General features: G+C 40.8%; 7 protein-coding genes, 1 long non-coding RNA gene and 1 other non-coding gene across 11 annotated transcripts; 7 read left to right on the forward strand and 2 right to left on the reverse strand.

Moving 5' to 3' along the window:
• Positions 1-211: 211 nt before the first annotated feature.
• ecm1a (extracellular matrix protein 1a) lies at positions 212-2,417 on the reverse strand. Its single transcript, XM_085262779.1, has 3 exons — positions 2,302-2,417; positions 1,940-2,193; positions 212-779 (listed from the first exon to the last, which is right to left on the reverse strand). The coding sequence occupies exons 1-3, from the start codon at positions 2,372-2,374 to the stop codon at positions 576-578; spliced, it is 531 nt and encodes a 176-aa protein (XP_085118905.1). The 5' UTR covers positions 2,375-2,417; the 3' UTR covers positions 212-575.
• Positions 2,418-14,612: 12,195 nt separating this feature from the next.
• LOC146549154 (uncharacterized) lies at positions 14,613-16,124 on the forward strand. Its single transcript, XM_085262780.1, has 5 exons — positions 14,613-14,765; positions 14,852-15,159; positions 15,633-15,687; positions 15,797-15,908; positions 16,015-16,124. Exons 2-5 carry the CDS (start codon positions 14,863-14,865, stop codon positions 16,052-16,054), a joined length of 504 nt encoding a protein of 167 aa, XP_085118906.1. The 5' UTR covers positions 14,613-14,765; positions 14,852-14,862; the 3' UTR covers positions 16,055-16,124.
• Positions 16,125-16,768: 644 nt separating this feature from the next.
• hcn3 (hyperpolarization activated cyclic nucleotide-gated potassium channel 3) lies at positions 16,769-31,556 on the forward strand. Its single transcript, XM_085262777.1, has 7 exons — positions 16,769-17,772; positions 25,548-25,977; positions 26,070-26,231; positions 27,410-27,628; positions 28,087-28,233; positions 29,588-29,828; positions 30,012-31,556. The coding sequence occupies exons 1-7, from the start codon at positions 17,321-17,323 to the stop codon at positions 30,212-30,214; spliced, it is 1,854 nt and encodes a 617-aa protein (XP_085118903.1). The 5' UTR covers positions 16,769-17,320; the 3' UTR covers positions 30,215-31,556.
• LOC146549156 (U6 spliceosomal RNA) lies at positions 20,547-20,654 on the forward strand. Its single transcript, XR_014890582.1, has one exon. It is a non-coding gene; the product is annotated as a U6 spliceosomal RNA (small nuclear RNA).
• A 1,314-nt stretch (positions 31,557-32,870) lies between the features above and the next one.
• ndufv1 (NADH:ubiquinone oxidoreductase core subunit V1) lies at positions 32,871-37,795 on the forward strand. Its single transcript, XM_085262748.1, has 11 exons — positions 32,871-32,960; positions 34,068-34,177; positions 34,269-34,351; positions 34,448-34,618; positions 34,934-35,117; positions 35,845-36,034; positions 36,191-36,403; positions 36,614-36,780; positions 36,869-36,950; positions 37,051-37,196; positions 37,538-37,795. Exons 2-11 carry the CDS (start codon positions 34,073-34,075, stop codon positions 37,613-37,615), a joined length of 1,419 nt encoding a protein of 472 aa, XP_085118874.1. The 5' UTR covers positions 32,871-32,960; positions 34,068-34,072; the 3' UTR covers positions 37,616-37,795.
• A 557-nt stretch (positions 37,796-38,352) lies between these two features.
• On the forward strand, positions 38,353-42,811 carry LOC146549158 (uncharacterized). Its single transcript, XM_085262113.1, has 5 exons — positions 38,353-38,415; positions 38,810-38,929; positions 39,056-39,171; positions 41,067-41,210; positions 41,296-42,811. Exons 2-5 carry the CDS (start codon positions 38,839-38,841, stop codon positions 41,950-41,952), a joined length of 1,008 nt encoding a protein of 335 aa, XP_085118239.1. The 5' UTR covers positions 38,353-38,415; positions 38,810-38,838; the 3' UTR covers positions 41,953-42,811.
• A 2,768-nt stretch (positions 42,812-45,579) lies between these two features.
• On the forward strand, positions 45,580-80,831 carry kmt2ba (lysine (K)-specific methyltransferase 2Ba). Of its 2 annotated transcripts, none has more exons than XM_085261260.1 (36): positions 45,580-45,965; positions 51,045-52,587; positions 52,806-52,972; positions 54,283-54,369; positions 54,484-54,640; positions 59,153-59,423; positions 60,143-60,204; positions 60,321-60,569; positions 61,552-61,655; positions 63,517-64,356; positions 65,356-65,469; positions 65,647-65,793; positions 65,992-66,084; positions 66,189-66,306; positions 66,395-66,508; positions 67,009-67,199; positions 67,349-67,450; positions 67,549-67,659; positions 68,064-68,131; positions 68,306-68,463; positions 68,577-68,644; positions 68,963-69,097; positions 70,132-70,290; positions 70,410-70,527; positions 70,659-70,737; positions 72,792-72,952; positions 73,089-73,250; positions 73,347-75,648; positions 75,941-76,069; positions 77,043-77,161; positions 77,334-77,462; positions 77,787-78,039; positions 78,150-78,260; positions 78,350-78,433; positions 78,530-78,659; positions 79,117-80,831. In XM_085261260.1, exons 1-36 carry the CDS (start codon positions 45,663-45,665, stop codon positions 79,390-79,392), a joined length of 9,414 nt encoding a protein of 3,137 aa, XP_085117386.1. In that variant the 5' UTR covers positions 45,580-45,662; the 3' UTR covers positions 79,393-80,831. The 2 variants fall into 2 exon arrangements, with proteins under 2 accessions (XP_085117386.1, XP_085117387.1); XM_085261261.1 differs by having other exon boundaries at positions 45,581-45,965; positions 64,252-64,356.
• A 4,269-nt stretch (positions 80,832-85,100) lies between these two features.
• LOC146549160 (small ribosomal subunit protein eS19) lies at positions 85,101-96,598 on the reverse strand. 2 transcript variants are annotated; one of them, XM_085262521.1, is made up of 6 exons: positions 96,514-96,598; positions 91,405-91,475; positions 88,755-88,855; positions 87,373-87,556; positions 87,224-87,278; positions 85,101-85,612 (listed from the first exon to the last, which is right to left on the reverse strand). In XM_085262521.1, exons 2-6 carry the CDS (start codon positions 91,473-91,475, stop codon positions 85,565-85,567), a joined length of 459 nt encoding a protein of 152 aa, XP_085118647.1. In that variant the 5' UTR covers positions 96,514-96,598; the 3' UTR covers positions 85,101-85,564. The 2 variants fall into 2 exon arrangements, with proteins under 2 accessions (XP_085118647.1, XP_085118646.1); XM_085262520.1 differs by lacking the exon at positions 96,514-96,598 and adding an exon at positions 91,690-92,024.
• Positions 95,379-101,255, forward strand: LOC146549161 (uncharacterized). The gene is made up of 3 exons (XR_014890433.1): positions 95,379-96,023; positions 98,680-98,723; positions 99,558-101,255. It is a non-coding gene; the product is annotated as an uncharacterized LOC146549161 (long non-coding RNA).
• Positions 101,256-121,598: the final 20,343 nt, after the last annotated feature.

Consider the following 121,598-nt stretch of genomic DNA (forward strand, 5'->3'; position numbering starts at 1 on the left):
ACACTGAAACCTTTATTACCCATCAACAACATGTTACAGCCACACATGCTGATAATCCAGCCAACTGTGACCCCTGGTGGAGACCTTTACGTCATATGTATTTTTTCAAAAATAATTCTACAGATTTGTGACTGGATGTTAAAAAGATTGATTTTTGAAGGCGATATATCAACCTTATAACAGACCTTCATGGTAACAAAAACCACATCAGTCTCTTTGCGGAGTGCGTTTAATTTTCTCTCTAAAAACACTACATGTCAGAAATTACAACATTTAAGCCAGACACATTCTGTGAGCCTTATAAAATTAAGCACCGAGTTGCATTTTAAAAATGTGTTTCCTATTAATATGGCAAAGATTAGTTAAAATGCTGAGCTGATAACAAGGCTAGATGGGACTCTAATTGTCCTTAGATAGTGTAATCCAAACCAGTATGTCCTGTCCGCATCAGGAAGCAGCTGTACGTGACAAAGACAAGATTTAGATAGCATTGTCTGATAGAGGTTTGCAAGTGTTTCTTCAATACTATCTCCCTATAGGAATGTGAAAGAGTGGAAAGTTATTATTTTCGATCTCTAGCAGGTATTTGGATCAAACGTGAATCCAGGCTCCTCTGGGATTTCAGGGGCATTGTAGCCTGGTTTTGAGGTGTAGTTTGGGTTTGGCAGCTCACTGTCGAAGCATGACCAGCGGGCTTCTCCAGTGTTCTCACAGCACTCGTACGGGAGGGTCATGGTGGAGTACTCTTCCACACAGAACAGAGACAGGGCGTTTTTCCACTGTAAGAAAGAAGAGTCATGTCACACAGTATCGTCACATTAGCTGGGGGGGGGGGGGGGGGGGGGGGGGGTGCAGCTCACGGCGATTCACTCAGCATCAGTCAATATTTTCTTTTTATCTTCCATCTGCATAATTATTTTAGAGAACTTTAAAAGTAAAGGTCAAGTAAAATTTAATTTGTATAGCACATTTCAAGATAAAAAATGCTTGAACATAAAAAAGGTTTTAAAGCTTGTATTATAACTGAAAATCATCTTGTCATTTTTATTTTTGATCAAATTCATTTACATTGATAAATAAAATGCAATTTGTCTTTATTTTCTGTTGTAGCTGTCGAAGCTGGATGCTTCTAACAATTACGGCCAAAGTTTAAAAGAAGTTGGCGAGGGAGGTTGTTGTACGTTTCTACTCCGGTCAGCAGCTTCACACACCCACTACTGAAGACATCCATTTGTGATGAGCTGCCAGCTTAGAAGAAGGCTGATCTAAAACACAGGTGGGCAATTCATTTTTCTAAGGGGCAAGATTAGAAACTCGCTCTCTTGAGGGTGCCCACATCAATAAGCTGAACTCAGTTCTGTTAAAAATAATTTTATGCTTTATTAGCCTGGCCCCACACAACAGTCCCTGCTTGTTTAAGTCAAAGGAGTAACTGAGAATTAAACTGGAAGTACAGATCGCTGAAGTACCTGAAGCAGCCAAAGCTTTTTCAGGAGCGTAAACCCACTGCAGCTTCCAGATTAGCTTGCATGTCATCTGACCAAGTATTTCTTCAATAGTTTTGAAGTTAGATGAAGTATTTTCATCCTCATGTTGTTGGCACAACCAACTGTCACTCACCAATTTACATAAAAGTGATTGGAAACTGCTGGCTTCAGCAGTGAAGGGGACAAAAATGCAGGTATAAAATGCTTTACTGTGTCGTGTTCTTTAAAATTATACTAATTTGTATGAATTTATAGTTTTGAAAACCAAAGCCTCTTGGACAGTCCATAAATTTTAAGACAATGAAGCGTAAAAAAAAAAAAAAAAAAAAAAAAAAAAAGAGTATTATTAATTCCCTACTAACTGTATAAATAGTAAATAATAGCAGAACTCTCCCTAATGATATGCTAAGTGTTTTCAAGTTTACTTCGGTCCCAAACACTCAGAGACTCACCGCTTGTTGGGCGCAGCAGAGGATCTGGCTGCTCTGCTCTAGGTGTCCACTGCAGCACACTCTGAACCACGACTCTAGGCGGTTCATGGCATGTCCACGGCGTCGGAAGTGGCTGGACCCGGATTTGGGGAAGAAACTGGGAGGGTACCTGGGGCGACCTCTACCCTGATGACAAATGGCAGCCAGATTGTGAGTGGTGGGACGGGCAGGGGGGAACGGGACGTTGGGCTCTTTGCGAGAGTTCTTCTTGGTCTCTGAGGAAATCCAACAAGAAGAAATGGAAAGGTTCAAAGCACTACAGTTTGAAGAATGCATAATGTATATATTCTTTAAAAAAAAAAAAAATCTATAAATCTATTTACCTCCCAGATGTGCACTATAAAACAGCACCAGAGCAATTATGCAAAGTCCTGCAAGGCGCCCAGGTGAAGTCATGGCTGGATGGCGGTGTGATGGAAATCGAATACTGAAGAGGCTTCTGTGAATGTATTGAGAGAGGATGCTCAGCCAGCTTATATGGGAGAGCCAGGATTTGTGGGCGTGAAATGCTTGGAAGTGACCGGTGCACATTGGGGAGGGAGACGATATGAGGGAATGAGGTGGTGTAATAATACTGGAGGCTGCTGAGATAAAAACAAAATGAGTTTGAACTTTAGGGATATCTGCTGATGCGTGCAAGGTCGGGCTACACAGTCAGCATTCACTTAGGATGAAATCAGTCCAAACTTAGACATAATACCATCATTAGCAATAACAGAGTTTGGGGGGGGGGGGGGGGGGGGGCAGATCCTTTGACCGTCAGACTTTCCTCCAAACATCAGCAATGGCTCTGTTCTATAAATAGAGCAGAACAGCATAAGAGACTGAAGAGGCTTTAAGGAATAGAGTTTGTATTCATATTACTTACAACTTTTGTCTGCTATGACATGTCAAAAACAGATCAAGTGCTGTGCAGAGTCTTGAGCTACCCCTCATTTCTTTATATTTTGGTAGGAAAATGGGACATGGGTGCAGTGATTTATTGAAAGGTGCAAACATAAGAGAAAATACAGAAATTTGTACAATTTTAGCAAGCAGGAAAGTCAGTACTTGGAACGGACATCTTTATTATTTAATGCAGCCAGGCACAATAGATGAAAGGGGGTACCAAGTCAGGTTTTTAACAAATAAGTTATTATAATAAGTAATTTTAACCAGTGTACAATTTCATGGTAAATACAGTCTTATAAATACGCTGTACTTTCTTTTTACACCTTTACTTAATATTTATAATGTTGATGTGCATGACGTATGCTTTATTATTCAGCTGTCCTTTTATTTTACCATAAATGTGACGAGGACTGTTCTCCTTTTACAGCTTAAAGAAAAAAATATCAATCCAATGAAACTCTGCAGGCTTTATGGAGCCAAGCCTAACCTTTTCCTTCTTTCGTAATCATTGTTCAAACACAACTTCTTGAAAGGAGTGTACAGAAAAGGAGTGTCTCCTTTACCTATAGTTATGCAATTTTTTAAATTACTCTCACACTGCCAAAAATAACTTGCACATTAGGAAAAATGATTTACTGCCATTTAAATAAACTTGCAGTACAAACAGCCTGCCTTGTTGTCGCCTTATTCTACTATATGTGCAGTTCAACAAAATAACAGTCCTGTGAAAATGATCGGGCACAAACACTGGACTGAAAACGGGTGAAAAAGGAGTTAAACGTCCAATAAAGAACATTTGGATCTTTAGAACCACAACACAAAGAAATGAGGGCTGGCACATCTGTGATCTAACATAACTCTTTACTTTATTATTATTTAGCAGACGTACCCTCCCCTGTGTTTGTGGTATGCCTCCCTCTGTCTCAGACTGATTCCTCATCTCATGCGTGTTGTTTAGTTTTCGTACTCATGTCTCCCACAGGTTGTTTTGGAGAAAAAGTCCTGTGTCAGTTGTTTCCTGCCCTCCTCTCCCTGATCAGCCCGGTTTGTATAAATAGTCGTCCAATCTCTGTGTTTGACCTTGTTAGATTGTTTGTTGATGGTCTCCATTGATGCTACTTATGTGCTTTATGTAGACTTATTTAACTTTATCCACCGTATTGTTCTGCATTTGGATCCTCGTCTGTACACCGCACGTCATAACATTTAGCATTAGTTATGGTGTTTTGTTTCATATGGGAAGCAGTGGTCAGATTTAAGAAGTGTGGAATAGATACTGCAACTTTGTGAAGGCAGTTCACTCATTGTTTCCCCCCCCCCCCACACATACCATAGTTGTAATTTAGTTTCAGTAAACTGTAATAAACAGAGAAGAATGTAAACATTAAAAATGAGTGCTTAGTTTTTATGTCATCGAGCCACTTTTTAATTAACCATAAAGTAGAAAATGATTTTTCCTCTTATCTTTGCTGACTGGTCAAAGCTTGGGAGTAACGTGGTTTATCAAAAGTTTTTCCAGTTTTTCCAGACTGCACACTGCTTACGGTCAACTCCCCCAAACCTGTTTTGAAATACTGTTATCAGTCCGGGAGAATGCTGAACATGGTTTCCCACTTTTATTTAACTGTCGTGCATTCATTTGTTGTCTGCTGTTGACTGACAGCTAATGGGTGGTGGTTTCTTTCAGCCAAATCAATAAGTGTCTGTCAGCATTTTATTGGTCTGTTCTGTGATCCTTAAACACTCTTAAAAATTAGTGTTTTTATGATTAATTTAGTGGCTTTTTATATAATGTACTGTAAAAGAATTAATGTCATTTTAGTGTTTGTTTGGTACTCATATTTTAAGCTTTTTTGAGAAACTCAAATTCTCTTAATGCTCTTGTCCTATGGCAGCTGGGATAGGTTAATAATGCAAATGCCAAACAGCTTATTCTGTAACTGATGCTTGTTTGGTGTCATTTAACCATACACAGCCACAAGATGTCACGATCCTTGGTCGCTTTACCAAGCGTTTTGAGTTTTCATATATTTTGATGGTGCATGTTTAAGTTCATTTAGTTATCTTGAGCTCCAAGGTTGCCCAGTTGTATTAGATTAGAGATATTTAGCTTTCAAAAAGTTAAGATTACCCGATTTCCTGAGTGGTACGCAGTACTTTCCTGCCTCCTGTGTCAGCCTCTGACATCAGGGCACAGTGAGGGCAGTGTTACTAAAGTTCATCACAAATTTACACCCAAAAGACAGACATCAAATTATGTGCTGTGTACAGAGAGAACTACAGAGAGAGCTTGACTTATGCTTCCTGATACAAAAAGTCTGCTCATTACGGTGTAGCATTTTCAGTGGGAGAAACATTTCATCACTCATCCAAGTGACTTCCTCAGTCTCAGCTGAATACAGGTTTCCCCAATGATTGAGCATATATCAAGAAATGCTTCCTGATACTTTTTTTTAAAATCATATTTAGAGTCCACAAAAATATTCTGAAGTTGTACTCAGTCATCACCTGATCCGTTTGAGTCAGAAAAATTCAAATTAAAACCCAGAGACTTTGGTGAACGATGCCAGTCTATCACTCTTGCCTCTTACACCACTCATCACCGGGGCAACCAAGAGCAGTGCAACAGCCATTGTTGAGTGCATTTCCAGCACGTGTGCCATGAACAGATGCAAGCAGTGCTTGTTTCAGGTCTTGTGGTGTTATGTCTACATTTTCAAATCTCCCACATGCTCAGCATATCACGTAGACTACTTCACGGACACTCATGGTCAGCTTATTCATTTATTTTTAACCGAAGGATAACTAGAAGAGTCGTTGATCGCGAGTTCATCACAGAAACATTTCTGTTTATATTACAGTCTTCTCAGCAATTGCCCTTCCATCTATGTAAGAGCAAGTATGAAGTCAGTTTTAGAGAAGATTAAGGGTATTGTCATATTTTACTCACTCTGGTGTCATCACCCTTATCTACTTTGATCATCCACTGAGCACTGTTGAGTGTTAGAGACAGGATGTTTGTAATTTTAGTGACCTTGTGTAAATGCAAGAAAGCAGTCTGTCACATTGAAGGACATATCCTGGTCAAAAACCAAGATTCCTCAAAGTGTTACTGGAGGCCAACATAATGCTATCCAGATTAAGTGATTAGATGCCATGTTTCTAGGATTTTTAGGACAGTACAATAACCTCTGTTACATGTGAATTTAGAATCAGAAAATTAGAGGCCATCCAGGTCTTTATATCTTTAAGACATTCCTGCAGTTTAACTAATTGTGTGCGTGTTATCTGGTGAGCAGCTGGGTGTCATCTGCATAGAAGTGAAAATGTATACTATCCCTTCTAATGATGCTGCCTAATGGATTGTATAATGTAGACAGAAGTTGTCCCATCACACAACCCTGCGGAACTCCATAATTTATCTTAGTGCGTGAGGACAACTCCGCATTTACATGAGCAAGTTGGAGTTTGATAGATATGTAGATACGATTCAAACCACTGCACTGCAGTACCTATAATTCCTACAGCATATTGCAATCTCTGATCTAATGAACACAGAAATGAGTCATCATAGGTAACCTTTAGTGCTGTTTCCATACTTTTCCTGCCACCCAACAGGTACCCAAATTTCATGCTAAAAAAGATGTTCCACTATTTTTTGGTACCATCCTATACCCAGAGTACAAATACTTTGTTACTGTACTTAAGTACAATTTTCAGGTATCTACTTTACTTGAGTATCTGTACTTTCTACTCTACATTTTTAAAACAGGCTTGTTACTTTCAGTTTAACAGCTTTGGGGAGAGGATGTTTCTATATTTCTAAAAATAGAAACATCCAAAGAGCTCCAAAGAGCTCCTTTTTACTTTCTTACTTTGAGTAAGTTTCAAAGCCTGCAATTTCTTTTACCTTTACATGAGTAAAGTTGAATCAGTACTTCAACTTTTAATAGGATTTTTTAATAGTAGTTTTTATACTTCTACAGAATGTCTGTACTTTTGCCAACTCTCACTAAACCATACTGTTTGGTAAATTTTGTCTCTGCTGTCACTGTCACGGTTCACGAGGCGAGCCGTATGGAATTGTGAAAGGATCCAAGATGCAGCACAACTGAAGTGAGGAAGCTTTGAGGGACCGTGCTTAATACAACAAAGGCGAGGGTGGCGAAAAACAGAACTGGGAGTAACCTAAACTGGGAAAAGCTAAATAAAAACAGACCTGAAACCTTGAGACATGAAACAGAGATGCAGGGAGACGTAGAAAGACACAGGGAAACCACTCTGGACGACGAAGGGGAAAAACGCAGACGGACGAGGTCGCACGCAGACGGACGAGGTCGCACACACACACACGAGGTCACACACACACACGAGGTCGCACACACACACACACACACACACACCAGGAGTCAGGGAATGGGAAACAGGAGGGGAACACACCTGGGAGACATCACCGCTGACGAGGTAGGAGAAACGTAAACAAAACGCACTGACATCAGACAGGGGCTTTCAAAGTAAAACAGGAACACATAGACGCAAAGACAGACTAAGAAACGTGGACTTGACACAGGAAAACACAGGCAGAAAAGACTAAACACTAAACTGAGGAAGAACAGAACCAAAACCCAAAGAAATAGAAAACCAGAACCAAAATACATCACAATGATAGAAAACACAAAACGCTGGGTCAAAAGACCCAGGATCACAACACTGTCAGACAAACAAAGTTGACATTTCTTTCCATCTCAGTTTAACCAGAAACTCTGGTCAGACTGGAGCTGACAAGGGCAGGTTTAATGAAATATGTGGGCTGCAAACTGTAGCCTTCAAACTAACCTTGGTTCCCGACTATATGAAATACAAGCACAAAAAGGAGATTTGTGTTTAACATTTAACTTATATTTAAATAGCATTGGAGCCTGATTATTGCTACTCAAATGTTGCAGCAGTTTATGTGGGTCGTGATCATGGAAAACCAAATCTTCTCTACCAGTGCCAAACAGGGCCCTGTTTCAGGAAGCCGGTTTAGTGGAAAAACTGAGTAAGTATACCCTGAGTTAACGAAAACTCTGGGTTTTCGGTTTCACAAAGCGAGTTCAGCTGCAGCCTGAGTGAGTCACTATGACGACACACTCCGTGAAGCTAACCTGCCCCCTAGCAGGTTTACTACAACTAACCCTGACTGTCTCCGCCCCTTTGTCGGAAACCTGACAGTAGGAAGTGTCGGACATGGCGTGCCACTTCCTTGAAGAGCCAGTAGATCGTGAAGCCCAAATTCTCCGCAGAGCTCTCCGCCGGGAGAGAGTGATCAGAGCGCGTTTGGACATTTTATCATTTCCTGATGATTTTCTGTGCGAACGTTACCGTTTCTCAGCACAATCTATAATTTATTTGGATAACATCCTCAGGCCATATATTACGCATGTGACACATCGCGGACATGCTCTCAGTTCATTGCATATTATTTGTATTGCACTTCGGTTTCTTGCAAACGGGAGCTTTCTGTATAATATTGGTGACGCTGAGCACGTTTCCAAGGCTACCGTCTGTCGGGCAGTCAGGAATGTTACAGTTGCACTGAAACGTCTCCTGCACTCGTCTGTGGTGTTCCCCGGTCACAGACCCACAAGATTTATCAAAGAGGGATGCCACAAAATTGCAGGTATCAGGATGACCAAAACTTAATGTATGATGTGGTGATACTTGGACTACTACTTAAATTGCACATTTATTTTCAGGGTTCCCAGGCGTGATTGGCTGTACAGATGGCACTCACATTCCAATCATTGCTCCTTCAGTAAATGAAGGAGACTATGTGAACAGGAAGTCTTTCCACAGCATTAATGTACAGGTACATAGTTCCCTGTAGCATGTCAAACTAACAAATTATTTCATTATAGTAATGGATGCTAATTTGTGTTCTCTGCACTGTGAAGATCATATGTGATGCTGCCAACATTATCACAAATGTGGAAGCCAAGCGGCCAGGCTCTGTCCATGACTCACAAATATTCCGTGAATGTACACTGAGCACAAAATTTGGACATGGTGAGTTGAGAATACTTTAAAATATATAAAGACCAATTGCTTCAGGGACATTTGAACTGAAGTGTACCCTTCTGTCTTAGGAGAGTTCACTGGCTACTTGCTTGGTGATAGGGGGTATCCATGTTTACCCTATTTGCTTACCCCTTACCCTGACCCTGAACCGGGCCCACAGCAGCGATATAATCTGGCTAATTGCAGGACAAGAGCCAGAATTGAAATGACTATCGGAATGCTTAAGGCCCGGTTCCAGTGCCTGCAAAGACTCAGGGTCACCCCAGAAAGGGCATGTGACATTATTGTGGCATGTGTGATTCTTCACAACATTGCCACAATTAGAGGAGAACACTGTCCTTCTGAACCAAACATCAGCAGTGATCCAAACCATGAACATCCTGACCCTCCCACGGACATACAAGATGGAAGAGCAGTCAGAGACACCATATGTCACAATCATTTCTTTTGACCCATCACCTCAACATGTTGAAAGAAGAATAAACTGATTTTTTTGTTCAACTGGCTTTATTGGTCGCCTGTGTTTCCTGTACACAAAGTATTAAAAGATGTAAACCTCATAAAGTGTCTCTGTTGCTTCCTCCTCTGTAACAGCTGTCAATGTTTCTTCATTATTTTCCTGTAGTAAAGAAATAGACAACATTGCTGTTCTACTGTAAACTCATATAATCTGTGGAGTATTACTCACAACTGCATGTTGGTCTGGCTCAACAGGAGGCTGCACCAGATGCAGTACACCACCACCATCAACTGATAGAATATGAGGTTTATACAGGTCACTTATAACTTACAAGGGACCAAATGGCAATTAACAAACATACCAAGCACCTTACACTTCATTGTCATTATGCTCTCAAAGACAACCAAGGCTGAGGGAAGGCAAAATCAGTCGGAAAATAACTTCACTACAAAATAATCCATTATGGTAAAGAGTTTATCAAATGAATGTGTCGCACTGCAAAGGTGACTGTGAAGAAAGGATGTATGCACATCATGTATTATTTTGAATTTACCCCTTATGTAGGCACTTGTGTCTTGCGGGGTTATTGCCTCAGAGGATGTCCCCGCAGAGATGCCTTCGGCCACAGGGCGCCCACTGTTTTGGCTGAGGGCCAACTGCTCAGCCTCTGTGAGTGGTGGTGGTGGAGGACCCCCACCTGTTTTTCGGGCCTCCGCTTTTTTTCTGTTGGCTATAACGGGCCACATTTGAGCATACAGAGTAAGCAAATATGTACTTGTAATGTGCTCAGATAATTTCAATAAGTGCTTACAGAAAGAAAATTAATGTAGCCTCTAACTGCAATTGATTTACATCGGACAAACAGACCAAGCACTATGGCTCATAATACAATTACACCTTACCTGTTTGGACTATATTTTTATATTTCATTTTTACTTGCTGCCAGGCACGTTTGGGGCCTGTTGGGTTGCACCTGCGCTCACATCACATCACAAAATAAAATGTATAAAATAACAAATAAAATAACATATGATAAAATAACGTGTTAAATGGGTGGAAATCCCTCGATCAATGTTTAAATTAACACTCACGCATTGACTCTGTCGGCTATGTTTTGCCATGCATGCTTTTGCAGCTGTGGCTGTGTTACTTTTTTCCGCGGAATTTGCATGTTATCGGCATATGCTGCCATCAGAATTTCGGCCTCAAGCGCTGTGAAATACATTGACCGCGCCTTCTTTCCCTCCGTCTCCATGGTGACTCGCTTAATCTGTGCTCCGCTTATCAGGGCTTTATGTATCCTCGTCCGCGCGCTTCACTTGGGGTTAAAGCAACTCCGCGTTGATTGAACTAATTGTTATCAGCCTTTCTGAAACGGAATATTCCGAGTTGGACAGTTCGGGGTTACTCAACCGTGAGTGTCGTTTTTCACTCTGAGTTTTCCAAACCGGCTTCCTGAAACAGGGCCCAGTTCCTACAAATGTGAAACCATTTAAGGGAAATAAACAGGCATAAGATGTAATACCAAGAAGAACTGTTACAACAACAAAAAAATAACTAACCAAATGTCTTTTTGTGACACACACACACACACACTTAAAGTCATGTCTGTATGACTTTAAAAAAAAAATCCTAAAATTGTTGTCATGGTATTTAAGGTTTCATTTATTGTCAAATTCACATATATGTTAAAATGATGTCAGTAGGTGAGCAGATTTTTTTTTATGCTTGATGCATGAATACAAAAAAAATGTGCACCAGTGCGTTAGACAAAGCCTAAAGGAGCGTGCAAAAACTCCAGTTACTCAGATTACTTCGTCAGAAATATTGCCTGTCTGATGTTTTTGTTACCTTGTATGCAATGGTTTAAAAGCAGCTGTTTAAAATCCTTACCGATGGTGAAGTTCACTCAGTCTGCAAACTGGCCTCCACCCTCTTCTTCAGGTGAGCAGAGCTGAAAAAATAAAAGACATGTTTTCAACATTGGTAAACGGCCTGTATTTATATAGCGCTTTACTAGTCCCTAAGGACCCCAAAGCGCTTTACATATCCAGTCATCCACCCATTCACACATTGTCACAGGAGAAAATTTCACAGAGCAAAACAAACCCCAAATATTTCAGTGTTTTTTTGTTTGTTTTTTTAACGGAGCCCTGTATGGAGCCCCGCAGGGGACATGCGAGAAAAAAAAAACAAAAAAAAACTTTTGCGAGATCTTGCAAAAGTCAGTCTTAATTTTTTTTTCCCTCCCATGTCCCCTGCGGGGCTCTATTTTTTAACTAGAACTTTAAATGTAAAAATATTTAAATTTAAAGTTTGATTTTTTTTTCTTTATATAATTTAAGTAGATCTAACAGACTCCTAAGTCCGTATGTGGTCTCTCTCTTCTTGTCACAGTGCCACAGCCGTGCTTGTCTTTGATATCTCCACTACATACTTACTAAGAAAATGCAAAAAGAAAACTTACTTTTCCATCTTGTATTGTTATAAAAAAAAATCAACAAATTGCCTTGACAATGGCATATATCCAAATCCTTTTTACCTACGCTTTTCAATTCAGTGAGATTCAGGATGCTTAAATTTCTAAAGTTCACAAATTGGCCAGTCATCTTCCAGGTAGCTTTTCTGGCTTCTCCCAGTGCAAACACAACGACACACGAGTCATTTTATTTGAATCCATCCATCTATTTTCTGGAGTTGACTGTAACAGGACTGGGATGGGCTCCAGCTTATGGGTTTGGCCTGTGACATAAAGTTAGCTTAAAATATTTCACAACAAAAGGATTGAAAAACATGTGAAAGTTCATAAGGACAAACTAAAAGATGTTAAAAGATCATTCAAATTCAAAATCAAATTCAAATTTTATTTGTCACGTACACAGTACGATATGCAGTGAAATGCTTAGACAACTGCTCGTTACAATACAAATGTCATATAAGAGGATAAAAAAAAAACAAACAAAAAAAAACTGCAGAGCCTCGCTTTCCCTTTTTGCCCCCTTATATGGATGTGAGTAGCTTTGTGGCAGCAGTTTTGCATTGTTACGGTCACATATTGTATGTAATATGTAATAATGACCCTGTGATCTTTGGTCTACAACCACAAGAGTAATGAGAGGGTGCAAGCTATGTGCACAGCTCTTTGTGACTGCCTTACTGCTGCTTAGTTATTTTCGAAAGGATCCGGAGGAGCATTTACTGCTCTCACATTGTGATGTAGTGCTGTTGTACTGTAACACCATTATGAAAAACAAAGAATTAAGCTCTTGTCTTATATGTAGGAAAACCATGCCACAGGTAAAAGTAAATGCTCTAATCACAAGTAGCTTCTTATACTACAGCTACTGTTCGCTATATTTAGCGATGCTTTTTCTTCTGGATCTGGTGTCCACATTTCCGTTTTGCTTGGCCATAAGGAGAAAAACAAAAAACGCTTTACACTGCTAGATACCACATTGGTAAATGGTCTGTATTTGTATAGTGCTTTACTTGGTCCTAGGACCCCAAAGTGCTTTACACTATACACATTCACACACTGGTGATGGCAAGCTACAGTGTAGCCACAGCCGCCCTGGGGCGCACTGACAGAGGCGAGGCTGCCGGACGCTGGTGCCACCGGGCCCTCTGACCCATTGTATGGTGAATACTTTCTGTGCTACCAGTTTGATTATTACACAAGCTGTTAGCAGAGATGGGCAGTAACGCGTTACTGTAATCAGATTACTTTTTTCAAGTAACGAGTAAAGTAAGGGATTACTATTGCAAAAACGGTAATTAGATTACCGTTACTTTCCCGCAGGAACGCTGCGTTACTAAAACTGTGATTTTTTGCGAGAATGTCTCATGACAGTGACGTAAGCAAGTGCGAAGTTGGTGACAACAGCTGTGTGCAGATCAACAATGGATAATATATGGAGTGCGGGAGAGAATGTGAGCATGCAGCGTTTAAAGTGTAGAAGTACTGACCTTAGTTTAATTCCATAAAAAGGTGACAAAAACATTAGTGTCCGTTGTGCGTGGGAAGAAAACTTTTTACAGCGGAAAAAACAAAACAAAAAAACCCTAAACTTCCAAGCAAGCACCAAGTGCGCTATGACCTAATGGGAAATTCACAGAGAAACTCACGGATTCTTCCACTGACCGCTGCAGCACATCTGCACCAGGGTAAACCTCCGCCTATCCTACTCCTGCTTTACAGGTGAAAATAGAGCAAAAAGACCGCTAGTCTTTGACTTTATTTATTTTCTGCTGTGTTTTACTTGCATCTATTTGAAAGAGTGAGTGTTAACACACAAAAAAAAAAATTATGTGCTGGAATGTGCAGAAAATAGGTTTAAATATTAAACAAATTTCTTCCAGTCAGAGAATGTTGCATGTAATTAAATTTTATGCATAAAGTTAAAAGATTAAAACTAATAAAACAAGTTTTAAAAAGAGACTTTTCCATTTGATTACATTTTGTATGATGGATTATGCAGAAAAAGTAGAATTGGGCTGAAAGATCTATCGCTTTATCACCTATTCAGGTTGTAAATCGTGTTTTTAAAAATTAACTAAGTAACTTAGTAACTAAGTAATTAATTACTTTTGAAAATAAGTAATCAGTAAAGTAACTGGATTACTTTTTGGGGGAAGTAATCAGTAATTAGTTACTGATTACTTTTGTTCAAGTAACTTTACCAACACTGGCTGTTAGACAGCCAAACAAAACAAGACAATCAGACGCATACAAAGCAGGCCTTTCTGTCTTTCCACCTCCCTAAAACCTGAAATACCAGTCCAACTGGAGCTGACAGTAGGAGAGTGACCCAGATCGAATTTGAGCCGTTCACACTGTCATACCATGATCGGATATGGATCGCATAGGGTGGGTTAAAAAAAAAAAAAAAAAATCGGATTTGATTCGCTTTCGCCTGTAGTGTGAACGTAGCCTATATGAAAAAATATGTGGCCACTTTGCAAACCATATATGCTTGAAGTTAAGCTTAGATCCAAACCAGGAAGACGGGATGATCCATGACTAAGTGAATTACACATAGCATGCTAAAAGTACATACAAAAAAACTCCAGTTCCTGAGATTCAAATAAAATGACATGTCTGACATTTTCCTGTCTCTTCTGTAGTAGTTTAACAGCAGCTGTTTAAACTCCTCACAAGCAAAGTTGAGCTTTGATTCATCAGCACACTGGCCCCCACCCTCTTTATCGCTCTCAGAGCAAACGAGGAAGTGAAAATTAATACCATAAGTTCTTTCCGCCGTGAAGTAGCAGCTTGCGCTTTCTGTGCAGTGGTCTCCATTCAGGCAAAGTTTGTGTGGCAGGTTAGAGAGCAGAAGAGAACTGGAACTAAAGTTTAATATACTGGCTAAAAATAAGGTAAGAAGCGATAATAGGAAATGAAATGCCTTTTAATTGCACTGCTAATGTCTCAAGCGTGACTATAGAAACCTGTCCTTCCCCAGAAGCAGCATCAATGCAGACTAATTGGATTGTGATTATTTTATCCGTCTTGTTGACCATGGGACTGCTGATGGTGGTCCAGAGCCAGTATCAATTGAAGCGCATTCTGGACAGCAAGATTGAAACAATGGAAGTGGCGTTAGAGAAATCTTCTGATGATTATCAAAGTAAGGACCTCTTCAAAACCGCTGTGGAAAAACTGCTGGCTCAGGGCCAGAAACATGTGGACGATATGGAAGCTGCACTCAATAAACTCAGTTCAGAAACGGAGCAGAAGAAAGCAGAAAACGATGCATGCCAAGAAAAAATGGTAACAAGTCTTCCTGGTTTTTTTTCTGGTTTTATATTATGCAAACACTAAACGTCAATAGAGACACATCTCTTATCAGCGCCAACGTTACTGCCTGCATAGGGAAACGCTACTTCCCCTTTGTGCTACCTCATATTTGTGCCGAACTAAATCTGAGAGGGGAAACAATTTTCATTTACTTTACATATGCTTAAGATTGAACCGCTTGTTTTCTACTCACCCTGTAATTAAAATCCTGAAATTTCCAGATATTTCAAATTATCCACCGTTAAAAAAAAAAAAAAAAAAAAAAAAAAAAAAAACCATCTGGCCAGACTTTTTTGTTCATCCATTTACACCTGATTTCAGCACATTTTGATTTCAATACGAGCTTTTCACTTAAGATTGAGTAGTTTTAGAGTATTACAAGTTTTTTTTAATGCGTAACATAAATCCAGCCCAACCTTAAAAACATTTCTGCAACATTTCCACAGAAAAACGCACAAGAAGAGCTGGAAAGTATCCAAAAGACACAAAGTGAAACTAAAGGTGAGGCACGCTTATCACACAGGTAATCCGCGCCATGTTGCCCCCATGTGGTCAAACACTAGCAAAACTCTTGAGGTCCAGCATGTTAATCTCTTTCTCTCTTATCCAGCTTCCTTGGATGCAGAGGTTGAGGCCTGGACTCAGGAGATTAACACTCTAAAAGAAACACTGGTACAACACAGTCCAATATGTGCGTATGTGAAGAGGAGCGAGTTATCTGAGTATGACCACATTTTTCTGTTCTTCTAGTTCCAAAACATACAAAACCTTTGCAAAAAGTAGGAGTTATAAGCGCTGGATTAATTATGATGCATCTATGTCTTTCAGCAACATATGTGGCATAAACCTCAACAAGGATACAGCTTAGCCGAATAAGACCAAAGAGAATAAAGTTAATGAATAAAAATAATAATAATAAAATCAACTTTTATTAAAAAAAATGTGTAGTTCCTTTCTTCCTTGTTCTTTACAGAGATGATGTACCCTTCTTCTCATATGGTCTTTGTCTACCCCTTCATCTGCTTTTATAGTTGATGTACAGAGTTTTCCTTCTGTGTGTTTCCATATAAGCAGCTCAGCATGTGGTCGCAGGCGTGGGACTGCCTGGATGCAGGCGTAGGACTAATGTAAAGAAACTCCAGAGGAAAGCAGTGAAGTGTGTGAAACTGATAGTTACGGGTAAATGGCTGTTTAATGAGTCACTTATTTTATCGGGGAAGAACTTGTTTGTAAAATATAATTTTAGTTACTAATAAATTGAGGGAATTAGGTTTTACGGAAGAGGATTAGGGCCACTGGGGGGGAAGAATTCTGAGAAAAAAAGTCAGAATTCTGAGATAATATGAGCACTGCGTAAAAGCAGTGAAGTGTGTGGAAAACCTAGCCGGGTTTACCATGACTTCAGCAGCTGCTGGTGTTACCTCTGACACCGGTTGACCACGAATGAGTAATTCATTAAGTTTCGGTTTCTGCTGCCCCGCGCAACACGACCTGCAGCAGCCGCATCACCGCTCCGGGACTCGCCTCAGAGGAGGGGAGGGCGGTGGAGGAGAGCGGAGAGAGGTGAGCGGAGTGGACTCAGTTATTACAACAAGCCGATTACTGAAGGCTACTGAGCCTTCTGTCAATATGCGTCTGTCCTCTCTCGGTCAGACGGGAGGAGGACACAGCAGCCCACAGCCGGACTTTCCTTTTTCCCTTTTTCACATGAAAAAACTTTTAAGGGAACTTTTTTAATGGACCTACTCCACGAGAACGCACGTGAAGAAAGCCTGGATGTTTTATTTGATAAGATCTGATTTATTCTGTAAGATGTGTGTGTGTGTGTGTGTGTGGCACTCTGCGGAGCAAACGGTGACCTCCAGGTACTTAAAAGGTTGGGGTTTTCTTTGTTTGTTTGTTTGTTTTAGCGGCTGCATTATAAAAATTTTTTTTTAAAAAATATAATAGCGAAAGCTGTTCATAATTTGATCTTTACGCATTTAATTTATGTAAAGGAGGTTAAATTTGGAAGCCAAATGAAATGCTTTGCGCACCAAACTTTATTAGTAAGTGAACTCCAAGAAGCCAAGTGAGGGGGGGAAAGTAAAGCCCCTCTCTGCCTCGCTCACCTGCACGTGCAAAGTGTAAAAAAATGAGCAGCCCCTCCAGGAGTTTAGACGGACAGAAAGGTGACGGCTCAGGCACCAAACCGGAGACGCCCAGGTACCGCAGCTGGAGCAGTCTCCGCTTCTCCAAATGGAGAAATGCGTCCCAGAGGGCAACCCCGCCTGCCACCCCTTCCCCGAAGACAGACAAGAGGAGCGACGTGAGCAACACGCTCTTCTCTCTGGTCAAGACTCACAATGACGACTACACGGCGGATCCGGATGGCCTCCTGGAGACCAATGGAGAGGGCGAAGGAGACAGCGCTAGCCAGTCTCAGGACCAGGCCACCTACTTCCAGAAGCAGTTTGGCTCCATGCTGCAGCCCGGGGTCAACAAGTTCTCCCTGCGCATGTTCGGCAGTCACAAAGGTGTTGCTGCTGAGCAGGAGAGGGTTAAAAGCTTTGGAGTGTGGATCATACACCCCTACAGTGACTTCAGGTAATTAGTAGAAAGCCCTTAAACTAATTTGCTCTCATTTTATTGCAATTTGTGTAACTTAACGCATTATAACCGTAAAAATTGGACAGAAATCTGACCAGTGACATTTTTCATTTCAAGGTGCTTCCAGTCGCTCAATATTGTTTAGAGTTCCCTTGAAAGCATTTACCCTTTATCCCACTAAGCACCCTGTGATTGAGGACTCACATCCAGTTTTTCAAGGACAGACTGCAGGATAGCAGCTGATGTCATGGTTCCCAGCACATGATAAGGCGATGAAGGGATTTGATTAGTGATACAGTATATAGGACAAGATCATCTGGATTAATGATATCATTCCCGTGTGACTCCTTTTTTTAACCCCAGGAGGAGAGAGAAGTGCATTCATCAATACTCATGACTTAACCAATCTGACTGAAAATCATCCAAATAGTTTCCTAATCTAGTTTGGCCTCACTTTGGAGGGGGGGGGGGGATCTGTCCAATAATTCAACTTTCAGGGTTAAACAACGACTCAGGAGTGATGCCCAAGCAATCTGTCGGTGAGGTCACTAATAGCCCAGCGAATTTAAAGAATTTTTAACATCAGGCCGATGCCAGACAGAGGGGATAAACCCATGCATGGGGATTATTACCCATAAGAATCCGTATAATTCCAATCTTACTCTATTATGCAATAATACACAGGCAGCTGAGGGAGGGATTAGCACAGGCCTGCTCTTCTTAAACCTTATGCTCCCACTTCCTCTTAAAAATGAATGAATTGGGACAGTAGAGTTTTGGTCAGATTTCCTGTTTAGAGTTTAAGGTCACACAGCTGGTTGGTGCCTTTCTCTGTAAAATCTGCTTGTCCTCAATATTTCTCTGGATTTTTTTCTAGTGCTTCGTCCTCCTTGTTCCAAAGATGTCCATGTTTAGCTAATTATCAATTCTACATTGATTGTAATCTGCATGCGAGTGGTTTGTCTGTATCTCTTTGTTGGAGCTGTGATTAGACTTATAGTGACACTTCCGGGTGTATCCCACCTCTAACCCAATGTCCCTTGGGATAGTCCCCAGCTCCACTATGACCCTGAAAGGTGGAATTAGTTGTACTCTGGGTAAAAGTGACTGATTACCATAAGACCAACATCCCCAATCTTTGTGCGCGCGCACACACACACACACACACACACACACACACACACCCCCCCGTGGTCTGCTTGTAGTCCGAATGCTGCTGACTTATGTTTGGATAAACTTTTGTTGCATGCAGTTAAAAGATCTGTATGGAGAAAAGAGTAATTTCATTTCCAAAAATTATAAACTGTATACAAAAGATGGACATGGCCACAGTGACATCACTGATTGGTTTAAACTCTGCAGGCCTGAAGCCTCCACACTAGCGCTTTACTTTATTCAAATTCAACCTGAAATCCTATCAGAATACACTCATGTTCCTGTCCTGCGCTCACTGCTATTAAAGCTTGTCTAAAGGTTTTAGATACAGCAGATTTTATTCTGCTCCTCTCTCCCTCTCACTCAGACTCGATCTATAATGTCAACAGCTATAATGCCTTCCAGATTGGTGGCGTTAATAGCAGCAAGCAGCCACTAATCTACTGCAACATGAGAAATAATGGTAAGCACTCATGTAAAGCAGAGAGTGGACAGAGAGGTCACGGACACGAGTGAAGAACACATCAATCACTTCTGTGTCTCTGCTCAGTTTTGTCACGGGTTCACGTTGCAATCACTGAAGGGTGACTGTAATCAAAATTGGTCTGCGTCAAGTTCTCTTTCTCTGCCTTTGTAATCAAAGAGTCACTGAGAGCGAGAGACCCAGTGTGATTGACAGCTGATGGAAACAATCTGTAAGAAAATCCAAACCATGTCTTCCGACAGTGTACGAGACATTTGAGAGCTATAGGGAAATGGGACATGTATGACTTGAAGGAGACAGTGTATTTGTACAGCACGTGCAATTAGGGTTGCCAACCGTCCCTTAAAATACGGAATCGTCCCGTATTTCGAAACAAAAGTACACGTCCCGTATTGAGCTAATAAGGGACGCACTTTGTCCCGTAATACAGTGAGAATCAAAAGTAGTCTATAACTTTTAATGGAATTAACGCTTTGTTTGAAAACATAATTCCCAGCCCCTCTCCTGCTTTGTGACCAATGAGCTGACAGCACACTTACGAGTATGACAATTCAGATTACCGCTCATCTCATTGGTCAAGGAAAGGTCGCTTACGGAGAAAATACCGGAAGACAACAGATGACCACAACAAGAAGCATGGCCAACAGGGAAACAAACGCCGACACTGCGGTGCAAGTCTCGGACGACAGTAAACCTAAAGCTGGGCAAACACTGTGCGATTTTTTCAGTCACGTTATTCAGCTCCTGCTCAAACTGCACGATTGACTCGCAGGGGTTATAAGTTTGTAGGTCACGATGCAGGGTCTCACACTATACCGCCCGATGCTCTGATGCGACCTGAGTGCTCACACTGTGCCTCCATAACATGAAGGTTATAACAGAAAATCTGTCGCGCTCTCCCTCTGTCTTTCACTCACACAGACACACACACCACCACCATCAACTTTGCTAAATTGCTAATGAAAAACATTGATCGGGCAGCTGAGCAGCAATGTAAATCCAACTATTTTCACGGTTGTGTGCCTCCATTGCTTGTGTCCAGATCACACGCTGCACAGCCGTGCTGCTCCATCTTTTACACCAACGTTTACGTGTTTGCGCGCGAGCAGTGTGAGCGGCTGTGGTGAGACCCTCACTTGCTTCGGCAAGCGCGTACGCTAAATTGGATACGATACAGAGAAGATTAGCATGGCCCCTGCGCAAGGATGACACGCAAATTCGTGAAGTGAGACCCTCACAAGCGATTGATGATCGGGAGCTGGTCGTGAGGTGTTAATCACTTCTCGTTACCCCACGTATACTACACGATGCACGATGAAGGCCAAAATCGGGCCGATCACTCAAAAATCGGCTAAAAATGGGCCTAAAACCGCACAGTGTGAGCCCAGCGTTAGAGCAGCAATGTTTGTTCAGAGAAAGGGAAAAATGGGAAAAGGAAAACACCTGGCTGGAAAAAGTTAATATGGGCATGTGCAGTGAATATCAGCGCTATGTGGCCAGAAGTGTGATAATATAATTTATTTTGTGTAATAAACAACTGTAAGGATAGATGATTACAACAAATAGATGACTAATACATAAAAGTAATACATAGATGAATAATGATGATGAGTTAAGATGCGTAATCATGGGAACAAGCGGGTTTACAAACAGGAGCAGCTGATTAGCATTAAGCCAATTGTACTAAATGCACTAAATGTGCACTGTTACAAGAATGTTTTTCTTTCTATTGTTTTCTATTATTTTAAGTTAAGCAGGACAGAGTTCTTTTAAAGAAAGATTTACTTATATTCTCAAAAGTTAAGGATGACAGGCTTCTGTTTAAGAAGGAGACCTGTTTTATTGTGTTAATGTTGTCATTTTGAGCTAAAAATAAATGGCTAAATGATCATTTGTTTCACATGTGTTCATATCACAAAGAATATACATCTACTTAAATCAAATTCAAGTCAAATGGTTAAAAAAATAATTTCACACACAAAAAAAGAGCTAGAAAATTCACCACACTGGGAAGGGTGAAGACAACTGGGTCGCCCGGCCCTGGCCACGAGGTGTCCCTTATTTATTTTTCAGGGAGTTTGGCAACCCTACGTGCAATCAAGATATCCAATCTGGATCTGGAACAATGAATGCAAGCTCTAACGCACACAGGTTGGACCGTTACCGGATCACATGGGGAGATTGATCAGCTTGGACCTGGATTTCAGCTGGGTATAAATGCTGTGCACACATGATCACATCCTTAACCCTAGAACACTATCGCTGGGTGATTTACACCCGAGAAAATAGATTTACATGATTTCTCTCTCCTGCAGCTGTTTGCGTGTCGAGGAGCCTGTGCCTTCACCAGGGAAGTCTCAAATGTCCCAGGAATGGGTGGACCAAAGACCAGCTTTCCAGAGTCATTATTTTGTTTTAGGAGTTTTATTTTTCATTTTGTTAGACATGGCACAGTTGAAAGTAAAAGAAGACCACTCTAATTTGTCATGTGTTGTCATATTTTCATATATTTGATTACTTTTCATTGGTTATATTATATCGGGTAAAAATCACCCGGCATTAGTGATCGTGTTACTATTTATAGCGATAGTGTTCTAGGGTTAAGAGAAACTTTACCCAGCAGGTTAAAAAGTCAATCTCCTCTCGATAGCATAAGCTGCCAGGGAACAGGAACAAGCAGCATTAGTAGCTAGCAACTCCATTATCGTGCTGTTCGACAACCATACTTCATGGGGCCAATTTGCTGACACTCTTGGACCCCTTGCCACCTCTCTTTCTAGCACTGTTAGCAACTTAGGTGTTCTCTTTGACAGCTCCTTTAAGTTTGACAAACAATCCTCTGTAGTTAAATCTAGTTTCTACCAATTGCGTCAAATCTCCAAGGCCAAGCACTACATACCGCACAGGGACCTTGAGAAACGAATCCATGCTTTTGTGACCTCTAGATTAGACTACTAATTCCCTTTACTTTGGTCTCCACTCCACCCTTCTTCATAGATTGCAGGTTGTCCAGAATGCTGCGGCACGCCTTCTGACCAGAACCGCAAGGTTTGCCTCCATCATGATCTAAGATCATCAGGACAAATATTCTTAGGCTACATTCACACTGCACACGAAAGCGCATCAAATCCGACTTTTTTGACCCTATGCGACCCATATCCAATCATGGTATGACAGTGTGAGCAGCACAAATCCGATATTTTCAAATCCGACCTGGGTCACTTTCGTATGTGGTACTGAATCCGATACATATCTGATGTTTTAGAAAGAGACTGCTGTTTGAACGGTCATGTCGCATTAAAGCCGTCTTTTACATCACTGACACAAGACAGACGCCAATTATCAGCTCCGGAGAAGCGCCCGAGAAGACACTGAACGCTTCCTGGCCATCCAGTGAAACTGTTGGGAAGACAACGTTGGAGAAACGGGAATATTTTATTTGTACTGTATAATCTGCAGATTCTGACAGAAATCTGCAACTATCCTTTGAAGCACTGCTCCTCTCTAAAACAGCAATAAGGATAATTATTAGGCCATATTTAAATAACAAAATAACTTTATAACTTAAAGCAAAATTGGGAAACGTAAAGTCCCAATCAAGTCTTTATATTAAGGGCCATCAGTCAAACAATACTGTTTGCTCTGGGTCTAAACAGAGCGCGTTGTGTGTGACGTCTTCTTTAGCACATGCGGGCCGCTTTGAGGCTTCACACTAGAGCGTGTTTGCTGTCACATTTTATATGTAGTGTGAACAAGCAGACAAAAAAGAAAACCACTCAGATTTGATCAAAAAATTGGAATTGAGCATTAACACCTGCAGCGTGAACGTAGCCTTAGTGCAGCCTAGATCCCGGCTAAAGGCCAGAGGTGACCGTGCTTTTGCCCTGGCAGCCCCGAGCCTCTGGGAAAATCTTCCCTCTGACTCCATCTATTCATTTAAATCTCAGTTAAAAACGTACCTGTTTGACCGAGCGTTTTCAGTTAGTTAGTGCACTTCCCCCTATATTTTACCCTTATGTTACTTATCTTCCTACTAATGTCCCACTGCATAAATACCCCCACCTTATATTTATGTGTTGCAGCTCCTCCAACCTATGGCCGCGGCAGGCTAAACATGAGGACACAGATGACGCGCAACAATATACGCATAAAATACGCTTCTGTACCATTTGCTCCTTTTATTCCACATGCAGCTGTCCAATATACAAATCAGCACATGGGATTAACTATTAAAAAAAATGCACAGACTGCACAAACAAATAACTGCACTAATTACAATGCCAACTTACAACTTGGCCTATGACATCAATTAGTGCACAAATATACATAAACCATCAAGTTACAGTCAAATACATGAAAATAATTCAAGCTGCGTTCAACAGAAAGTTTTGCCTCATGCTCACCCTACCTTTCTGCTCATCAACATCAGATGCAGTGAACAGGTGAGTGCAACCACATTTATCATCTACCACACCCATGAGACACGCCCCACACCCGTGCACCAATACAGCGAGTCCATTTAAACCAACCCACTTAATCAAAAAAGGAACAACTCATATGGCTCCTACATTATGAATACCCTGTAATTGTATCTTCTAAACCATGCTATAATGTTTTACTTCTTATTCTGTCTGTACCTTTGGGGGGTTTGTTATAGCCTTTTATCTTTTATCTTATGTTTTAACCTTGTTGTGAAGCACTTTGGTGTACCTTTGGTTTTAAATGTGCTATATAAATAAAGTTGTACTGTATTGTATTGTACAGAAAGTGACTTAAAAACAAAAAGCTCGATTACGTGATATCTTTGCTACTAGGTGTCCAGTCTGCATACTCTGTGTATGATGGCATTAAAGTGGTATTGGGCAGGTGGGGGCACCCTAATGTGCATCAGAGCGTGGGGCAAAAACAATCATTTAGAAATAAGATTTTTTTTTTTTAATTGTATTGTGAGCTCCAGTAGATTTGTTTTCTTTGCATACTGGCTGTGATCCGCAAACATGTGTTGCTGCTGCTCTAAAGTTTACTACTCTTTGTGGATTTAACTAAATTTAGCAAGATATAAACAGACAGATCAGCTTAAAAAAACATCTGCTACCCTCAATGTAACGCAACACTGACTATTAACCAACCAGAGCTGTAAACTTCACCACAGTACGGTAAGCTCTCAGTCCTCTATACCTTTAGCTTGTACAATTTGGTGATATTTGCTAAGCTGTTTAAAACATTTAAAATCACCTGCCAGTTATAAATGTTACTCTGTTTATGCTCACACTTCTTCTGTAGTGCCAGCCAGAGCCATCAGCTAAATGCTAAAGTTCCACAGCAACAGCTTTATGGACATCTGCATGATGAACGAATCACAGGAAAGGATTCTGATGAGAGTGTAAAGGGGCCATGGGATGTTATTATTTTTCTTAAAATTGTAATAGTAATTCCAAACTGTCATCAGTAAGCAACACAAAAAGAGCACTCTTGGCAGTATTACGTCAAAGCTAACAGATTTTCTTACTCTTTAATTGAAGATGCTGGAGGGTGTTCCTAAATTTTCTGATGCACTTAGAAGAGCAAACGGAAACCTTACGGTTCATATGTTAGTACCAGGTATACATGTGACTGCCCTCATTAAAAATGTTGCAGATGTGCCACACAACCATCAAATTCATTTGAGATTGCTAACATATATTTGTATTTGCTATAAAAAGCCATATAAATATATAAAACTCATGAAAAACTCAAAAACAGCAGTGGATCACATGATTCACTTCACATCTTTGGTGTTCACAGTCAGCTCTCTTCTCTTGACAACACATGCAATTTTGTGTTTGTTGTGATATGGCCGCACTGACATACAGTACAGAAATAACTACGTGCACGCAGCAGTCAAGTTGTGATTAACACATAGATTTTCAGTTTTAATTCAAAAGGGTTCATTAAAATACTTGAAGTATATTTGAATAACCACCTTGTCATTTTGTTTTTTTACAGTTTGGCCCAGAATGAGCAGATGTGTTTGCAGTAAATCTGTAAATCATCTGTAAATCTGGAAACGGTCAAAGTACGAATAGGTCCATTTGAAGTTTGTGTAAAGGTTGTGATCCTAAACCGAGCTCTGCACTCATCCTCTTCTCTCCAGGTTTTACTGGGACATCGTAATGCTCCTGTTGATGATGAGCAATCTTGTCATTTTGCCCTGGGGTATCACCTTCTTCGAAGACCAGAACACCATGCCCTGGATCACCTTCAACGTCTTGTCAGACACACTCTTCCTCATGGATCTGGTTTTCAACTTCCGTACGGGCATTTTGGAAGAGGACAGCCACATCATCCTGGACCCCAAAGAGATCCGCATTCATTACCTCCGCACTTGGTTCCTGGTGGATTTCATCTCCTCCATCCCTGTCGACTACATCTTTCTCATCGTCGACCTCGAATCCCGACACGAGTCATCAGACGTGTACCGTACCGCTCGTGCACTTCGCATTGTGCGTTTCACAAAGATCCTCAGTCTGCTGCGTCTTCTCCGTCTGTCTCGCCTCATCCGATACATCCACCAATGGGAGGAGGTAATGCAAAGGCAGGGAAGCGGGCACGTGCTTAGAACAAAAGAAACAGAAATATTGTAATTTGATCGTCTCTGTGACTTTCTTTCTGACAGATTTTCCACATGACTTATGATCTGGCCAGTGCTGTGGTGCGTATAGTCAACTTGATTGGAATGATGTTGCTGTTGTGTCACTGGGATGGCTGCCTGACATTTATGGTACCTATGCTGCAAGACTTTCCTTCAGACTGCTGGGTATCCAAAAACAATATGGTGGTGAGTAGATGAAGAGAAGAAAGTAAAATTACATATTTAAAGTAGTATGTGAGTATATAGCTACAATTCAGTGTTAGTTGGCATTTTTTTGAAGGAGGCAAAGTAATTTTACTCAGTGGCATACAAACCACAACACAACAAACCAAACCACAAACTTGGCAAAGCCACACCTCCGTCTATGGTCATGACATGCCAACTCACAGTGACATCGTCCACAAAAATCAAAATTGAAATGAGATACTGTTCTCACATTTGGAGATCATCTTAACTGAAACCAGGACCACGCGTCAAACACTGCACCTGCACATACATACTGTGCAAAAGTCATGAGCCACCCCAGCATGGTATGCAGTCAAATCCAGTCTGACACTGGACTTGAAAGATGCATCTGGCCCTTCAGTTAATCTACTGTTCACCGAAGCCTCATCAAAAATGGTCTCAGTGGAAGGGTGGCTGTCAAGATGCCATTCATAAAGAAAGGAAACAGAGAGAAGAGGCTGAGGTACGCCAAATTACACAAGAACTGGACTGAAAATCAAAAGCAACAGGTCTGATGGAGTGATGAATCCAAATTTGAAATGTTACTTCAAATTGTCATCAATATATATTAAGAATGACAGCATCATCATCATCCATTATAAATGTCCATTATAAAATGTCCATTATTATAAAATGTCCATTATTAAATGTCCATTATAGAGGACATGATGATCCCAAACACATTACCAGTCCAGTAAAAGCACACCTGAATTAAAAAACACCCACGGAACACTATCAGTCACGGATGGGCTTCCCCGGAGCTCGGGACTCAACATCATCGAAGCGGTATGGGATCAGCTTGACAGAGAACAGAACAAAAGGCAGCCAACATCCAAGGAAGATCTTCGAGTGTCCTTCTAGAAGAAATATTCCTGAAGACTCCTTAAACACTACATGTAATTAAACTTGTTTCCAACTGTTTTGCCGTGTTTTAGTCTTAACTTCTGGTTAGGTTTAACAGAGGTATGTGTGTCTCTGGTGTTTTCTCATTTAACACAGTATTCTTTACAAGATACAAAATCTTTACTTGGATGTGAAACGGCTGACAACTGTCTGTATTTTCCCAAAGTTGCAGGCTCATAGATGACCTCATTTCATGCTCTGTCTCACCTCGCCTCATTGTTAACTACCTTTTTCAGAACTCTACATGGCACATCCAGTACTCCTACGCTCTGTTTATGGCCATGAGTCACATGCTGTGCATAGGATATGGTGCTCACCCTCCAGAGGGCATGACCGATGTTTGGCTCACCATGGTCAGCATGGTAGTCGGGGCCACGTGCTACGCCATGTTCCTCGGCCATGCCGCTAACCTGGTCCAGTCCTTGGACGCCTCGCATCGGCAGTATCAAGAGAAGGTAATCATGCACATTTGTGACCTGCAGCTTCAGTTGCTTTGTGGACAATATGTTCCAGGAACCTCACGTGGATGCTAATGTGATTCGGGCTTTGAGCTTTAATATCCCAGCCATGTTTCATATCACAGACTGGCTTACTTGCTCGTACTTTATTCGTACAAACTGTGCCAAATGCCTAGAGAATATGTGTATTATCTAATGGATTTTGCAGCCTTACCATGACCCATTCCAGGGGATTTTCACAAGATAAAGCAGAACAGATGATGGACAAATGGCGGCACCTTTGTTTTGGATAACTGTCTGCCAATGCCCATTACAAATGAGTTTGTAATCCACTTAAAACGGGAGAAACAGCCTGCAAAACAAATGGAATGAATATGTAATTATTGTTCTTGGGGATAATTCGCAAAACACATGCTAGAACATGTGACTAATTGTGTGTTTTCTGTTGTTTCCAGTATAAACAAGTGGAGCAGTACATGTCATTTCATAAACTGCCAGCAGACTTAAGACAGAGGATCCACGATTACTATGAGCAGCGATTCCAAGGCAAGATGTTTGATGAGGACAACATCCTCGGAGAGCTCAGTGACCCACTCAAGGAGGTGTGTGACTTTACCTGCTGTTTCTTGCTTCCTCTCTCCAGTTTTTTATTAAGTGTTGAATAAGTTCGTCTTTTATGTTAAAAAGGGTCCATGAAAATTTCTTTAAATGTGCCTTTATCTAAGCGACAGTTCAAAACCTAAATATATTTTGTTTATAATGAAATTGGAAAACATCTGATCAGCTGTTCGATATGCTAAGAGCTAGTTAACAATGCTTTTATTCCTGTTTATAGACTAACTGACATATTTTTTTCCACAATAATATGCTATATATCACAATATGGTAAAACATAGACTATTTGATTTGTATGTTGATCTGTAAGCTTCTTCCTCTTGTTTTGGCTTTTGTCTCAGTAGATCATCTGCCTCCATTTCACTCTATCCCAGCATCCTCCTCCTCTGTCACACCAGCCTTCTGCATACCCTCCTTGACTATGTCCATAAATCTTTTATGTCGTCTTCCTCTTTTGCTCCCACCTGGCAGCTTCATCTTTAACATCATGACCAAAATCCTCCTGAGAACTGAGGAAATTTTTTTAATGATTTCCTGCCTCTTTGGAGCTAAAAGAAGCCATCCAAACACATGAGATACCGATGGAAAGCCCAGGATGTCCTCTATTTAGCATTTAGGGTCTTAGTAAGGTAGCTCAAATAAGTCAAAAGATATAGACCATAAACAAATGTCCATTATAGAGGACATAAATTAATAGCCTGGTTCTCATGAGGATATATTCACTATCCCTCCAATCGCCTCCAATCTTTTTGCCAGTTCTACAGTCTCCACATTGTACATCACTCATCCACCTTCACTATCTCTACTCCTTACATATTCACCTTTCCGCCTGCCTCTCTCTCATTCACACACGTATTCTGTCTCACTTCTATTGTCCTTCATTCCTCTTCTCTCCAGAGCATACCCCCACCTCTCTATGCCCCCACCTCTCTATGCTCTCACTTCTCTCAGTGTTATCTGCGAACATCATAGTCCATAGAGACTCCTGTCTGACCTCATCTGTTAATCTGTCCATCACAACTGCAAACAAGAAGGGGCTCAGAACTGATCCCTGATGTAATCCCACCTTGAACCCATCTGTCACTCCTGCTGCATACCTCACCACTGATAGACAGTAAACAATGGTTTTGATACTTGGGTGATGAGTTTACTTTATTTCATAAGAAAAAAAAGAGCTTCACATTCTCAGTTTCAAGCTGAAGAGTTGCTGTCTGAAAACACTGAAAACTTTACAAATGTTTTAAATCTACCAAATCTTTCATAAATGTGACTGTAGTTAAAACCTGGCAGAGATATTTTATGACAACTTCTTGTAGCGTACATTTTCTCCCCCTCATGCAGGAGATTGTCAGCTATAACTGTCGTGGACTCGTAGCCAATATGCCACTGTTTGCCAACACTGACCCTCATTTTGTGACGGTGATCCTGACCAAGCTGCGTTTCGAAGTCTTCCAGCCGGGAGATTTTATTATACGAGAGGGAACGCTGGGTCGGAAAATGTACTTTATCCAGCACGGCACCGTCACCATCATCCCACGTGGTAGTAAGGAGATTAAGCTCAGCGATGGAGCATATTTTGGGGGTAAATCGTGCTTTCTTTTTCCTGTGACTGTATTGCCAAACTTTTTCCATTTTTAGTCTTTATGATAATATAATCAGGTGGTATTTCTTCATATTTATGGTCCAGACATGCAGGTGGTATAGATCCTCTCATTTAACAAGTGGGATGAACTACATATTTAAAATTATGTCTTCCTTGTTTCAGAGATTTGCTTGCTGACACAGGGACGACGCACAGCCAGCGTGAAGGCTGAGACCTACTGCCGTCTTTACTCGTTGAGCGCGGACAGTTTCAACGAGGTCCTGGAGGAGCATCCTCTGATGAGGAGGGCGTTTGAGAGTGTGGCCGTGAACCGACTGGACCGCGTTGCGCGCCGACCGAGTTATCAGCCAGTCCCAGATGAATGACTTCCTCAGCACCATGAGAAAAACATTCCAGCCAGACTCATCGAGCACATTTGTCACATTTAAACTGCACATGACAAAGATATCTTCTATTGAAGCACGCTGATGGACAATCAGATAGCGAGACCTACTTAAACTTTTTAGTACAGCATTACTGCGATGATGTGACAATAGTCTACCTTTAGTGGTTTTATTTTATTATTTGAACTTGAATCAGCTGTAATATGTGCTCATGTTTGTGTTAGAGCTTTGTATACTCTTCGTGTAAAATGACCTGTATAATTTTGAAACTGTATGGACATCAGCGATGATCTTTTGTTTCTCCCGTTCTGATGATATTACATTTTGATTTACATGAGCTTTTTTATTCATGTATTGATGTATTGATTTATTTTTTTTACCAACAGTCTGTCTAGATTGGTCTCTTTCCAGCTGTAAATACCTCTTTTAAAGCACATTTTAGTGGCCTGTAGTAGCCACTTTGATTATCTATCAGATCATCCGTCCAGGATATTGACAGCCTGCAGGAGCAGCAGCTGGTGTTACATCATTCAGCTTTCTGTAGCTCTATTTTACATGATCCTTCTCATCTGTAGGTTGCCTGATGTGAAGATTTAATGCTGATGTTCACAGAAGATCAGTTGCAGTTATGTAATATCTCCAGCTGTACACAGACAGGTTTCACAGAGCTCATATAAAGAATAATTTATACCCAGTATTATTTGTTTCCATACTATTTTTGTTTCATTTTTTTCTGGAATATTGTTTATTTATAATGTAAAACTAATGAATGAGAATAAAGTCTCTATAGGTTAACTAGTATGTAACCGTCAGACGATGCTGTTGTATAATATAAGTTCTATTTTTGTAAATATATCAGCTGAACTTTCTCAGTTTTTTTTTTTACTTCACTTTTTTAGTGGGGTTACATACAGGGTCTACATGCAGCATTTTTCACAGCAGAAACCACAGCTGTATCTACACATTAACAATGTAGTTATTAGAAGTTTATTTCTCTTCTGTTTTTGCTTCAAAGAAAGATTTTACAAATTTAAATTGACTGAACGCTGATTTACATTTAGATTAATACTGTGTACTTTTCTCAGATGCATTTGAAACAACATGATTTTGAAAATTTTCATCTGATGCACACAAAACGGTCATTTTTTGAATTTACAAGTTTAACTGAAATGTCTTTATTTTTTCTTATTTTTCTGATTATTACCTTTATATTGATGATGTCATGTGTATACCAATGTCTGTAACCTTGAAGCATAAATATCAAATATGTATTTTTTCCTATGCACTGTGTTATTTGTGCTTATGTATAAAGAATGTGCAGACACGTTGATCAAAGAAATACTGTTTTACTTAAGAAAACATTTTTGAAGCTCTTTTCCGCAGCTTTGCCAAGAAAATTAAGTCACAGGTCCAGAATGTATCTTATTGTGACTTATCATAATATTCACTCACTATTTCATAAATCTGAGAAGGATTCTTAAAGGTATGCCTTTTATCCTCAGAATACTCTCTGCTCCTTATTTCTGTTCTCTTTCCCTCTCACCCTCCAACCAGTTACAGCAGATGGCTACCCTTCCCTGAACCTGGATATGCCAGAGGTTTCTTCTTGTTTGAAGGGAGTTTTCCCTCCTCACAGTCGCAAAGTGCTGCTCACAGGGGATTGCCTGATCATTGGGGTTTGAAGGGTCTCTACATTACAATATAAATCTCATTCAGGTAACTTTTGCTTTGACCTGATGCTATCTATAGATTTTAAATGAAATCTCATCAGAACTATGAGATATAAAGTCATGGCCTTGTTTTTCATAACAGTAAAGTCCATTCTCACAATGATATGATGAACATTCTCATTAATGTGAAACACTAAGTAATTATCCATAATTATGGTGGTATGAGCATGTTCTGATTGTGTATTACAAGATCCTGTTATTATAAATAAGATGTTTTGGTATTTCCTATATACTTTGTGGCTTCATAATACTACAGTACCATATTGCTACATTGTTTAACAAACAATAAGTAATTATTATGATAAATAGTATCATATATAACGATATTTAATAAACTGCCATGATTATAAATGCTAATGAACTATAATAACTTGAAAACATATAATAAATTTAAGGTTACCATAGTTTTTATAATAAAATAAGATATGCTTTATTATCCCAAAAGGTGTAAAACATCCAAAATAACAGAATATCTGTAATGACAAGATTAGCTCAATAAAAATTATCATATGGTAAAAACTGAAAGAGAGAGAGAGATTATAAATATAATAAATTAATTAACAATAATGTAAACAAATTGTATAAATAAATAAAATAGAACAGTTCATTTTATAAAACCCTTAATATCTCAACATAGGTTAAGTAAAGGTTACATAAATTAAATAGATTATGTAAAAAGCAGAATATAGTAAAAGTAGCTTTATAAAGTAAAACTGTTAAAATCCAACAGTATAAATTTTTTTTTTTCCAAATGTAGGAAAACAAGCACGCTCGGTAAATATAAGACCATATTACAGCTGGTTATTTTGAGAGGGTTTAAAATGCAATATAAAAGCCTAATTTGTGAACAATGAACATAAAATAAAATACGTGCATAACCTCGTAGTTCTCTGGCATTATGTGAGTGTGTTTTAAATAACCCTCCGCATTATGTATCCGGGCCGTGCGCTCTGCTTCCTGTCTCGCTTTATTTCATAAACTCGGGACGCAGAGAGAAGGTAAAGAGGATTGACTGTCTGCTGCCTTACCTCAGCACGTTTGTGCTTGATTTGAGTTCAGTTTTTTTTTAACGCATATTTACTTTTTTTAAAAAATGTAATATCTGCACGTTGCACAGTGAAACCGGTGTTTTTATTCTGACATTACAAGGTTAACCGCTAGCCAGTTTAGCTTGGCGCTAGGCTAGCGGTGGCTATCTGAGTATGGAGGTCAGCGGTGTGTACTCCTGTCATCACACTGAAGCAAGGCAGACCTGATCAGTTTTGTCCAGTAATCACTCGCCCTTTTAGCGACCGTATGAGATAAAATAGCCCAGCTGCAGGATTAGGTTTGATAACATGGCTGGCAGTCGCCTTCACCTTCGTTACTTAACTCGGTTAGCTCTGACATAACATCACAAAAGAGTTAGCACTGGACCACCGTAAGAAATACATCATGCTAAAACTGACAGCTAATCTAAATGTATGGTGTTGAAATGAAATGTTAGCTCTCGTTTCGGTGCTCTGTGTTTGAAATGTATTTTATAAAACTCAGGCTGAGGTGTTTTTAGTCCGATTTGTTTTTAGCTGAGAGGGCCATTAGATAGCAAATTATGATGATCAGAAGATAGTGTTATGACGTTGTTGATGCAGTGACACTGATATGTCAGTAAATATTGTGTGTGTGTGATCTGTGACAGAAAGGGAAACTCATTGTTTTTTACATTTACAGCAGCGTATTTCACAAACTAGTACAGACAGCTTTACTCTGCTCAGCATGGACTGGTAGTAGACTGGAAGTTCAAGTGCCTTGTCCGCCTTTTTGGACACACTCACACTTCGATTTCTTTATTGGGGGAGACTCAGGCTTCAATATCTTGCTCAGAGTTACTTCGGTATGCAGACTGGAGTACCTCTATCCCCTGAGCCACAACTCTCCTCATTATGTCCACTCACTGTGTAAAATATGGATATAGGCATCGTCACATCAGCTCTTGGTTTTGGTTTCTTCAGTGTCACAGCAGGTTAAACAGCACCTCTCTGTGCCTGTGCAGCTGCTTTCTTTTATTAGTGTTTGAAAATGAAATGATTCAGGCTCAGTCTTGTTTTTTTTATTTTTTCATGCAGAAAGGATGCTGTCCTTTTCTCGAGCTGTGGTGAGCGGGGTGGCCCGTGCCCCAGCTGCTATCAGTCAGGGTGGCGTGACTTCTATCACACGATACAACAGCACAGCACAGGTATGACCCATGTTGTTAAAACCAGTATAAAACAAATTAAATCCTTACAACTGTAGTAACAGTTTGGTTTTTTTCTCTGCTTTTCTGGCAGAGTGCTCCTAAGAAAACTAAATTTGGACCGCTGGCAGATCAGGACAGAATCTTCACCAACCTTTATGGCCGACATGAATGGAGGTAACACCCCTGTGTTGTTCTCTTGTGAATTTGATGCAAGGTGAGAGGTTTAACAAACAAAAACACAGTTGTGACCTTCTCATATTTGTGCCACAGGCTGAATGGGGCTTTGAAGCGTGGCGACTGGTACAAAACTAAGGAGATTCTTTTGAAGGGAGTCGACTGGATTCTCAATGAGATCAAAGTTTCTGGCCTGCGTGGGAGAGGTGGAGCTGGCTTCCCTACTGGCATGAAGTGGAGCTTCATGAACAAGCCCAGTGATGGCCGGTCAGTGAGGACACAGATATCATTTTGCAATTTTAGTGCTAAGTTGTAACATTTTTACAAAAATGTAACTACATTTGGAGCAATAATAAACACATAAGTGCTTTTTTTTTTTTTTTTAGCAAATACAAGCACTTACAACACTAATTTTTAAAAAGGAATGCTTCTGGCGTTCTTATAGATCAATCAGTTTGATGTTTATCATAGTTTTCATAAAATAGAATAAAATTAAATTAAAATTATCTTTGTGCAAGATAAACTCCGCTACTTTGACAGTAATGTTTATTACACCGACTTGTTTCTGTTTTCGTATGTTAGCCCAAAGTATCTGGTGGTGAATGCAGATGAGGGAGAACCGGGCACCTGTAAGGACAGGGAGATCATGAGGAATGACCCACACAAGCTGGTCGAAGGCTGCCTGATCGCTGGGAGGGCCATGGGAGCCCGTGCTGCTTACATCTACATCAGAGGAGAGTTCTACAATGAGTCCTCCAACCTGCAGGTAGAGATGGATAGAGACAACTGAGATCAAGTCTTTAAAATTATCATACACCTCACTATCATCTTCAGTTTATGGAGAAAATGCTGGTCGGACGTAACTAAGTCAAAAAGCCAGTCACAATCTTTTTCCAGACCTCCTGCTTGTCAGGCTTAAACATGTAATAAATAAACCTTTTGATCTGCTTTCATGAAAGCCACCTGTGTGCTAGCTAGTCTTCCCTGGATCCATAAATTTGGCTGATTAATATAAACTTTCTCCAGGCAGACAGGAGCTATCCTGTCTGCTTCTAGCAATGACTCCGGTACATTTCATTCTGAAGCTTTATGGATTACTTTCCTTTCCAGATTTAAAATATTAATATAACGTGTGAAATTTGATTTTTTTTTTAAAGGGCTTATAGTATAATATTATTATAACCCATTATTATTTATTATACTGCCCTTCAGCCATATTTAAAGTAATTAAATTAGTCTTATTTTTCAAGGCCTGGGAAGGGGAAAGTAAGTGTTTATTTGTTTGTTGTTTAAATGTTATATTGGATACTGATAATAAGCTGCATACTTTCAGATCATATTAAAGTTGGTAATGTGACTAAATTAAAAAAAAAAAATCAGCTGTACAACTAATGTCTTTTAGTTGGAGGTGATTCAGACACAAAAGTAGCTGCACCTGCATCCAACTCAATTTCATACAGATTAAGCCTCATATTCTCTCTGCTGGCTCTTAGGTGGCCATCAATGAAGCCTACGCTGCTGGGCTAATTGGAAAGAACGCCTGTGGCTCTGGTTATGACTTTGATGTGTTTGTGATGCGTGGTGCCGGAGCCTACATCTGTGGAGAGGAGACCGCTCTTATCGAGTCCTTGGAAGGAAAGCAGGGGAAGCCCCGTCTGAAGCCCCCCTTCCCTGCAGATGTCGGTGAGTTCCTGTCTACAGAGACGGGGTTAGAATAAAAAAGTTTCTGTATTAATTACATTTTCATCACTGCTGCTTCTTCTGCTGGGCCCTCATTATTCTTGCTAAAATAAAAGCACGTCTCAAATATCAACACCACTCCCTCTAATGTGTTTGAAGGTGTGTTTGGATGCCCAACAACTGTCGCCAACGTGGAGACTGTAGCTGTGGCGCCCACCATCTGTCGTCGTGGAGGCTCGTGGTTTGTCTCCTTTGGGAGGGAGAGAAACTCGGGCACAAAGCTGTTCAACATCTCTGGGCATGTCAACCACCCCTGCACAGTAGAAGAGGAGATGTCTATTCCTCTGAAAGAGCTCATTGAGAGACACGCAGGTACATAATGCACTAAAAATGTAAAAATCACATCATTTTTGCCTGATAGGATTAAAAAAGAAAAAGAAAAAAAAAGGAGGTAGTGGAAGTCTTCCTGCGTGAAGGGGGTCACGGACTGAAAAGATTAAGACAGCTTAGCTTAAGCACAGCCTTAAGTGCTTCTTCTTTTTCCTTTTTTTAACTCAATTGGAACAAACATCTGTCTGGTAGGTGGGGTGCGTGGTGGCTGGGATAACCTGCTGGCTGTAATTCCCGGTGGGTCCTCAACACCCCTCATCCCCAAGAACGTGTGTGAAGATGTGCTGATGGACTTTGATGGCCTTATTCAGGCACAGACTGGGCTGGGCACTGCTGCTCTCATCGTCATGGACAAATCGGTAAATATGTCAGCTCTATAGTATATTTAGCTCAATAAGCAATGCAGAATACTGCTGTTAAACGAGTGGATGGGTTTTACTTTTGCAGACTGACATTATTAGAGCCATCGCCCGTCTGATTGAATTCTACAAGCATGAGAGTTGTGGCCAGTGCACACCGTGCAGAGAGGGTAAATGCCACTTCAGTTCAGTTCTGCACACCTTAATATTTCTCCACCACCTTCATTAAATTAAAACGTGTGAGTTTTTTCTTGTTGTGTTTTTCTGCAGGAGTGGACTGGATGAATAAGATGATGTGGCGTTTTGCGAGTGGTGATGCACGTTCAGCAGAGATAGACATGATTTGGGAGATCAGCAAGCAGATCGAGGGGCACAGTATCTGTGCACTGGGCGACGGTGCGGCGTGGCCTGTGCAGGTAAATGCATGTCTTCATGGAACTATTAATGGGAAACTCAATACTTCAAAATGCATTAGGTACACTTACTGTGTGTGACGTGTAACTAATGCAGGGACGATAATGTTACAGATTGAAGAATACAGCATTACACTCATAGGTGTTTTTAAAGCCTCACCGATGTGTAGAAACCCCATGGCGACCAGAGGTTGCCAAGGGGTTTGCATTGCACTCTTCACAATTGATTAGCGAGTAGCTTGATTACATGTTGTATTATTTGTAAAGCTCCCTGTTTGTTTTCTGCCTCAAGTTCAGCAGGATAACTGACCAAAACCCCTCTCTTCTCTCATCTGTGTTCCCAGGGATTGATCAGGCACTTCAGGCCTGTCATGGAAAGCCGAATTGCTGAATTCCAGCAGCAGAAGCAGGCAAGGGTTTGAACGGCTTCTTCGAGTCCTTGATCTAATTTTCCTTCGCCCAGAACCCTGTGCTTGTCTTTCACAGATTATTTAAAGAAAAGAGAACGTGCCGTCTTATTAACTCTTCATCAAGCGTTGCATTGATGTGTCTGCCTTGTGAAACAATATTACCAATAAAGTTCTATGATACTTTAATAAAGACTTATTCTTTTTCTTGTGGTTCTTTTTTCTTGTTTTCAATCTCTTGTGTTTTTACTTGTAGGAAAAAAAGATCTTATTAATTACAATAATCAGCTGAAGTCTAAATTATTATTATTATTATCCATTTTTATTTTTACTAAGTCTGTTATTTAAACAGTCCAAGAGTTCTATTTACATGCAGTAAAAGTATTTGAACCCAGTTTTTTTTAAGTTCAGTGTGAACAAGAGGTACAGCTAACATTTTAATATATTTTAGGATCAGTAGTCTCAGGTTTAAATATGTATAATTTTCAATTATCGATTCTCTTAATTGCAGCCTGGTGCTGCGTTGTGATTGGTTAAATCATTTGAACGCCATAAACCTGGTGCACTGCAAGGATGCCACGATTCCTGTTCGTTTTCATTCTATTCAACATCATTACGGATGTATGTTGAAACTATCTTTTAAAATGTATAATAATGATAGTAATTAATAATAAAACACCTTCTGTAAATAGGCGGAGAAACCAACATTTGAGAAAAAGGTGTTCACAATCTCGCGATAGCGGACGGTCTCGTGTCACGTGACTTTGGCACGTTTCGCTCTGCTGCTTCGTTTCGCCCAGTGGATGCTTTGAACGGTAAAAAGGCGTTTTTAAATTGTTTATGAACCTCTGCTTGCTCATTAAATGCATGTTTAAAGTGAAAAAGCGCAGCGTCACAGTAGGCGGAAGGCTACAAAATAAAAATATAGTGCGGGTTGAATATACCATTGGAGTCATGTCGCTTTTAGTTGCAGCTCAGCATCCCTCACCTCCATCCTTCTGTTAAATAGTTAGCTCAGGCCTAACGTGAGCTGCTTTTATTTATACTAGCCGATTTGAATTATGTATGATCCCCCTCCTCCCTGAAACATCCTGTTAACTCGGGGGGGGGGGGTCTTGTTTGTTTTCTTTTTTATTATTATTATTTATTGCAGTTTCTTCTAACTGGTTGAGGTTTGCAGTTCTGAGTCACATGTCTCTCATGTTGCAGCTTTACGCGGCTGGGTGCTGTGTGAAAGCATGGAAATGATGAAGATCGAGCAGGTGGTTGTCGGAAACGACATGAGGTCCACCTCTGCGGAGATGAAGCCTGAGCCACTGGTCGCCCCCTGTAAGATGACATTTTACATTAATGTGACTCCTCTTTCTAACCGCCACAGACACAGCAACATTATCAGCTTACATGTTTTGATGATAAGTCCACCCTTACTGAACAACTCTTCTCACTGTGACGCAGACCAGCATGAGAGTCTGCAGTGCTTCCAGTGCTTTATCACCTTCTGTAACTCCAAAGCTAAAGAGAGACACATGAGGAAGAGTCATCGGGACCAGTACAAGCAGCAACTGCAGCAGGTGGGAAAAACAGGCTAAATACGCCCAGCAGTTCATGCATGATGTGTAATGTTTTACTCTCCAGGATTATTTATTAATCTTTGAATTTGTTACGTATTAATAAAAATAATCATTTTGGTATGGAAAACAAGAAGCAGCAAGTCTGAACATAGACTGTAGATAAATGATGGAAAATGTGTTCAGGTACGAAAAGTGAAGCCTTGATCATACTGCATCCACGAGTCCACTGAGGTCCGACAGAAGTGTATTTCATCATCACACGGGGAGCATGACAATCCATGTCAATATCAGCATGCCTCCCTGTTTTTGTGATCATGTGATCGTTGTGAGATTTACCTTACAATGCAAAAACTACTGCACGTCTGCAATGGATTATAATTAAGGCTTGAAGCTAAAGCAAAAGTGCCTCAAACCTGCACTCTTTTCAGTGGCCAGCAGGGGGAGATTCTTCTGATTACAGAAAGATTATATAGAGGTCCAATAGAGAAAGCAGCTGTACTTCTCACACGATTTGTGGCTTTAGTAACTGCATTTCTCCTGAGTTTAAGTTCTCAATAGCTAGTTTACAAGATAATGTTCACGCTGTAAACTATGGTTCTTCTAAGAGTTAGAAATTAAATGCAAACAGGGTAGGCTTCAGGTCAACTCTTCTGTACCCTATGAATGTGTAGTGTCACTTGGCTTCACAACAAGGCTACATACCACCCTCTGCTCAAAGTCATATGCAAGAGGATTACATCTTTTATATACAGTCTATGTATTTAAAAAGCTGGAACTGTGAAATTGTGACAATATATGTTTGAATGATGAAGAACAACCCACACTGTTTTCTTGATGATTGCCCAGTAATCCAGAAAGTTGATTCTGTTCATCATCACAGTGACTTCTTCAGGCTCAGCTGACTGCAGGTTTTCCCAACTTTATAAACAGTTTGGTTGCATAACGACTGAAAGTAGCACCACTGACTAATAATGAACCATGAGCTCAGTTTCATGATCGTTAATATGCAAATGAGGGACATTTGAAAGTCAATGTGTGCCATGAACCAGCCCATACAGACAAACAAACGAAGTAATATAGTGAAAGTGTTTATGTGCCGAGAGGATCACTGTTGAGGAAACTGAACAACCCTCTGGCTAAGTCAGGGGTGTCAAACTCAAATACACAGTGGGCCAAAATTCAAAACTGGAACAAAGTCGCGGGCTAACATTAATATTTATTGAAAAAAAAATCTTCCTCCAGATATAAGAATGAATCTTTTCTTATGGACTCAAATAAGTTTTGCTGGAAAACTGAATATGGAACAAGCACAGCTTAATACTAAACAATATATATATTAGCTGTATAATACCAGTAGGCCAGCTCTAATAGTAATTTGGCATGGCTTCGCGGGCCAAATGTAATTAGGCTGCGGGCCAAATTTGGCCCGCGGGCCAGAGTTTGACACCTATGGGCTAAGTGGATGGCACAGCACAGCAGACCTACGAGAGAGTCCAGACCAAGAATATGCAGCATGTTTACAACTACAGGCCGGTGGCCACTTTTCCACTGATGAAGATGTATACGTGTGGTTTGAGCAAGGAGTGCAATTATGTTAGAAGAGAACAGCCATCTCTGAACCAAAGAGGGGGCCTTACAGTAAATCTTTCATCATATTACAGTGCTGTGATTAGCACTCGTGGTCATAGAAATTTCAGTATTAGCAGTCTTGAAACTGGTGTTAGTCAGTGGTCCAAGTTTCAATCATTGTGCAACTGTGATGAGGTGAAACATTACATCAAGTTGTACAAAATCAACTTTCTGGAAATTCACATTGTTGCTGATTAAATTTCTTACTGTGAATATTTACAGAATGAATACAAACAAACAAACATATATTTCTTCTGATTTTTCAGAGTAACACTGTCTTCACATGCTACAAATGTGAAAAGTTCTTCTCCTCTTCCGAGGAGCTCAGCAAGCATCAGGCCACCCACAGCACAGAGGAGAAGGCCTTTGTCTGCTCTTACTGCCAGAAAAGCTTCTTTACCTTCACCGAGGTGAGGACATGGCAGGCATTTTAAAGCTTCTTTTCTGTGCTGGAGGCTTCCAGTGTACCATTTCTTACTGTTTAATATTTTGCAGCTGAACCAACACAGACGTCACGAGTGTAAAGAACGGCGGTGTCCCTGCAGGGACTGTGGTGCTTCCTTCCCCAGCCCGTCACGACTTCGCAGCCATCGCATTGCGGTGCACCCCCAGCCCCCAGAACAAGCCGATGACCTGAACACCTTCCAGTGCTGCAAATGTCATCAGAGTTTCCAGACGGAGGAAGAGCTCCTGCAGCACCAGGAGAAATTTGCCAGGGAAATAAACTGTGACGCTAAGCTGCAAGGCAAAAAACGCGGGCGTAAACCCAAGCATGCAGCTCAAGGAGCGACTGGTGACAGCAAGAGGATAAAACAAGAGGGAGCAGATAACCACGAAGAATACAGTGACCCTCCAACAGACGGCTGCTCCTCCTCCGAGCTCCAGATTCCCTGTCCCGAAGCAGACTGCGATCTCATATTTCCTTCTGTCTTAGCCCTGCGGGCACACAAGCAAGTCGGGCACAACCCACATGCGTGCATACAGTGTGACGAGAGCTTTGCTCAACGCGAGCAGCTCAGCGCACACAAGGCTACGGCTCACAACTCTAGATACACCTGCCTCACCTGTGCAAAGAGCTTTACAAGAGAAAGCAGCCTAAAGGCTCATGAGAGCACCCACACCGAGCGAGAGGAGGGAGCAGAAAATACATAATATAAAGGGAAGAGACTGCAACTCGTCATTACGTGTTTAGATTAAATGATGGTCAAAATGAAGACTGCACAGACCTGTACAGACCAGGTAGTACTCTAACTACATGATCACCTTGGCCTTTTCTTCTTACTAATCCTTCCAGTGTAAGCTATCCTGGAAAGCCATACCAGGGTTTGCACTGTGAGGAAGCAGGATGGTTTGGAGGCAGAAGGCAGAGACATACCAGACAGTCAACTGGGAAACTTTAGTTCGTGTCCACTCACTTTAATCTCATCACAGCTTTGTTAGGTTTACCCCGCAGCTACTACTGCTTTAGCGTGAGTAAAACTGCACTTTTATAATGTTAAAGACGTGCTAGAAATCTCGTTTTTCTGTGTTTTTAGTGGGTTGACTTGATCTAAAACTAAAGGTGGCGACACCAGCACATGTGCACTTACTCACACGGCCACCAGAGGTCAGTTATCTTGAACTGTAACTATATAATTCACTTATTTTATCATTTTCTGATGGAGGATTGTGTCTGTTGTTTTATGTTCTACAGACTATCCTTAAGAGCTTGAAAAGAAGGTAGCTGGACTTCTTTAATTTTGTCCATAATTCTGTCCATATTACCTCCACATTACCTGTAACGTATTTTATTCACTGTAGACCAACAAGTTATTTCTTACAAGTGCAGTGAATGTTTTGTATTTAGCTGAAGTCAGACACTGTAAGTCCCAAACATGATACAATCTTAAATACTACAGTACAGCAGTATATAGGGTTCTCTGTCAAGAGACAGTCAGCCTCAAGGTTTCATTTCTTTTCTTTTTTTTCTTTGTTTTTCAGAAGTTGTTGCATTAAACCGTACTCAAATTCCTGTGCTGTCTTTGTCCTTTTTATATTATTATATTTACTTAAATATTTATGATGTGGAAAACACTTCAGTTTGAATAAGTCTGAAAGTAAGTAATTTATGAAGAATCATTTTAATTGTTTTGAGGTGTTTTGGATCAAATTCTTATCTCTTTAAATCTCTACATCTAGTTGAACTCTCACCTTTTATACAGACTAGAATAGACTTTATTTATTATTTTTTTATTAAGTGTACTACTAATAATGTGTGGATACTATCCCCCAAATACTTGATTGTACTTTAGAACAACTACTTGACCTAATGTGTGATCAGAATGTCCCTCTGGTCCATGTTTAGATGATGGCATCACACAGCAGCAATGCCCAGTTGGCACTAAGGGCCTCAAGGTGTGGTCTTCTGTTGCTGTAGCCAATTTGCTACAACATTTCATGTGTTGTGCATTCAGAAGTGCTCTTCTGCATTCTTTGGTTGTAATTGGTGGTTATTTGAGTTACTATTGCCTTCCTATTAGCTTATCCTTCATCAGTTCCACAAAATGGACATGATTGTTTGGGAAAATGCTAGCAGATCAGCAGTTTCTGAAATACTGAAATAAAGCAGCCAGCCTGACACCAACAACCATTCCACATTCAAAATCACTTTCTTCCTCTTTGTGATTCTCGCTTTGAACTTCAGCAGGTCGTCAGATATTTGTGTGGAAGAGCAGTTGAAGTGGGAAAGGTATATGACTAAGTGGCTGTGTTTGGATAATTTTACACCACTACATTATTCAGTTAACTATATTCTGCAGTGTCTCAGATTTCAGTACTCACTACGTGGTTCCCCAGTTACAACAGTGATAGGGGCAATTCTGCTAGATCAGTGTTGTTAGGTTTTATATCATTTTACTGATGATATTTACTTAATGATGATACTTTTGAGTGCCAGACTGACTTATACTGACTTCCTTTTCATGTAAGGTATGAATATTTTACTGAGTAAATGGCCAGAGTACTGCATGAACTCTGCAGCTTTAAAATCAAAGTGAATAGATATCTGTACTTATTTGACATTTTAGAGAACTGAAACAACAACTTTGCTGTTTTAAATTATCTTAAAAGCTGACAAATACTCTCCCTTACTTGCATGCGTACACACACACACACACACACACACACATACAGAGTTATTTAGGACAGAAAACACAACTTTAACTTATTAAGGTTAATATTTGGCTATTTGTGTTTCCCAGAAGAAAGAAACCAATCTCTAATAGTTGTCAATACATGACAGACCAGAGGACTATGACGACTGCTGGAAACATACCTTCTAAATTTTAACTTGATGTTTTATTGGTTCTAAATAGTTTTTATTTAATAACAAAATTAGAAATGAAATACTTAAGACGTATTTTAGATGCTTTAAGAAAAAAAGAAAACACTAGAGATCCAGAGTGTGCAAAGTAAGAAATTTTAGGTATTATAGAAATAATATTGCTAAGATTTACAAAACAAAAAAACAGAGTGATTTTGGTATGAAAGAACATTTTTCTTTAACCAAATCTGATACGTGTAACTGCTTGAATAAAGTTCATCGAGTTGTACCACTGTGGGCGGGGTTTACCGGTGGTAAGAAGCGGACAGTACCACTGTTTTTATATTTATTACATCCTTTGTTTAAACTTATATTTCAAGAGTGACCTGGCCAGAGAGCACCAAACACAGTAGTTGATATTATTAAATGTATAACTGATCTTAGAGTGGATCTAAGAGGAGTGCCACTGACCTTGAGGAGATTATTTATTTATTTATTGGCAATGACTTTTGTGAGTTAATTTACTTCATGCTAACCAGCTCTAACAATTTTATCTCTTTCTACCTAGTCCACAGTTCTTATACTACTACTATTGTTGTTGAACTCATTTAATTACAATCTTCTTCCTCCTCTTCTCTCAGCTGCTCCCTCTAGGTGTCGCCACAGAGGATCATCTGCTTTCATTTAATCCTATCTTTAGTATCATCCCCTGTCACATGAACCCTCTGCATGTATATCCACTATCCCTCCTCTGCACATTGTCAAACCATCTCTCTCTTCCTCTCTAACTGTCCAAACCCCTCAACCTGATCTGTCCGTCTGACGTGCTCATTTTTAATCCTGACCTTCATCTTGGCCTCTCCAAACTGTACATCATAGCAGGTTTCCATATTGTCTGTAAATCATCCCTTTCAAACAATTATTTAGAATATAGACTTTGCAGATCATTGCATTGTGAGTTTATATTTTACACTATATTCAAACTTATTGCTTGAAGAAACACATGTTTTTTTTTACAATTATTCAATTTAAATTTGCACATTTATAGCATAAAGTAAGTGACAGTTATATGGCTACAGGAAGCTTAGGAGTGCCACTCCTGCTTGGTGTTGGGGTTAAAGCTACATAAGGAAAGGTTACATAAGCACACTTTAAAGAAAAACTAAACATTAAGCACACCACCAAAAAACACATGCATGCAATAAGCAATATAAAAGAGGTTAGCTGGACCATAAAGTGTCTATTGACTTCCAGTCTGCAGTTATTGAACAACCAAAGTATAATAAAAAAAAAAACCATAAGATGAAAAGAATGTGGATATACTGATACTGCTGTTGTGAGAGTGTGTGTAAGTGTTTACTTTGCATCAGTAACATCTCATAGTTTCCAGTTTACTGGAGTGGGAGTACCGTGGCACCTCTGCGGGGCGGAAAGTTCGTTTTCCCATGATGCACTAGTGCCTCTTTCTATCTCGCGCCTTTGCGTCGCAGCAGTCATCTTGCCACTCATCGCTGCAGCCACTCTCTGCTGGCGCGCCGTCCGTGTTGTTGTGTAGTAAATAATGGCGGCATCGGGAGGCGGATTATCTTCTCCCGCTGCTGTCGCGGGCTTGAGTAGCCAGACACCGGCCCGGGCTCGTTTTCCGGGCCGGCCGTGCACGCTTCGCAGCAGGCAGCGTTCGGAGAAACGTACCAGACGCGGAAGGTTGGGCTCGGAGGAGACGGAGCTGCCTACCGGAGGGCCGAGGCCCGTCAACATCGGCCTCGCGTTAAGCGAGGATCCGTCCCTCCTGCGCCTCCTTGGGCTGGAGGAGAAGCACAGGCGGCGGAGAGATGCGGGTTTCGAGTCCAGCAACAGCGAGGAGGTAAATAAGCTAAACATAGCGTGTCGGCTCTACGGGAAACAGTCGCCTTAAAAGACGAATAAAGGCAGTTATTCAAAAAGAGCTGCATTCAAAGGCTCTCTTTCCTTAGTAAGCGTATTTTAGCTGACGTACCGCTAGTTAGCGACAGTGTAGCTAGCAACAGAAGCTAGCCGCCTGCCTGTAGGGTAAGCTTCATTTAGTTTTAGCCAACAGTGATCCCACACTGTAAATGTAGCTGGCCGCTTGTGTTTGCAGTGTTTTAGTGAGGATTATAGATGTGTATTGTTAGTGTGATGACTTCTGTACATATTTGAAGTTCGTTGTTTGTTTTAAAATGATCATATCAAAGCTGTACGCTCGTTTACATATATAGAGATCAAGCCTGTGTCCCGCTGAGTTTGTTGGCATGAAAAAAAAACGATAATTAGATGGAAACTTCCGCAGAGGTGAGGGGGAGTTTTTGTTGTTGTTGTGGAAGCCTGTAGATGTCTTTGTTTTTTTTTCCCTCCCTCGACACGGTTTGTGAGTTGAAGTTCCCACCCTGTGCCGCTAATCTTGTCGTAGTTAACAGCCGCCGCCACCGCTCCTGACTTTGGGGACGGTACTCTCCACGTCAGAGAGGTCAGCTGACCCGTTCGCTGTTTTGAACGTAAGACTAACGTGAGATGCTACAGGAAGAGAAATAAACGGAAACTCGGCAGTATAATTATATATTATACATAGGGAACCAGGCTTAAACAAAAAGAAAGCCCAGTACTAAATGTGAGCAGTCTTTGTTTACAAAACGCTCATTACGACCACCCTCAGCCTTCTTTCCATGTTCGTATGTAAGTTAATGATTAAACCGCCAGAAGTAGGTTTTCTCTACATGTTGCACCAGAGGATTTGCAAGAAAAATCACATTGCTTCGACAAAAGATGCTTTCTTTGTTTACTTGCATTTGACATTTCACGTGACATTAAGAATTAACTTTAATAAAATGGTCTGTGAAGGTTCTCAGATGAGAGGTGAAACGTCTTCAAGCAACGTAAAGAAGTCCAGATGCTTTTCTTTCCAAGCTCCTTAGCCTTTAATAAAATGCATTCTTAAAGAAATTTTGATCGAAGATTGGATACATTTGTTTCTGATCATCTGTTTCACGTACTTCAGAGGTGCATGGACAGAATTGTAAAAATAATTTTCCTCACATACAAAATCTAGAATAATCAGATCCCTTCATATTTATGACCTCATGGTAAAAGTGCTTACTTGTGTTTCATAGTTTTTAAAACTAGAAAGGGAGGCAGAGCATTAAGGTATCAGGCCCTTCTGCACCTCTCGCTACTTTCAAGATTTAAAACTTTGCTTTTGCATAAAGCATACAGTCATGACTGGCAAAAGTGACCCTGAAACGTCCATTAGGTATGCGGCACTAGGCTTATGCTGTGGGGGGTTTTCCACGATGACTGAGGGTTTCCTCTTCACTCAGCTCTTTTCACTCTGTGTATTTATACACCACTACTGCATTTAATCATTAGTAATTATTAAACTTGGCCCTCTCTTTCCCATAGCTTGTCCTTTGTCATGTCTCTCTCTGCTCTCTTCTCTTACCCATCACCCACAGCTGTCTCAGTGGATTACTGCCCCTCAGTTAGTCTGGATCTGTTGGAGGATCTTGTTAAAAGGGAGTTTTTCCTTCCCATTGTCTCCGAGTGCTTGCTCATAAGGCATCATCTGATTTTTTTGGGGTTTCTTTATAACATTTTAGGGTCTTTAGCTTACAGTATAAAGCCCTTTGGGATGATTGTTGTTGTGATTCAATTAAATGGTAAGGATGAAGTCTTGGTAGCATTTTCATTGTACTTTTTCAGATCCATCCAGCTGATGGGTAATGTGAAGACTTTTACTCTACATAATGTGTTTATACTTCCACTGTTCTTATTAGTGGCCTCTTTTTAGCCCCTGTCAGGCTGGATTGTGATAATAATATAATCTCATATATCAGATCTAATCACAGGAGCTTTAATGTCTGCAATCAGTCAGACTTCACTGATGCAATCCCTTTAGGCTGGACTGTAACAGGGTCACATGGCTCATAATAAAGCTTGTGGGTGCTGGTGCTCAACTGGAGTATCTCTAACACTCATGTATACTGCAGTTATAGAATAGATATCGTTAGGGGAGTTTCAGTGGTGATAAATCTGTAGACTCTTATTCTGAGTGTAAAGATGGATATGAGTAACTGCTTGTTTGAGGTTTCTTTCACTTTAATGCAACCTTTGCATCAGCGGTAGAAATGTGCATTAACTCCAAACTCTACTTAAGATGCTGTTGCGAAGAGAGTTTGCCTTTATGTTTTTAATAAGTGAATATAAATTTTTTTTTTCAGGGAAGAATAGGGTTCAAATTGCCCAGAACCTATTCCATTATTGAGATGATATTGCAGCATATCTAGCTACAGATTAGAATGTGTAAAGGGAGTGAATGGGCCCAAGTCATTATTTATGGTTGACTAACAGATTGACAGACTTTTCATTTGGCACATCCAATCTACAGCGCTCTGATGCAACGGAGGAGTAAGAGTAGCGAGCAGTGCTGGTCTTAGATTGTACTTTCAACAGAATACCTGAGCTTTAAATGGTGGAAACAGAAAGTGGTGAGAAGGTGATGCAGTCTTTTTCATCTCTGTCTCTGGATGTTGTGGACTGTGTGCAATTTAAGTTCTGAAACTTCAGTTGGGCTTAAACAGATAACACCCAGTCACATTCAGAGAAACCCAAGTGCCTGCTGAAACCTGCTGTTCACTGTTTGAAACTGAATACTGAAAGCTCTTTGAATGGTCTCATTTAATTATTTTCATATTATTATAGCCAAAGGCATTCTGTGATTGGTTTAATGTGTGTGGTTGTTGGCAGGATTAAAACAAATTGAAAGGTTATGAACAGAATATTATTATAGTTTTTTTTTTTTTAAATTGTAGTATTGGAGAAATGTGAAATTTTGCATCATATCTTAGAGGGAAGAAAAAGAATGCAATAAGAAATAAATGTCTGAAATTGTCTTGCTGCTAAAACATTAGAATCCAAGTATCTAGGGACTGATGCATAGCCTTTGCAGAGGTATGCAGTCTCAGGCACCTGTTGTTGTCTTTAGAAGTTCAAAGTCAAACTGAAACTCGAGTGTATTTATAAAGCACATTTAAAAACGGCTGACATTGACTAAAGTGCTGTACAAAGGCTAGAATGGTTAAAAAACATAAGAAATAAGTCAAATACATGTTAGTAGGTAAACACATACAGTCGTGGCACACAAGATATCAGTGAGCGAATCAAACAGACTCAAATGCCAATAAATAAAAACAAGGTGCAAACACAGAGAGTGCACCTGTCCTCAAAGTTTAAATCCAGAGTGGGGAACAGTGAGAAGCACTTGATAAGCTGATGTAAATCAGATCTATTTTCAAAAAAAATTCAAAATTAGGGGTTGTGTTATCCCTGTATTTTACACCACATTTTTTTAAAATGAAAAGTTCTCAGGAAGCTCTTTTTTGTAACTGTAAATATTACATTACAGGTTCTTAAGCTAATCTGTGGCCACTACAGATTACGTAGAGGTGTTGTGGGATTTCCACGTGAAGCGATTTGTTGTGACAGGTAAGTGACAGCTCTGACTGTCACTTTGGTAGTTTAGCTTAGCTTGCATAGCTTGCTATGGAAGCAGAGTGAGGTTGAGCACCCAGAATAAAATAAAATGCAACAAGATGCTTCTGCAGCAGTCTTTCCTGCTCCAAGTAAGATTCCACTTTAAGTCTGTTTATGCCATATTTAACTGTTTTATACACAGTGGCTGCTGTTTTTGGAGCCAGCACAGTCACTGTGGGAAAATAAAAATCAGTTTCTCTCTTCATTTTTTCATTTCTTATTTACCGTATTTCCCGGACTACAAAGCGCACCTGAATATTAGCCGCACAAGCTAAAATCAGGGGAAAATCCTGTTTTGTACATACATTAGCCGCACCTGACCAAAAGCCGCAGGTGTTTCAATATTGACTTATCATATGTAAGAGAATATGCACAAAGCGAATTGTCAGGAAAGAGATGGCTGTTTGGAGATACACCCCTTTTATTAATATTTTGAAAATCAAGTTATGGGTACATATTTGCACATGTGCTGTGCTTCATAAATGAGTAACAAATGTAGTACATAACAGTAACCTACAGCACACCAGAAAAATAGATTCAGACTACCTTTTAGGCTCAGGTGCAGTGACACGGCTTTAACAAGAAGAAAAGTCAGTCATTCACCACCATCTTCCTGCGCACTAAAACCACCAAAGTCCTCTTCTCCAGTGTCGGAAACGAACAGGCTCAGGGTGGCTTCGTCATCCACTCTCAGCTTCTTTCCTTCGTTGTCACTTTCAAAACCAAAGATAATCCTCATTGTCATTGTCAGTCGAACACCCTCTGAAGGGCCGTGGCGGTGTCCTCCTCTTCATCATGCAGCAGTCCAGCCCTTCGAAATCCGTTGGTGATCGTGGATGTTTGCACACTTTTCCACGCTGTCAGAATCCACCGGTAGAGTTGAGCACAACTTGCTTTTCGCAAGTTTATCGCCGCTCGTCATCCACGACTCCCGCTGAACGCATAGCGCTACTTTGAAGTTTGTTTTTCGCGCTACTTGTACGGCACTATGTTGCCTGGCGGATGGACATGTGACCAACATACCACTCTTGAACCCCGATCCTTCCGCCAGGCAACGTAGTGCCGTACAACAGCGGAACAAACAAAACAAATCGTCTTACGATATGACAAAAATCATGGACAATCTATAGAAAAGCCGCACCTGACTAAAAGCCGCAGGGTTCAAAGCTTGTGCAAAAAGTAGCGGCTTATAGCCCGACAATTACGGTATTATATATTGTTGGATATATTTTAACATATTATCATAAAAAATGAGAAATTGTAGGTAGCAAGTATGCATGCAATTTTTCAGTGCTGTCTGCCAAGGTCACAGAGATCAAGAAATTCTAACATGACTTCTTGTCCAAATGCTTTTTTTTTTATACAACTCAAAAATTGTACTTTATCTGCTTTATTCCAGGAGGATGAGTTCACTGGATTTGGGATGACAACAGTTCGTCCACAAAAGGCTTCTGCTGCTGTTTCTCATTCGTCACTCAGCCAAAAAAAGTCTCCTCATGTTTTGGATCAATCACAAGAAGCAAAGCCTCTTATTGGAAAAATTATACCCAAGACCTCAAAGCCAGGTCTGATTGGAAAAATTGTACCAAGAGTTCCTAAAGAAGACTTGGATGGTAAAGAGAGCGAAGAAAAAGAGAAGGAAATACCAAAGCATGTAATCAAACTACAGGGAAAGCAGGTAGCTCTCACTGCAAAAGCCAAACATGCAGACAAGCAGGCCTCAGGTACACAGAGTGGTACAAAATCACCTGATATTTTCAGAAAAGCAGGAGAAACGGCACATTCAGGCGTGTTAAATCAAGCAGCTGCTACCTCAGCTGGTGGCACCAAGCAAGGCAAGTCAGCAAATGCTGTGACGGCAGCAGTTAAAGGCACAGAAAGAGCTCGAAGGAGGATCAAAGAAGAAGGCGAGGTGTCAGAGGACTCGGATAGGGACCAGTCCCTGACGCGGAGGTCTATGAAACGCGTCAAGGGTTTTGAAATTGGGCAGCCTCGACGCACATCTCATCTGATGCCTTTGCCGTTTGCATCTTTTCAGAAACGACAAAAGAAGAGGTTTGCTAAAGGTATGGGTGCCTCTCCTGAGGCTGGAGCTGAGGCTGGCACCCAGAGCGGGGTAGAGGCGGCGATGCCCCTTGAGTGTGAGGCTGCAGATGTTGTTGAAAAAAGAGCACACAGAAGACATCAGCGCAAATCTGTGTTTGGCTACAGGAGGAAGACAAAAAGTCTTCCACTCATTAAGGGGCCAAAACTCGGTCGTCCTCGTACTAGGCGTGTTTTTTATACCTACGAGCCAGAACCCATTCCAGCCACAGACACACAGGATGGCAACGAGCTGCTGATCCAAGATCAGAATGTTACTCCATCGGAGAATAAGGCAAAGCCATTTTCAGAGGAACTAGGCCAGAGCTCCAGTAACTCCTGCACTCCATTAACGAGTGGACGGTCTTCCCGAGTGATTAAAGCTCCAAAGAGATTCTTGGATGAGGAAATGATTCCTTTTCCGAAGGGCCCTCTGTCAACATGGCTGAAAAGTCAACAGAAAGAGGATGGAAAACCAAGTGCATCCATTCTCGAGGCAGGTTATGAAGGCAAATCGCTACAGTCGGACAGTGTCTCTAGATCTCTTTTTGACAGCCCGTCAGGCATGTCAAGAATCTCAAAGCCCGGCCCAGGCACGAGCCACCTGGAGTTCTACAAGAACCTCAAGAAACTGACGTTAAAACTGGCAGAGAAAAAGAAAGGACCATCTGACATTCATGGAGATTATGCACAAGATGGTGACAGTTTGACCTCTCATGTCAGGAAAAGACGGAGGTCCAAACTCATGATGGAGGAGTTGGACTCACCTGGTGTTGTGAGGAAGCTAGCTGTGGTGGTCAACACTGATGTGGAAACGCCCTCGCAAGTGCCGTCAGAAGATGGAGATAAAGGAAACAAGAGTAAGGATAAGTTGTATAATTTATGAAAAACTTGTGGTGTATAATATTTAAAACGTTAGTGTTTATTTATCAGTGCAATTTGGATTATATTCCATAAAGATAAAAATAAATGTGATTGTTCCACTGTATAGTTGTATTCTTCAGTGAAGAGGTGTTTGCTTGTAAATCCTCTAATTGGAGTCAACTTTTTATCCTGTTTCAAATGGGGTTTGGCGCAGTCGAAGCACCAAAAATAACAGCGGACAGTTGCGAGGGGCCAGAAGTCAGTGGGCCCAGCCATCGACTAGGTCTCAGTGGAGCCAATAAGAGGATGCTCCACCTGCTGAAAAAAGCCAAAGTCCAGCTCATCAAGATTGATCAACAGAAGCAGCTGAAGTTGTCACAGGTAAGAAATTCTCTCTGTTTCTTTTAATGAGCCCCTCGTATGGTCTTTTTATGTTGCCCCTCATTTCATGTCTATGCTGCCTGCAGTTACTGTGATTCAACTGTTCAGGGTAACTGAGTCCTCCTATTCTATATATTGGTGAGAGAATAACCATCATCTCCTCAGTATAAAGAAGAATAATCATAGCATCAATATAAAGACTCAAGAATGTCAGAAAAGTCCTGAAGAGAGAGTGGACGCAGGGAAAATACAGAGAATTAGAAAAAACTTGAGGTGTGAATATGTTTGGGGGAAAGTACCAGCATTTTATTTGTTTCTGTTGTGGCATGTAAAACACCAGGATACGGCCACAAGATAATTAACATATAAAGATAAGCGCTAGCAACAACATCGACAAGTTACACTTAGGTTGTGCAGCAGAGGTCTAAATCAGTCGTCTGATGCCTGTTGGAGCACATTTTTCCTCTGGTTTTGCTTTTGCTTTGTTTTTTGTTTTAATGGTGACAGCAAAGAGGTTGTAGATGCACTACCCCCACCTTGTATCAGAGTTTTGCTTTATATCCTACCAGGAGAAGGTAAAAAAACAATACCTATACAGGATTTTCCCAGAAGCTGACAGCAGGCGTTGTGCATGTTTGCGTGATTGTGCCAAACAGTCTCGCTTAACAGAATTCCATGTATTTTACTGATTTAGCTTTTATGAATGAATTAAATTTGACTTAAAATAGTTCTGCTGTTTGTTTCATTTTGTTTGTTTGCTTGCTTTGCAAGTCCAAAACCTCTTTGGTAGGTGCTAATTTATTTGTATACAGTGACAAACGTGATATATACAAAACATATATAACTTAACCATCTTTTATTACTGACATGTTTGGTTTTTCAAGGCTGTAATTCTCTGATTATTTGTTTGTTATCTAGTCAAATTGAATATATTATTTGCATTGTTCAGATAAAGCACATTAAACAGATGTCAGTTGTAGAAAAACCTCTGGAAAATTTTAATGGGCACTTTTTACATTGTTTCTGTATTTATTGTATTATGAAAACAATTCCCTGAAACAATCAACGTGAAAAATGAGAAGTAAAAACTCAAGAAGTGTTCTCACCTAATTTTACATGTTTGCAGCACAGTTCGGGACCTGTTCAGTAGACCGTCCTGATTACTGACCAATAGCAATAAAACTGATATGACATCTGCCAGAAGCTTAGGGCTTTTCAGTTGTGATGCTTGTGATTTAGCCATTTATTTGAGAAGCTAATGACGTAGTATCTTTTAAATGAGACCTTGATTTTCCTGTTTGTTTGAACAGTTGGGCTCTAGAGAAACACGAATGCCAGTGAGTGGAAGGAGGAGGAGGAGGAGAGTTGGCCTGCCTCCCAAAGATGTTGCTCGTCAGGTAATAAATGTGCATTTCTTTCTTCTTCTTTTCTGTTAATCGCCAATACTGGTATCATTTTTCATTAACTAAATATTACCTGAGTTCACTGAATTTGTATGTCTCTGTATGCAGGAGCAGCCTCTTGGTGGTCCGAGGATCAAACACGTGTGCCGGGCAGCAGCTGTGGCTTTGGGGCAGCCTCGTGCCATGGTGCCAGATGACATTCCCAGACTCAGCGCTCTGCCACTTCACGAGAGAGAGGGCATCACCTTTTCTCCCGCAGCTGAAGGTACAGTCCACCTCCATGTGTAGTTTTTAAGAATGGAGTTGTTAACGTTCCTTTAAAGATATCTCTGCACTGTGTATGTGCAGCAATTTTTATTTAAGGCTTGAAAAGAATGAGGGACTGACACTTCAGATATTATTCAGTGTTTTTTAGTCCTATCCCTGTTAATGTATAAGAGACACAGTTTATATTTTAAGTGTCAAAACCATAGACTGTGTAAAAGCTGGACATGGCTACCATGAATGTCACTCACTGGTTTGAGGTGAGCCTTTTTTTAGGTGTTCTGTAACTGGATATAATGATCAAAGGGAGTACCTGACTTTGAAACCACAGACTTACTAGTGAGCTTATCCTGGATAACCCTTTTTTTCCGTAACGCTTACAATAACCAACATTTAAAAAGTGGGCTTAGCAATGTATTTTTTCCCCCCATTATTATGAAAGGAAATGAATGACTGAGCCAATAAAGTTGTAGCCACAAAGAATGCCCCCTGGTGGCTGTTATTAAAAAAATACAGGCTTAAGGCACTTCCCCATTGGCTTACTTTTTTCTGAGCTGGAAGCTCTGTTTGGTTTTTCTGCTGTCTATGGTCAAAACAAATGCAAACTAAACTTACTTTGCATGAAAAAAGGTGCGTGTCCTTTCCTTGAGAGATGCACAGCAATATATATATGAGTAAATACATGCCTTTGGTTTTTTACGGGCATGAGAAGAATAAACTGAAGCTGCTGATGTGCTTGATCAGAGTCTCTCAGTCTTTTCGGATGGTTGAAATGACAGAAACTAATAATAAACAAATATTAAAAGTAGAGTTTCCTTAAGAATATCCACAGGTCATGAAAGAATAAGCTTTGAAATCAATTTCCAAAAAGCCATAGGAGGTATTAAGTCTCAAAGGCTTAAGTATTGACTGAATTCAAATGCATTTTATGGTATCTGCTGTGTTTTGTAGCAGTTATTTCAGTTCAAATGTTTTTGAATGTGCTCACTGTTAGGAGGACTGTTGCCACAGTCCTATTCAGTCCTTTTTATGGAGTTTCAGACAACTCCGTCACTCCTGCAGCAAACACTGCCACTACTGTGGCAGTGTTTGGGAGGAGGCAAGTGGCTCATGTTATTATTTTAGCATCCACTTACTCAGGTTAATTTAGTGGATTTTGGATGATATTGGCCCAGTATTAGCACAATGTGGATAAACTGGTGTCTGCACATCTGTCAGCTAATGCAAAAAAGGGGGAGTACAACACATTAAAGTAGGGTGATTCCACAGATAAGTTTTGAAACTTTGTCACCTTGTTGTTGTTGTTGTGCCACCAGTGAGCTGTTGTGATATCCCATCATATTTTATGGTTATGAAACATAACAAGAAAAAAATAGAGAAAGAAATTTGAGGTACTTGAATCATGAATTTCTATTAAAGGTTATATGAAAATGTTGGATTTTATATCCTTCTTACGTTTTTTTGCATCACAGTACCTATAGGGTTACACCACCAGCTACTGCTTATGTATAGTTGGTGTTACTACAACCATGCAGTAGTCAGGATTAGTATTTAATTCACAAACTGACTGTAGTAATATAGATTGACTCTACTGTATGTAACCCTGCTTTAAGGTTGGGTAGGGTAATTAGTGTTGTCTGCACGGATTTGGCAAAAGGTGCTCTGCTATTTTATTAAAAATGAAATTCTAATAATGAAATGAACTAAAATATTCGGATCCAATCTGACTAGCAAAGCTTCTGCACTTCTAAACAAAAAACCTAAATAAAAAAACAATTATGAAGCATAATTTTGATACATTTTGGCAAAAATTAACATGTAAGGCAAAAAAGTAAAACATGCTTTTTTTTCTTAGCTCAATGTAGTTGTAACTAAAATATTTTCCAGCAAAAATATCTCTTGTCACACACAGATTAGCCACCGCTGTTGGAAAGCTATACCCAACACTGGTCAAGTGAGCATCACTCAGTATGAGGTGAGGAAGTACTGTTTGACAAACGGACTCACTGAACACTACATCTAGACCAAAAAGTGATCCTTTCACAAGCTTCTTCATGCATTATTTATTTAAAATTTCAATAAGTTCGCACGTCTAAGTAATTTTTCCTTTTTTTTTTTTTTCCAAATGTGTGCAGTAGCATTGAAATAATACAACTGTGGGATTCAAGAGGATGCCTGTAAGTTTGAAACGGGTTACCGTACATAAGGGAGTTCCCACCCATAAAGGATTTTGTCTCCAGTTTTCATCCAGTCACCTCATTTTTATTGTAGAGCATCTTTAGATTTCCACCTCTCCAGACAAAAGGGAAGAAAGGTCTGTACTCTGTTTGGCTCCAAGTAATAATTAAATTCTTAAAAAATGTAATCCTCAGGAAGTTTGTTAAAGAGACAAAAGACCAGCACTAATCGATAAAAATCAGTGTAACCTGTTGACTAACATGTTAGCAGGTCTACAAAAAAACCAATCGCCACCAGATATGGGCTGCAACAATTCATTGAGTAATTCGAATGTTTCGATTATTTAAAAAAGAAAAAAAATCATTGACACACGTTGTTTGCTTCAACGTTTTGTTCAACACGTGGCTCTGTAGCGTGCCGATGTGTCAAAAAGATTGACAACACAACAGCAGCAGTGATGATGAGGCTGGAGCCAGAGTCTGTTTACACACCGAGGAGAGCAAAGAAGTGAAGCCGGTACAGAGATGGTGAGCTCAGGTTACATGAAAGAAAACCTGTTTCTAGTGTCCAAACAACATCACTGTTCCTGTGATCACCATTAAAACATTTACTGGGAAAAATCCACCGGTGTTTGTTTAACACAGAGAAAAATCTGCAGTAAGGCGACATCAAAATATGCAGATGAACAGTTTTATTTTTCACAAGCCAGTAAAAATGTACATGGGCCAGTAAAAGTCTGAGTAGCCAGTGGCTGACCTGTGGGCTGTTGTTTGTTTGACTTTGATCTCTGACCTTGGGATTATAAATATTTATTTTTGGTTTAAGACAGTGTTTTCTTTGGGAAAAAAATTCAGTTTTAATATGGCACATAGATGCACTCAAAAGCTTTAATTGTTGTTGTTTTGTTTGTTTGGTTTTTTGTTTGTTTTTTACAGCTGTTGTATGCAGTTAAACTTTAAAATGCTGTAATTTCTAAAATGAACAAGAATGAGCAGCTCTGAAAAACCTGGATTTTGTTCTCTATTGAATATTTATAATTGCTCATTAATAAGAGAAAATTATTTTTATCCAATTAATCAATGGAGTCATCGATAGATTACTTGATTACTAAAACAACTGATAGCTGTCGCCCTACATGTGATTGCAAAAACAACAGAAGATGAGGGCTTCTCCATTAATGCAGTGGGTCTCATTCACTAATATGTACACTGAAATATGTCCAAAATTACTGTTTGACTTACAAAACATTCTCAACAATTCCCACAGCGGGCTCACTACGCCCTCATTTCTCCAAATAACAAAACCTGTTTCCCTCGAGGTGACGAAGAGAAAGAAGTGAAGCCTCTCTTGCAAAAACCCAGACGATGGTCCAGGTTTCTTGTAAGAGAGAGAGAAGCATGCACAGCTGGATGTGGTGTGAAAGAAAGTCTGATTGAAGAAATTGAAATAAGTTTCTGAAGAGGAAGCCAGATGAGTTCAGAAGTCCTCCTCTGGGAGCTGCAATGGCTAAAATAAACAAAGGATGATAATAATAATAAATACAGTTTTTTAATATAATTTCCTCTGAATAAAATACAATGTCACGCAAAGTTGATTGGAAGAAAACCCAAAACTAAATTAAATACTCCATTTAAAAAATAAGTAAATAGGTCAGGAAGCACCAGCCTATCTCATGGTAGGATAATGACAAGAAATTAGATATCAATTGGTGACATCCAGCAAGTGACTAATTTCTTAAAAGCAGGGATGCAATTGTCCAGTGGACTATTACCAAAGCAATATCCAAGGGATTCATTACAGAAAGATATACAAGACAGAATCCTGTACAAGATTTATATAACTTTAAAAAAAGAAAAAAAAAGAAAAATGTTTGGATGTAACAGAAAAGGCGAATCCATGGAGGAAAAAAAATCAAGTTATATGTAAGTATGTTTAAAACATGATTCACGATTTAGCATTCCTGCAAAAGAATCAGTCATCATAGGAATCAGAAATGGTGACATGGTACAAAATATGGAGCGAAATGGTGTGCAGACCTTGTTTTTCCCTTGTTTGCAACACTTTTTGGGGGGGGGGTTAGGAATTAGAAAAGTTTGCCTTGATGTGCACACACTTGGTCTATCAACTCTTCAGACAGTCGTTAAAGGAGAGTAGCTGTACAAGTGCAAACCAAACAACAGTCCATTAAGTATAGAGTGGAAGACGTTAGATCTGCAGGCTGAATAGTGAGATATGGTGTCCAAAGATGTCACCCCCAGCACATCGCATGCACATAATGGTGACGCAAATGTGTCCTATGGCTCTTTTACCCGGCCTCTCTGTCTCTCGCCTTCAGATGTGGCAGATGATGACGATGACATCACTGATCAGGGCAGGACCCAGTGGGTTGTCTCTCAGGAAAGCATCCAGCGCAGGAGGAGAGGGAGGGGCAAGGGCCACAGGTTCAGGAAAAGGAAGATGCTGAGTCAATATACTCGTGGAGGAGTGCGTTCGAGGCGCTGTGGACGCTGCAAAGGCTGCTTGGTGGAAGAGGACTGTGCCAAATGCATCAACTGCCTGGATAAGCCCAAGTTCGGGGGGCCAAACACCAAGAGGCAGTGCTGCATGTGAGTGAAGCCCATCACAGATTTGCATTATTGTGCTTTACATGAAAATCATGACCTTTTTCATATACAGATAAGCCCTTAATGAAGTTTTACTGAATGCTTAAAAGGCATTTGAATTATTTGCCAACACTCACATTAAAGGAGCTGGCTATATAAATGTATATATAAAATATATTTTACTCAACTCTTGTATTTTCATTTATATGTATGTTCCAGCTCTGTAACCTGGAATAATGTTGCATGTCATCTTGAACAAAGCTAGATACGGCTGCTGTATAGGCCCTAATTTCATATACTCACTGAGTTTGACTGCAAGAAGATAATTTGATTTCCATTACATATTGATTTAATTTAAACTAAGCCAGCCTGAAAGCTGCATGTTCTCATCACAGACTGAATAAGTACAGCTCCAAACTATTGCTGTAAAGGCAAGTTATCCAGCTGTTTGCGGAAAATCATTCATATATTTGGTCCACAAATTAAAAATGAACCGCGCTACATGTTTTAATTGGTGCCTAAAATACTGTGTACCTTGTAGATTTAGAAATTTCTTGTACATGAAACATAAAAAAATACTTATTTCTTTTCAGTAACGCATATTAAAGAACTCAGTTAATGAAGGCAAGTTGACTCTTTGAGTTAAACACATTTATAGATGGGTACACTTGAACTTTGCCCTGGACACACACTTATGTTTTTCCATTTTTTCCCCCTTCTAGATATAAGAAGTGTGACCGGATTGAAAAAGCAAAGATGGCGCGGATTGTGAAACCATTTAAAGGTATGTTTTTATTTTTGGATATACATTTATTTTTTAGTTGAATCTAATAAGTTTGAATGACTACTCCGGTTTAAAAGCTTGTGTACATAATTAATCAAGGGGCTCCTTTTTCTCAGTCCAGGCGAAGGGGTTTTTGGGCTCCGTTACAAGCAGTGACGATACAAACTGGACTTCTGGAAAGCCGGCCGAGGGAACGTCCTCGATGGCGCTTGGAGTCCGGAAGCATTCACTGCGTAACATCACACCGCGCTCTTACAGCAGTCTGCTTAAATCAGAATCTGAAGACGAGGAGGACGAGGAAGAAGGAGAGGACAGGACAGATAAATCGACAGTAAAGCCAAATGTAGCTGCTGCCAACAATCAAGGTAACTAAAGCTTTGGTTTTGGCACACAAGCCTCTGAGTGTCAAGTCTGAATTTCACTCCATTCTTTATTTAAGCAAATATTTATCCTGCATAAACGTTTCATGAACGACTCTCACAGAAAAACAGGCGCAGCATGATGTAAATCATCACAACGCCTAATATTGTTTGTCAGCAGCTAATGATTGTGAAGCAATTTTGGTGATATTTTCTCCATAATTCCAGCTGTGGCTCTGAGCCACACGGAAACACCAAAACAATTCCTGAATTAATTTCATAGCAGTTTTGATCTACATGATAACTGGAACTTAACTATTTAAAAATATAATAACGCTGAGATGTCTCAGAAATTGGCAACTTGATATTACACCACAGACTTGGTAAAAGAAAATCAAAACGCACGGCACAAAGTTGTGTAGCTTGTACTCCTTCCTCTGGCAGCATGCATGCATCAAGCAGGTTGAAAGGAGAGCAGATGCCAAATCTACTCGATTACTTTAACTCCAAGTCTCAGAGCCCCTGAAGTTGTAAGTTGATGTTTTTCCAGTTCAGATGTGTTATTTCTGATTTTCCAGCTAATTTTAAGGTAATGTTGACTGCCCTGTTGGTAACTTAGTTGAGGTAAACATGATTCGTAAAAATCATAACAGTACGCACATATGCAAGATATGTAGTGAATATACACAAACCTTTGAATATGAGCTGTTGAGTTCAAGGAGTTCATAAATAGATGGAAATAAATATGTCAGTTTACCACTAAAGCTCATCGGGGGCTCGGGTCCAAGTGCATCCTGGGCCGTTTCCCCAGTTAATTTTTAAGAATGATTTCTTTGTGCATCCTCCAATAATCTAAATATTAGAAGCACAGAATCCCTCCTTGCTCTGAGCCCTGATATTGTTTGAAACCTTTTTTGTGTCAGCAATTTTTCTTAGATTTGTGTATCTGTGTTTGTTTTTTGTTTGTTTGTTTGTTTGTTTTTTTGAGATCTTGCTTCTCAAGATGGTGGATCAGCGGCAGACGACCCAGATGCAGGGAGGCATCGCCGGCTGCCTTCCAGAGGAGCTGGCAGCAGAACCAAAGCTTACAAGGTAAAAACATGTTTCCCTAATCCGCCTCTAATAGACCACCTAATGGAGCCTGGGACAAACAGTACTGTTTGGAAAAGTTTACCTTCATACCTGTCAGTATTTCTAGACAGGTGTTTAATTTTCTTTCTTTCTTTTCTTATTTTAAATATTAATAAAGCTTATCTTATCTCAATTCATTTATTTGATTAATAAATGAATTTTCCTCTATAATTTAACTAAATATTTAACCCTCAAGTCACAATTGAAACACTTATTTCCAAGTGGTGCTTTTGTCCAGCTCTGAATTTCATTTTTCAGTTTTTCCACTGTTTCTTAGTTAAACCACGTCTGTTGGGATAAAAAATTCCTTAAAGAAGTCTTGTAGCCCCGTTGATCTTCTGTTTCTCACTTCCAGCTTTTTATAAGACCCTTTGCATGTACTCCGTCTGTTTCATAAATTATGGATCAATCAAGCTACGTTCGGGATAATCTACAGCATGCTTTTTTTTTTTTTTTGGTAGCACCGTGAGTGATATTCTGTTTGAGAACAACATCATTGTCTCATTTAACACCATTAGTGAACTTGTTATCCAAGTATGATGTTGGTATGGGGAAGGAAAGTCATGCCCCCCCTGTTATGCGTGTTTTACTCTCTGGAGTCTTAATGGTGGTGTTTTTTAAAATTAAAAAAAATATATATATATCTGCAGGAAGACGCTGAAGAAGATTCTTTTGTCCAAAGTCAAATATTTTCTTCAACGTAGAGGTGCTTCTTTAAAATTGGTAATAACTAATATTCAGGAGTCAGTACGGCAGTTTGTAAATAGTGACGGAAGCCTCTTTGTGTCAAGTGTTTAGTTTAACTGTGACTGCGATTGCCTTAATCAACACAGCAAATGTGTAAAAAGTCAGCATTGCCTCCTCCCACCCCTGACTTCACAGCTAAAAGGCTGTTTGCTTTGTCTTTATTCGGGCTGAGATGATTCTTGGTTATGCCGCTTGCTTCTTCTTACTAGCATTTGACATTTTCAAACTAGAGCTGTCAGTTTCGAAATTGTTCCTCTCAAATCTTGTTCTGCTGGCTTGAAAGAATGGTCTATTGTCAGTAAAAAAAAATTGTTTTTGCTTCTGCATTGCTTCAAACTTCTGCATTTTTTTGTAATCTCTCACTTCCCCCATAAAGCTGAGAACAGATATTCTTAAAGTGTAGTCCTGTCTTGTCTGCATTTGATGTTTTGCAAATTAGTAGCCCTATTTTTAGCAGATTATATGCACAGAGATGCACTGTGGGTGGGGGGTGGCACCCGGCAGCACTTGTAGACATTACAGCAGGAGTATTTGCTGTGCTATCTCTAATCTGCCAGATTATGCTGCTGTGGCTCGTTGCATGAACCATTTTTTGGTAGTGGGTTGGTTTTTGCATGTGACACAACAGGTGTATTATCTCTTTAATTTCATAGAATTCCCAAGTGTAGAGATGGAACTATGCAAATCCATAATTTATGAAATGACCTTTATTTATTCTGCATTCCATCTTACACACCTGATTTGTTAGATAAATTATTAGTTTGTGTGCATTCTATAGCAGATTAATTTAAATTTCACCAAAATATTTGTTTAGTTTTGTGTTTATGATTTTTCTAGCTCTTAAAATAGTGTGTATTAATACTCAGTTAACGCTTCTGTGTGTGTTTCTGTACCGCTACTGAATGCATACACTTTAAACGCTGCTTCCCGGCTAACCGTCTTCTAAAAGTCGCAGTGCTCCTTCCGTTTTCTGTCATTTTGGCTGTTGCCGGTTGCCGCCGCTGCATGTCACTACTATCAGTGTAACTTTGGTACATCTCTTGCTGGTTGGCTTAGGCAGTCCCCTCCTCCACAGGCACAGGAGAGCGCAGAAGAGATGGAGGCCAGAGAAACTTTCCCTGAGCCCAGACCACCCTGGACCCCAATGCGGCAGCTACAAATACACTTATACCGTCTGCCTGACTTTGTCCTGCAGTCTCCTGCTGTGTATTTGCTGCGGCAGTCGCCCCAACATGATGATGTGGATCGGTGTATTGCACAGTCGCATCCACAGTTGTCTCATCTTGCAACACAGCCTGCTTTTTCCCATTTGTCATGTCCCATTACAAACTGTCCCCCAGAAATATCCCATCCTGAAACACAGCCTGCTTCTCCACTTTCACCTCATCCCATTAGAGACTCGCCACAGAAGTCTTTGCTGTTACGTTTGCAGCGTTTGCCCCAGTCCGTGGTGCAGTCAGCCATGCATTCGAACAAATATGTGTCATCACCACCTCAGCAGCATCCACAGTCCACGCTACACTCAGCTCTGATTCAGGTTTCATCACAGCAGTGCTCTCATGGGCGTCCAGGGTCTGAGGTGGAGCACACAGAGACGCACAGAGCTAAGACAGATAAAACTCTGAGCAGAGTTGTGCCTGGCCCCCCTCAGACTGTCAGTGCAGGCGCAGAATTACAGGAGGACGCACAAGACGAGCAGGAGGAGCGACGACTGGAGCAGGCTGAAGAGGACAAGCCGGATTCTTCTGTAAAAGAGACAGTGCTGCAAAACTGTCCAACAACTGACCCACACTCTGTCCTTCGTTCCCAGAATCCTGCAGAGTGTACGTCAGTGAACACCCCGACAGGGTTAACTAACGGATTTCCCCAAAAGGGCCTGTCGCAGAACACGTACAAGATCCGTGTAGACTTCAAGGTGAGTCTCAGCAGCCTGTTTGCTTTACAACTCATTGGGGTTTGTATTTACTCTACAGTGTTACCTTTCAGCACCACCGTTATCGCTTTCTCTCAGGAGAGCTCATTCCACCTTAAGATCCCCACATAGCTGTAAAATATAACTGATCTCAGACTGAATGCCTCAGGAGGTTTTTCATAACAGCTGCTATACAACTGCTTAATGCACAATAATATGATTTTATCCACATTTATTAAGAACTTTATGATATATTAATGTTGCTTTGAGGTTTCAGATTTGTGCTGTTATCTGTGTCGAAGCTGCCGTGCCATATAATTTCCTGCAAAGGAATAATAAAGCATCCATCTATCTTCATCTGTCTGCATAAACTGCAGGTTATTAAGTTTGTGTAGCTTCAAGTAAGGTGGTTGTTACATCTGTGGGCTTTGGTCACACACTGGAAAGTCATTTTTTATAGAAAGCATCATCTTTGGGAAAATGACCTTAGTGCTGACTTCATGTATGACATCAGCAAACACATTTGTAGTTAATAGTCTGAGTTACTGATTTCAGATTTTCTTTAATTTTCATTTTGTAGGTTATGGCTCAATTTAGAACAGTGTATATGAAAAAACAGTATGAGGCATATTCAGTTTACAAAAATAAAAAAAGGTCAAATGTCAAACTAAATTTTCCTTGCCATGTTTTATATACAGTTTAGGGGTCTGAGAAAATATCTCTGAGAGAAAAAGTTCATTTTCACTATGACAAACACTCTTTTCAGTTTGCTTTCAAACAAACATCAGTATTTTCATGCTGTGTAAATGGGAGGAGAAGGCAGCGGGGAATGTTTGTTATTTCAGCATATGGATGATCAGCCATGCTCTCATTCAGTTGTTACAAACCGGCATATGTTCATAACCTTGATACAGGTTAGCGAACTAATGTAGCACCTGGAAACCTCTGGAGAAGAGGCTCTGATTGCTTTGTTTGTGCTGTTATTGGGTGTCTGTCCACTAGGAGGACTGTGCGGTCCAGAATGTGTGGCTAATGGGCGGCCTCAGCGTTCTCACGTCTGTCCCAACTACGCCTCAGCCCGTCTGTCTGCTCTGCGCCAGTAAAGGGCGACACGAGGTAAGCTGAGCTTGACTAGTTTGGCAAAGTATGCAAGTTGCTTATTTGGGTGCTCACGCAAATGGCTTGTTTTACATTTCAGTTATGTGACAAAAAACAAAATAGAAACATTTCATATGCATTCTGAATGTTGTTATTGTTATTTTTTTTAACTCCTCTACCTCCCACTTCCATCAGATGATCTTCTGTCAGATCTGCTGTGAGCCTTTCCACAGTTTCTGCCTGTCACCTGAGGAGCGCCCCCTCGAGGAGAACAAGGAAAACTGGTTCTGCAGGCGCTGCAAATTCTGCCACGTGTGCGGACGTCGAAGCAAGAGCACAAAGGTGTGTATGAGGCGTAGCGAGACTTTATAATATCCCAAGAAGAAGAAGAAGAAACAAGTTTGCAAACATTATCCATGCTTCTTAACTATTTTACACACGAGATCTGAATTAAATTACATATTTATCAATTTTTGGTGTACATCATAGTCGAGTATTTACCCATAATTATTATACCTTTGTTTTTTTGTCCCTTCACAGCCTGTGCTGCAGTGCAGGAGATGCCAAACGTCATACCACCCTTCATGCTTGGGACCAACATACCCTAAACCTATGAACTCCAGCGTCCCCTGGGTAAATGCATTAACAGCTTTAAAGTAATTAGGAATATGTTCAGTTTATTTGAGGATAAATGTGACAATTTCATGACACCGTACATCATATATGTCTTTGTGCAGGTGTGTATGTCGTGCATTCGGTGTAAAAGTTGCGGCGTGACTCCTGGAAAGACCTGGGACTTGACGTGGAACCACGAGCAGGACCTCTGCCCTGACTGCACTTCACTCCACAAAAAAGGTAAGACTTCTGAGAGTTGAACTTGTATGTAAATATGCTTGAAATGGATGATGTGACTTGTCTGTGATTTCTGTTTACTTTACGTCAGGTCATTTCTGCACTATCTGCCACAAGTGCTATGAAGACAGTATCCAACCATCACAGATGCTTCAGTGTTCGCAGTGCAGCCACTGGATTCATTACAGATGTGAAGGGATCTCCGGTGAGTTTCGCTCATAAAGTTTTCAGTTCAGTCAGTTTTTGTTCACTGTTTGTTGGATTTCATGTTTTCTCAGGCTGTTAAAAGTAGACCCCCACCCCCTCCACCCCTCTTATTGTTGTAATGCATCTATCAGTTACAAGGGTGAATACTCATACTTTAATAAGGCCACAATTTCAAATAATGACATCACATTACAGACAACTAATCCCTGTGAGAAGAAAGCTCTGGTTTCTGGCTCTAAAGGCTTGATTTGAGACTTTTCTAACCCAAAGAGTGGATATAGAGACAGAGAATAAACTTGGGTGGCTTCACCAAAATAAATATGAATAAATTTTAACAGTGAATTAATCAAAACTGAAAGTTTTCTAAATATATAAAGGCTGTTATGAGCTTGTTTTCTGAATGAGTGACTTATAAAACAGGACCAAACTATGGAGATAAAATGTGATTGCTGTTAACTTGCTGTGTAGAAACGAAGTTCTTCTTCTCTGTCTTTGCAGAGGAGCTTTTTGGGCTGCTCTCAAGTCAGCAAGGCAGAGTGGATTTTACATGTTCGCCCTGCAGTCAGCACCAAACCAGTCACAGCATCCTGAAGGTGGAGCTGCAGAGGAGGCTCACAGCCAGAGTGGAGGAGGTGCTCACTGACCTCCTCTCCTCCAACAGCACTCAGCACCTTATCACGTGTAAAGCGGTAAGAGCTGCCCACAAGACTCTGAGAGGATGCACCAGGAAGCCTTTTTATCCTTTAAAACGCCCCATTTTAGTATTTCTCCTTTAACGTCAAAGCCTGATTATGTTCCAGATGTGTCGCTGAAGTAGCTGTCCCTTACTGTCTTTCAGTGTCAGGAACCAAACATCACAGCATTTATCAGGGAACAGCAACCAGTCTGTGATCTACAAGCGGTGGAGAGGAGGTTTAAAGGGGGCGGATACACCTCAATAGTGAGCATATATATCCTATGCATTTACACTTAGGCTCTTTTTGTAGAACCCACACTGAATTAATAGCATTTTTTTCTTTTTTCCTGTCTCCCAATCAGAAAGCCTTTCATAGCGATATTGCTTCTGTGATAAGGCAAAGGCTGCAGGAAGAGGAAGCTCTGCTGGAAGATCAGAGACCGACCCTTCAGGCAATGTCACACTACGTTGAAGTAAGCACTCCCTTTACCATTTTCTAATTGCTTTTAATGTATTTTTTAGAGACCCAGACCTTAATTCATTTTGTAGGGAAACCTGTTTTTCCTCAGGATAAATCACAAGTTTACTAATACAGCTCCTTTCTCCCCAAGTTAAGCACTCGTAGCACATTCATACAGCGCTTTAGTCTATGCCTGAGTGTTTTTTCTAACATTCACACTTTTACTTTGACGGATACATCAGGGCCAGTCTGGGTTCAATATCTTGCCCAAGGATACTTGCGAGGAAATGCCCATCCGTTTCATCTACCACCTGAGCTACAGCTGCCCCCTTTCTGTTCTCGTTGTCACATCCAAATGAACACTGTCCTTCAACATTCCTTAATTTTGGTCTTACTTCATTGTTTCATGCCTGACAGGTCATGGAAAAAGTATTCAGTTGGTGCAATGTCAAAAAGTGGAACTCGTTCTCAGAAGAACTTCCGAGGTAAGTGAATGCAGCTAAATATAATTTACTTAACCAATTTCATAAACGTCGTCATTTACAAGGTTGGCACTAAATTAAATCTTAATTATAAGTAAAACATCTGAAGACCTTGTAGTAGATGGACAGGTGCCTAAAATGGCTCTCTTCAGTTTGTTTTTATCCCCTCCTCTTTAGTGGCATGCTCCCCGAGGCAGTTCTCCCACCATCTAAAGAGCACAGCTATGCACAATGGCTGGAGAGAACATACCAGCTCAAAAACTCCAGGGACCCACAGACGGGGAAAACCGACTCATCAGTGACTTCACAGCAAACTCCTTCTCTGAAATTACTTGGTATGGACGCTATTACAATCTGTTTTGCAGCACACTGAAGACAAAGCTAAAGGCACTTTCTTGCAATAGATCGGTCACATTCTCAAGTTTAAAATGTTTACATGATCCTCCAGAGATCACCAAGACTGAAGATGTGAGACAATGTGCCCTGTGCCAGCAATGTGGAGACTCTGCTCCCAGTGTGAGTTTTTATGTCAAGGCTTTTGGCGCATAGATCTTTTTTCCCCACTTAATTTTGGTGTTCTTTCATGCATTGTTTGCTCTGAAGGCATCAGGATAGACAGAAGTCCTCAAAATATTCAGCAAGTTTAAGTTAATCATTTTTTTAAGTTCAGGATAAGGGGAAAGTATCTCCTTTTCACTGTTTTTGTTAAAGAAATGACTGATTATGTGAGGATGTATAGAATTTTTATTAAATTGTTGACCATTTTTTGTTTTCTTGGCACTATAATAACAGCTCCCTGATACTTAAGTGATATAACTGCTCTTTTCTCAACAGGAAGCAGGACGGCTCCTGTACTTGGGTCAGAACGAGTGGGCCCATGTTAACTGCTGTCTTTGGTCTGCAGAGGTGTACGAGGAAAACAGTGCTCTTCTTCAGGTGCACAGTGCTGTCTCAAGGGGGCGCCACCTGGTAAGATTAAATTAAATGGTAACTAAGGCTCTGCGTGACAGCTAGGTGTTCAGACGTCGCTGCTCTTGCTAGAAATACAGTTCGTTAAATCTCATTTCATTTATGTGCCGGCACCTGTCTTTGTGATGGCAAGATGCAAACAAGCGAAGCAACGACAGCTGTCGATGGTCAAAAGTGGTCGCGGTACGATCACAAAAATCAATTCGAGACAGATGTTTCCACATAGAATAACGATCTGGTCAAACTTAACAAATGTGAAGAGACAGCTGCACCGTTATCCACACACAGACTTAACAAATTTAACAAATATAAATCTGAATTTGGGCACTTTTATTTTTTTTTTACCTTTTTCTGTCCTTCGATGTCAGCATTATAACTCTGCAGACAATTTGGCGTAAAGTCAATTAACTCCTTGGATGAGAAATGGTCCCACGAGGCAAAAGACCATTGAGATGCATGAATTCTTTCTCAAAATAATTTTGTTTGTTCAAATCGATAAACGGATATACAGTATTCCCCTTCAAGAAACTCTTAACAAGGAAATCCAGGCAATGTTTGCAAATCACCTAAACCTGACATTTAGGCCAATTATGTATCTTTAATTTGGAGTATTTTTTTTTATTTTTTATCATCATGGGTTAAAAGTTGAGAAAAGACCGCCAGCTGACAGCCATTAAACACCAAATGTTTGCTGAGAAGGAAGGAGGGCTACTTTTACATATATTTCTGTAACATTTTATCCAATACAAAGTGTCACTTTGCTGGAATAAAACTACATTTTGGCTATTGAAAAATATGATTAATGGTTTCTTATGTGAAATCTTTTCTTATTTGTATTGCCAATGTTTAACCTCGTCCATTTTTATTATTTATTTATTTATTTTTCTTCCTGTCTTCCATTTAAAGATCTTGTGAATTATTTGATCATTTCTAATCCTAATGGCCTGACTTTAGGATCAGTCATTCATTTTGTGAGGTTGACAAGTACCCTTTGGTCCTAAAACTATGTGTGTACATATTAAATTTTCCTCCAGCGCTGTGATCGTTGCGGGCAGTCAGGAGCCACCGTGGGCTGTTGCCTCCCCACCTGTCAGAGTAACTTCCACTTCATGTGTGCACGTGCCCAGAGCTGCGCGTTCCAGCAGGACAGGAAGGTTTACTGCTACAAACACAGGGACCTGGTGACTGCAAAGGTGTGAATTTATGTTGTCAGATTATAAATATATATTTTTGTTGGAAGCAGTATACATATTTAATATTATATTCTGATTTTGTGTTCGTTATGCTGACTATTGTTTGTGATTCTTCACAGATCGTCTCTGGTAAAGGGTTTGAAGTCCCGCGACGGGTGTATGTGGACTTCAATGGGATCAATCTCAGAAGGAAGTTCCTCACAGGTCTTGAGCCAGAATCCATAAATATGACCATAGGTAAGATTATCTTGATGTTTCATGTTTTTGACTCTTGTAATGGGATAGATTCAGATTGAATTAAAATACGGCTGCTTTATGTCTTGATCCAATGAACCTCATTATCTGTTTTTTTTTTTTTAACCTTCCAGGCTCGCTGCAGATTCAGAAACTTGGTGTTCTGTCAGAGCTGTCGTCAAATGGAAGGATGCTGTATCCTGTAGGCTATCAGTAAGTGATAACTGCCTTTGTATTCAAGCGGGGGTTTTTTTGGTTGGGTTTTTTTTGCGCAAACAGCAACTTTTGAATTATAGATATGAGTAGAAATTAACATGCCTGTTTCGTATTCTATAATTTATAAATAGCTAAAAACAGCTACAACACATAGTCTGCAAAGCTGTCCACAGGCCTAGCGCAGAACCACGTTTTCCTCTTTATGTATAAGGCGCAGCGGTACATTTTTCCACAGTTGTATTATTAAAGAAAAATAAAAAGTACCCACAGGGAAATTAGTTTTAAAGTCAGACTGTTTTCTCTATCAGGCTGTAAACCCTTTCATTTCTACTTTAGAGTAGAAGCACATTTAAACAGAAGACTCTATTAGCCCTCTTCCACTGCTGCCTACTCAGCTGGACTGAACTCAGTTTATGTCGTTTTCCATTACAGTCGACCTAATGTGCATGTGGTCATTATAGCAACAAGGCCGAAAGTCCAGTGAGGTCATTTGTATGCGACGTGAACAACACAACAAAGGAGTCGAGACAGTGTCATACCTGCTGTTTGGTGTATGGCTTATTCTCAGACTCAGGGACCAGAGTGTTGTTTTTTGTGTAGTTTTCTATGGGCTCAAATTGTGGTCATAAATATTTTGTACTTGTAATTGTCATTGTAACTTATGTAAAAATATTTACACAAGTTTAAAAAAATTTTTTGTTAAGATCTGGTTACAGATACAAAGCAAAAAACGATGTGTAAAACTCTGCGCTCAAGTTCCCTGGCTGTGTGTGGGATTCAACTTACAAGTACTAATTTTGACCCAATTTTTCTTCCTTTCACCTGATTGGTCAATGTCATGTCAATCACAAATTGAACAATCCAGTCAGTCTATTTATGTCACATTTTTTTTCGATCGCCTCGAATCGCTTGGAACCCCGGCCAAGTAGATTAACCCTTTAAGACCTACCATAGAACCAAGTTTGCCAGAGCTTATATTATATTTTTACATGCTGTGGAGCCATTTTTGGGAGCATTTCAAGTTGCTATACATCAATACAACCATTATAGCCCAAACTTTAATAATATGTCTGCATTAGGTGCATAGTAATTACATAAATTGCAAAAAAGTGCAATAAACTACAAAAAAATTGAAAATCGTTTTTGTTTTTTTAACATATATTTCTAGTTAGAGAAATTTAAGAGGCTTATCCCTCAAAACTGTAAATACAAAAAAGTTACACAAACTAGTTTCCCACCACAGGAAATTTATTTTGAGTGTCTTCATAGTTTTATTTTTGAAATAAATTTTTATATACTGCAGGAAAAACGAAAATAAATATTATAGTGCAAATTTGCAAAATAACAGCATATGCATCAAAATAAACTATTTCCAGCAGTGCAATATGAGTCTTAAGCATCCCAGAAACGACACAGAAAGTCATAAAGTCAAACATAACTTTTTAAAACACATAACAAGTAAAACACAAGCTCATAAGGCCCCGATCGTAAAAAAACTACATTTCCGCAAAATGACGTCACTTCCGGTTTCGGGCAGGTCATGCGGTCATGTGATAGTTCGCGCTGATGGACGTAGGAAGTGTTACAAACAGCTGATGGATCGGCGAAGCGTGTTTCTGGAATATCATGTTTTTGTTGCTGCAAGTGATTTTTATGCAGTTTTTGCAAAGCTATATGTGGAAGGAAACTGTGACCTAGGACAAGCTGATGGCATAAGATGTAAGTACAACTCCTCCAGTTTCATATGCAAAAAAATTTATTGCGCTAGCTTACTTGGTTGCAGAGCTACCGGGATTTAAAAATAGTTACGCAAAACAGAGCGTGCCCGCTCCGATCGGCTGTAAAGGGTTAAAAAAGAAGCACCTGGTAACAGGTACTACCACCTAATGGAAACCCCTGAAAACCATGCCAAGCTGTACTAATGGGGAAAGGGTTACATGTGATTGGCTTAGTTCTTGGCTGCTGTTACTGACATTACTGATTTATCCATAGTTCATTGTCTCTTCATTAACAAGCTTGAAACGTATTTTCTTCCTTCTTTTATTTTCTAGGTGTTCACGGTTGTACTGGAGCACCGTGGACCCACGCCGGCGCTGTAAGTACACCTGCAAGGTGACAGAGGTGAGCACTCCTCTCCCTGGTGAGGAACAGAATTTGAAGTGGGAGGATGAAGAGAACCACACCATAGTCCACAGTCCGAACCACCACAGAGGTGAGCAGGATCTCAACGGCTGTGAGAAGAGCGCTGAAGCTGAAGCAGTGGACAAGAAATTGAAAATATGGGTAAATTTTTTTTTTACTGTGCTAAAAACTTTTTTTCTCTTTTCTTTTTTTTTTCTTTCTTCTAGATATTGAGTCTCCAGATATTTTAAGTCCCACATCCAGCCCAATAAAATCCACTTCCATATCACCCAACTCTAAACTGCACAACACACCCGGGTCTAAAAGCCCTGCTTACACACACACCAGGAGACCAGCAGGAGGATCATCTCGACCACTACCATCTCCAGGTACGTGGAGTTTTAGGAGAAGATGGGTACCTGTTGTAGTGTGACTTTAAATAAAAAAAGTAAACCCCCTTTCACACTCCCTTTTCTTGCTGTCAGGGTGTGCTCCACCCAAATCCCATCACATCCTGACTCTGAGGGACCTGGAGGAAACCCGGCGGCCTCGAAGGCTCTCGTCCAGAAGCCGGTGCAGCTCCTCGCCATCAGAGAGCGACCCGTCCGTACCGATGACACTCCGCTCTGGCGGCACGGTCCACTCCCGATGTGCCCTATTCAGCTCCCCTCCGAGAGCATCGAACTTTGGATCGGCTTCACCTCCTCTCTCACGACAGAACTCTGCATCTCCAGTCTGGAGCTCCCCACCTAGATCCAGCTCCAGCATTTCTACAGGGCTGTCGCCTCGGCAAGGAGCCATCACTCACTCCCCCAGAGGGAGGCATAGCTTTAAAATTACCACTCCAGTCTCTGCCGAGGTTCCCCAAGACTTTTTGGCATCCTCTGAGGCAGAAGATGCAGCTGTGGCCACTACAAATGGGATCTCACTGGCACCTGATAACCTGGAGGAGGAAGTGGCCCACCTGATGTCTCAGGAGCTTCCTTACACTGTGTTTGACACCGACACTGAGGTAGCAGTGGACTCCATGCTGAATGCTAAGCTTGAGTTTGATGAGGCTTTGCTCACAGAGAATGTGTCGCTTCATTGCGGGGCACAAGGCAGCAGAGAGGTGGAAATGCAGGGAAACGATCAGGAGATTGATTCTGAAGAAGACGACTCGAGTCGTTATTTTAAGTTTTCACGCACGGTGGTGTGCGATCACACAGCAAGTGGCTCGGATACCTCAGGTCAGCTTAATTCAGCTCAGTCTATCCCGCAGTTAGACGGTGCGGACGGCGGGTCAGAAACTGAAAGCGAGGCGGCCGATGAAGATGCTCAGGATGCAGAGGGAGGGAATGAAGAAGCTAAAATTCAAACCAACCACACTACACCCACTAAACAACTAACGGTGGCGCTAAAGAGGCTTGAGTCAATCTACACGGTCCCAAAGTCACCAGTTGAAGAACAACCTGAACCAGTGCTTCAGGAAAGTCTTTCACCTTCTGCTCTCCTGGAGTCAGCTTACACAAATAACGAACTGTCCGTTCAGGAGGAAGAGGTCCCGATGACCTCAGAAACATCGCCGTCTCAAAACGAGGTGTTCTTGGATTCATCTACAGGCCACTTTGTTCCTGCTGAACATGGCTCTGCAGAGTATCCAAATAAACACATCGTTGGCGACAGAGATGACAGCGCTTCGTCAGCTGACTCAGATGAAGGATTTAAAGATGATTTGAATGATCCTGATTATTCTCCAGAGCCTAAAACCAAAAAACCTCCCACAGCACAGATGAAAACGGTCTTTGTGAAAACAAAACATGCTGCGCCAAACCTCAAGCGCTTGGCGATGAAACCTTCACTTCCCCTGATGCAAGCCAAACTGCCTTTACCCCCTCACCCTGGACAAACTGCGTCCGTTTCCTCTGCTGCAGTTACTTTTCATGCAGTACCACGCCCGGTCGCACCCCCTGCCATTATCAATGGTTTAAATGCTTTAAACATTCAGCCAGGTGCTTCACTGGGGAAAACCATCGCTATAAACTTGATTAGCTCCAAGCCAGAAAGTCAGCAGCAGGCAGCGACGGAGAACCCAGCTGGGTCAGCTAGCACGCCCCCAGTGCAGGCTTCTACCCATCAGGTCCTGCTGGTCAACCGGCACGGTCAGATTATGATCAAAGACCCAAAGTTGAACACGTATCAGCCTCTCAGTACAGATTCACCAACCTACAATAAGATAAGCCAGATTGCCAAGATTCTCCACAGTGGTAATGCTTTACAGCGCTCCATGCCTCATGTCATAATAAAGCCTCGGCCCAGCCCTTCAGCTGCAAACGCCCCTCCTGCCCCTAACCTCCAGGCGGCCCAGAGGAAGATCATCGTCAAAATGGTGCCCATGAAAAGCAACAGCACAGCTGCTGCTCCCACAACTGTCAGCATGTACAGCTCACCTGAATCTAGTTTCTCCAACATTGAAGAAAGCACAGCCCAAGCGATTATCGATAGAGCCATGGCTACTCACCGCGACGCACCCAAAACAAAACCCATCATCCTCAGCAGTACTCGACAGCCAAAGGCCAAGCATCGGAAACCATTGCCATTTCCCAACGTCGAAGACTCGGATCAGTCATCAGCTGGTCGTTCGGAGTCTCCCAGTGTTTTCGGTAATGAATCAATACCTGCTGCATCGCGCCACCAGGTGAGAGTTAAGAGAGTGTCGTCGGTGTCTGAGAGACCTTCCAGAAAGAAATCCAAGATGGACTTCTTGAAGGATCCATCGAGTGAGCCGGAGGACACTGATGAAGCCAGGTAACAGATGATTTTAAAATGTACTTACTGCAACATGCAGAACACGAGTAATATTTAAAAAACTAATATTTACATTGATCTTAATGGTTAACATTAAAAAAAAAAAAAACTGATCTCCAGCTTGATTTTGTATGAAGCACCGAGCATCACATACAGACTGACATTTTATAAATTGGTCCTCTGATCTGCAGAATCTCAGCAATGAGAGAAATTTGCACTCTCAGCAGCTGAAAGAGTTTTAAAGTAAAAGATGGCAAAAGAGAAAATAAAGCATGTTGATGTCTTTCAACAGGCCGAGTGGTGTGAGAATGAAAGCTCCAACAATGAAAGATGTTCTTGATCTGGATCGCCAGCTTGAGCCACAGCCAGAGCCTGAGCCACTGAGGATCGTTGCCCCACCACCACCTCCTACACCCAAAAGGTTAGCCTCATGTATGGACTTATTACTGCGCTACAAAGGCAAAAGGAGGCAAATACTTAATGTCAGGCTGTATTTAAAGATTTGAAAGAGCTGAAAGGGCACATGAAAACTAATTATTTAGGTCCTCGAGCCTGAAGTAGTTTTTGTGTATGTGCTGTTTTTTGTTTTTTTGTTCAAAAAAGCAAGATGCTGTACGCATTAAATTGACTTAATAGTTAATTAAAAGAAATTCAAAGAAAAGGAGGGGAATGTGGGGGATGTGAAAATGTTTTCCAGACAAGGCAGTCTGTTTTAGGTCAGTGGTTTATCAAAGATACAATGAAATGAGGTTCAAAATTCTGCTTCCAAGTAAGCATAGTAAGACAGATATGAATTAAACTAGTTGGGGGATCAAAGTGACTACAAATATTTACAAAATAAGTGAACTAATTCAGACAAAGCTGGATAAAAAGATTTTACTTTGGGGGAAAATGAATAGTGCTGCCTTTGACTGTGAAATAAACCCCACCTTCCTAATTTAAGAAATGACATCATGTCTTTGAGCCACAGGAAAATGGATCAAAGGTTAGGTTAAGTAATCAGGTCAAAACGTGCTGTTTATGGCAGGAATAAACTGTTGGGATCATTCAGGACTTTAGTATTTTTAACTCTGTTAGTTGCAGCCTAGTGCAGTGTACCATGAACGTACACTAAGGACAGCTTTATCCCAACATTGATCGCCCAGTCCCATTCCAGTCCAGGCTCCTGCTCCCAGGCTGTTTTGTTTTGACTGCAGTGTTCAGGGCCATCAGGGTGTCATATTTCGAATACTTGAAGTGATTTTTGATCGGGTCCAAAGACCGTTAGACCATCCTGTAGTAGTTAAGAAGAAGAGAATATCAAGGGAAAAGAGAAGAGACAGAATGTTTAACCTGTGAAAAAATGGGGGGGGGAAAAGTATTTTTGACAAATATGTTTTTTCCCTTGTGTGCAGGTGTTTTCATGATGACAGTCCACCATTTCCCACCAAAACCAACAGTCAGATTCAGGGTATGACGCACAAATGGGTGAGCGCTCGGCACGGAGACCTCTCTGAGTGGGGCCCTTATTCAGGTTTGTGACTATAAGTTTAGTCATTTGTGTCTAATTTAGGCTAAAAACCTTTGTTTTTACATTTAACATTTATCGTTAATCTCATTTATATAGTTTTGATTGTCTTTAAGTGTCATTGCTTTGCGAGAGAGAATATGTGGTTAGGTGTGAGACTATCTTTCACTTTTTGCAGGTTTTAGCTCAGAAGAAGAAGCACCACCACCACCTAAACCCACAGCGAGGACGTACATGAACCAGCCCCACCTGCGCTTTGAAATCACCAGTGATGACGGCTTTAGCGTTAAGGCTAACAGCATAGAAGGTAGGAATCACTCCTCTGCTTCTTATTTAATTCTTATGCTGGTATTTTCTACTCTTTGTCATTAAAAATATAAGAAATAGAAGTTTATATCTCATTGGATAATAGCCTCGACTTTTATCAGCAAATAAGAGGATTTTCATTTATGTCAGTGGCTGATGTTTATCTGTTGCCAGCCATTTCTTTTCTTATTATAATATGAGAATAAAAAGGAGAATGAATACAGCATAAAAGAATCAGCCCAGGTGTTCTCTTAAACATTTGTCCGTGTTATCTTGCGTTTTGGCTGCGTGTTCATCTTTGCCTCCCTTTCTCACCTACCGTCAGTTGCCTGGCGCGCTGTGATAGACGGCGTCCTCGAAGCTCGGGCAGGGTTCCACCTAAGGCAGCTGCCTCTAGGTGGGATGAGCGGGCCGCGGGTGCTTGGCGTCGTCCACGATGCCGTCATCTTCCTGCTGGAGCAGCTGCAGGGCGCCGCATACTGCAAACGCCACCGCTTCCGCTTCCACCGATGTGACGACATCGAGGAAGAACTCCCCCTCAACCCGAGTGGCTGCGCCCGAGCTGAAGTCTGCACACGGTACAGACACCCTAGTTCACGGGTTTTGCTTTTAAAACCTTCTGCGCTTTGTCTGTATGTGTCTTGTTATGACGCACATCACAAATGATTTTCCCTGATCCTTTAACCAGGAAAGCAACGTTTGACATGTTCAACTTCCTGGCGTCGCAGCACAGAGAACTTCCCGACATATTGGGTCCCTTTGATGAAGAGGAGGATGAATTCCCGCTCAAATCTTCTAGGTTAGTCATTCAGTTTGCTTCACTTTTGTCTGTGAAGTTGAGCAGTTTTCACATCAGTACTGACAGCTGCTCTGTTGCGTCTCTGCCAGGCGAGCCACCAGCAGTGAGCTTCCCATGGCAATGAGATTCAGACACCTGGAGAAAATCTCAAAAGAAGCAGTAGGAGTCTACAGGTAACGACAAATGACCATAAAACCCTTTAGGGTTTCATTGATGTCCAAAAATAAATCAGTTAAACTTTCGAATCTTCTCCCCCTGTGGCGCCTTAGATCGCCGATTCATGGTCGTGGACTCTTCTGCAAAAGGAACATCGATGCTGGGGAGATGGTGATCGAGTATGCCGGTACTGTCATTCGCGCAGTCCTGACTGATAAGCGGGAGAAGTATTACGACAGCAAGGTTGGTTACACTCGGAATTCATCATCACAGAGCATCTGTGTTTAATAAGTTTAATGTGAAGCAGCAGTAACTAGTTACAACTACAGAGAAATCACTGAATACCACAGCATGCAAAGACACGGTCTGCTTCCAACAATTACATTAATCATTAGTACTTCAAACAGGAACAAACAGGCACGTCGGATGAACCTGGAACAAGTCAGGTGATTAAAATAAAACTTTTTTTTTAAAGGGTTTTTTCTTTTATTCTTTGATCACCAGCTAAACGCACTTCAACATCTTCCTTTTGCTTTCACTTCCTTAAGGCACACTCTCACTAGACTCGGGGGGGCATACCATTAAAATTTAAGGCGGTCAAATTCCTTTTACATCGTGGGCAACATTCATAAGGGGCGAGAACAATGAAACACCTTTAATCCTAAAATGTGAAAGTAATGTGTGTGTTTCTGTACTCCAGGGCATCGGCTGCTACATGTTCCGCATCGACGACTTCGACGTGGTCGACGCCACGATGCAGGGCAATGCGGCTCGTTTCATCAACCACTCGTGCGAGCCGAACTGCTACTCGCGCGTCATCAACGTGGACGGACGCAAGCACATCGTTATCTTCGCATTGAGGAAGATCTACCGGGGAGAAGAGCTCACCTACGACTACAAGTTCCCCATCGAGGACGAGAGCAACAAGCTCTCCTGCAACTGCGGGGCGAGGCGCTGCCGCCGCTATCTGAATTAACCCCCCCTCACCGCTAACCCTAATAAGCTGTCGTAGCTGATGCAGCTCAGGCGGCAAATGAAATCATGAAGGCAACTGTAGCCATATGATGGAGGTCAATAACGCACACAGACCTGAGCCAGTGTTCAGAAGATCAACCTACAGACCCGTGAAGGACGTACACAAGACAAGAGCCATATGTGAAAGCTTGGGATGAAGTCTACACATGCACGCACATACACGATGGATTTATGTACTGTTTCTCATCTACTTCACACTTTGTTTTACATCGCTGACTTTGCTGTCAGCGCCCTTTGCTGGAACTGGGGGAAAAAAAGAAGTGCAAACTGAAGTGACCTAACTTCAGCTGTCTGTCTGTCTCTGTAAATAAGAAGTCAGAGAGCGACGAAGAGGAGAATTTCTACAGCACCTTAGCATGACCCAGCCTTCTCTGGCAGCAGACAGGACTCACTTTTACTATAAAGCAGCAGTGCAGCTCTTTTTACTCTGGATACCACATCTCTCGGAAGCAGGGACTTGAATTAAGTGAATTACAAATTCCCATTCACTTAATATTTTAGGTGCTGATGACATTTATCCCACAGGTTAGTTTTAATAGCGTCAATCGAACCTTTGTGCTCCTCCAGTCAGCCGAAAGCTTCTGTTTTTATTTGTAACGGCACAGATGCTGTGACCCGAATGCTTTTACCCACTGTTACACTCTTTCTTTGTTCTCTTTGTTTGTGCAGTTTGTATGTTTTAAGGCCTACGAGGAAGCATTTCCTTGGTGCAGCATTCAAAAGGAAAACGGTGATCTTTCCCCGGCACGGTCCCTTACAGCTCTTTTTGTACATTTGAACAATAAATGTATGGTCATCAGACTAATGGAAGTAAATGTGTTTGAGCTTTTAACCTTCTCTTTGTAGGCTGAGCAACAGTGAAGCTTATTCCCTTCAATTGTTGTCTGGTTAATCATTGTTTTGTGCCCCCCCACACAAATCTCCCTCAGGTGTTCTACCTCAAAGAAAGAAGTGAGATTTAATTTAATTACACAACACACAATGGAAAAACTGCTTTCTTGCTCTTTAAGCTTTCTAATTATTGAATTTCAATATTAAGAAACAGGTAACATCACTGCTGTTGGACACTTAGAGTAGGTGGTCACCTTTTTTGTGCTTTTTCTTTCTTCCTCTTTTTTTAATTTTTTTTGTTAGGAAACTCCATTGTGTAATTGTGCCCCCGCTACTGGATGTACACAAGGATCTGGGACTTTAGGCTGACTGCTGTAGACTTTTTGTTTTGTAGGATTCATGACTGAATTTGACACAAATCTTTGTTACTGTATCAGCTCACATGGATCCTGTCCTGTACATAGTTGTAAAGAATTTCTAAGCCTGTTGAATATTTTTTTACCTCCAATTTTTTTTTAATTTATGTTCAATAAAATTTGTTCAAAGTTTGCTTTCCTGCTGCTGATTTTCTTAACGCACAAACAGAACCTGAAGGCATTCACAGTGAAATATACAGGAAAAATCACACAGCTGAAGATGTTTGATTAAAAGTAGAAAAAAATCAGACCTGTGGGGAAAAAAAACTGATGATCTATCAGACTGGATTGATCTTGTAGAAACATGCCAGAATGTTATGAACTTATAAAACGGATTATTATTATTATTATTATATAAATTATCATTCAAAGCTGGAACCAGCTTTTTGCATTACTGGGAAAAGGGGGCGTGGTGTCTATCTGTCTATTTGCCTAACTGCTTAGGCACATTCACTTCAGTGCAAAAGTCTTGAACCATATCCACCATAAAATAGGATCTGGAAAGCATCTGACTGACAAAAGGCCTCATTTTTCAGCACGATAATGAGAAAGACGCACAAGGGAACACTCCCAGAAGTCATGGATTGGCCTCCCCAGAACCACAGCAGTGTGATATCATCTTGATGGAGAACAGAACAAAAGTTAGCCAACACCCTGAGTGTCCTTCAAGAAGCCTGGAGAACAATTCCTGAAGACTTTAAAGAAAACACAAGAGCTGCCTAAAAGCGTTCACACTATGTTGAAGAATAAAGTTGGTCACACCAAATATTTACTTTCAAGCTTGCCTTATATACTGAACCATCATGTACATTTGCATGTTTCAATAAATCACTATGCCTATTTCCCATTTTTCTAACACAATATAAAGAAATGAGGGGTGGCTCAAGAGTTTTGCACAATACTGCATATTATGTTAAGTTAATTGGTGATTCTACATTAGCCGTAGGTGTGACTGTGTGTGATTGGTTGTCTGTCTCTCCTGTTCAGGATGTACCCCATCTCTTGCCCAGTGACAGGCAAGAAAAGAACAATAATTGTACATTTTATTTGAATTAAAAGAGTTGAAAAGTGCATGAATGAATTGAGCCTCTGAATACAGGTTAGTGTGTGATGTTGTCTTGAGAACCTCGACACACGGTCTACCATAATGTTATGCCTGGCTCATTTAAAGAAGGAGAGATCAATCAGAGAGAAAGAGTCTAAATAAATATCAATAGTTTTAAAAGTACATAATGACATGTCTGTGAGATGGATATAAACAGCTTTTTTGTCTAATGATTAAAATTAGTCATTGCTAGTTAGAGTTAAAGAAATGCTTGTGCTTTGATGTGGGATTATCGTGTCTCCTAATGCATTCTTGTGGAGGCAGGAGATATGTGCAAAATTAACATTACATCACCCGATTTTCAACCAGTTTTCTACTACCCCAGCAATCTTCAGTGCCTGTGGGAGCCCATCGTTGATGACGCAATCTGCAGGAACCTTATCACTACCGTCCCCGAGGTCACTGGTCTGCGCTGGATCCGTGCATGGAGACACCAGTAAATGCCCAGTGAGTTAAAGCCCAGTGCACACAAAGAGACTGAGGTGGTACACAAGTATGCGCATGAAATCTGAGACTGAGTGCACTTCTTATTAAACTTCACTGGTGCAGGTTTACACTCTAATGGCATCTAATTGAGCATCAGAAAGATGCTCTCACTCTAATATTGACTGTAAGAGGGAGATCCAGCAGTATTGTTGGAGAGAAAACCTAGTCAAAGTGTCTTAGAATGTAACTAAGTACATTTACTTAAGTACTCTGTGATATTTTATACCTCACTTCCGCTACAGTTCAGAGGGAAAGAGAGGAGAGAGGCTTGCAGGGATGAGAGGTGAGGGTGCTTGCCTGTTATCAGGAGCCACCTTGGTACAAAAGGACCAATTGATTGCCTTTTTCTGTTATTCCTGATTGTAGAGACTGAAGAGGATTTTTAATTACAGAAATATAGCACTCAAACAAAGACATCATAAGGACAAGTGACCAAATGTAGCAAATATCTGTCAGCATGGTGGTTTCATCACAATCACATGGGTAACATTATGACATCTGCCATCATCGTGGTTTGTTTGGGATTTAATTTACTCATTGCATGTCAAGAATGTTTTTTTCCAGAAAAGATGTCATCAGTTACATTCAGAAGAATCTTTTATCCATAACTAACTTACCTGATCCCACGTTTAACAACTTCATGCTGTGATGCTTTGAAGAGAAATGTTACAGGTGTTGTCTTGCTCAGCTCAGACAGGGCATCTACTAGTCCTTATACTTTTTAAATACACATTTACAGATAAAATCAAGTGATTCATGTGTCCTTGGTTCAGTTTGGATAGATCTTGAGTGTTTTTAGCCAATTCACTGTGAGAATTATGTGCTCGCAGTGCTGCTATTTTCAGCCGCTCTGCAGATTTACATCATATACTGGTTTGTTTACCATGTGTTCCTGTGACCTCACCCTGTCATTGACATGTTGCTTCTATTCCTCTCGAACCCAGTCCTCATAAAACCTTATCTTATGAGCCAGTTGCTCCATAACTCATGATTCACTCGCTTTTTTCAGCCATTTGTCTTGTGTTAGAGCAGGTATGATGCACTCATTTTACATGGAGACTCACGTTACAGCCCATTTTGATCCTAAGCAGGCAGCACCAGTGAAACTAAAGAAGTTTAACTACATATTTAGAAAAAAGAAAAAGAAGGCCATTTGTAACAGCTTTTCTTAGTTTTTGACGTGGTAAAGAAATGCTGCTGTAGTAAATGAGAAAAATGTGTCAGCATGATTTAAATTGTAATAAATGTATAAAATTATAGAAAAAGGGGAAGTTTCTGTTAGTACATGGAACATATCCTGTTTTGTTTTTTACAATTCAAATTCTTTGAATTGTTGTGTTATTGTGCTTCTAATTGTCACTTTTCTCACACAGTGCTGTTATTCTGTTTGAGATCCATTGTTTGGATCTCTGGGCCAAAGTATTTGGAGTAAAATGCTTGTCTTAAGCTACCTAATTTGATCATCAGCCTGTTAATCTGAATGTTATGGGTTTTATAGATTAAACCTTTCATAAAATAGGTGAAAGTATGCCAATAAGATACATTAGATTAAAGCCTATATCTACAGAATGTACGGGTCTTAGCCTGGTGTTCAGGTCTGGCAGGGCTTGCAGTACACTGGTGCAAACCCTGAAGATGATGAAGAAGAAAGCCTTGCTGACCAGCCTTCTGTGAAATGAATATTTAAGTTTACTGAATATGTATGTCTGTGAAGGTTCTCAGTCATCCAGGTCATCGTAGTCAAAGGAGCTTGCAAAGAAAAGCGTCTGGACTTCTTTAAGTTGCTTGAAGACGTTTCACCTCTCATCTGAGAAGCTTCTTCAGTTCTAAGGTCAAATGGTGGGGAGTCCCAGATTTAAACTTAGTGAGAGTATCACAGAGGGACAAAAAGACCCCCTGATGATCCTCTAATCGCCTGAGCCAAGGTGTGAAACTGGGTGTGGGTCCCAATCAGCCAGGGTTTCGGGTGAGCTCATTGTGAAACCTGGCCCCACCTTATCATGCGAATTCCTGAGGTCAGATGGCCCAGGATGTGAGTGGGCGTTAAGGCGTCTGGGGAGGGAACTCAAAACTGGATTATAGATGGCAGAGAGTTGGTGTCGTAAACCACCGCCTCTGTTCAAAGATGGTCGCTCACAGTGGACGTAAATGGCTTCTTTCACTCCTCTTTCAAACCGTCTGTCCTCTCTGTCCAAAATGTGAACATTGCCATCCTCGAAAGAGTGACCTTTGTCCTTAAGATGCAGATGGACTGCTGAGTCTTGTCCTGTGGAGGTGGCTCTTCTGTGTTGTGCCATGCGCTTGTGAAGTGGCTGTTTGGTCTCTCCAATGTAGAGGTCTGGACATTCCTCGCTGCACCGTACAGCATACACCACATTGTTAAGTTTGTGTTTTGGCGTTTTGTCTTTCGGGTGAACCAGTTTCTGTCTGAGCGTGTTGCTGGGTCTGAAATGCACCGGGATGTCATGCTTGGAGAAAACTCCTGAGTTTTTCTGATACACCGGCTACATAGGGGATGACAATGTTGTTGCGTCTGTCTTTCTTATCCTCCCTCGCTGGTGTCTGGTCTTCTTTTCTGTGCCTGTTTGCTGACTTTAAGAACGCCCATTTAGGATAGCCGCACGTTTTGAGTGCTTCCTTTACATGCGTGTGTTCCTTCTTTTTCCCTTCAGGCTTAGAGGGAACATGTTCTGCCCGGTGGTGTAGGGTCCTAATTACTCAATTACTACATCAGCTGGATAAGCAGCGTCATGAGCAGCAGCTAAACTGAGCAAGAGTCACTCACAGGCCCATATAAAAACTGACATTCAGTCAGTGCTCATACTCATTTTATTCAGAGCATCCTGTATAACGTATATGTGCTCAGTAATACCATTCTGCAAACACAAAGTTAGAAAATGAATAAAAATGTGCATGAGAATTCTTTGCATTTCTTTCCTTTCTACATCTGCTCTCACATTTCTTTTTCTCTCCATTGCTTCACATTCGTAGGCAAAAATACGAACATGCTTTTGCTTTGTAACACTGCATTCGGAGTGCTTTTGTTTCCACTCTGCGCCTTAATGTTACAAGGCCACCGCCAACCTCTGACTGCTGCAAAACATTCATGTATGATATTTGCACTCGCTGTATTTTAGACACATGCATCGCTATGAAGTGCCTCTTTGTGCTCGGTTACTGTCGGCACTGGGTTGATGTGGGAGGAGGGTGAACTTGAGTAAATAAGCGGTAAGGCATAACTGCATTCCTTTTCTCAGGATTCTTATATAACGTCCTCAGATGGCGCTCTGTAAACTCCGCTGTTTCTTGTTTGCTGAGGCAACCTGAGCACACAAAAGACAATAAAAAGAGGAGAGAGGACAGTCGTGCTGATGTAACAAACTGAGAAGCTATACTCTGCACACAAGGCATGCAGTATTTATTTAGAGATCCCAAGAAATATCTCACATATGATTATATGTTTTACATTGTTGCCATAACTGAGACACAACACTAGAGGGAGCCACTTCAACTGTATGCTGCACATCTGGTGCTGTAAAGGGTTGAGCAATAATGACATTTAATTTCTGATGTCTTTGAAGCCCTCTGCAAGTATCAAATGTGTCTACAGTCATGATTTAAAAAAAAGGAAGCGCACACTCTTTCAGTTCTAGAGTTTTACGAATGAGATCATGAAAAATAAATCATCTGGCCCTTAGCAGGTCTTAAAATTATCCAAATACGAACACCTCTATAAAAGGAGATGATGGATTGTATGGTAATAATCTCATAACCCTTCCCATACTGATGCTCTGGAGCGTTCGGGTGCATTAACACAATGCCAAGAAAGAAAGACATCACCTTGGAGAAGCAATTCTTGCTGCCCGTCAATCTGCGAGGGGCTATGACATCATTTCAAAACAATCTCAAGTCCATTTTGCAGTGAGAAAGATTATTCACAAGTGGAAAACATTCATGGCAGCTGTGGAAAACCCAACAAATTCACCGCAAGGTCATCCGTACAAAGCTTGGATAAACTCTCAGTTAGCGCGTTAAGTGTTAAAGTTCCCGACAGCAGAGACCTTCTTTCGGCTGCATATTCACAAGGGATCACCACAGAGGATGAAGCCACATATTTGATTTGGCACAGATTTTTGTCCTTCCTGACGCCACCCTCCGAGGGATTTGTGTCTTCTGCTGGTCTTGAACTGGGGATATTTCGCTTGTTAGCTGAATGTGTAAACCACTGAACACTACAATTAGAAAAACACTAAACACATACCAGCACAGCTCAGGTTTGCAAAGCTACATCTGAACAAACTAGACCTTAGAATTAACAGATGCTGTGCTTTCTTTTTACTATGACAGCAAAAAATAAATGTAATGAGCTTCCATTTATTCTTACCTTTTAAGAGTAGCATCTCATACTGAATAAAAAACAAAAATCATTTTTATTTGTCTTAAACTGGGTCTGAGACACAGCCTTTAAACCAGCTTTTATCCAATTGATTTCTTCATAAACAAAAGGCTTGAGCAGTAGGTGGGTGGGGCTGCTGCATGTCTGAGATGACCACATTAGGGAATTCCCTACTCTGTGATATCGTACAGATCCAAGACTAGAAAAAGACTGAAACTCTTAGCCTGAGCGTTTGGCTCAAAGGAATTACTTTTACATACATGGACCTCAAAGACCATAATGGGTCCACTGTAAAGAGTTATTTAACAACATTATGACAATTAGATATGATCCCCTGCTCACTGTCACTATAGTTCTGCTGAAAAAAAGTATTATTTTTATCCTCTACACCATAAAAATAATACAAATTCTGATTAACCCCTCTCAATTACAGTCTTTAACTAACTGCAGGAATAATATGCACATTACAGAGAATGAAACAACATTTTTATGCACAGATAAATCCACATATGCATGTAGTGCAAGTCTAACAACTCACCTGCCCAGCGATCCTATCCAGGTCTCTCTGACCCTGAGAGGTCAGTCTACGACCGCTGTAAGCACAAATATTTTAAAACATTTAAAAATAACAGTTGTTGTGAAGTCACCACCTCAGAATCACATCGTCTCAGCATTCACCCTTCTCACCCATTGGGATCCTTCTCCACCATCTTGAGGCCCTCCAGAGCTTGCAGGACCTTCCTCGCCACGTTCCTGGATCCTACGCTGAAGTGGGCGGGGCATACGCCGTTCCTCTGGCGGCCACCGTAGATTTTGATCATGGAGCCCACGCCGACCCCTCCTCGCAGGTACAGGTGGCGGGCCGTGGATGCTGGTGGCACGTATCATATACAGTGCAGTATGTTTCAGTATGAACTTATTTTATCATTCAAAATACAAGAAGTCAACATATTTTAGAGCTAATATAAGTCAGTACAGGACATCCACAGGTAAAGGAACAGTGTGCAGTGCATGCGTTTCTATTGAATTTCGCGAATATTCTTTATTCATATAACAAATTTTTATTCCAGGCAGAAGCACAATGTGCAGCATGCTACTATCTCAATAATGGAAAACTAAGTTAACAAACAGGAGAAAGTGTCAGGATTGCAGACCCAGACATGGGACACAGGAGTAAAGCATAAAGTAGAGCCCTTAAATATAAGCATAATAAAGTCTGAAAGTAATCCAAAGCAAAGCATAACTCCAGGCAATCCAATACACAGCTGAGAAGGAAAACACAACACAAATCAGGGATAATGGGACAAAAGATGTTGCACTAAATAGAAACCATCAGGGACAAAAGACCACAAACATAAAACAGGAAATGAACTACACAGAAAATGACCACAGAGACAAGACTGGCAAACAGAGAAGGATCACAAAAGGAAGTAACAAACTTATTACCATCAAAGCAAATAACTAAGGGCAAAAATGACAAAGAGATTCCAATGGACCAGGGAACATAAAACATTATAAACAGAAGACCAAACAACATAAATCAAAACTCAAAAGAAATCATGAATTAATAAAATGACATAATTAAGACAATGTTCCCTAAATCAGGGGCTCAGAAACAAAGAACAGATTTGACTGTACTGCACCTAGGTTCATGGTAGCCACAGTGAAAGGCCTGCCTGTGTTACTCAGCTGTTTGTGTATGATCATAAATCACAAGGATGCCTAAAAAAGGTACAAATAACTCCAAGACCGAATTGTTTTTCCATCTTAAGATGAGATTTCCAGAACCCAAACTTTATCAAATAAAATATATCTTCTGGTTAAACATTTCAGTTCACTGAGTCAATTCAGCTAATGATTGCTTTTCATGTTGACTGTAATCAACTCTGTTTGGGTAATTGTTCGGTGTGTAATTGTTTATTTTGTCTGAGCAATAATTAAAACAGCTTGAGACAGAGAGAAACTGCACATCCACACACTAGAGAGGACTGAGCCTGACATGTTCATGACTTTCATTTACTTTTTATGATTATTTGTCACTCCAGCTGCACGTGGAAACGAAAACCAACCTGCTCTGGTGTAAAACCAGTTGTCGTCACAGGGGGCAAGCTCCTTGTGCCTGGCAAGCTTCACGGTATCAACCCACTCTGGGACCTTCAGTTTGCCAGACCTGAAAAATCAATTAGTAGGTGATGTGATGAATAAAAACAGCGTGATACATATTAAATTGTTTGCTTTTCCAACTCATATATATGATAATAAAGGTAAAGACTTCATCGTGTAGAGTAAGGCAGATTTTTTTGGTCATAAAAAGCTTTGATTACAATTTGGATGAGAGTCAAAGTAAGAACTTCATATTTTATTGCTCTTTGTAGGATGTTTCCACTTAAGTGCACTAACAGTGTACATATTTAAAGTAGTTCTAAGTTAGAAATTTCCATCATGAGAAATATGAAAATACAGCCTCTATTAATCCCATGCAGGCAAAAGTATGGCAGTAGAGGTACAGCAGATGTGCAGAAAGACCAGTGGGGTATCTATTGTAAAATAAAGCACAATAAAGAAAATGAAACAAGCTGGAATTTTGCTTTCTTTTTTCAGCATTCAGGGGGTGTATTATTGTTGTTGCATGAGTCTGAGCTCCCTCTGGAGTACAGGCTGACCTATATAGGATTTTTAAGACTGATACTGATACCAATATTTAACATAGTTAAAAAAAAACTAAGAACCTGATACATCAGCCAATAGTTTTTCTTTCAGACACACAAAACATAAAGAAAATTATTATATTTGTTATATATATTCAAATTACTAAGCTAATATGAAAATGCAGTTTAATCTAGTTTTCTTGTCACAGCAAGTCACAGATTACTCACTGCCACTCAGTTCGGATCAGCTGGTTATCACATTTGTGTTGCCAACATGGAAGTTAGAGAGCGCCCTTTTGTAGACATACTATACAACATCAACACTCAGTGTTTAAGGGCATCTCGCCCCTCTCTTCTTTACATTTTCACTTTAATTTATCGGCTATTGCAACTGTAGCCGATATATCGGCAAACAGTTAATATCAGCCGTCAGTCGGGCTGTACTCTGAAGGTTCACTGGTTGTAAATGTGATTTATCGGCCAGTAAAAACCACACAATAAACACTGACACACACACGGTGGTGAGTGAAAGGGAAACATATGTGAAACTGTTTATACGTGTGAACAAGACAGCAGTGATATACATAGAAAATCAGCAATACTCAACTGAGAATGGCCACATACCACAAGAGAGAGAACATCTGTGATGTGTCAGAAGCCGCACTGAAATACAGCATCATGTCATCATGGCTGCTACTGTGGTTTACTACATTCTGGAGCCCATGTGTGTTTCATTCTTTTACTCTGCTACGGAGACTGAGACCCTTTAAAATAGTTATATTAAATCACTTTTTAACTATGAACTGGATTTTCCTGAGTGACTTACATTTTACAAAAATTTTAATCTAAATACAGAAGACGTAACTGGCCACGAGACTGGTTGTTTCTTTAGTACTATTAAAGTTATACAAATATAATTGTCTATGCATGCATATACATTTTAAGAAATCATCTGTGTGTGTTTTACTGAAACCTAGCTGTGAAAACTATGCAATCAAAACTTCAGGTTCTGATTGTAACCAAATTAGATCTCTCATGTATATTATTTTGGTTTTACTTCCAGTTTTTCTTGTTTTTTTCCTTCATTGTTTTCACCTCTATTTAGTTGTCTGTGCCTGAGCTCTGCTCCCACCTGTGTCTTGTTTGAAATTAGCCCTCTGTGTAAATACACTCCTGTATTTGTGGTCTGCTTTTCTTCCCGAGTTTCTTCCATTCTTTGTCTCCTCGGTATGCCAATCTCTTATTACTTTGCATGGGTCTCTCTAGGAAGTCTTCAAGATTAATGTAATCGCTGAAAAACAAAACTTGTAAAATCATTGCATGTTAGGAAGACTTGTAGCTTTTTTAAAAAAATTATAAATTTGATTTATAAATAAATAAGGTCTGACACAAATTCAATTAAAAAAAATTGGAATATAGTTCAATATAGTAAATTTAGCAGCTTTCCCTCTCAAATCTACAGTTTTAATCATTTCTTTTCACAATCCCACCCAATATGTGCCAGTTTTTTGCCACAAAAAAGTGTCAATTCTTCTTCTGCATTTACCTTTTTATCCCTCATAAATCTGCCAGTTTATTCTAATTTGCGCTACTTTGACGTAAAATTAGCTAAACACTCACAAATTTACACTCTCCGATTAACTTCATCTCTCAAATTGAATTTTTCTTTTCTAGGACGCATAGTTTTGGGTTGTTTTTTTTTGTTTGTTTTTTTTGTTTGTTTGTTTTTTAGCTTTTTTTTTTCCTTCGAAGCATTTCTTCTTCAAATTTACAATTTTAATCTCCGAAGTTTAATTTTCAAGTGTTTATTCTGTTGTCCTCCTCTCTTCCCTCTATCGCCCGTCCTTTAATTAAAATAAAAAAAAATAAATAAAAAAAAGTATAATCTTAGGTGGCCCTCAGTTCGGTGTCTGCATTAATAAACTGTCCTTTCCCTGTGATTCACCGCGTATTGCAGCTGTCTGAGCCTCTGCCCAGCCTTCACAAATACCCCATCATCCCGCTTGATTGACAGGTGGACATCAGCCCGTCATCAGATAAGCGCAGAGGCAGGTTGTGGTGCATTACTTACTTTTTGAGGAAAGCTGACAGTGCTTTGACAAACTCTTGCTGGTTGACATCTTTCACCGTGACGCTGGGCATCTAGAAGGACAGTTGGAGACAGGGGTGAGCTGAAAATGATACACTGTTTGCGGCTTTACGAGCAGAAAATCAGCGCTGATGTACCGTCCGTGCTAACGTTAGCTAAAACTCTAAGCTAGCCTAGCTAAAGTAACTGAAAGCGGGGCAGACACTTCGCCTCTTTCTGTTACTCAAACGTACACCTGTCATTATCATATATTACCAAATATCTTACTTTGTATAGGCCCCACAGAGACGACAGGCAGGCGGTTATGGACTCCCAGCTTAGTGACTGCAGCAAAAAAGGATGCTGAAGAGGGATGGAGGGAGACTGCCCTCGTTTGGAAAAGATGATACCTTATCCCAAACTAACCTCGCCTGCCGCTTAATATCCCAGCTTAATTCACCCTTTAAACCTAAGTAACACTGACGGCAATATTCTCCACTTGTATTGTAATCCTACGGGTCAAAAAAGGTGGCGAAACAATATTAAAAAGCGAGTTTTTGAATATGAGGATGCAGTTTATGAAGTACTCCTGCTGAATCCCAGCAGGGGGGACTGTTGTGGCACCTTTCTTTACACCCTGGCCCACTTCGTGTTTATCAGGATCCTTTTCAGAAAGTGCTCTGCAGTCAGGGGGGGGGGGGGGGGGAGGAAAGCACCAGAGGGCTGGTATCGTCTTAATTTTTCACCTGCAGTGAACTCTAGTTTATGCAAATACAGTCAACGTTGCTTTTATTTGGCTGTCAAACGCTAAATGGAGCTCATTCTGCGGCTGCCGAGCCTGTGCTCCGTGTTTGAAGGAAACACAAGAGTGCATTTCAACGGTTGATCATGACACAACGCATTAGATTTGGAGCTACCCAAGCAGTCAGCATCTGTCACCATCCCCCAAACTAAGCGCTTTGGCCTTGTTCAGAAATATAACAAAGATCAGAACCCATATAAGTCTTTATCAGATACATAACAAACTATTTTATTTGATGGATATTACATTAGGCTTAATTCTATATTGTAATGTTAAAAAAGTCCATCAAATACACTTCAAGGGAAATGATGATTACAGGCTTGTACTCAAGTTTCAAATAAAAATGACTAAAATTGGTTTTGAGCTGAAAGCCACTTAATTGATTAACAATAAAAACAAATGGCTTGTTAAATGTGAGGATTTGAAGCTTTCTCTTAACTTTAAGTCCAGGCTCTTAAGGGGTTTTATTGTCAGTTCAAAAGCATGTGCAGGTTCAAGGCATCTCATCAATACCTTTCTCTGAGGGCATAAAACTTGGGTTTTTAGCGTGGCGCTTAACATTTTGCCGTCTAAAATTGTCCCGTTTAAAAGGCAAAGTGAAATCTTACTAGGCCACATAGTCTCAAGTAGAAAAAAGATTTTTAAGCAGACGTGCAGTTGCTTCAAAAAATGCATTATGTAATCCCAACAAAATGACCAGACCACGTACTTTTCTATGCATACAATGGTGTTACAGAACAATGTAAATTCATTTTTAAAGATGCTTTATAGTTGTGTTAATGAAATATCAAGGTTATTATCACTGTATAAATTAAGTGAAACATTACTTCTATTGCCTCATAATTTGCAATATTTCAAAGAAATGTGTAATATTTGATGACATGGGGGGAAAAAATAACATTTTATGTAATTGCTGCTTACAGGCAGCCTTATTTTAGTTTTTATGCAATGAAGGGCACTTTCAATCCTTTTCCAATGAACTTTATAATTTAAAGTGCCAGCAGCATTACAGTGCAGTAGTAGTGATGCAGAAAAAGTCAAATGTCAGAACAAAAGAAACCTAGGTAGTTTGTTCAACGGGAGTCTTAAGTGCAAGTATAACATAAGTGTAATTTCCATCCACCTTTTGCTGATCCTGTTTAACTAGTGAGTGCTCCTAGCTCCATACTAAGTGGAGTCATTTGTTTACTTTTGGGTTGCACGTCATCCCGGTATCTCCTACTCTCTTACTTTCATAGCCTTGTTGTATTCAATGATATTTGCCTCAAGTGGTTTTCACCTGTAGCTGGAACAATTTCCTTGCGTATTTTTGCACAGTACTGTTCCGTTGTGGATATCAAAGTATCTTCGTACTCCCCAGGCTGACATGCAGCTCTCACTTGGATGTGGCTGGGTTTCTGTTACTGTGCAGTGTGTTAGCCTACCATAGATCACAGGTAAATTGATTTTATATGTATTTCAATTAAGACAAACTATATGACAGGATCTAAACTAAAATACAATAACAATGTAAATGTCCTCATTTTTAGGTTTTGTCAACCTAACAGGGTTCTTAAAGGTTTGGTGCAACTGAAGTTTTAGGTTCTTGTTGTACAGTTTCTAAACCTAAATCTTGTCCCTGACATACATTCATATTTTAGAGAAAGGCTTAACAAACTAAACACTTGCAAATTCACTACCTAAAATACATGAAACTACGATGCATTAAAAATGAATTCAGAATAATTAATTAATAGTACAATGTCTCAAATAAACGAACCCAGTGATACAGTGTACCCTGTCCTTTTCAGGTTGTCACTCACTTTGCGACACCAAAAGGTTGTTTGTGTTCTTCTGGACGTAGCGTTTTCAGTGAGGAAGAAACGTTTCGTCGCTCATCCAAGTGACTTCTTTAGTCTCAGCTGACTGCAGGTTTCCCCCAACCTTATAAACAGTACACTTGCACAATGACTGAAACTAGCCCACTGTCACTTTAGGACAGCAGGGAAAGACGCTAACCACCTCTATGGCTACGCAAGTGGAAGCGGGTGGCTGGATGATCTATTGCAGGCTACGTGCAGTTTTTACAGGCTTTACAAAAAACGGCTTTGTAACAGTTTATTTTAAGGTCCACTTCTTTCTGCATTAATCTCCACTGAGACAAATTAAATAACTAGCCTGACATTGAAAGGGATAAAAGTTGGGTAACCACACTATAAGAATTTGTATACTTTTAGAGAGAGGAGGCGGGGCTAAGCGGCCACTGCAGTGTATGTGTGAACTGTCGAAGAGGAGAGTGAGGAAGCACAGCTGGTATCGGTGTATCAATACTGCGGAAAACACGTATTGAATCCTCTTTCAGCTGTTCAGAACCAATGCATATTTGGACGATGCTCGTTTAAGTCTTATGTGGCAAAGTGCTGAAAATGCAGAACGTTGTGGCTTTCCTTGTCCGTAAAGTCGCATCTTATGTGGCATTTGAGCTAACGTCTTGCACCAGCGTGTGGAAGCACTGTATCTAAATCAAAGCTAGCTAAATGTGTTTACAAATGTGCAGACATGTTCATACACACATACACAGCAGCTCTGCTCTCTGTGTCAGCCTGTCTAAGCGCCTTCCCCTCCCCCCCTCTCAACATCTCTCTCCCCTTTTTGTCCCCCTCTCCTTTTCCCTCCCCTCGCTGCTCTCCTGCCTGCGAGCACTATTTCAAGCCTGTGCTGAGGACAGAGGGAGGGAGAGAGGCAGACGCGCACAGATGCGCAGTTAGAGAGCGAGGGGAGGGGAAGGCAGACAGGATTTGGAGTTCAAGTGCACGTGCAGAAAATGGGCTGAATAGAGGAGAGTCGAAGCAGAAAGGAAACCAGGAAAGGGAACGGCAGGAGCTGGAGACAAAAGACACAGTAGCTTTCTTTCTTCCTTTTCTCTTCAGAGAAAAGAGAAGGTATTAGCCCCATGAAAAAATGAGAACCACAAAATTTGAATATAGCAAGCATAAGACAAAAATGTATTCCAATTCTTGCCCCCTCCTCTTTCCCCACCGCCACACTCCTCCTCCTATCCCTCCCTCCATTAACCTCCAGTCTCTCGCTTTCTCTCCTCTCTCTGGTTGGCTTTTTCTCCCCTCCCACCTCTTCACACACACATGCACACGCCCCGGACTCCTTCCCACTCATTTCCCTCATGCTGTTCACTTTCACTGGAGACCGACCGCAGTAAGCTCAGTTTTTGCCTTCTTTTTCTTTTGCTCGCCATTCTGCTTTTTATACCCTCATATACAGCAGCGGCGCCACCGCCTCACTATGCGTGGCAGCCCTGAAAAACGCAGGCCGTGGATTGTCCCTGCATTAGACTGCATGCCATGTCCTTTCCTGTAAACAGTTTTTTTTTTCTTCTTCCCTTCTGCAGTATATATATTTTTTCTCCTTTCAACTCCATAGTTGCGTTCTCTGTAGAAAATCTTATCTGCATTTTGAAGTTGAAGCTGAGGGGTTGAAGATTATGTCTGAATGGACACATGAAGGAGACTGAGGCAAAAGAATGAGGGGAAAATGGAGAGCATGGCCTTAGAGAGAGAGAAGGCAAGAAAGAGAGCAAAAGAGACGTAGGAGAGTACCGGTACTGGCAAGAAAAACGGGAGGGGGAAGAGAGGACCAGTAAGGGGATAGACTTGGGAAGGAGGGACAGCTGCATAGGAATTGACAAAAATCGCGGGAAAAAGGGGGGAAAAAAACTCCAGAACGAGAAGAAACTGGACTTCTCTCCAAACTCAGACTCGCACTATGTGGCCGCCTTTGATTTTGTTTTCAGACATGATTTTTCATCAGTTCTGATCATTCATCTGTGAGTATACTGTGTACATGTCCTTTTTCTCATATTCTGTCTTTCTTTTCTTCCTCTTCCCCCTCACCTCACTTCATTTTTTCCCCCAACTCTTTTCCTTTTTCTTTTGAAAAATGTGTTCCCTAGGTTGCTAATCCCCCCCCCCCCCCCCCCCCCCCCCCAAAAAAAAAAAAAAAATCCTGCTCCTCTATCCCATCTCTCGCTCCACCTCTCACCTTCTTTCGGCGTCTTTCTTTCCCCCCCCCCTTCTGCCCCTTATCGTGGGTTATCGCTGTTCTCCTTGCCTCTCCTTCAAGGATTACCTCTGCTCACATTTAGATGAGGGCTTTGGAAAGGGATCACTGAGTGCATCCAGTTTTAGGGGGGCCCCTGAATGGGAGGCCAGCACTCGAAAGGAGGCATGTGTGAGACTCTGTTCATGTGTGTCTGTGCATGTGTGTTGTAATATGTTGGAGTGTGATTTAGAGTTAAGGGAGCCGGCAGTACTTACGCATGCGTGGAGTTGCTCGATGATCACGTTTCGTATTCAGGGATTGTGCCATGCTGCTAGTTATAAAAATGTATAGAAATGAAAGCGGAGGTAGTTGGATGAGAAATGAGGAGAATTAAAGTATTGCTGTTTTGTTTTTCATTAGATGTTTCTCTCCTCCCATACGGCTCCCTTTTTCTTTCTTCTTCTTTTTTTTTTCTTTCCCCCCTCCTTCATCCGGGTACCCCCAATCTCTCTGGCTGCTTGTAAAGACAAAACCCAGTCCAAGATGTGATTTTTTTAGTATAAAGATTTCAGTTAAATGGCAAACAGGTTTTTAAACTTTTGTATCTGAACAATGACTTTTGAAGTGCTTAACTTTATGTAAGAGCAGTGAGGTAAGTACAGTCAGACAATTGAGAGACTCGGGATATATAACAAGTCCCCTATCGTCCATTTGCAGTCCATCCAGCCCTGACTACTTTTTTTGCCTGCGGTATTAGCCTTGGATATCTTCTGGCATCTCCTTTCTTTTCCTTAGTTATACATGTGTCTGCTGTTTTTTTCTTTTATTTACATATCCTTCTGTTATGTCACATTCTGTACCACAGTTGCTATCTTAATCCAAGGTATTGCTCCAAGGGGTGCGTATATGTGTGTTCCTGCGTCGTCGTTCTTTATAGATGTGAATGTGCAAACGATAATCCCAGAAATGCTTGATCGTGCAAGTTTATGCTTTTTCTTTTTTCTCCCCCCTTAAGTTTAAAATCCTAATCACCTTTTTGTGCATTAAGACTGCGTAGTTTTGTAAAGTGAATTCAAAACTGTCATCTTGTAGACTGGTTTAATTGTGTAGCCGAGAGCGTTGGATAACACTCTCTATCCTAGTTTGGTAATAATAGTCTGTGACTAAATGTGTGCTCAATTTGTGTGCAATGAGATGACAGCATCACTGCATCCTGCGATCAGCCAAATAGGGAGGGTGCTTTTTGTTTAGCATCATTTCAGGGTCAACCTTTCCATGACCTCCACTGTACTGTAGCTCTTAAGAAAATGAAAGGGAAAAGCCTTTGATGTCAGAATTTTGCTGGATCCGCATATCTGCTCTGGTTAGCAAAAACACAGAACAGGATAGGCTGGCTAAAGCTGCCCAGAGCCCTCAACCTGCTCTTATTTATTTTAAATTCATTTTTCCCCCTTCAACTTTGGCTAAAATCTGCCAAGCATGTTTTGATTCCACTTCTGAGCGGATTTGGTGTCTATTGCCCTGTGTAGTGGGACCCCCAGGTTATGAAATATTACTCAGACAGACCTGGTGTTATGTAATCTTACGTAACTGAGGCGGCAGCTCAGCAGGCTCGTGATCAGGGGCTCTGGAGGAGAAGCTATATGGGTCTGCTTATGGTATGAACTCGCTGGCAGGGTCAACACACTCCTGACTACCTGGGACTTAAAGGAGAAGCTGCACAAAGGATGCTACAGCAACCATACATAGTGCATCAAACTGAGGACGATGACCCAATTTGTAGCAGGTTGTTTTTGTGCTTCTCTTTTAATCTGAAAATGTATAATATAGAAGCCAGTTAATGTTAAATGATTTACTAATCTCTGAATTTTACTTTAAATAATCTACTATCAGACCTTCGTTTGTAATATTGAAAATATCCAGATTATTGCGGTCCCTCTGCTTTCCCCACGATCCTCTACCAGCTCTCCGTGAATCTCATGTGTTTCTCATTCATAATTGATGGCATTCAACCGCAGCATACATTACTGGATCAGAACAGACCTCAGGAATTCCCATGCAAGCTGCCGTTGTAGCAGGTTTGAATTTTGGTGCTGACGGTTTTCCTTTTAACCTGGAAACTGTAGTGCTAGTGCAAAAGAATCGGGCTTAGTGTGAAATGTAAACTATACAATGAAAAGAGACAAAGTGTGCTCTGTAGCAGAGGACTAAAGACCTTGAAATAGTGGCACAGTTGGGGGGGGGGGGTAATTTTACTTTGATATTTTAGCTCTTATAATAAATAACCTATAATAAAATGGTGTGAAATTCTAAGCTGTAGATTCAGATTAGCTTTAAAGGTGAATAACCCACAATCTTTTTATTCACTCACATTTTCCAAATTTCACTACATACTGATTGAAAGTTGTTTCAAGTGATTTACTCTGATTTGTCTCTTTCAGACTGAACCTGAAACAGCCAGATCATCAGGACGGGATTTTAAAAGGTAAGGAAATTTCTTGCTATAAAGGGAGATGAAAGAAGCAAAAAATTCTGTAGTTTGTGCTTTACTGATCAGAGTTTTGCTTATTGGCACTCAGTAGTCAGGAACACTTGGTCAGCCATTTTAGTCTGTGGTCCGATCGAAAAGCCGATGCACCATCACAATAATTGAATTACTCTTCCCTGAGTCATCCTGTTGTGACACAGATATCTGCTAACCATGGGCCTGCGTGAAAGCGGCAAACATGCAGTCTTTAACTGCACATCTTTTTTTTTTTTAAACCAGTTTAGTGCAACTCTTGTCAGCTGGGCTTGATCTTAGTAAGCAACAAGTGGAAGGGTCATCAGTTGGTCATGTCCTGAATATCAGATGCTGTTGAAAAGTGAGAGAGCATGGGTATAAAGACAGGCCTGTGGTCTAGCCTTGAAGCTAGCTTTGGAGATGCCTCACATTACATTTGTGTCTTTGTGCTGATGTCACCCCATGCCCCCAGACCAGCACGAGGATAAGAGCTACATTCTGCCTCTGTGACACAATAGAGCCCTTCTTGCCCTGATATTTTCACAATGTTTTTGCAGGGCCCTCGGTGTGCACACACATGCACACAGTCCTCTGCAGGCAGCACAGGCTGTTGATTCAGAGCTGGTATCGCTGCTGTGCACTTTACCTGATATTACAATTCTCGTGGAAGGTGTTTGCTCAGATTTGTAGCACTCTGCTTCCACGGTGCGTTGTAAATAACACGCTCTCAAAATGACAAATGTTAACGCTGCTTTATGAACTGCGTGCTTTCTGTAGGATGTGTCGATTCAGTGGTGCTCTGGTTCCCTTTTACAGTCCGTACAGTCTGGAGGTGTGACATGGGTTAACGTCTGAGGCCTGGAGGAATGTGTCCGGGTCAGCGCTGAGAATTCCTCAGTCCTTCGAGACTAGGTCACTGCACTGGCAAGAGTCTGCCACCTATTTTAGCATGCGCACTGCTAACTCTCCCTCCCCTCTTTATCTCTTCCAAGTCTGCCCTTCTCTATCCTTTCATTTCATCCTTTCATCTTTTGTTCTACCTTCTTGCTCTCTCTGCTGTCTTTTAGTTAATCTGTCTGCTTGTCTTTCAGTCACACCATCTATTTTGTTGTCCTACTTTGCCTACTGATTTTCTCGCTCTTTGTTCTGCCTTTTATTTGTCCCCATGCACTCGTGCTCGTATTTCTTCAGTTATTCATGCCTGTAGGTATTTACACTCCAGCCGTCATTATACTGTCACTGTCTGGTTTATCCATTCTCAAACCACTCGCCCTCCTTTTGTTTTTCTCACTTTGTCCTTTCTTTCTTGTTTTTTTTTCTTTCCTGTGGCACATTGAGTTCAGTGCTGCAGGTGCTTTCAACAGGGCATATGAAGCACAGAAGCACAGGCTCAACTGGCTTGCTTATTAATGCAGTGCAGTAACATGCATGTGGTGCCTGGTGCTGGTCATGTATGATTTATATGGTGTTCTTACACACAGGCTGAGGGCTTTCATACCAGCTATCAGTATTCCTGAGTGAAGGAGTTTGCAGGCTCACCTCTTCATTGGCTTGGCTAACAGCAGGGGTGACAGACAAACCCCCTGGTACTGAAGTGTTCCCACTGATGGCAGATGTGGTGATTTGACAGTCTGATCCTCACACGCTGGCTGGCTGGAAGCACGCACTTCAGACGTGCAGTTTTTAGACATCATGCAGAGTGCAAGGCACATCTTCTAGACTAGGAATGATAATGAGATTGGGGGTGATTTAAATTTGAGAAAGAATTGATGTTTTTTTTGTTGTTGTTTTTTTTAAAGCAGGTTTTTGATTTGATAGGAAAATACTTTCCCTATATAAACTGTTAGCAACAGCTCATAGTTGATAACGACTGATGAGTAATTGATCATTTTTAAGTAAAATAAGGATATCTGCCTAAAATAGTTGGCAATCAATACAAGAATTTCATTTATTGCACAAAGAAATTCTCATTAATGTATAACTTTTTAGCTCCTTGTCAAAGTGTTTCAATATTTTGCAAACAAGATTTGCTGTCTATGTTTAGCATCCATTTTGTGCCAGTCAATATGTTGGTGGGTCGCTAAGAAATATCTGCAGTTCATTTTAGTTTAGACATTTAGTTTTCTCCTATTTTGATTTGTATGACTTAAATACAACAAATACAATATATAAGCAATTTCAAGCATCTTGGGCTTTAACAATGTTCCATTTTAGTATTTCAACCATTTATAGATAGAATGGGAAGTAAACCAGTTTGTGAAATAAAAAATTAGCTGCAAAAAATAAATCCTTATTTTAGTAACTTTATTTGCATGTTAATTTTTGCACTTTCATTTCAGGAGCCTGCATTAAAACCACTGTACTAAATTAAATAAATCCAGCATGTTGGAATTTGACACCAGATTGTGTGACGCACAGTAAAATTGTATTTACTAATCTGACAGCATAGGTGTAAATCTGTTTGTGTGCACTCTTTGGACTAAAGCTTTGGTGGTTTCAGACAGTGAGGAGAGGTGAGACGTGAGTAATAGCAGTGACTGATGTCACAGACAGCAATGCGCCGCTTTAACTGCCCCCCTGACCCGGCTTTAGGATTGCAGCAGCAGCGTGCAAGCACCCGTGGGTAACGCACGCCAAAGCACATTAGAGAAAGGGACACGGAGAGAGGCAGCGAGGGAACAAACAGAACACACCTCAGGGGGACTGAGAGACAGGGAGACAGACGGGTTGGGTGGGGGGTGTCGGATTAAAGAGGACAGAGAAAAGCTGAGAGACATGGTGAAGTCTGGTTCGCCATGCTGCTTTTTTTTGTTTTCTTTCTTTCTTCCTTCAGCAGACTGTCTGGTTTGAGTTGATGTACTACATCACAGCCTCGGGTTTCACTGTCAACCTCTCTTTGCTGGATTCACTCTGTCACATGTGTTTATTGCAGACGAGTCTCTGGATGTAAAAGGAAATGAGCTGAACAACAAATGTATAATGGTTAAGTAGTCCGATGGGAAAAGGTCAAACATTTGGTCTCTAAGGATTTGCCGCTTTTTTAAATATGACAATTCTAAGAACAGTGATGACACCATTGCACTTTACATTCACAGATGTTTCACTTAGAGCTCACAGGGTAAAATATTAGAGGCCGCTATCATCCCCTTCATGCACTGGTGTGGTGTTTCTTCGTTTTAGGAGGGGAAAAATTGGGAGAATTGGAAAATTTCTTCTGACAAAAGGGCTTATCATTGGGTAAAACCTCAATCAACAGAGGGGTCTGGTGTAATGGTTATGGTGCATACTACATAACTACAACATTAAGTTTAAAATTTTAATTCCTGTCTGTGGGACTTTCGTAGCATATATATCATCACTTTTAAGGTCTAAAAGTAAAGCAATAAAAAAGCAAATCAATTCAAAAATAATTGTAATGTCTCACCCTTTTTTTTTTTTTCTTTTTTTTTTCGTGTCTCACTTTATCTTGTTTATATCCATGGTCACTGTCTGTCAGCTCCCCTCATGGTGTGAAATTGCTAAAGGTGAAAATGCTAGTGCGAGTTCAACAAGGGGATAAATGAGCGACAGTGATGTAGCTGAGGGACTGCTGAGCTGGCTGCCTCAGACATTATTTCCCATGCAAGTCTGATAGATTGACTCCCTCCTGTGCTCCACTGGGTCCATTGAGCACTACGAAATATGCAATTTGTGATGATTCATGTGAGGCAGTAGAAACATTTCTGTAGCTCAGATGCACCGAGAGACAATAAGATGTTTGATCTACAACCTAGAATTTGGTGTCATTACAGTCACACCTACACACCATTGTTTAACATGACTAACCTCCCTCTTCTACTGGGTCAGTACATTACTTTCCCGTCTCTTCCTTATATTTATGAGCCACAAGAAGCAGTTTTATTTACACACCTACATTAATTTATAAGAATATAGCAAATCTATAATTTGTATATTAAACCTCTGAAAATGGTAACAAAGGCCTAAATGCAGTAGAATGAAAGCTGTGCCCTTCTTTATACTTCCTTGTATGCTGCAGGTGTCACTGCTAGAAATTAAGGTTTGCTGCTCTCTGCTTCCAGAAGTGTAGAAGAAATTTAGAGATTATGATGATCTAGATTGCACATACTTTTTTGTGTTGTTTTTTGTTTTCTTTAGATTGGAACAGATAAAACAACCACTTTTCCTCATTTAAGCAAACAACACAGGTGGCTTGCTTGCACCTTGCATCAAACAGTCCGGCAGCTGGACGGTCAACTTGACCTGGGTATTTAATAGCCCATCGCAACGATTTTACTCAGTTGTGTAAAATGTGTTTATGTCAAGCTTTGCAAAAATTAATTATCACCAAAAATCACACTTTATATTCCGCAGCCAGATGTTTAGATTTAGTTTCACCAAATTCTGTCCTCAGTACAGGTTAATTTGACAAAAATACACATCAAAACACAGCAGTACTGTCATTATTGAAGTCAGTAGTAATAATTATATCAATCTGGCTGCCAGCTGATCCAACAAATACATGATTTTTAACTTGTTTTGCCCCATTTCAATGAAAGTTATTTATTACTCCATTTGCTAATAAGCCAGTGGCAGTCAAAGGGTAAATGGGCTTTCCTAAATGAAATATGTAATGTCAAATATGTAATGTTAATGCTGGCGCTCACTATTGTCCATCAGGCTTGCCTTATAAAGCCAAACAGTGAATTTCGTAAAAGGCATTGCTATAGGTAGCTGTATGATTAAACAATATCTATACAGCATACAGTATCGTCTCTAAGGCATCATAAATACTACACTCAAAGCTAATTGATGCATTTATCATTGAAATCCATCTCTAGAGCCGAGGAACCTTGAGCTGAAAGTGCAGAGTGCTCATTCGCAGGCACTCAGCACCCATGTGTTTGTTTTTTCGCCACTATCACTTGAAAGTCACATTGAGCTCCGAATCCCAAATGGCTCTTGATGTTTTGATCTCACAGCCAAGAGATGAGCTGATGCACAAAACGGAGCAATCCTGTTTGCGGTTTCAAGGTGATACTTCAAAGTGAGAGGATGTCAAACATGTTTTCAGCACAGGTTAAAATCACTGATGATGCAGTACGTGTCGCAAGTAAATACATTACTGGTTTAAATGCCAGAAGGTATTTGCACACACAATGGCCTAGAAAGACCTTGAAATTCTAATTAATTAAATCTGGTTGCTTTCTCCATTGTCTAGACAAATGAAGTTGGCCAGTATACAACTTAAGAGTATCCTGTCCTTGAGAATGAACACATTAGATTAGGAGCATCTGTCCATATTAAGTATTTAAGTGATGCAAGCTAAAACTTTACATTCAAAGCTGAAATGATATCTTGGACTTACTGTTTACAGAATTATTCTTGGAAAATTGCCACTCTGATTTAATTTGCCATTTTCTAATAATTTTGGGTAAAAACTACTGATCAGAGTAGGAATTGACACCAAGCAAAGTTTTAGGATTCTTCATACTAAAAATCACTAAAATGAGAAATTGGGCAGAAGTTTAGCTCTTTTCCAATCTGAACATGTTGGGTCCTTGCTGATGTCGCTGAGCAAATGTCAAGCTCCAGCTGGGAGTTTAAGTTGAAAGGTCAGAATTAAATCCTTCCTTTATCGAGATTTCTTATTGCGCCTGGTGAGACAAATTCATTATTTAGACACAGAATTTAAGTGAGGGGAAAGAGTCAAAGGTCATTTCAGCTACAGCTGGAGGGTTCAGCCTTGTTTATTTGCAGCCATGACCTTCTCGCCCTGGTTATCAACAAATCGGATCTTGCCAAAAAGAAACTAACACGGGGAAAACTGTTGCATAAAATATAAGTAAAGCAGAAATCATAGTCCTACTTACTACTGCTGCAGAGAGGGAGAGAGACAGATGGATGTATATCCATCTGTCTCTTTTCATATATAGAGAGATGTATGTACATTTGGAGATTGTGGTGTGTCAAGGGTTTTGTAACCTGACAGGGCTTTAAAAAAAAATTACAACAAAGAGAATCCCTTTTTAAATTTCACTTTCTGCTTGAAATCACCACTGATGCTGAAATGCTGTATATTTTTTCTAATTTTCCTTCTACCTTGCTTAACAATTGGTGACGTAAAAGCGCTGAGGGTTGTAGAAGGCTGTAGAAATGAGTGGTCTTTCCCAAGTGGACAGTTAGTACATCACACATCCTCCCCCCTCCTCTGCTGTGGCGCATCACCCCACTCACTTGCTTTCAATCTCTCCTTCTCTCTCCTTCACTCCCTGGCTTAATATTGATCTTCATTTGTTTCCTATTGATCTGCCACTCCACCCTCTGCCGCATTGAGCAAACACAAGGACATACCGTGCACGCAGAAGCTTACAGACGCAGTACACGCATGTGCGCATACACGTGCGCAAACCTCTCGGATGCAGATGCAAAGAACAAAAGGATAAACACGACTATTTGCAAACCTATAAGACATAAACTGCTTCAAAGGTTGTGCACACACCTGCAATCACACTCTCCTGATATGAGAGCTTTTAGGCTGAGAACACGGTGGTTTGGAGAGGTCTCAGCTCAAGCATCAGGCAAGCTAATGGCTTACAAAGGAACCTGGATTCTATATTGATCCAACACTTTCAGAGTAAGATGAAAACATAGTGAGTCTAGGGCTGCTGGTGGCAGGCGACACAAGTACAGCTGCAGTTCATTTCTCAGGTTTGCTGAATTACAGTCAGAATCATTAGAACAACAAATGAGAGGCATTCATTTTGGTGGTAATTGTGTAGCGAGGTAAATGAGCCAAGGTGACATTTGTGGCAGTAATTGCATATTTCTTGAAAACTATTCAGTGAGTTCAGAGTAAAATTTTACAATTAAGTCAGTCAAGGTTAGAGCTGCATGCTGATGGGCTTTCCCAAAATGGTTTCATAGCAAATACTGAAATGTAATAATGGCCTATCATCTGTTAGGGGGAAAAGGAGCTAAAGCACACAATGGGATTAAGGAATTGGTGATCAAACACTTCCAAAAATCTCAGCCTACCTTTTCCAGTATCAGCAGTTGCGTAGAAAGGAATTTGCACAACTAAAATTTTAACATTAACACTTGCTGTATTTGAGCATTGATTTGTAATATACTGTTTCTGCCGCTTCTCTTCCAAACACTGTCTTTGCTAGATATTTGAGATTGCATGCCCTTATTCTCATGTTTGAACAATATTGTACCCCTCCCTCTCCGTGTTGACGGACAGCTTTTCACTCGTTGTATGATGTGTCCTCAAACTACTCTGCAAATCAAGAGCAAACAAACTAGTTCAAGCATAACCCCAACCCTTACTGTGAAAAGACCAAAACCAACAAGGCGCTAGTCCATCTCTTGTGCAATCTTTGGGTGGCTATTGGTTTCTGCTTAAAACTTAATTCTTTGTAAAAACCTGGAATGAATACAAGCCATTTCCAGTTTCAAAAAGGCTTCCCTAAAGAAGCTTGGATTGTGATACATACAGTTGAAGTGGTTCCTGTGTTTACATCAGGCAGGATTAACATAACTACACTGTCCTTGTCAATCATAAAGGAATGGTGCCATCGGCATGTTTTGGCATGTTCCTAACTGATTTCTTAATGAGTTTTTTTTTTTATTATTATTATTTTTTTATAATAACCAGGTGCCGAGAGTTTGTCCACTGATAGGTGGACTGTTTCTGCAGACCAACCAGCCACACCAAATTTTTGGTTGGCGGCATCAAGTTGCCATGACACCAGACTGTTTGTCATGCCCTCTGACCTCCTTTCAGGACATGCTGTGCTCAGTCAGACTGCATCTCCAGCAGCAGCTTGAGTTCAAAGGGCCAGAGGAGGGGAGTGAGAAGCAAGGGGAGGGGAGGCTGTGTCTGCACTTATATTAGATAAGATGCACCACAGGCAGTACTCTGCTTAAGCCTTAAGTGCATACAGACAGGAACACACAAGCCCATATATACATCAACATGTGGGAATCTTGGTGCACACCAACAAAAAAGCCATGCATTTGTCTCTTTCATTGTATTGCAGTGTCATAATTATTGCATTTGTTTGGGTGAATGCTGTTTAATTTATGACGTTGGATTCTATTTTCCAGCGTTATTAATGTATTATTCATTGCCATTGTCTTCAACTGTCTCCGCTGTACATGAATTTTTGTACCACCCTCTCATTCATGCTTTGTTGATGGCACAGTGTTCGTTCTCACCATTATCTTCCACTTCAACCGTTTCATACTCTGCAACACAGTGTTTGAGGCTTCTTGTGTCATAAATGCATAAATTGCTATACATTTTTGTGCTACCAAAGGCAGGGCCATTATGGTTTACTTGGTCATGAACAAATACTTTGGGATGAGTCCAGAATGACTTCTGCTTTAAACATCACTGTTTATTTACATACCCAAACTGGATGTTTAAATTTGTTTACTGATTCTCCCTATTCTATCCTGCGGTATGCTAATAATCTACACAACGCTCTGCAGTTTTCAGGAATGCCTAGGTCAACCATCCAGCAGCTCCATGTAGCGCCATGGAAAAATAAAGCTCCATGTAATTCCTGGTTGTGACGTTAAATACTTCAATGTCTTTCCTTATTGATATCCAGAGGTGTGACTCAAAGGTAAATGGCGCAATAGATCAAGGGTAATGATGGCTAAATGCCTTTTAGCCTGACTTTTTATGAAAATGATCCCAAATTTGAATTTCCATCATTAAAAACACTATTAACACATTAGGACCTTTTGGAAGAAGACTGAAACGCATGGATCATTGCTGCATATGTTACTCAACATAACTGCCTGCAGGCTTAATCTTTCCTTTTGTCTGTTAGCCAACAAAAGCGGCCTTGCATCATTTGTCAGCCACAGTCAAACCATTAATAAAAAAATAAATACATTTTTTTTAAATGGCCCATATTATTTAAAATAATTACACACTAGATGCATATAAAAGCCCCTATTATGGAAATGGAACACTACCATGTTGGTCTACATTTATTTAATGCCTAGATATTGTGTGTAATCTACAAACTTGTGTATTTGTGTGAGAGTGTTCAATCTCTCCTACTCACACACTGGCCCACACAACCCAATAGCCATTGACAACAGTGCCCTAGCAACCATTGGGCATCATGCCAAGCCACTGAGGTTGCCTGGTAGTGTGTTCCCATGGTTACATTTTCTGCCTTTGTAAATAAGGTACGATGAGAGCGAGGGGTGGTGGTGGCAGTGGGGTTGGAGAAATTGTACTACAGAGTCTCATTTTATCTTGGGAGCTAATAATTTATGGTTTGTGACTCGCAGATACTAAATCTGGAGCTTCAGCCAGCTGTATTCCTACTGAAGGGGTGCTTCAGCATCAGCGGGGATCTGGGGTCAGTCCTCTTCACACACAGTCCAATCAGATTTTTAAGGAGGGCTGCACAGATGCATGTCATTTTCATTTTTTTTTTTTTTTAATTTATTTTTTTAAATACACACCCATTCCAGAGATCTTATTAAAATGTGGATTAGAGAATAACATGGATTCGTATAGTTTAATTCCTCTGAGATTTCTAACAAACATTTTGGGGATTTTCTTGTTTTTGTTTTGTTTGTTTGTTTGTTTTTTGCTCTGATGACGTGCATTTGTTTTGTTTTGGGGTTTTTTGTTTAAAAAGAAAAATCAAAAAATCAAATAGGCCGGCATTGCTCCCTCACCTTGAAGTTGAGAACCACCGTCTGAGGCCTGCATTCCTGTTGAGCTAGCACTTGCCAGTTTATTTGCTGTCACTGGGCAGATTTCGCTAGACTCTGCCCCTACATTGTTTGGGTGGTGCCGTACTCTGCGCATCACTTCTCAAAGCCAAGGAGTGGCTGAGAGCCACCTGAAGTCTTTGTTCTGTCTTCGAAGGCAGTGTAAATGTTTTGATCATTTGTATGAAAAGTGGTGGGCTTGATTTTTAGTTGACTGGATAACTCGTCTATTTCTCTATTGCTCAGTTTTGTTTTATATTTATGTATATATGTATACGTGTGTGTGTGTGTGTGTGTGTGTGTGTGTGTGTGTATGTGTGTGTGTGTATGTGTGTGTGTGTATATGTATGTGTGTATATGTATGTGTGTATAGGTATATATATACTTATTTATTTATTTATTTTAAATCCTACTGGACATTTGTACTTGTATAAAACTACTCCTAGTACTAATCTCGGGGTACTTTAGCAGGTGTAGAAACATTAAAGTAGGAAATGAGTACTAAAGTATCAGATTGCAAGCTAAGATTTGCTTTATTTTGAAGAGTGGAGGTTGGCTGTCATAAAGCAAACAACTTAAACCATCCAAGGAACTGGGTTCAGGGAGTTTGTTACTCCTAGCAGCAAAAAAAGGAGAAAACGACCAACTTGGCAGCAAATGCTAGAGAAGCAAAAAAAACCAAAACAAAAACCAGACGCTCAAACCCAGTGCAGTGAATTGCACTCTGGATTTGGTCATTGTGGAAAATTCAACAGCTTTTTGTAGGGCATTTTAGTCTTGACTGACTTACAAGATCCTGTGCATGCATTTAACACCATGTGAGCTTTTTAGATTTGTCTCATCCCTTAACCAACAATATTTTTTGAATATGTACAAGAATATTGCAGCATTTATAGCCTTTTCAGGCACAGTGTCACATAAACAAATCTTTAAATTTGAGAAATCGTTTAGTACTGTTTTGGGGCTACATTGTTGTGTTGAAAGCTTGGATGCGAATCTAATGTGTTTTTTTTGTTGTTGTTTTTTTCTTTTTCTTTTAAATTGGCGCAATACCAATCTAGAGTAACTGATTAGCTTCATTAATGACAGATTTTAATTAATGCTCTCTGCACAGATATCTTTGTTATAACAGCTGGGCTCTTTGGTGCATTTTCTTCAATTTGATGACCTTTTTGTGGCAACTTGCATCTAACTTTATACTTCTGCTCAATATAATTTCACTTTCTCTCGCGCTCCCAAAGGGGCGACTGTTCTCGCGAAGCTTCACCTAACCCAACACCAGCTGGGGTTCGGGCTTATAAGCCACCCCTGGCCTCCAGTGCAGGGGCTTCCCACCAGAATCTCACTGGCACACAAACACACCCAAGCAGATTGGCAAAGAGCTGGCATTGGCACAACCATGCCGCATTCATGCGTGATCCGACTGCGAATGAGGTGAGAGGTTTAAAAAGGGGAGGAGAGGAATCAAGAGGATGGAGGGCGGAGAGAGAAGGGAGGGCGGTGGAGTTGTTATGAACAGAGATTGTCTGGAAAAAAGTTGTAAAGAGTTTGTTCTGTGAAATGTTCAGTGATGAGGGACAAATAAGAGGCACTTAGAGGTGGGAGGATGGCCAAAGGAAGAAAATGAAGGATGGGCAGCGTGGGGGCCTTTCAGTATGGCAGAGGGGAGGGCAGAGGGGTGAGGTGAATGAGTTTATATTTGGAAGCTGGCCCAAAACAAGTCTCTCTGAAGTTTGAAGTTTCCTGAACACAGGCTCGTTTTTCTTTTAAGTCTTTTTGAATCTTTAGTACAGTCATAAGACAGTTTACAAACTACTTTTAGTCCTGCTAATGTAATTGGATAGGGCCCTTCACAGCCATGTATCATCCTAATAGACCTATGCTGGGCAATGTATACTAATACACCCTTAATGGTTGTGGCAGGCAGCAGTGAGTTACCCTTTAAGGAATCTGTGATTTCCACTTATGTGTTTGCATCCAGCTCTGTGAGAGACTAAGACTTGTGCATTTAATGTTTTGTTTTGTTGTTTTTTTTGTGCAGTGGCCAAGCTGAATGGAAGGCCTAGCAACTCAGCTGTGCAGCAGCTATCAAGTAATCAATGAGTCCTTGAGGCACACAGGAGCAGTGTCAAAACACAGCCATTGACTGCTAACAACAGCCAATTTGCTGCTTTTGCAGGAGATCACCTCAGCTAGATGTCGAATGTGTGGGTGCGCCCCATTATTTATGGAGTATAATGAGGCAGATTGACTGGATAGTGCTGTTACTCCAAATTGTCATCCAATTATTCACCCATTAGATCCTGTTTGCTACACTGAAAACTCCTCTACAATGCACCAATTTTTGCATTACACTGAATAATACCCTATTAAATAGCATAAATCGGCATATCCTCTTACAGTGTACAGAGGTGTCTGACACCTTCCTGAGATTCAGATGAGGAAGAAAGTCATGCATAAACCAGCAAACGACAACTGGACAGAATGTACATCAAATGCGGCTTTTATCTGTATTTACAGACTCAATCTCATTCTTCCATTCATGTATGCACTCAAATTTGCCCCCTCGATTGCTCTTGGGAGGCATTGTCCTCTGTTCTCAACAGTCATCTTTCAGCATTACAAGCCTCTCTGCAGCATTGCTCAACTCCACAGGGTGCTTCACATTTGTGTTTCGGTTTGCCCTTGTTAGTATAAAGACCTAAGGCCAGTGATGTGTTCACTACTGCTGCAATTCTGTTAGGTAACACTTGACAATAATTCACCACCGCAAGGTCAGTTTTGCCTTTTTAGAAACTTTTCAGAGAATAATTTATCTTTATGTGATAACAATAGAGAGCAGGGATGTGCATAAAGAGTTTAGTCTGATTGCTTTAAAGGGATGAGAAATGATTGCAGTAATTCACAGGCTGGCGACAAGTGGGATTTTTGTTTCTTAATGGAAAGTACCAAGATGTTGTAAATTTGAAGATTCTATAGCAGTTGGTGTTAAATCTAAGCGATGGCTCCTCCAAATGGCCACACGCAACAGTGGAGCAAATTGCCAGATCTCAGAGGAGTAAGATAATGAAGCACATTTGCAGTCAGTCTGTCCTTGAATTCACGTGGCTCTCGTGTTGTGCTTGGTTGTACACAAGCAAACAATGAATAAAGGGTGAAAACGCTGCCCACTAACACATTTCTGACTGCCTGGCAACAAGACCGCCATGTCTTTTTCAGGAAATTACAAAAGACTTTAGATGCAACCCTGCACCCAAACAACCTATTCATTTAAGGATGGACAAGGCAATCTAAGACATGGCTTAAGTCTCCTAGTAGAAACACGGTTTAATGTCAATTTTAAAAATGAGCTAAAATGATGCAGGTAAAACACAGCTGGAATTTTATTTCTACGTAATTCTATTTGCACAGCTCTATGCTGCTGCTTTTTTTTTAGAGCATTGTAAAACGTAAGGAAACCTACAGGTTTTTTTTTTTAGGAGGGAGCCTTGGATGTAGAGTTTAACAAAGGCAGTTTTCTTCTCTGTGGAAATTGAGACGTGCAGGAATCAACTCCAGTGTTGGCTTAGGGCAGTTACTAAATGGGCTTCCATGCAGGAAGGAATTTGCTCCATTGGCCTACGTAAATCCCTGATGTCCTTGCCACCAATTGAGGTGACTGCTCTCATTGGTATCTATTCCAAAGGATACTGCTATTCAACTCAGGACCCACCCACTTAACATCTCCAGTCAATATTTGGCCCGTGGCTGCTTGATGTTGCTGAATGTCCTCAAATTTGTGGTATCCGGTCGTCACTGAGTTTCGTATGTGGGTGCTCCTTATCTCAGGCTCGGCAGCAATCACTGCTCATCTCAGTGCCAGGCCATTTCAGCTGATGGCTCAACTGATGCCCCTCTATTGTTTTGAGACTGCACATCTGCAAGTTGCTTTGCAGTCCACTTCCACTTTAGCTTCTCTTTTTCACCATCCTGTCTCCAACTTTATCTGTAGGCATCGATTCCTCCTCCTGTTCTATGCTGGGGTCTTGCTGCCTTCCCTGCCACCTGCTTTCCATGTTTGCACACTGAAAGGGCAAGGAAGTCCCACAACACACCCATGCTGCCAAATATAAATTACTACAGATGGAGATCAGTCTTTTATTGACTGCAGTTCTGAAAGATGCCTTTTAAAGTAAACTGAAGTACAATCTTTAACATAAGTAAAAGTGAAGAGCGGCTGAGATGAAGGCAGGTGATCTGCTATGACGATCTCTTATGGGACCAGGCAAAAGATTATATTTAACTGAAACAGCTGGCAATTTCCTTTTGACAATCAAGTCATACCCTTTTAGTCGAGCTCAACCTGTCTCTGTATTTCCTGTTTTTAACCCAGTTAACAAAACCGCTTGAATAACATCATTTTCTGCAGGAAACTTCAGTTTCAGCTTTTCCAACGTTCCCCTTTGGGCTCTTGTCAATGATGCCCCAACTATGCAAATTTTATAGGCAAAATGCTTAAATATAATCGGGGGGTGCGCAATCTTATTGTGTGCATGTATATACTAAAGGCTTAAGAATGCTTATGGATTTATGTCTCGACATCCCACCATAGAAGTGAACAAAGAAACGTTCCTTCGATCAGCTTTGGAGGTCATATGTGATAACCTTCAAAGCTGATTGCAGTGCTGGAATACAAGTATGGCTTCAGCAACAATAAAAACAGCAGCACAGGATTATTAGACTTTAACCTCTGAGAAATGGTGGAATAGTGCTCTGTAGTGCTGAATTGAATCTTTGAGGATGTGGAAGATTCTAGCAGCTCCACTTGCAGAAGTAGGTCAGGCAGACGCCTACAGTGAGCAACTGCAGGTTAAGTGCTTGTCTTTGTATTCATAGATGGTGAAAGTCTGCCTCCACCTCTGGTGGGGGGAGGTGGTTGTCGACATACTGCGTCTACCCACAAGAGGGAGACAAGTCCACAAAAATGCAGAATGCGTTATTTCAATTCAACCACTTTGGTGTTAAACTTTGATCTTGTAATGAGACTGGGAGGGGAAAAAACTTCAAGAAGCTTATTTGATTCCTCGCAATAGAGAAGTCACTAGAAATATTGTACAGTAAAACATTTGAAGCTTTGATGGCTTTGAGATCATAAATGAAGCAAAAGATGAGAAGACTGTGTGGAAGAAGACTCCAGTGCTAACCTGCTCCTGTGCTCTGCAGTGTGAGGTAGTTGGTTGTATGGTTTCGCATAATAAAAAGCCTGGAGATAACTGTACAACCTTCTAGCTTTCCCTGCGGAGTCACCCAGACTTCACCTGAATGCATCCACATCGTGCCTCTTGATGTGGTAAGTATGAAGAAGAGCACAAAAAATAAGTGACTTCCTTTTTTAAAGTGGTAATGAGTTTTCAGGGCTGTAGTTATATATTTATATTCAACACTTTCAACATTTTTAAAATCTCTTTCAAGGTCTTTTGGACGAAACTTCTGTTGGCTTTTCAGTCAACGACAAAAAGATGCACCAATGCTCCATGCTGTACAGATGGCGTCCGTTATCAGATCTAAAATAATTTCTCCTTCAGCAAATTCAATTTCACACCAATAATTATAATGAAACATGGAGGGGGGTGGAGGAAAAAAAAAGCTACAAAACCGCTTTAAATCTAATACATCTGAAATACTAATTGGGTTTTGCTGTCGAGACCCACCTAATCCAGACATCAATATATCCACCTTGCTCTGCAGTGCTCTTTGGTTTATTTGGTGCAGTCCAACGGGGTATAGAGCAAACTATCAATAGCGGTTTGTTTCTGGGCTTTTGTTAGCACGCCATGCACAGGAACGCAGAATATTTCCTGATGTCTTTGGGCTGGAATGTGAGGAGCCTAAAATGCAGGAAAAGTGGAAATTTAATATTTCGTTGAGAGTCAGAAACATTTTATGGTCTGGTAGTGACGATGTAATTCAAGTTTGCCTTAAGTCCCCTATTGTAACAGTTTGAGTATATGAACAGTTTGTGAATATGGCAGAGCTGTGGCTGTGTGTATCCGGCTGACACAAGTCTCCAAAATGAACTGTGCCCGCTGCTCTCTGTAGTCATGGCAGATAATGACAGTGTGCCCAGACGTTCCTATCAGCGTGTCCTCGAGCACAAGGCTGTATGTGAACTTGCTTACTGCCTCCGCCTCCTTCCTACTGCTCCCTCACACCCCCACCCCCTTCCCCCACCCTGCTCTGTCCCCCAGTGTGTCTGGCTAGTGGCTCAGACACCCAGTATCCGCATTGCGTTGCAGTGCTCAAACGAGGAAGGGGGGGAGAGGAGGGGAAGAGCACATATCAGCAATCTCTGCCGATCGTTGCTCTTTTCTACGAGCACACAAAGAAACTACTCCCCAGCATCTTCTGACTCCAAATTCAGCTGTTTGCCACCTGCTGTTTTACAAAAAGGGCGGCTCAAGTCTCCATTTGTCTTTAATTTTTAGCACATTTCACACCGTGACTGTTTTCCCCGTTAACACATCTGTTTTCTGGTTACTTTATTAGTCTGCCACTTCAAATTCTCACTCGTTTTCTAATTTCGGAGATTCTTCTGTCAAAGGAGTTTACTGACACTTTTTTAATAATAATATTTATTATTATATGTATTCAGGAGTTGTGGAATAAAAGCTTCTGAATTGATGCGTAGATGGTTCAGGCAGGTTGTGTTGATGAAAGACTGAAGAAGAGAAGCAGCAGTTTTGTGGTCAGAGCGGCTGGGAGGTTAATCACCTTTGGGCTTGCTGTGGCTTTGATCCTCGCGCTGTGTAAAATCCACAGCCTTGGTCTGAGCTCCCTACGCTGCCTCTTCCACCCCCACACCTTCATTCCCCTCTATCCTGCACACACTCTGACATAGATGCATGCGTGCACGAGGACAAAAGTGCGCACACACCTCAAACACACGCCCCTCCCTCTGAACACATTGACTCTCTTCCAGATGCACCGAGCACAGCAGCCCAAGTTCAAACGCACACGAAGTTAGACACCCACGTAGAGACACACTGCATCATGTGAACGTAGAGTTGGGGGTTTTTTGGGGGGAGGGGGGTTGTTGTTTGTTTTTTGTTGTTGTTTTTTTTCCCTTTTCAGGCGAGACGGGACGTCAGGCCTGGAAAGAAATGAAAGGGGGGGTTGGAAAGCGAGGAAGCAAGGGTGCAGAGATGAGGAGGGAAGGATGAAAATGAGGGGTAGGGCTGAGATGAAGCAGGGGGAGGCGGGGACAGAGTGATAGAGGGTGTTCAAGCAGGAGAAGAGAGCGATAGCTGGAGATACTGCATGCTTGCATAAGTGTCTGCCTGTGTGTGTGTGAGAGAGTGAATGTTTGTATGTAGGTGACACAGATTTATGAAGGGGAGGGGGTGGGGGGTCATAGCGCTGTTGGTGGTTACTGGGTGGTGGTGGTGGTGGGAAGTGGGGTTATTGGTACAGCACCAGATAATGGAATCAATGCAATCGTCTGTTTTTTACTGTGGTGTACCTGCCTCATAGTCTGTTCGGACTCTAATCGCCTGGAGAATTAATGATGTGACTTGGCAGAGGGAAACGGGTACAGAGCAGAGCCAGGGACAGCGCCTGAGAGAGGGATAGAGGAAGAGGAGAGACAAAAAAAGAGCAGAGCGAGAGATGGAGGGGTAGCGAGAGGGGAATAGCTTTTCTGTTCGCCGTCGCCGCTGTGTACTGCACTCAGAGGAAAAGGAAGACTGAAGATGAGGCAGGATAGGTTTTATCAAGCGCTGTTCTTTACCGCTGGATTAATTGGCTTTTTTTTTTCTGTAAGAAGCAAGAATGGATCAATAACTCATCGTAAGAGTGTGTGCGCTTATACCTGTTCTGTGTACATGCACTTGTTGTATGCGTGTTCACAGGGAATGAGTGTGTTCATGTAGGGACCACCAGGCAAACAAATGGTGAGTTCGAAATGACTCAAGCGGGCCGTCTAACAAATCGAGCGATTTGACTGACCACATCCACCCGCCATATTCCTTCATTATGTCCACCTTCATGTTCATTCTGTTATAGGGTCTTTTTTTTTTCTTTTTTCCTCGAATATTTCACTTCATTTCCCCTCCAGCCTCTGGTTCACATCCTCCGCTCTTTGTCTGTCATGCGATGTTTGAGAGCAGCAGAGAAGCTCATAAAACTGGGGCAGAGGAAAATATCTCCAAGCACAGAGACAAAGAGGAAATGGGGAGAGGCAGTGTAAACTCTCACACAGACTGCAAAAAGGCTTTATATTGTGAGCACCTCACTGTCGCATGTTTGTCTGCATGCGTGCACCTGTCCACAGGCTGGTTTTTGGTATATTAAGGACATGCTCTGGATTTTTGGCAGGTGACAGCTTAGTCATCTGGACACAACATGCGTGTGATGCAAATGGAGCTTCTCAGCTGTGCATGAGTTGTTTGAACTCTGCCCGATTCTTTCTGCCGTGTCAGGCTTGTGTGACTTTTTGTCTGGCTAAGAGTAAATCAGTGCTACTCCCTCAAGGCTGAACATCTTTGTCATGGGGGAGTGATTGCATAATCCTGTGAGATCACGAGGCCTGTAGGAAATGTAAGACGACAGTGTCTGCGGTTGCAGGCACAGCTGTCCGTGGATGTTACATATATGTGCACAAAGATTCGTTGCGTGTGTGAAATGCACGACCGCTCTAGAGTTTAACTCGTCCGTATAAGGCCTGACTTGTACGATAAATTTGCGGGTTTTTCTTTGCGTACTTGTCTACTAATGCTGTCTGCCAGCAGGGGGCGTTTTTATTTCAACGACTTGCTGCACAGACCTGCACTGAATAGCAGGCGCTGGCTACATCAGGAGGAAAAGCAGCCAGACGGGGCCCTGAAAACAAAATGTAGACGTGTAACATTCCGATAACGGATGTTTATATGCGGACTCGTGTCCTAATCAAATCCGTCTCTCTTCACAGGATTTGATCCAGTTCTGTCGGACGAGACGATCGGACTGCATCGGAATCGGTAACCAACAATGGTAACGTCTCATGTGACGCATCAATTGTCATTTTAAAGTATTTTTTTTCTTTCCCCGTAATGTAAGATGGCATGTATCTAACATAATTGCATAATAGTGGCGTAAACATGACATGCTTATGAATTAACCACAAAAAGATGGCACACGTCACTGCAGTCCATTACGTAGAATTGACGGACACCTGACTGCGAGCAGCTCTCGGTGTGCTTCGTTGTCCCTGAGACCCTTAACCTGTGATGATATGAAAGGTCACAGGTGAGGTCCTTGGGAACAAAGCTGCATGCATTTGCTTCTGGATGCCAAAAACAATGTTCTTTAATAAAGACCAGCAAAAGTAAAAGCTCCAGAGTGTGCAGAATGATCTCCAGAGAGTTTCCTAACCTTCCCACTCATCCTGGAAAAGCTGAGAAGAGACAGCATGGTTCTCTCCAGGGGGCAGAACCTTTTGGCCAGCTTTGTGCTCTGAGTATCAGCCATCTTTTAATAAAGACAGCCAATGGTCGTGACCCCGATATGATTCGCACAGGACTTCTTTAACTCCAGAGATGGAAAACTACAACATTGGAACCTTTAGGGAGAGTTTTAAGCTCCTCATGGCAGCTGAAAATTTGTGCGAGTTCCCTTTTAACACATTCCTGAAAACGATAGGGAATTATTCATGTTTCTTTTCTACACTTTAAGACTAAATTAGCTCTTTAGGTTAACAGAAAACTGGCAAATTTTAAGTTAGATGTTGGTACATCCAGTATTTTTATGGATGTGATGTGTTATTGTATTTAAATGCCTTGTGAATCCAATAAATATAAGAGCACTTGAAAGCATTTCAAACTAATAAGCTGTGTTCCTTTATCTTGTGGGATACTTTTTCAACATTTCATACCTGTGTAAGAAAGATCGACATGTGACTCAAGGCTTCTGCAGATAATGCAAGTAAAACTTTCCAGGTGACTAAAAATGAAAGCGATGCAGCCTTCTTTCAGCCTCTGACGCTCAGCCAGGGTGGCTCTGTGTTCCCTGGCTCGCAGCCCTCCATGTGTTTGTGCATCCCAGGACAGTTGACATTGATTGTGCAGGAGACAGACTGAGACACATTAGTACGCAGCTCGCTCCTGCTGCTGAAAAACGCATTAACTGGCTGCATTGGGAGCCCTGTCTGGTAACCATGGCAAAGCACACAGGCGGGGAGGAGGAGGAGGGCTGAGACGGGGCAGTGGGTTCACCGTGCAGCCTCCCAGGGGTTGTCTTTCTCAAACGCGCCTTTCCTTTCCTCGGGCCACGTCTGTCATTTTCTCTCAGCCTCTCTCCCTCTTTTGAACTGACAGCTCCCCTCCTCACACATAAACATATTTGCATATTTCTTTTTCTCCTCACATTCTTCTGATTGATGGTGACCTCACCGATCTGCCCTTACTTCATACTCCACCCCCTTATCCAACTTCCCAGCACAACATAATCTGCCTCCAATTTACTTTTTTTCCCCACCAAATGCCTTTTTCTTTGTCTATGTGGTTCCTGCTCGTAGAACAATTACCCCCCCCCCCCCCCCCCCCTTCCTCTCATTTTCGACCAAAGTAGCTGATCATTGTCCATGTAGCAGGTAACTTTTCTGTTCTGCTTCAGCTCTAACACTTCTTCCTGCATGGGATCAAAGTTTATCTAAAGTGAGTCACACCCTCCTCAAATCACAGTTCAGCCTTTCTTTTGTGGGCCTTGATTCTTTTTGTGGAAACTTCTGTAAGTACATAAAGAGTCCACTTTGTTACTTCTGAATAAAACTTTGTACATTTAAGAGGAGTCTTTTCTTTATTTCATACACGCGTGAGCGCTTCTATAAGAGCAGCGGTTTTATTGTTCTGGAGCATGCAGGTGAGTGTTAACATGCCCTATTCTTTCCAGGAGTGGGCATCTTAGGAAATTTACCTCGAGGTTAGACAGCAAAGCTTTGAAATGTAGCGTGCTGGGGTTTCTGTGTGAAGTGTTTGTTTTATATTTTTTCTTTTGAAGACTACAGGCCACTGCATGTTAAAGTTCATAACAGCTCGCTTGCAAAAGGACCGACTTGTTTGGAAATGCTTCAAGAGACTTCTCTCTAAAAAGAACATGGCAGCATGGCTTGAACAAACCACCCGACCTCTGGAGCAATGTCCTTTGGCCAGATGAGACCAAAGTAGAGATGTTTGTCCATGAAGAACAGAGAGAACCATACGTGGCATATCAACTCACCACCTCATACCAGCTGTCAAGCACAGTGGTGGAGGGGTCGTGATTTTAGCTTGTTTTGCAGCAACAGGACATGTGCACGTTGCAGTCACTGAGTCGGCCATGCACTCAGATGGCTTCACATCGTCTATAAACAGCTAAAAGATGACTGAAATTGGTTCATTTAATATGATAATGTTCCCAAGAACTGGAGCAAATCTACAGAATGCCTAAAAAAGAAAATCAAGGTGTTGCAATCCAAAGTAAAGTAATGCAAAGAGTAAAAAATAAAATGTGAGACTAACTCTTTTAGCTGAAGAAGCTTGTAAAGCTACAGAGTCCTGGTTTAAAAAAAAAAAAACTTGGTACAAGAAATTAAAAATTTTGTGCAAACTAAAAACATTTAGATATCATTGTGTTGTTGAATAAAGTGTCAAACGTTAAGCTCCAGTGAAAAGGTGTTTTATTATAGGGATCTTGTTTTGAGGCACAAAAAATAAAGGACTTTGTTCTAAACCTCTTACTCGAGTTGCTGGATGCAGAGATTTTGCTACATTGATTAAATGCATTGCACATGCTTAATGCTTGGCACGATGAATAATAGTAAGTGACTTGTCTTACACTATAATATGTGAAAGCATTTTAGTCCTTCTTTAACATGTTTTATGCCTGTGTGCACCATTACCAGCTAACATTTTCTAAAATCTGCAAATGAGCCTCTGGAGGGCAGAGCTGAGTTAGTCACTCTTCACCTTCATCTGGTGAAGTACTCTTATACTTTAATTAAAACTGAGACAACACACTCGTACCCATCATTTACTAATGAAGATAATGAAAACAGCACTTGTGAATATTTATGAAATGTATAGAACTAAAATATGAAAAGCAAAACTAGGCTTTAAATAAAGTAGCCCTTCTTTATACTTTAGTCACGGGGAAAAAACAACTTGGTTAACTGGTACGAAAAAATAAAAAAAAACATAGACTTCGAAAGGGTGAAAAATAGGGTTTAGACAACTGACAAGACGAAAGTTTTATTTTTATGGAAATACTTTCTGAATCTTCCCACCTATGCTAAACTAACAGTGAAACTAAAACTTCAACAATAGGGATGAGATAGCGTATTGAATATTTATGTGGTGATGCATTAAAAAATAATTGTGTGTAATGTAAAAAGCAATACTTCTGGAAATATGAAATATGGTGGTTAAATAATTGTAGAATTTATATATAAAATGTATTTAAGTACAACATGAATCTGTGTGTTAGGCATATTTATTTATAGCATATATTATATTTTAGATTGTATAATTAAAACCGAGATAAAATATGGGTTAGGAATTCATAAGCATTTGTTTTCGCCGCCTCCTTTTCAAACAGCAAATGTCAACATTTTTATTTTTTCCACGTGAAAATGATGACTTTGATTTCACGTTTAATGTATGAACACTTGTTTTTTGTTTGAGATAAAGACTTGATTGATTGAGCACTGTCAGAGTTGGCTCGTCTTTGGCACCACAAATGTAAACCTGGGGATGCTTCCTGCAGCATCAGTTATGACACTCTCACCTCCTGTGTCACTTCACACTATATTTTCCAATGTGCCAAACTGAAATATGACTCTAACAAAAGAGACAAAACCTCCTGAGAATCACCTTCTGCCAGCTTCACCCGGTTATAGGTAGTTTCTCAATATTTCCACTGTTTCACTTTCTTTTCTTCATGTTAGTTTCCATCATATTTGGCCAGAATCTTCACAGCTTATCCCTTTGTGGTGATTTTCATATTTCCACAGATAAACCTGCACTAGACATTGATAAAGGGCTTCCCTTATGCAAGGGGAAAAAACCAAAAGCCAGGCAGAGCTAAGTCATAATTTCAAGCTAAAAGATTTGACTTAATAGC

Source organism: Mchenga conophoros, linkage group LG22 (genome assembly GCF_057382185.1).
Source record: "Mchenga conophoros isolate Kocher_MC1m ecotype Shallow Benthic linkage group LG22, M_conophoros_male_GT1.1, whole genome shotgun sequence".
Lineage (NCBI taxonomy): Eukaryota > Metazoa > Chordata > Actinopteri > Cichliformes > Cichlidae > Mchenga > Mchenga conophoros.

What these genes read in the sequence shown, in the direction of transcription:
- ndufv1 (XM_085262748.1), top strand. Translation starts at nt 34,073, where the DNA reads ATGCTGTCCTTTTCTCGAGCTGTGGTGAGCGGGGTGGCCCGTGCCCCA. An exon ending in TCATCGTCATGGACAAATCG is followed by an intron (nt 36,781 to 36,868) that starts GTAAATATGTCA and finishes TTACTTTTGCAG; the next exon opens with ACTGACATTATTAGAGCCAT. An exon ending in GTGCACACCGTGCAGAGAGG is followed by an intron (nt 36,951 to 37,050) that starts GTAAATGCCACT and finishes GTTTTTCTGCAG; the next exon opens with GAGTGGACTGGATGAATAAG.
- hcn3 (XM_085262777.1), top strand. Translation starts at nt 17,321, where the DNA reads ATGAGCAGCCCCTCCAGGAGTTTAGACGGACAGAAAGGTGACGGCTCA. An exon ending in TATCCAAAAACAATATGGTG is followed by an intron (nt 26,232 to 27,409) that starts GTGAGTAGATGA and finishes TACCTTTTTCAG; the next exon opens with AACTCTACATGGCACATCCA. An exon ending in TCAGTGACCCACTCAAGGAG is followed by an intron (nt 28,234 to 29,587) that starts GTGTGTGACTTT and finishes CCCCTCATGCAG; the next exon opens with GAGATTGTCAGCTATAACTG.
- kmt2ba (XM_085261260.1), top strand. Translation starts at nt 45,663, where the DNA reads ATGGCGGCATCGGGAGGCGGATTATCTTCTCCCGCTGCTGTCGCGGGC. An exon ending in CTTTTCTCCCGCAGCTGAAG is followed by an intron (nt 54,641 to 59,152) that starts GTACAGTCCACC and finishes TCTCGCCTTCAG; the next exon opens with ATGTGGCAGATGATGACGAT. An exon ending in ACCAAGAGGCAGTGCTGCAT is followed by an intron (nt 59,424 to 60,142) that starts GTGAGTGAAGCC and finishes TCCCCCTTCTAG; the next exon opens with ATATAAGAAGTGTGACCGGA.
- LOC146549160 (XM_085262521.1), bottom strand. Translation starts at nt 91,475, where the DNA reads ATGCCCAGCGTCACGGTGAAAGATGTCAACCAGCAAGAGTTTGTCAAA. An exon ending in GTGGAGAAGGATCCCAATGG is followed by an intron (nt 87,279 to 87,372) that starts GTGAGAAGGGTG and finishes TTGTGCTTACAG; the next exon opens with CGGTCGTAGACTGACCTCTC. An exon ending in TGGATAGGATCGCTGGGCAG is followed by an intron (nt 85,613 to 87,223) that starts GTGAGTTGTTAG and finishes TTGTGTGCTCAG; the next exon opens with GTTGCCTCAGCAAACAAGAA.
- LOC146549154 (XM_085262780.1), top strand. Translation starts at nt 14,863, where the DNA reads ATGCAGACTAATTGGATTGTGATTATTTTATCCGTCTTGTTGACCATG. An exon ending in ATGCATGCCAAGAAAAAATG is followed by an intron (nt 15,160 to 15,632) that starts GTAACAAGTCTT and finishes ACATTTCCACAG; the next exon opens with AAAAACGCACAAGAAGAGCT. An exon ending in AAGAGGAGCGAGTTATCTGA is followed by an intron (nt 15,909 to 16,014) that starts GTATGACCACAT and finishes TATGTCTTTCAG; the next exon opens with CAACATATGTGGCATAAACC.
- LOC146549158 (XM_085262113.1), top strand. Translation starts at nt 38,839, where the DNA reads ATGGAAATGATGAAGATCGAGCAGGTGGTTGTCGGAAACGACATGAGG. An exon ending in TGAGCCACTGGTCGCCCCCT is followed by an intron (nt 38,930 to 39,055) that starts GTAAGATGACAT and finishes ACTGTGACGCAG; the next exon opens with ACCAGCATGAGAGTCTGCAG. An exon ending in GCTTCTTTACCTTCACCGAG is followed by an intron (nt 41,211 to 41,295) that starts GTGAGGACATGG and finishes AATATTTTGCAG; the next exon opens with CTGAACCAACACAGACGTCA.
- ecm1a (XM_085262779.1), bottom strand. Translation starts at nt 2,374, where the DNA reads ATGACTTCACCTGGGCGCCTTGCAGGACTTTGCATAATTGCTCTGGTG. An exon ending in TTATAGTGCACATCTGGGAG is followed by an intron (nt 2,194 to 2,301) that starts GTAAATAGATTT and finishes GGATTTCCTCAG; the next exon opens with AGACCAAGAAGAACTCTCGC. An exon ending in TCTGCTGCGCCCAACAAGCG is followed by an intron (nt 780 to 1,939) that starts GTGAGTCTCTGA and finishes TCTTTCTTACAG; the next exon opens with TGGAAAAACGCCCTGTCTCT.